Source organism: Pseudophryne corroboree, chromosome 6 (genome assembly GCF_028390025.1).
Source record: "Pseudophryne corroboree isolate aPseCor3 chromosome 6, aPseCor3.hap2, whole genome shotgun sequence".
In the NCBI taxonomy this organism is placed as follows: domain Eukaryota; kingdom Metazoa; phylum Chordata; class Amphibia; order Anura; family Myobatrachidae; genus Pseudophryne; species Pseudophryne corroboree.
The window spans coordinates 77934401-78078579 of record NC_086449.1 but is presented as its reverse complement, the minus strand read 5'-3'; the positions used below and the strand labels follow the sequence as shown (position 1 = coordinate 78078579).

General features: G+C 46.2%; 1 protein-coding gene across 3 annotated transcripts; it reads right to left on the bottom strand.

Annotated features, from left to right (window-relative positions):
* Positions 1-62596: 62596 nt before the first annotated feature.
* On the bottom strand, positions 62597-143430 carry LYL1 (LYL1 basic helix-loop-helix family member). 3 transcript variants are annotated; one of them, XM_063931246.1, is made up of 5 exons: positions 143251-143430; positions 130754-130920; positions 124309-124656; positions 70338-70429; positions 62597-63566 (listed from the first exon to the last, which is right to left on the bottom strand). In XM_063931246.1, exons 3-5 carry the CDS (start codon positions 124605-124607, stop codon positions 63091-63093), a joined length of 867 nt encoding a protein of 288 aa, XP_063787316.1. In that variant the 5' UTR covers positions 124608-124656; positions 130754-130920; positions 143251-143430; the 3' UTR covers positions 62597-63090. The 3 variants fall into 3 exon arrangements, with proteins under 3 accessions (XP_063787316.1, XP_063787315.1, XP_063787317.1); XM_063931245.1 differs by lacking the exon at positions 130754-130920 and having other exon boundaries at positions 143251-143429; XM_063931247.1 differs by lacking the exons at positions 130754-130920; positions 143251-143430 and adding an exon at positions 139260-139332.
* Positions 143431-144179: the final 749 nt, after the last annotated feature.

The window sequence follows — 144179 nt, the reverse complement described above, 5'->3', positions numbered from 1 at the left end:
ACGATTTAAAAACCCTTTCCCCAAGAGGTCTCAATGCTGACTTTGAGACAAAATGGTTCTTATAATAAAAAGGATAATAATATATATATTGGATAGATATATGTACAGGTATATATACATAAGAATGTGTTTTGCTGATATATACTTGTTGTACATCACGAATGTTAAATACGGATGTAATACTAAATGAAAATATTCTTCTTTTTTCTCTTGTTTGGTTGCAATGCGCTATGAGCACTTAAATGTTCTATGTCCAAGATTGTCCCGATCTGCGTTCCACTGAGAAGAGAATATGACTACCACTTCCTATTTGCGTTCCACGAGAAAGCGGAAGTCAGCGGTGCTTACTTCCGGTCGACGGCAATACGTTTGACGTCATGACGTGACCCGCCGCGAACAGCGGAAACAAAGTATACATAAAAAGGACTGAGAGGATTTTTTCTAACTATGCTCCTGTTTCCGGATTCACATGGAACACAAGCTGTCTCCTAGACAACCGGTTGGCGCCCGTTTTACACCAATCATCGACATGGGATGTCGAGGAGAACTCTGGGAAGGGATATATGATTGGGTAGTTTGTGGAAACACAGGCCAGATCTAAAATGTGGAATGGAGTCCAATGTTAAACATACAAAGAAAATATTGATCTAATCCGTATCTTTGTTACATTGTGATTAAGAGTATTTTAGATTTATAGATATTAATCTTGGTTTTTACATATATCTTTTTGAAGAGAGATGTAAATTTATTAATTTTGAATGGCATGATATGTAATTAATGTGAGGAATATCGTTACAAAGATGATTTTATTGTATGGATAGGAATGCTGCACAGTGATTGGGTAGAAATCACATGGTTAGTTTTATTTGGTATAAATATGTGTACCAGGCTTACACACTCTACACCCTGAGGAAGGAAACATTTCCGAAACGCGTTGGTGATATGAACTACAGGGAGGAAACATCCCCATCCATATAAGGAGTAAGATCTGTCTTTCTCAAGATTAACCTTTTTTCCCCCCCTTTTTGTGCTGCCTTTGGGGACTTGATTGGCAGACCGGTTGATGTTTGAGGTCCTTATGGAGTGGAGTGATGTAATCCCTGCCTTTTAAAACATTTTATGTATGGACAATTTTTTTATGAATTAAAAATTTCTTTTACGAAGTATCCAGTATTCCTATCCATATTTTAAGGAAAAACCATCCGGTTTTTTGAAGTGACCTATGCTGCAGTTATAAAGAAACCTTTGGATGAACATAGGGCCTAGACCAATGGTGAGTTCATTACCATATGCCCTTTTGATGCTGGTTTTTAAACTATAGGAAAAGATACCTTTATATGAGGAAATCTCACCGTACGTCGGTGAGTAAGGTATATCAAATTATCAGTTATTCTCCCTAAATTATTTACAAGGCATAAGAGTTAATGGTTTGCCGACTCCAATCGTACAAGGAAAAGATACCTTTATAAGAGGAAATTTCATTGTACGGCGGTGAGTGAGGTACATCAAACAAGGAACATTTGATTGAAAACATTCCCTGATGGTTGACTGAGGAGTAACATCAGTTGAGAGATATTCGCACATTTATTCGACATTAACAGCGCTGGTGGTCGACTCCATTTTTTTCTGTTGTTCTAAAAGAATTATATTGACTCCTTTTTGACGGAGGACCATCATCTCCACCATCACCTTGGTGAATACCCTCGGTGCCGTGGAGAGTCCGAACGGTAATGTCTGGAACTGGTAATGGCAATCCTGTACTGCAAATCTCAGATAAGCTTGATGAGGAGGATAAATGGGAACATGTTTAAGTAAGCATCCTTTATGTCTACTGACACCATGAAGTCCCCCTCCTCCAGACTGGAAATCACTACCCTCAGGGATTCCATCTTAAACTTGAACCTTTTCAGATTTTTCAGGTTTAAAATCGGTCTGACCGAGCCGTCCGGCTTCGGAACTATGAAGAGGCTTGAATAAAAACCTTCTCCTTGCTGTGACGAGGATACCAGGACAATGACCTGATCCTGACATAATTTCTGAATTTTCGTTGTTACTGCCTCTCTAACTGGAAGAGAAGCTGGCAAGGTCGATTTGAAAAATCAGCATGGGGGGGCGTCTTGAAACTCTAGTTTGTACCCCTGGGACACTATTTGTAAGACCCATGAGTCCAGGCCAGATTGAACCCAGATTTGGCTGAAAAGTTTCAGATGTGCTCCCACCCGAGCGTACTCCCGCAAGGGAGCCCCAGCGTCATGCTGCAGATTTGGCAGAAGCAGGGGTGGACTTCCGGGAGACACTGCAGATTTCTTTCCTTTTCCCCTTTGCAAAAAAGGGGGGAACCTTTTGCCTTTTTGTATTTGTTGGGCCGAAAGGACTGCATGTGAGAGTGATGTGTCTTTTTCGCTGGTGTAGGAGCATAAGGCAAGAATGTCGACTTACCTGCGGTAGCCGCAGAGACTAACGCATCCAGCTTATCACCAAACAAGGCCTCACCTTTATACGGAAGAGCCTCCATACTTCTTTTAGAATCTGCATCAGCATTCCACAGGCGAATCCACAACGCCCTCCGAGCCGATACTGCCATGGTAGTGGTTCTTGATCCCAAGAGACCAATATATTTAATGGTTTCTAGTACATACGCAGCAGCGTCTTTGATATGACCTAACGTTATGAGTATCTTGTCTCCATCTATTGTGTCAATGTCTAATGACAAGTTTTCTGACCACTTTTCAATAGCACTACTCACCCACGCACAGACAATGGTAGGCCTGAGTAGAGTCCCATTGGCCACATCAATAGATCACCTCACTCACTTGGGGTCTGTCGGCTCCTTAAGTGAAGCCATTCCAGGTGCAGGGAGAAACACCTTTTCTCTTTTATGACAGGGCCCTGTCCAAAATGCGGGGTGACTCCCACCTTTTGGAAAAAGGTAAGCTGCCTGAATTACTTTTGGGAATCTGGAATTTCTTTTCAGGTTAAATTAGACTCCCTCCAAGAGACTGTTCAACTCACATTACTAAAGTAATCCCTCTCCTTGTGGTAAAAGAGGGGGCTTCGTGACTTCTAACACCTCCTTTATAGCTAAAACATGTTTTGAATGCTTTTTGCTAACTTAGGCCCTAGTCCCCTGGAATCGCTAGTGTCGACACAGGATCCGAGTCCGTGTCGGTATCAGTTTGTACTACTTGCAAATTTGTATGTGACCCAGAGGGGTCCCTGTGGATGAAACGCAGAACTATTAAAAATCACATCTTCAACAGATTTTATTCAGTTTTCTGTATGAGATTCAGTCCAACCTCTTACTGATATGATTCACACTATCATGTAACCTTTCACCCAGTCAGGCTCTTGGTGTCATATTACACCTCTGTGTCTCTAACATGTCTCCCACAGAGGAAGAGTCCCTGCCACAGACATGTCACACACGTGCACAACCACACCACAGACACTCCGGGACTTATAGGGGACAGACCCACAGTAAAATCTGTCAGAGGGACACAGATAGGATTTGCCAGCTCACAACCCAGCGCCAATAACACAATGTCTGTGAACACAAAATGCCCACTGACATGCAGCGCTTTTATAATGCTAATCACACAATTATATAGCACCAAATTTACTGTGGCCCCCCCTATTTTGCACCCTGATACTTGTTCAGTAGTGGAGGAGGACCAGCGTTGTCTCTGCAGCCTGAGGAGAGAGAGAAAATGGCGCTGAGCAGTGTGCTGGCTGACTGAGGAGGAAGCTCCACTCTTCAATGGCGTGTTTCTCCTCAGCTTTTATGAGGTCATTTTTTTATACTGGCGGGGGTAGGACTGTGCCTCAGCAACTTATGCCCCTTATTTATGCCAGTTTTCATAGGTTTCATGCTGCCCAGGGCGCCCGCGCCCTGCACCCTGCAGTGCCTGTGTATGTGTGGGCAACATGGCGCGCTGCGCTCCCGCCAGCCGCGCGGTACCTTTAGCTGTCAGTTTCTAGATTTAAGATCTGTCTTCTAACACTCACCTGTCTTCTGACTTCTGGCTCTGTGAGGGGGGTGACGGCGTGCTGTGGGAATGAGCATCTAGGCACGGCTAGCGTTCAGTTCCCTTCAGGAGCTAATGGTGTCCTGTCAGCCAGTTGGTTCCTACTTCTGCCCCCTCAGTCCCACGAAGCAGGGAGACTGTTGCCAGCAGTTCTCCCTGAAAATAAAAAACCTAACATAAGTCTTTTCAGAGAAACTCAGTAGAGCTCCTCTGGAGTGCATCCAGTCTGCCTGGGCACATTTCTAAAACTGAGGTCTGGAGGAGGGGCATAGAGGGAGGAGCCAGTTCACACCCTTGAAAAGTCTTAAAGTGCCCATGGCTTCTGCGGAACAGTCTATACCCCATGGCAGGGATGGATCTAGACTTTTCTTTTAGGGGGCGGTTTATTTATTCCTGACTCCTCCCCTACACTCATTACTCCTCCCACTTCCCATCCCAATTGTCCATTAATGCTATAAAGAGCATATAAAGCAATGCCAAGCTGCACATGTACTTCTTATGTAGCACACACACACTGGGCACATGTAACTACTAACACACCGATGGGTGGCACACACTGCCCAAAGTGGGGGTGACAGCATGTGATGATGGCAGATGGGGCTAGGGGCCCCAGGGACATGGAGGATGGGGAGGGATGTCAGTGCAGCCACACACCATCACCTGGCAGCAGCCCCCACCCCTGGCCGCCCCAGCAGCGCAGGGAGCCAGCACGAACACCGTCCATGCTTGTGGGGCTGGCGTTGCTGCAGCGTGCCAGGTATTGGTGCGGGTAGCCGGATGCTGGGGACGGGGATGCTGCCACTATGAAGGCTCCACCATCAGGTGAGAGATGCTGGGCTGTGCTGGCTGCTGCAGCCGCTGATGGCGAGGGATTCAGGGGAGGAAGATGAGCGATGCCAGCAGAGGGAGATCGCTGCTGCACTAGATTGCTGCCACCCAGAGCGACTTACCCCCATCTCCCAGGGTGACCGGGCCCATAATGGAGGAGCCACCAGCGCACAGCCCCTGTCTGAACAGCACCAGCAGCGGCGGGAACTGCTCATCCAGCTCGTTCTGCCCACTGTGCGCTGAAGACAGCTTGCCCCGCTACCATGGGATCTTCCTCATGCCGCTGCTGGACTTGGTGGCTGTGACTGGCAATATGGCCGCCGTCACCATCATGTAAGTGGGCGTGGCTATGACTGTTAGAGGGGGCGTTTGCCCCGTTCGCCCCCCCCTGGATCCGGCCCTGCCACATGGTCATGAAATGGACCCCAGCATCCTCTAGGACATATGAGAAATAAAAAATAAATTAACTTCTCTGGAGCTCCATAGAAATGCACCCGGCTCCTTGGGCACATTTTTCTAAACTGAATCTGGTAGGAGGGGCATAGAGGGAAGGAGCCATCACACACATAATATACACACACTAAAGGTTTTTAAAGTGCCAGGCTTCAGTGGACCCGATCTATACCCTAAAGTACAGTTCCCCAGTATACACTAGGACATTAGAGAACATATTTATTAATGGCGTATGAATGAGTGACATAAATAGCTCTGATGAATTCAGGGGCAGCACCTATATACCTCTTATATACCTACTGTGTATCATATCTATCAAATTATTCGTAGAGTCATGGATCAGTGATTTATATATCCCTAGTCAATATAAAGGCTACACCTACTTACCTCATCTCTCTTATATTTACCTCATATACTGTATCGCTGGCCCTCTAATTTTTACCTCATATATCTTTCTCATTTTTTTTATTAATTCCTCCCCCCACCTGCACTCATATTTACCTTATCTCTCTCCCCCTCTCATAATTTACCTCATAACCTCTCTCTCGATTTTACCTCACCCCCCCACACACATTTTTACCTCATACTGTATATCTCTCTCTCCCCCTCTCACCTTTACCTCACAGCTTTCTATATATCTTAACCTCATGTCTACCCATCTAGTATTTACCTAACAGCTAGCTGCCTAATCATGGAGTGATTTATATATAATTGGAGCATTCAGAAGCTGCACCTCCAAGACTGTTACTACTGTGGTTTCTTCAGCCCACAAAATGGCCGACTCAGCAGTGGGAGTATGTGCGTATGTGCAGATGGCAGATCCACAGGAGCCACTTGTCTTCGTTCTTTCCCGTGCAGGGCTGTGATGCCCAAAGGTGACTGTATGTAATAACTGCCAATCCAATTGCACGTTCCTGTATGGGCGGTTACCATACCCTCCAACATTTTACACACAAAAATCGGTACAATTTCGGAAAAGGGCGTGGCCATGGGTAAAGGGGACGTGGCCCCGCCGCTTTTCCTATACTTTCAATGGAAGCTTGGAGAGCCAAAAATCGGTACAGACCATAAAAAAAAAGGTACTGTACCTGCTAAAAAGGTACCGTTGGAGGGTATGGGTTACTTGTAGGCAGAAGCCGTTGCTATTAGCTGTGTTGCACAGAGGAGGGACCCTGAGCATGTCTATAAGAAAACATGGGGGGTGGGGGGGAGGGGGGGACTACATTTCCCAGCATGCCTCATACTGGATTCAGTTCCTGCAGAGCAGTATTGTGAGTAATGAAATTAGGAGTTTAACTGTTCCTGTGGAACTCTATGTGTGTATATATATACATGCTTATACAGGTTGAGTCTCCCTTATCCAAAATGCTTGGGACCAGAGGTATTTTGGATATGGGATTTTTCCGTATTTTGGAATAATTGCATACCATAATGAGATATCATGGTGATGGGACCTAAATATAAGCACAGCATGCATTTATGTTACATATACACCTTGTACACACAGCCTGGAGGTAATTTTAGCCAATATTTTTTATAACTTTCTACATTAAACAAAGTGTGTCTACATTCACACAATTCATTTATGTTTCATATACACCTTATATACACAGCCTGAAGGACATTTAATACAATATTTTTAATAACTTTGTGTATTAAACAAAGTTTGTGTACATTGAGCCATCAGAAAACAAAGGTTTCACTATCTCACTCTCACTCAAAAAAGTCCGTATTTCGGAATATTCCGTATTTCGGAATATTTGGATATGGGATACACAACCTGTATTGGTATTTATATCATAACATATGGAAGAAAGTGACTTAAGCCAAACATGTCCATATAAGCATGTTTTCTTCTCCAGGTTTGCCTGACATAAATAAATTATGCCATGCCCCCTTTTAGTACTTAACACCTGGGCCTATAATTACTAATAATCCGAGTTTGACCGATTTGTGGTTTTTTTTCTAAGTTCCAACACGGGAATTCACTAAGCACAAATCTCGCCAGTGTTTGGGCTATTCGTAATGGTTTTAACGGCTAAGTTCAAAAATACGAATGAATAGACCATCGGTCAAACGCGGCTGTTATTTCATACAACACGGGTATTCACTATTCATTCGTATTTGGGTGTTAGTCTCTCAGTGCTCAATTGTGGTCGTATTTTTTTGCGATTCGTTAAAAAAAGCGGCAAAAAAAATAGACCTGCTTTTTTCAGGCGTGTTTACATGTGTTGCAACTAACAAATCACTCACACCTGAATTAGGATGCCTATAAAAGGATCTTAGGCCCATTTCAATCCACCTACTCTCAAAAAATGGCAGCAGGACTGTGGGCCAGTGATATTTTGTGTGCTGTGGGATTCATCAGACTCAGACATCAGCCTGTAAGTAACCAGGGCCAAGAAACTGAACATGGTCAGCAGGTTGTACAGGTTCCGCGGAGGCTGCGCAGGCCTCGTTTATTTAGGGGGCGTTTAAACTTGAACGCATTGTCCGATGATACGGTCATACAGATGTTCCGTCTAAATCGTAACAACATTCTCCATCTGTATGACCTTGTCAAACTGGGCCTAGACCCTGAGACTGCACGCTCTCGCTCTGTCTCAGGCCTGCACAAACTCCTGGCTGTGTTGCACTTTATGGCTACTGGCAGCTTTCAGGCTGTGTCTGGGGATGTCATAGGAATCTCACAGCCCTCATTTTCAAGAATATTAACACAGGTGATGTATACCTAACTACCTCCTCTGTTTTTGGTTGGTTTTAATTACTCGGTGGCCAGTTCTGTCCTAAAATCTCATGTTTATTTTTTTTTTAAATATACACACAGGTGTTGGCTGTTTTACAGCCCCACATCGATGCCTCAATCTGCTTCCCTACCCAGGAGTCTCAGTGGCATGCCGTCAGGGTAGATTTCTATGAGCTGGCTGGCATGCCCAATGTGCTGGGAGCCATAGATTGCACGCACATTCAGCTGAGTCCACCTAGGGGCAGGCAGCACATCTATACTAATCGTCATCAAGAGCACTCCACAAATGTGCAGGTGGTTTGTGATGCAAATCTCAAAATAATGAGTGTTGTTGCTGGTTACCCTGGGGGCTGCCATGAGGACGGACAAATGCCAGATGGATGGCTGCTGGGTATGTAATTTCAGATGTGTAGGCCTGTGTCTACTTTGTCCAAATACAGGGGCAGATGTATTAACCTGGAGAAGGCATAAGGAAGTGATAAACCAGTGATATGTGCAAGGTGATAAAGGCACCAGCCAATCAGCTCCAATATGTAAATTATCATTTAGGAACAGATTGTCCACTGCCTTTATTACCTTGCACATATCACTGGTTTTTCACTTCCTTATGCCTTCTCCAGGTTAATACATCTGCCCCACAGTGTGTTACTTATGTGTTGCTGTATCTTAACATGAATCACGTTACTATATCTGTCTTTTAGGTGATGGAGGATATGGCTGTTTCTCTTGGCTTCTAACTCCATTGTCCCGACCTGATACCCCTGCTGAACACAATTACAATCATGCACATAAGTCCACGCGGAATGTGATAGAAAGATGTTTTGGTGTGCTGAAATCTAGGTTTCGGTGTCTGGATAAGTCTGGTGGCCTTTTGTTGTATAGTCCCTTGAAGGTGACTCAAATTGTGTTCTGCTGCTCCTTTCTTCATAACATGTGTTTGCAACAACATCTGCCACATGTTGAGGAGGATGAGGATGAAGAAAGCAGCCAGCAAGCAGAGGAATTAGAGACATCTGGTGATACCTGGAGTACAGATGTAAGGAGGCAGGTTAGGCAAGACCTCATAAATCGCTATTTTTAAGGTAAGTTTTGTTTGCTTCTTTCATTTGTTGTGGTAGCCTAAATATATGTTGTCCCATTTTTCATTTAAAAACCATTACTCAGAACGTGTCTGTCTCCTTGAAACATACAAACATACCCTCGCTGTCACAACTGAGGGCCTGAGCTGACGGGAGGCAGCCTCAGTTGTAGGGGCTGAGATGTACCGGAACCTGGGAGGTTGTATCAGACCCCTGGACATGTAAGTAACATGAATAATAACCGCCCGAAGGCGTGACCACGACAACTTGGATAAAAGTCAATGATGTTTATTATGACAACTCCGCAACACAGCAGCAGTAAAAGAAAACGTAAAAGTCAGCAAAGAATAAATACAGTTCCTGGGTACTACAGGATGGCAGGAGCCACAGGGCACTGGTAGTGTGAGATAGTTCTTATGATCTTCTAGATGGAAAGTCCTTACCAGGCCCGACTGTAGCAATGGAGATAACCCAGGATTGTGCCAGCTGGTGTTCCAGGAAAAGCTGGGTTGCTGAAGATAAAACAGCTGCTGTGGATACTGGCTGGAACCAGACTGTTGTTAGCACGGAGTGGATACTGGCTGGAACCAGTTAAATAATAAATGAACTTGGGAGCGATGAAATATGAACTGAAATGTAGAACTTGAGAGCGGAGAAATAATAATACCGGTGGAGAGTGGTAAAGTGTAGAAAGGACACCGGCCCTTTAAGGGAAGCTGTACTCTGCTGGAAGCTGAGCTGGAAGCAGGTAATGTTGTAGCTGGAAACAGATGAATCCACAATGGATTGGAGAGTCAGGCTACACCGCAGGTGGAATGCTGGTGCGGGTCTCTATGGTGGAAGTCTTGAGACAGGAGCTGGAACCTGGAAGACAATCACAGGAGAGAGACAAACAGGAACTAGGTTTGACAACCAAAGCACTGACGCCTTCCTTGCTCAGGCACAGTGTATTTATACCTGCAGCAAGGAAGGGATTGGCTAGGCAATTATGCAGATTATCAATACTGAGAACAGATTGGTGGAAATGATCAGCTGACAGAATCCAAGATGGCTGCGCCCATGCAGACACTTGGAGGGAAGTTTGGTTTGTAATCCATGTGGTAATGAAAACAGTAATGGCGGCGCCGGCCACCGGAGACAGGAGGCGCCAGGCTGACAGATGCACATCCAACCACGCGGACACAGCGGAGGCCGCGGCTGACGTAATCGCCACTCAGACACTCTGCATGCAGAAGTTCAGGGACGGCGGCGGAGGCCGCGGGAGACGCCATGCCAGGTGTAATATGGCGTTTACTGTGACAGCGTCCCAGAGTGACAGGAGAGGATACAGGAATGTACACATCAGGATAACAGATGGGATCCGGTCCTGGAGCGCTGAGCCAGCCTTAGGAGGCATCTGATGGGTAAGAAATGGCGTCCAGATACCCGGATCGTGACAGCACCCCCCCCTTTAGGAGTGGCCCCAGGACACTTCTTTGGCTTTTGAGGAAACTTGGAATGGAATCTCCGGACCAAGGCAGGAGCATGGACATCAGAAGCATTGGTCCATGAACGTTCCTCAGGACCATAACCCTTCCAGTCAATAAGATATTGTAGTTGACCGTAACGGTGACGTGAGTCCAGGATCTTGGCCACTTCATACTCAACGCCTCGTTGAGTTTGGACTTTCGGAGTTGGAGGAAGTGAGGAATGAAACCGATTCAAGATCAGCGGTTTCAACAGGGAAACATGGAATGTCCTGGGTATTTTTAAGAAGGGAGGCAACTGGAGTCTGTAAGCAACAGGATTGATGACTTGTTCAATCTTGAAAGGACCGATATAGCGAGGTGCAAACTTCATACTGGGAACTCTTAACCTCAAATTCTTTGTGGATAACCATACCCGATCACCCACCTTGAGAGCAGGAACTGCTCGACGCTTCTTATCCGCAAACTTCTTGTACCTGAACGATGCCTTGAGCAGAGCTGATCGTACGCTCTTCCAGATATTGGCAAACTGATGCAAGGTGATATCCACTGCGGGAACAGAAGTTGCTGGAAGCGGTTGGAACTCAGGGACTTTAGGGTGGAATCCAAAGTTAGTGAAGAATGGTGTTGAAGCAGATGAAGAATGATACTGGTTGTTATGACAGAACTCGGCCCAGGGAAGTAATTGAACCCAGTCATCTTGAGAGGAGGACACATAGATGCGGAGGAAGGCCTCCAAGTCCTGATTCACCCTCTCGGTTTGACCATTGGTCTGAGGATGGTAAGCCGTGGAAAACTTTAGCTTGACTTGGAGGACTTGACATAAACTTCGCCAGAATTTGGCTGTGAATTGAACTCCTCGATCTGAGATAATTTCTTCAGGAAGACCGTGGAGTCGGAAGATCTCTTGTATGAATACTTGAGCCAACTTGGAAGCTGACGGAAGACCGGTGAGAGGAATGAAGTGTGCCATCTTGGTGAACCGGTCAACTACCACCCAGATGGTATTGAACTTGTTGCACATGGGTAAGTCTGTAATGAAATCCATCGACAAGTGGGTCCATGGTCGACGGGGAACGGATAGTGGAACCAGTTGCCCCGCAGGCGACTGGCGGGATACTTTATGTTGGGCACACTTTGGGCAAGATGCAATAAACTCCAAGACGTCCTTTTTCAGAGTTGGCCACCAATAGGACCTAGAGATAAACTCCAGGGTTTTTTGGATACCTGTATGTCCGGCAAAACGGGAAGCATGGGCCCAATGCATGAGCTTCTTCCTTAGCATCGGCTTCACAAAACTTTTCCCTGATGGGGGCGTAGAGTCCATCCCTACCGTGGAGAATGCCAACGGATTTATAATAGGATGCTTGTCTGAAGACTCTGACTCATTTTCTTGCTCCCATGAGCGGGAAAGGGCATCGGCCTTGCGATTCTGAGAGCCCGGACAGAACTGGAGTTTAAAGTCGAACCTGGAAAAGAAAAGTGCCCATCTGGCCTGACGAGGGTTGAGACATTGTGCGCCCTTCAGGTATAAAAGGTTCTTGTGGTCTGTAAGTATGGTGATTGAATGAGAAGCTCCCTCCAACAGATACCTCCACTCTTCTAGAGCGAGCTTGATGGCTAGCAACTCCTGGTCGCCAATGGCATAGTTGCGCTCAGCTGGGGAGAACTTCCGGGAGAAGAAACTGCAAGGGTGTAAATGGCCATCTTTAGCCCTCTGAGATAACACCGCTCCTACTCCAACGGAGGAGGCATCCACCTCTAAGATAAAAGGAGAGTCGATGTCAGGCTGTTTCAGAACAGGCGCAGAGATGAACCTTTGTTTTAAAAGATGAAATGCTTGCATGGCTTCTTCAGACCACTTGGACGGGTTAGCACCCTTCTTAGTGAAAGCAGTAATAGGCGCCACAATGGTGGAAAAGTCTCGTATAAACTTTCGGTAATAGTTGGCGAACCCTAAGAACCTCTGGACCCCTTTGAGGGTTAAGGGTACCGGCCAATTTTGGATTGCTTGTAGTTTCTCAGGATCCATCTCTAGTCCGGAACCGGACACAATGTACCCTAGAAACGGAATGGACTTGACTTCAAAGACGCATTTTTCTAATTTGCAATAGAGATGATTGACACGGAGACGGGACAGAACCTCTTTAACCCAAAAACGATGTTCCTCTAAATCGTTGGCAAAAATTAGGATATCGTCTAGATAGACCACGACATGACGGTATAGAATGTCTCTGAAGATCTCATTGACAAAATGCTGGAAGACAGCTGGAGCATTGCTCAATCCGAAGGGCATGACGAGGTACTCATAATGTCCGTCACGGGTGTTAAAGGCGGTCTTCCACTCGTCACCCTCACGGATCCGGATGAGATTGTATGCACCTCGCAAGTCCAGCTTTGTAAAGATGGTAGCTCCGCTAACTCTGTCAAAGAGCTCAGTAATCAGGGGTAAAGGATAACGGTTCTTGATGGTAATGTCGTTCAAACCTCTGTAGTCGATGCACGGCCGCAGACCACCATCTTTCTTTTTTACAAAAAAGAAGCCTGCGCCGGCTGGAGAAGAAGAAGGTCGAATGAACCCCTTTGCTAGGTTCTCTTTAATATATTCCTCCATAGAATGCGTCTCAGGCAGAGACAACGGATAAGTTCGGCCTCGAGGTGGAACCTTCCCTGGAACGAGATCAATCGGACAGTCCCATTCTCTATGAGGAGGAAGGATATCAGCAGAAGCTTTACTGAACACATCCGTGAAATCTTGATATGGAGGAGGTGGAACATCAGACGACCTGGGGGAGGAAGAACAGACAGGCAATACTTTAAACAAACATGTCTCAGCACAGGAGGAACCCCATGCCAGGATTTGCGTAGTCGTCCAATCAATTGTAGGATTGTGAAGACGGAGCCATGGAAGGCCCAGGACCACAGGATGTGTGGCTCTTGGAATCACTAAAAAAGAAATAAGTTCGGAATGAAGAACTCCCACTCTCAGACGAACTGGTAGAGTCCTTAAAGAAATAACTGCATCAAAAATTTTGCTGCCATCCACGGCAGTTAAAGAAATGGACGAAGGAAGTCTCTCGGTGGGTAGGGACCACCGTTTAACATAGGCTTCGGTAATAAAGTTCCCAGCTGCTCCGGAATCAAGGAGGGCAATGACGTTCCGATAACGTTGAGCAACTTGAAGCGAGACTGGGAGATTACAATCTTGAGGAGATGGAGAGGAGATCATTACTCCTAGCCGGCCCTCTCCTTGGCGAGCTAGGATTTGGAGTTTCCCGGACGTTTGGGACAGGCATTAATGGCGTGAGACGGAGCTGCACAATAGAGACAGAGAAACTCGGAGAGACGTCTTCGGCGCTCAGCAGGAGTTAAACGGGAACGGCCAAGTTGCATGGGCTCATCTTTAGATGGTGACAGTTGACGAGGAGGAGGAGCAGAAGATTTTGGAGCAGATGATCTTCCACGCTCAGTTGCTCTCTCTCTGAAACGTAAATCAACTTTCGTGCAGAGTGAGATTAGCTCATCTAACTTAGAAGGTAAGTCTCTGGTAGCTAACTCATCTTTAATACGCTCAGATAAGCCATGCCAGAATGCAGCATACAGGGCCTCGTCGTTCCATGCCAGTTCGGATGCCAGGATCTGGAACTGTATCAGATATTGTCCTACAGTACGTGACCCCTGGCGTAAACGGAGAATCTCGGATGAAGCTGAGGTTACCCGGCCTGGCTCGTCGAAGATGCGCCTGAATGTTGACACGAAGGCAGTGTAGGAAGATAGCAGGGTGTCGGACCTCTCCCATAACGGTGATGCCCAATCAAGGGCTGAGCCACTGAGAAGAGAAATAATGTAGGCAATTTTTGTACGGTCACTGGGAAAATTGCCAGGTTGTAGCTCAAACTGAATCTCACACTGGTTGAGAAATCCCCTGCAGAATCTTGGAGATCCGTCAAATTTTGCTGGCGTTGGAAGATGAAGACGTGGAGCAGAAATGGGTAAGGTGGGTGGGGTTATAGCTGGAGTCACTGTGGTTGACGCACCAGACGCGCCTGATCCACGGAGAGTTGTCTGAATCCCATCCAGCCGAGTAGAGAGATCCTGGAGACAGCGGATGATGTGGCCCTGTGCAGCCTCCTGATGTTCTAGCCGGGCTGCCAGTTCTTGCATCGGCCTGGCCGCTTGATCCTGGTCTCCGGCTGGATTCATTAGGTCAGTGCTTACTGTCACAACTGAGGGCCTGAGCTGACGGGAGGCAGCCTCAGTTGTAGGGGCTGAGATGTACCGGAACCTGGGAGGTTGTATCAGACCCCTGGACATGTAAGTAACATGAATAATAACCGCCCGAAGGCGTGACCACGACAACTTGGATAAAAGTCAATGATGTTTATTATGACAACTCCGCAACACAGCAGCAGTAAAAGAAAACGTAAAAGTCAGCAAAGAATAAATACAGTTCCTGGGTACTACAGGATGGCAGGAGCCACAGGGCACTGGTAGTGTGAGATAGTTCTTATGATCTTCTAGATGGAAAGTCCTTACCAGGCCCGACTGTAGCAATGGAGATAACCCAGGATTGTGCCAGCTGGTGTTCCAGGAAAAGCTGGGTTGCTGAAGATAAAACAGCTGCTGTGGATACTGGCTGGAACCAGACTGTTGTTAGCACGGAGTGGATACTGGCTGGAACCAGTTAAATAATAAATGAACTTGGGAGCGATGAAATATGAACTGAAATGTAGAACTTGAGAGCGGAGAAATAATAATACCGGTGGAGAGTGGTAAAGTGTAGAAAGGACACCGGCCCTTTAAGGGAAGCTGTACTCTGCTGGAAGCTGAGCTGGAAGCAGGTAATGTTGTAGCTGGAAACAGATGAATCCACAATGGATTGGAGAGTCAGGCTACACCGCAGGTGGAATGCTGGTGCGGGTCTCTATGGTGGAAGTCTTGAGACAGGAGCTGGAACCTGGAAGACAATCACAGGAGAGAGACAAACAGGAACTAGGTTTGACAACCAAAGCACTGACGCCTTCCTTGCTCAGGCACAGTGTATTTATACCTGCAGCAAGGAAGGGATTGGCTAGGCAATTATGCAGATTATCAATACTGAGAACAGATTGGTGGAAATGATCAGCTGACAGAATCCAAGATGGCTGCGCCCATGCAGACACTTGGAGGGAAGTTTGGTTTGTAATCCATGTGGTAATGAAAACAGTAATGGCGGCGCCGGCCACCGGAGACAGGAGGCGCCAGGCTGACAGATGCACATCCAACCACGCGGACACAGCAGAGGCCGCGGCTGACGTAATCGCCACTCAGACACTCTGCATGCAGAAGTTCAGGGACGGTGGCGGAGGCCGCGGGAGACGCCATGCCAGGTGTAATATGGCGTTTACTGTGACAGCGTCCCAGAGTGACAGGAGAGGATACAGGAATGTACACATCAGGATAACAGATGGGATCCGGTCCTGGAGCGCTGAGCCAGCCTTAGGAGGCATCTGATGGGTAAGAAATGGCGTCCAGATACCCGGATCGTGACACTCGCTTTATGCAAAACAAATGTAGCATGTGTCTTGTGTTTATTTTATAACTCATAACAACAGATTATGAGTGGCATGCATGAAGTCTGGATAAGTGTTATTAAACTTGCACAGATAATTTATTACAAGCACACATAATCCACATAGTAAATTATTTAGTATTTTACTTTATTATTATGTGTATCGTCCTAATGCACAGGTTCTCAAACTCGGCCCTCAGGACCCCACACAGTGCATGTTTTGCAGGTAACCCAGTAGAAGCACAGGTGCATGAATTTCTCACAGACACATTTTAAAAGGTTCACAGGTGGAGCTAATTATGTCACTTGTGATTCTGTGAGGAGACCTGCAAAACATGCACTGTGTGGGGTCCTGAGGACCGAGTTTGAGAACCTGTGTCCTAATTAAACACTCCTCCACATATAATATGTTAGCCTTGAGGAATACATGTGTCCCTATGTGTGATGCTCCATCGTATTTAAGGGACACAAACTTAGTATCAACCAAAATAATTTATTTCGTAATGTTTGCTGCAGTAAACTTGCTGATTTGTAAGTCAATACACAGTTTGCCACATATATCCATTATTATACACATTATTTGTGTTTATTTTAAAAAAAAATTTATTTGTTTCTGCATCATGTGTAAGAAACTGATTACTCATTTTTAACACACACAAACATGGCCCAACAATAATGACATTCATTTTGGCACTGAATTATCTAAATTCGATCACAACATATTAGGACCTTTTTAGCCAACTCAATTGTGTTATTCTTGTAATGTTGTATAGAGAAGAAAGGGAAAAGAGTTAACAATCACATTGTAATTTGTATTGGTCATGGATGAATTTGCATGGCTGCCAATTAATCTGCCTGCAGGATATAAGAATGATTGGAATCTAGAAAGAGTAATGATTAGAAAAAAATCAAGTGGTCTTGTTACTGCATGCTAATATCAATGTGCAGATCAAATAACTTTGTCCTCCTCCTAAAAAAATTCAAAGATGTGAAAGAATAAATGTGTTGGCCAAAATCCTGTTGTTGTTTGTAACACTTATAATTAATGATGTTTAAAAAATTGACAAAGTAGTAAGTGTAATAGATATTGTGACAAACCTACACTTACTAAATGTGTTTATTTACTTCTCTATACAGAGATCGGTGTGTCTATTTTTTATTTTTTTTGTGGTTGGCTGCTTGGACTGGCCTTTGCCTTTACCACTGTCGTGTTGGCGTGCTCTGGTGGAGCGCCTTGGTGGTGAGGACACTGGTGACAGAATCGGAGTAGTCGTACCAGAACTGCTGCTTGGTTGCTGATGGTGCTGGGAGCTGAGTGTTTCATTGAGGTTAGTGAGGGTGGCATTAAGTTCATGTGTTGCAGCATTTTGATTCTCTAAAATTCTGGTGATAGATTCAATGATCATTTGATTGTTTTCTAAGATGTTGATGTAGCTATGCTGTTGTCTGTGCTGTTCTTCCATTATGCGTTGTAAGTTGCCAATGACATGTGTAATGTCTGCACGCATGATTTCCATGGTATTGGCAATTCTGGTGGTTGGTTCATTTTGGCGACTGATATTTCTGCTGATTCTTCTGAGGTGAGCTGGTAGGTTTGCAAAAATTTGGGTCTGCCTACGCAGGCAATCTTGATTAGTGGCCTGCTGTGTAGCCCAACTGTCCCAAAACACTTGATCAGGGCCTTGTGCTACTGGTGTTGTTGGGCTGTTTTGTGGTGGTGGAGTGCTTTGCTGTGGTGGTATACTCACAGGTGCTGGGTGGCTAATTCCTTCGATTAATGGCTGCATTTGTAACATGATTGTCTCATCCATGTCACTGTGTTGCTGCTGTTGCGTCTGGATGCTGGTACCAGTACTAGAATCTGGAATTAGAAAAATTGTGGCGTAAGTTTGAAATATGTTTGAAAAATTTAAGCAAACCAATAAACATGGAACACATGTATTTAAATGGTGCATTCATATATCCAGCATAGCAACATCATCACTCAGAACTACAAAACAGACATATTCCTGTTTGTGCCAAATGTGTCTGGTTAATTCATTATTAAAACAAGCACATGAGTTGTATGGTAGATCAGACATACTCCACCATAAAAACACACTTAATATCTTAATTTTTGGCCTTATAGTGTTTAAATCTTAAACTTAGTAATGTTTTGGCATGTTGGTACCAATGTTACGACACACACATAAGTTAAATTGCGGGGAAAAATAATACTATTTTGCAAGCTTACACATGTGTTTATTTTGCAGCATCTTCAACACAATCTGCTGCTGTATGGCTGAAGTGGACATACATATCTTTACTGGATGTGTACAAGGCCATTTTGGTCAGAATCCATTTGATGTTTTTTTATTTCGGTAAGTATAGCAGATTTTGTGGAATTTAGTTAATTAGTCTCATTAAATGGATTATTAGGAGATGATTAATTTATTTCAACATTACAGTTTCTTACTCACAATCAAGATGAGGGGAGTGTGGTTGGCATCTTGGAGGTGTGACCAAAATTTGGAGTGGTGGTACCGAAGAAATTGTAGACAATCTTCGTGGCGGAGTAGACTGCTGTGGTTGTGATTGGACATCAGACCTTGCTTTCTTTGTTGGCACATGTACTTTTGTTTGGTGTGCTACAGGAGTCCTCCTTCTGCTGGTCAAAACTTCTTGGGATGGACCTGGAATTTAAAGTAGGGATGAGCGGGTTCGGTTCCTCGGAATCCGAACCCGCCCGAACTTCATGTTTTTTTACACGGGTCCGAGCGACTCGGATCTTCCCGCCTTGCTCGGTTAACCCGAGCGCGCCCGAACGTCATCATCCCGCTGTCGGATTCTCGCGAGGCTCGGATTCTATCGCGAGACTCGGATTCTATATAAGGAGCCGCGCGTCGCCGCCATTTTCACACGTGCATTGAGATTCATAGGGAGAGGACGTGGCTGGCGTCCTCTCCGTTTATAGATAAGAGAGTGAGACAGTAGAGAGAGACACAGTAGTAATTTTGGGGAGCATTAGGAGGAGTACTAGTTACTTGCTGAAGTGATAGATAGTGTGACTGTACATTATCTGACTTGTGGGGGAGACACTGACAGTGGGGAGCAGTTAGAGTCTGAGAGCAGGACTCAGGAGTACATATAACGTACAGTGCACACTTTTGCTGCCAGAGTGCCACACTGCCATTGTGACCACACTGACCACCAGTATAATATATATTGTGATTGTCTGCTTAGGAGTACTACTTGCAAGTTGCTGATAGTGTGACCAGTGACCTGGCCACCAGTCACCACCAGTTTAATATATATATATATATATATATATATATAATTGTATATAATATATATATAATATTGTATACCACCTACCCGTGGTTTTTTTTTTCTTTCTTCTTTATACATACTACTATAGTAGCTTACTGTAGCAGTCTGCGGTGCTGCTGAGCTGACTGTGTCCAGCAGGTCCGTCATCAGTCATTACATAATAAATATATATACCTGTCCGGCTGCAGTACTAGTGATATTATATATATATATATATATATTGATTTCATCTCATTATCATCCAGTCTATATTAGCAGCAGACACAGTACGGTAGTCCACGGCTGTAGCTACCTCTGTGTCGGCAGTCGCTCGTCCATCCATAATTGTATACCACCTACCCGTGTTTTTTTTTTTTTCTTTCTTCTTTATACATACTACTATAGTAGCTTACTGTAGCAGTCTGCGGTGCTGCTGAGCTGACAGTGTCCAGCAGGTCCGTCATCAGTCATTACATAATAAATATATCTACCTGTCCGGCTGCAGTACTAGTGATATTATATATATATATATTGATTTCATCTCATTATCATCCAGTCTATATTAGCAGCAGACACAGTACGGTAGTCCACGGCTGTAGCTACCTCTGTGTCGGCAGTCGCTCGTCCATCCATAATTGTATACCACCTACCCGTGTTTTTTTTTTTTCTTTCTTCTTTATACATACTACTATAGTAGCTTACTGTAGCAGTCTGCGGTGCTGCTGAGCTGACAGTGTCCAGCAGGTCCATCATCAGTCATTACATAATAAATATATATACCTGTCCGGCTGCAGTACTAGTGATATTATATATATATATATATTGATTTCATCTCATTATCATCCAGTCTATATTAGCAGCAGACACAGTACGGTAGTCCACGGCTGTAGCTACCTCTGTGTCGGCAGTCGCTCGTCCATCCATAATTGTATACCACCTACCCGTGGTTTTTTTCTTTTTCTTTCTTCTTTATACATACTACTATAGTAGCTTACTGTAGCAGTCTGCGGTGCTGCTGAGCTGACTGTGTCCAGCAGGTCTGTCATCAGTCATTACATAATAAATATATCTACCTGTCCGGCTGCAGTACTAGTGTGATATAATATATATTGATTTCATCTAATTTTCATCCAGTCTATATTAGCAGCAGACACAGTACGGTAGTCCACGGCTGTAGCTACCTCTGTGTCGGCAGTCGCTCGTCCATCCATAATTGTATACCACCTACCCGTGTTTTTTTTTTTTTTCTTTCTTCTTTATACATACTACTATAGTAGCTTACTGTAGCAGTCTGCGGTGCTGCTGAGCTGACAGTGTCCAGCAGGTCCGTCATCAGTCATTACATAATAAATATATCTACCTGTCCGGCTGCAGTACTAGTGATATTATATATATATATATATATTGATTTCATCTCATTATCATCCAGTCTATATTAGCAGCAGACACAGTACGGTAGTCCACGGCTGTAGCTACCTCTGTGTCGGCAGTCGCTCGTCCATCCATAATTGTATACCACCTACCCGTGGTTTTTTTTTTTTCTTTCTTCTTTATACATACTACTATAGTAGCTTACTGTAGCAGTCTGCGGTGCTGCTGAGCTGACAGTGTCCAGCAGGTCCGTCATCAGTCATTACATAATAAATATATCTACCTGTCCGGCTGCAGTACTAGTGATATTATATATATATATATATTGATTTCATCTCATTATCATCCAGTCTATATTAGCAGCAGACACAGTACGGTAGTCCACGGCTGTAGCTACCTCTGTGTCGGCAGTCGCTCGTCCATCCATAAGTATACTAGTATCCATCCATCTCCATTGTTTACCTGAGGTGCCTTTTAGTTGTGCCTATTAAAATATGGAGAACAAAAATGTTGAGGTTCCAAAATTAGGGAAAGATCAAGATCCACTTCCACCTCGTGCTGAAGCTGCTGCCACTAGTCATGGCCGAGACGATGAAATGCCAGCAACGTCGTCTGCCAAGGCCGATGCCCAATGTCATAGTACAGAGCATGTCAAATCCAAAACACCAAATATCAGTAAAAAAAGGACTCCAAAATCTAAAATAAAATTGTCGGAGGAGAAGCGTAAACTTGCCAATATGCCATTTACCACACGGAGTGGCAAGGAACGGCTGAGGCCCTGGCCTATGTTCAAGGCTAGTGGTTCAGCTTCACATGAGGATGGAAGCACTCAGCCTCTCGCTAGAAAAATGAAAAGACTCAAGCTGGCAAAAGCACCGCAAAGAACTGTGCGTTCTTCGAAATCCCAAATCCACAAGGAGAGTCCAATTGTGTCGGTTGCGATGCCTGACCTTCCCAACACTGGACGTGAAGAGCATGCGCCTTCCACCATTTGCACGCCCCCTGCAAGTGCTGGAAGGAGCACCCGCAGTCCAGTTCCTGATAGTCAGATTGAAGATGTCAGTGTTGAAGTACACCAGGATGAGGAGGATATGGGTGTTGCTGGCGCTGGGGAGGAAATTGACAAGGAGGATTCTGATGGTGAGGTGGTTTGTTTAAGTCAGGCACCCGGGGAGACACCTGTTGTCCGTGGGAGGAATATGGCCGTTGACATGCCTGGTGAAAATACCAAAAAAATCAGCTCTTCGGTGTGGAAGTATTTCAACAGAAATGCGGACAACATTTGTCAAGCCGTGTGTTGCCTTTGTCAAGCTGTAATAAGTAGGGGTAAGGACGTTAACCACCTCGGAACATCCTCCCTTATACGTCACCTGCAGCGCATTCATAATAAGTCAGTGACAAGTTCAAAAACTTTGGGCGACAGCGGAAGCAGTCCACTGACCAGTAAATCCCTTCCTCTTGTAACCAAGCTCACGCAAACCACCCCACCAACTCCCTCAGTGTCAATTTCCTCCTTCCCCAGGAATGCCAATAGTCCTGCAGGCCATGTCACTGGCAATTCTGACGATTCCTCTCCTGCCTGGGATTCCTCCAATGCATCCTTGCGTGTAACGCCTACTGCTGCTGGCGCTGCTGTTGTTGCTGCTGGGAGTCGATGGTCATCCCAGAGGGGAAATCGTAAGACCACTTTTACTACTTCCACCAAGCAATTGACTGTCCAACAGTCCTTTGCGAGGAAGATGAAATATCACAGCAGTCATCCTGCTGCAAAGCGGATAACTGAGGCCTTGGCATCCTGGGTGGTGAGAAACGTGGTTCCGGTATCCATCATTACTGCAGAGCCAACTAGAGACTTGTTGGAGGTACTGTGTCCCCGGTACCAAATACCATCTAGGTTCCATTTCTCTAGGCAGGCGATACCGAAAATGTACACAGACCTCAGAAAAAGAGTCACCAGTGTCCTAAAAAATGCAGCTGTACCCAATGTCCACTTAACCACGGACATGTGGACAAGTGGAGCAGGGCAGGCTCAGGACTATATGACTGTGACAGCCCACTGGGTAGATGTATGGACTCCCGCCGCAAGAACAGCAGCGGCGGCACCAGTAGCAGCATCTCGCAAACGCCAACTCTTTCCTAGGCAGGCTACGCTTTGTATCACCGGTTTCCAGAATACGCACACAGCTGAAAACCTCTTACGGCAACTGAGGAAGATCATCGCGGAATGGCTTACCCCAATTGGACTCTCCTGTGGATTTGTGGCATCGGACAACGCCAGCAATATTGTGTGTGCATTAAATCTGGGCAAATTCCAGCACGTCCCATGTTTTGCACATACCTTGAATTTGGTGGTGCAGAATTTTTTTAAAAACGACAGGGGCGTGCAAGAGATGCTGTCGGTGGCCAGAAGAATTGCGGGACACTTTCGGCGTACAGGCACCACGTACAGAAGACTGGAGCAACACCAAAAACGCCTGAACCTGCCCTGCCATCATCTGAAGCAAGAAGTGGTAACGAGGTGGAATTCAACCCTATATATGCTTCAGAGGTTGGAGGAGCAGCAAAAGGCCATTCAAGCCTATACAATTCAGCACGATATAGGAGGTGGAATGCACCTGTCTCAAGCGCAGTGGAGAATGATTTCAACGTTGTGCAAGGTTCTGCTGCCCTTTGAACTTGCCACACGTGAAGTCAGTTCAGACACTGCCAGCCTGAGTCAGGTCATTCCCCTCATCAGGCTTTTGCAGAAGAAGCTGGAGACATTGAAGGAGGAGCTAACACGGAGCGATTCCGCTAGGCATGTGGGACTTGTGGATGGAGCCCTTAATTCGCTTAACAAGGATTCACGGGTGGTCAATCTGTTGAAATCAGAGCACTACATTTTGGCCACCGTGCTCGATCCTAGATTTAAAACCTACCTTGGATCTCTCTTTCCGGCAGACACAAGTCTGCTGGGGTTCAAAGACCTGCTGGTGAGAAAATTGTCAAGTCAAGCGGAACGCGACCTGTCAACATCTCCTCCTTCACATTCTCCCGCAACTGGGGGTGCGAGGAAAAGGCTCAGAATTCCGAGCCCACCCGCTGGCGGTGATGCAGGGCAGTCTGGAGCGACTGCTGATGCTGACATCTGGTCCGGACTGAAGGACCTGTCAACGATTACGGACATGTCGTCTACTGTCACTGCATATGATTCTCTCCCCATTGAAAGAATGGTGGAGGATTATATGAGTGACCGCATCCAAGTAGGCACGTCACACAGTCCGTACTTATACTGGCAGGAAAAAGAGGCAATTTGGAGGCCCTTGCACAAACTGGCTTTATTCTACCTAAGTTGCCCTCCCACAAGTGTGTACTCCGAAAGAGAGTTTAGTGCCGCCGCTCACCTTGTCAGCAATCGGCGTACGAGGTTACTTCCAGAAAATGTGGAGAAGATGATGTTCATTAAAATGAATTATAATCAATTCCTCCGTGGAGACATTGACCAGCAGCAATTGCCTCCACAAAGTACACAGGGAGCTGAGATGGTGGATTCCAGTGGGGACGAATTGATAATCTGTGAGGAGGGGGATGTACACGGTGATATATCGGAGGATGATGATGAGGTGGACATCTTGCCTCTGTAGAGCCAGTTTGTGCAAGGAGAGATTAATTGCTTCTTTTTTGGTGGGGGTCCAAACCAACCCGTCATTTCAGTCACAGTCGTGTGGCAGACCCTGTCACTGAAATGATGGGTTGGTTAAAGTGTGCATGTCCTGTTTATACAACATAAGGGTGGGTGGGAGGGCCCAAGGACAATTCCATCTTGCACCTCTTTTTTCTTTAATTTTTCTTTGCGTCATGTGCTGTTTGGGGAGTGTTTTTTGGAAGGGCCATCCTGCGTGACACTGCAGTGCCACTCCTAGATGGGCCAGGTGTTTGTGTCGGCCACTAGGGTCGCTTATCTTACTCACACAGCTACCTCATTGCGCCTCTTTTTTTCTTTGCGTCATGTGCTGTTTGGGGAGTGTTTTTTGGAAGGGCCATCCTGCGTGACACTGCAGTGCCACTCCTAGATGGGCCCGGTGTTTGTGTCGGCCACTAGGGTCGCTTATCTTACTCACACAGCTACCTCATTGCGCCTCTTTTTTTCTTTGCGTCATGTGCTGTTTGGGGAGTGTTTTTTGGAAGGGCCATCCTGCGTGACACTGCAGTGCCACTCCTAGATGGGCCCGGTGTTTGTGTCGGCCACTAGGGTCGCTTATCTTACTCACACAGCTACCTCGGTGCAAATTTTAGGACTAAAAATAATATTGTGAGGTGTGAGGTATTCAGAATAGACTGAAAATGAGTGGAAATTATGGTTTTTGAGGTTAATAATACTTTGGGATCAAAATGACCCCCAAATTCTATGATTTAAGCTGTTTTTTAGGGTTTTTTGAAAAAAACACCCGAATCCAAAACACACCCGAATCCGACAAAAAAAATTCGGTGAGGTTTTGCCAAAACGCGGTTGAACCCAAAACACGGCCGCGGAACCGAACCCAAAACCAAAACACAAAACCCGAAAAATTTCAAGTGCACATCTCTAATTTAAAGTGTACTTTTGTTATGGCCATTCCTTTACAAACATAACCTATACTACAATGGACACTTTACCTGCTTCCGAATCGTCATCATCATCAGATGTAACAGGAGTGACTGTAGGCCGACCAGTACTGCTTTTTTTCAACACTGTAAATAATGAAATAAAAGAACTCATTTCTTCATGCTATTGTTGATACATCCACCCATTATGTTTACAAACGTTAAATCTTTCTCAAATGGATGCTTATTTATGTGTGCATAATTTCTGTACAAAACCATAAATGTTTTAAATAAATACACACATTGGCCAAAAGCCATATGCACTATGGAAAGTGCAACACAGGAAATAATGTACAGGACACAGACATAGGACACAGGGGCAGATTTAATAATCCTGGTGAAATGATAAAGTGGTTTTTAATAAAGCACCAGCCAATCAGCTTCTAAGTGACATTTTTCAAACCCAGGCTGTAACATGGAAGTTATGAGCTGATTGTTTGGTAATTTATCAACTTCAACTTTATCACTTCACCAGGCTTAATAAATCTGCCCCACAATTACTAATACATACACTAACTACCCAAAACACAGACATCTTCATTGAAAAATGTTATGTCATTAATGAAAGATGCAATATAGAAAATGCTCTGTGTTGTGGCACTAGTACAAACACACATTAGCACAATATGAGCCAAAAACCAAAACACATTTAAAAAAAACATCATAATAGTACGGTAACTAAGTCTGCAGTGTTGTGTCAGGGTACAAATACAGACTCTAAATGTACCAAAAAATAGTGGTTTTGTCTTAAACAAGATTACATACAGTACTAATGAAATGACACATCTAACTGGCTTCAAAGCCACTTTACACTACTCCAGCCTCTAACATGTCAACCACTGATTTACAAACATTGCACATGGATAACTGAAAACCAAAACACAGGCCAACCTGAAAACTGGCAAATGTGCCAAAGGAAAAAATTATTGCTGGACAATTCAATGACACACCAAGTCCAAACTACACATGGAAAATGTACAGTAAAAAAAAGCACATGACATACTATAAAGTACTATGTTATATTGGCTTTGGTAAAAAAAAATAAAAAAAATAAGATTTTACTTACCGATAAATCTATTTCTCGTAGTCCGTAGTGGATGCTGGGACTCCGTAAGGACCATGGGGAATAGCGGCTCCGCAGGAGACAGGGCACAAAATAAAAGCTTAAGGATCAGGTGGTGTGCACTGGCTCCTCCCCCTATGACCCTCCTCCAAGCCTCAGTTAGGATACTGTGCCCGGACGAGCGTACATAATAAGGAAGGATATTGAATCCCGGGTAAGACTCATACCAGCCACACCAATCACACCGTACAACTTGTGATTTGAACCCAGTTAACAGTATGATAAACGCAAAGGAGCCTCTGAAAAGATGGCTCACAACAATAATAACCCGAATTTTTGTAACAATAACTATATACAAGTATTGCAGACAATCCGCACTAGGGATGGGCGCCCAGCATCCACTACGGACTACGAGAAATAGATTTATCGGTAAGTAAAATCTTATTTTCTCTGACGTCCTAGTGGATGCTGGGACTCCGTAAGGACCATGGGGATTATACCAAAGCTCCCAAACGGGCGGGAGAGTGCGGATGACTCTGCAGCACCGAATGAGAGAACTCCAGGTCCTCCTCAGCCAGGGTATCAAATTTGTAGAATTTAGCAAACGTGTTTGCCCCTGACCAAGTAGCTGCTCGGCAAAGTTGTAAAGCCGAGACCCCTCGGGCAGCCGCCCAAGATGAGCCCACTTTCCTTGTGGAATGGGCTTTTACTGATTTTGGCTGTGGCAATCCTGCCACAGAATGTGCAAGCTGAATTGTACTACAAATCCAACGAGCAATCGTCTGCTTAGAAGCAGGAGCACCCAGCTTGTTGGGTGCATACAGGATAAACAGCGAGTCAGATTTTCTGACTCCAGCCGTCCTGGAAACATATATTTTCAAGGCCCTGACAACGTCAAGCAACTTAGAGTCCTCTAAGTCCCTGGTAGCCGCAGGTACCACAATAGGTTGGTTCATGTGAAATGCAGAAACCACCTTAGGTAGAAATTGAGGACGAGTCCTCAATTCCGCCCTGTCAGAATGAAAAATTAAGTAAGGGCTTTTATATGACAAAGCCGCCAATTCTGACACACGCCTGGCTGAAGCCAAGGCTAACAGCATCGACACCTTCCATGTGAGATATTTTAAGTCCACAGTGGAAAGTGGTTCAAACCAATGTGACTTTAGAAAACTCAACACCACATTGAGATCCCAAGGTGCCACTGGAGGCACAAAAGGAGGCTGTATGTGCAGCACCCCTTTTACAAATGTCTGAACTTCAGGTACTGAAGCCAGTTCTTTCTGGAAGAAAATCGACAGGGCCGAAATTTGAACCTTAATGGACCCTAATTTTAGGCCCATAGACAGTCCTGTTTGCAGGAAATGAAGGAAACGACCCAGTTGAAATTCCTCTGTAGGGGCCTTCTTGGCCTCACACCACGCAACATATTTACGCCAAATGCGGTGATAATGTTTTGCGGTTACGTCCTTCCTGGCTTTGACCAGAGTAGGAATGACTTCTTCTGGAATGCCTTTTTCCCTCAGGATCCGGCGTTCAACCGCCATGCCGTCAAACGCAGCCGCGGTAAGTCTTGGAACAGACAAGGCCCCTGCAGTAGCAGGTCCTTTCTTAGAGGTAGAGGCCACGGTTCGTCCGTGAGCATCTCTTGAAGTTCCGGGTACCAAGTCCTTCTTGGCCAATCCGGAACCACGAGTATAGTTCTTACTCCTCTCCTTCTTATGATTCTCAGTACTTTTGGTATGAGAGGCAGAGGAGGGAACACATACACTGACTGGTACACCCACGGCGTTACCAGAGTGTCCACTGCTATTGCCTGAGGGTCCCTTGACCTGGCGCAATATCTGTCCAGTTTTTTGTTTAGACGTGACGCCATCATGTCCACCTTTGGTTTTTCCCAACGGTTTACAATCAGGTGGAAGACTTCTGGGTGAAGTCCCCACTCTCCCGGGTGAAGGTCGTGTCTGCTGAGGGTCTGCTTCCCAGTTGTCCACTCCCGGAATGAACACTGCTGACAGTGCTATCACATGATTTTCCGCCCAGCGAAGAATCCTTGCAGCTTCTGCCATTGCCCTCCTGCTTCTCGTGCCGCCCTGTCTGTTTACGTGGGCGACTGACGTGATGTTGTCCGATTGGATCAACACCGCCTGACCCTGAAGCAGAGGTTTTGCTTGACTTAGGGCATTGTAAATGGCCCTTAGTTCCAGAATGTTTATATGAAGAGATGTTTCCATGCTTGACCACAAGCCCTGGAAATTCCTTCCCTGTGTGACTGCTCCCCAGCCTCTCAGGCTGGCATCCGTGGTTACCAGGATCCAATCCTGAATGCCAAATCTGCGGCCCTCTAGTAGATGAGCACTCTGCAGCCACCACAGGAGAGACACCCTTGTCCTTGGCGACAGGGTTATCCGCTGATGCATCTGCAGATGCGATCCGGACCATTTGTCCAGTAGATCCCACTGAAACGTTCTTGCATGGAATCTTCCGAATGGAATCGCTTCGTAAGAAGCCACCATTTTTCCCAGGACCCTCGTGCACTGATGCACTGAGACCTGGCCTGGTTTTAGGAGGCTCCTGACTAGCTCGGATAACTCCCTGGCCTTCTCCTCCGGGAGAAACACCTTCTTCTGGACTGTGTCCAGAATCATTCCTAGGAACAGTAGACGTGTCGTTGGAATCAGCTGCGATTTTGGAATATTTAGAATCCACCCGTGCTGACGTAACACTACCTGAGATAGTGCTACTCCGACTTCTAACTGTTCCCTGGATCTTGCCCTTATCAGGAGATCGTCCAAGTAAGGGATAATTAAAATGCCTTTTCTTCGTAGAAGAATCATCATTTCGGCCATTACCTTGGTAAAGACCCGAGGTGCCGTGGACAATCCAAACGGCAGCGTCTGAAACTGATAATGACAGTTTTGTACTACAAACCTGAGGTACCCTTGGTGAGAAGGGTATATTGGGACGTGGAGATAAGCATCTTTGATGTCCAGAGACACCATATAGTCCCCTTCTTCCAGGTTCGCTATCACTGCTCTGAGTGACTCCATCTTGAATTTGAACCTTTTTATGTAAGTGTTCAAGGATTTCAGATTTAAAATTGGTCTCACCGAGCCGTCCGGCTTCGGTACCACAAACAGCGTGGAATAATACCCCTTTCCTTGTTGCAGGAGGGGTACCTTGATTATCACCTGCTGGGAATACAGCTTGTGAATGGCTTCCAAAACTGCCTCCCTGTCGGAGGGAGACTTTGGTAAAGCAGACTTCAGGAACCGACGAGGGGGAAACGCCTCGAATTCCAGTTTGTACCCCTGCGATACTACCTGTAGAATCCAGGGATCCACTTGCGAGTGAGCCCACTGCGCGTTGAAATTCTTGAGACGGGCCCCCACCATATCTGAGTCTGCTTGTAAAGCCCCAGCGTCATGCTGAAGACTTGGCAGAAGCAGGGGAGGGCTTCTGCTCCTGGGAAGCGGCTGCATGGTGCAGTCTTTTTCCTCTTCCTCTGCCCCGGGGCAGAAAGGAGTGGCCTTTTGCTCGCTTGTACTTATGGGAACGAAAGGACTGAGTTTGAAAAGACGGTGTCTTTTTCTGCTGATGTGAAGTGACCTGGGGTAAAAAGGTGGATTTTCCAGCCGTTGCCGTGGCCACCAGGTCCGATAGACCAGCCCCAAATAACTCCTCCCCTTTATACGGCAATACTTCCATGTGCCGTTTGGAATCCGCATCCCCTGACCACTGTCGCGTCCATAACGCTCTTCTGGCAGAGATGGACATAGCACTTACTCTTGATGCCAGGGTGCAAATATCCCTCTGTGCATCACGCATATATAGGAATGCATCCTTTAAATGTTCTATAGTTAACAAAATATTGTCCCTATCCAGGGTATCAATATTCTCAGTCAGGGAATCCGACCATGCGACTCCAGCACTGCACATCCAGGCTGAGGCGATTGCTGGTCGCAGTATAACACCAGTATGTGTGTATATACTTTTTAGGATATTTTCCAGCCTTCTATCAGCTGGTTCTTTGAGGGTGACCGTATCAGGAGACGGTAACGCTACTTGTTTAGATAAACGTGTGAGCGCCTTATCTACCCTAGGGGGTGTTTCCCAACGCGCCCTAACCTCTGGCGGGAAGGGATATAATGCTAATAATTTTTTAGAAATTAGCTGTTTTTTATCGGGGGAAACCCACGCTTTATCACACACCTCATTTATTTCCTCTGACTCAGGAAAAACTATTGGTAGTTTTTTCACACCCCACATAATACCCTTCTTTGTGGTACTTGTAGTGTCAGAAAGGTTCAATGCCTCTTTCATTGCCGTGATCATGTAACGTGTGGCCCTACTGGACATTACGTTTGTCTCGTCACCGTCGACACTAGACTCAGTATCTGTGTCAGGGTCTGTGTCGACCCACTGAGGTAACGGGCGTTTTAGCGCCCCTGACGGTGTCTGAGACGCCTGGACAGGCACTAATTGATTTGCCGGCTGTCTCATGTCGTCAACAGTTTTTTGCAAATTGCTGACATTATCACTTAATTGTTTAAATACAATCATCCAGTCAGGTGTCGACTCCCTAGGGGGTGACATCACCAACACAGGCAACTGCTCCGCCTCCACATCATTTTCCTCCTCATACATGTCGACACACGCGTACCGACACACAGCACACACACCGGGAATGCTCTGATAGAGGACAGGACCCCACTTAGCCCTTTGGAGAGACAGAGGGAGAGTCTGCCAGCACACACCCAGCGCTATATATATATACAGGGATAACCTTATATAAGTGTTATTCCCTTATAGCTGCTGTTATTATCGTTATTTGCTGCCAAAAATGCCCCCCCTTCTCTTTTTTACCCTGATTCTGAAGCGGGACTGCAGGGGAGAGTCAGGGAGCCGTCCTTCCAGCGGAGCTGTGAGGGAAAATGGCGCTTGTGTGCTGAGGAGATAGGCTCCGCCCCTTCACGACGTCCTTATCTCCCGCTTTTTTGTGTAAAAATGGCAGGGGTTAAAATACATCCATATAGCCCAGGAGCTATATGTGATGTATTCTTTTTGCCACCTAAGGTATATACTGTTATATTGCGTCTCAGGGCGCTCCCCCCCAGCGCCCTGCACCCTCAGTGACCGGAGTGTGAAGTGTGCTGAGAGCAATGGCGCACAGCTGCGGTGCTGTGCGCTACCTTAGTCTGAAGACAGGATGTCTTCTGCCGCCGATTTCACCGGACCTCTTCATCTCTTCTGGCTCTGTAAGGGGGACGGCGGCGCGGCTCCGGTGACCCATCCAGGCTGAACCTGTGATCGTCCCTCTGGAGCTAATGTCCAGTAGCCTAAGAAACCCGATCCACTCTGCACTCAGGTGAGTCCGTTTCTTCTCCCCTTAGTCCCACGATGCAGTGAGCCTGTTGCCAGCAGGACTCACTGAAAATAAAAAAACCTAAACTAAACTTTTATTCTAAGCAGCTCAGGAGAGCCACCTAGATTGCACCCTTCTCGGCCGGGCACAAAAATCTAACTGAGGCTTGGAGGAGGGTCATAGGGGGAGGAGCCAGTGCACACCACCTGATCCTTAAGCTTTTATTTTGTGCCCTGTCTCCTGCGGAGCCGCTATTCCCCATGGTCCTTACGGAGTCCCAGCATCCACTAGGACGTCAGAGAAAAACAATGTATTTGCTGACGCACACATGAAGATGGGAGTAATATGCAACGTCACATGACACACATTACCAAAAAACATAAAGACAGAAGTAATGTAATGGAATGATAAGACAAATACACATGCTCACCATCCTTCCTGGGCAGATCGGAATCACCGACATGGGTTGCAGACACTACTTCAGGAGGTATTAAACTCCGCATGGGCTCCTCATAGTCCAGATATCTGGCAATATAGGGCTGTCCACCACCGGTTTTGTGAGCCGATTTCGCCTCCTTGGCCATTTTGGACTTGACACGTCGCTTTATGTCATAGTACCGTTTGCGGCATGTGTCCTCCGTCCGCTTGACCACCCCCTCACTATTTACAGCAGCAACAACTTTCGCCCACAACACTCTCTTCTTCCGTGTTGGCACCTTGGCGGACTCAGGCCCAAATAGCTGCCGCTGATACTTCATCAGCTCCCACACCAATGCCACATTTTCTGCATAACTAAACTTTACATTCCGTCCAGTCTTAGTAGTGGTGCGTGGCTGCGGAGCTGTCTGACTGTCACTATCACTGTCACTTGAGGCTGCTGCAGCAACCTCACCCACCTCCTTCACCTCACTAACCTCACTCTCACTAACCTCCTCCACCTGACCAACCTCCTCCCCCTCACTCACCCCCACCACCTCACTCACCTCTGAGTAAGACATAATTGACTGGTTAAACAATTAACACTGAAAAAAACAACAACAACAACAACACACTCCTCCACTACCACTGCACAACTCACACACACACACACACACACACACACACACACACACACACACACACACACACACACACACACACACACACACACACACACAAAGACAATGGACTCCAAATCAAAAAAACTAGGACAAAAAATGAGACAAAACCAAAAAAAACAAGACTACAAGAATGACAAGACTACTTTCAAACACAATACTACACTCAGAAATCGCCCAAAAATCTCCTCACCAAACCAACTACTCACCAACCTCAACAGCACAACCTCCCTCCTCACCACTAACTAAACCCATGAGGTGCAGACGGTTTGGGGCGTATTTATATGGTTGCGCACAGACACTCCTACATCTGAAACACAACCAATCACGAACAGGGATGAAAAACGAAACTAAAAGTGAAAATGCGGCCGTGGTTGGAAAAAAAACCCTGCCGCGTTTAACATAGAAAATAAACCTGCAAAAACAACAAAAACACATACGCAAACGACAATGACGGCCGTAAATGTGCCAAAAAAAGCGACTGACATCGACATCGGAAAACACGAAAACCATAAACTCGACTGCTTAGTAACTTGGCGTATATAGTTTCAAAAAGTTGCATGAAAATGCACCCGATACAAAATGAGTTTAAACACTACATAAACTGACTCAAACACGAATATTAGTAAATATAAGCCCTGGAGTGTTTGACTAAAATCAATTATATAATACCTCACGCTAGTCCTGACTTTTGTGATACATGGCCCTGATTCAGAGATGTATGCAAAACAAATTGCCTACACTTCCTGGAAGCTGCGGGAGAATCACGATTTTTCGTGTGGTCCCCCACCCACCCTGAAAGAGAAGGTACCCCTCCCGCATGGAATGGGAAGAATAATATCGGTAATTGGTGGTACATGAGGAAGGGGAGGGACCTAGTGACATAATTCTGTAGTAATCGCATAATTTTGGCCTCACCCCCTATTTAAAAATCTACTATTTGCGACATAATGCCACTAGGGGGCAGGGCCTAATGATGTAAATGGTCTGTCTCCACCCCTATCATCGCCCACCTGCTTCACCTCTGGGCTTCTCCCGGAGAGGAATCTACAATGGTAGGCAAGTATGACCAAAACAATGTTTACATACATCTCTGATGTTTTATGTACTGTGCGGTTCTGCGTTGTTGGGGCGGGGAAAAGGCGGCGACGGCCAGCATTCCCGAAAGCAGGGGGGGGGGGGGCGCTTTGTTTTCTAAGAGTGTCAGGGCCAGTGTCTTCATTCAGTATATCCTTACATGCTGCAAGTAGCGACGCCATGACAGCCGGCAGTGAACGATGCTTTGGGCATCCACACTCTACGACGGTTGTACAGATTGGTCGAAAGCACCAACAGCGCATGATATATTGTATAGTGTGTACCCAGCATGCCAGCGGTTATGTGACTGCGAGTGATCCTGGCGCTGGAACACTGACCGATGACATCCCAAAGGTAAGTATCAGGTTAGGGTTAGGGCCCCGGGGGGGGTCATTAGGGTTAGGCACTAGAGGGGGGTAGTTTTCCACCCCCCGAGTCTTAGTCCTAGCCTCCACTCCCGGTGTCTTACCCCTAGTCGCAATTGTTGGGTTGCCGGTGTCGGTCATGTGACCACCGGCATCCCGACCGCCGGTATAATGTATCACACCCATGTACACAGCTGTAGGCTACCTTTTCATGAATATTGGTTTAGACCACAAGATGGCAGTGTGTGTAGGTGAAGGTAATCTTGAAATATTTTGCTGTTATCTGGTATTTAGATAAAAATATTGATTTTGTATATGCAACCACCTCGCCAAACTCCCAGAACCATTCCTACAGATCTTCCCTTCGTGGCCTCTACTAAGGGAGGCCCAAAAATGAGGCACGTCTGTTTGAGATTAGCAGCCCACCGTACTTCTGATTCATTATTTTTTCTTATATCCCATTATAGTCCATGGCACACATTCTCAGACAGCTCAGATCTATATACCTCGTAAAATGTAACATCAGCATAAAATGGCCGACTCACTCCCAGCTGTTACCATGGCAGCTGCATGGATCATTCCTGTCTCCTGTAATAAAAATCATATATATATATTGTACTTACAATACCAAATATGTACGTACAAAAGTGTCTATTTATAAAATAGGGAAGTTAAAATTTCATCTGAACTTCTTCAGAAAAGTTGTTTTCACTATTTCACTATGGCCCTCATTCCGAGTTGATCGGTCGCAAGGCGAATTTAGCAGAGTTACACACGCTAAGCCTACGCCTACTGGGAGTGAATCTTAGCTTCTTAAAATTGCGACCGATGTATTCGCAATATTGCGATTACTAACTACTTAGCAGTTTCAGAGTAGCTCCAGACTTACTCTGCCTGTGCGATCATTTCAGTGCTTGTCGTTCCTGGTTGACGTCACAAACACACCCAGCGTTCGCCCAGGCACTCCCACCGTTTCTCCGGCCACTCCTGCGTTTTTTCCGGAAACGGTAGCGTTTTCAGCCACACGCCCCTGAAACGCCGTGTTTCCGCCCAGTAACACCCATTTCCTGTCAATCACATTACGATCGCCGGAGCGAAGAAAAAGCCTTGAGTAAAAATACTTTCTTCATAGTAAAGTTACTTGGCGCAGTCGCAGTGCGAACATTGCGCATGCGTACTAAGCGGATTTTCACTGCGATGCGATGAAAAATACCGAGCGAACAACTCGGAATGAGGGCCTATATTCCCTTATACAGTATCTTTATATTCTTCACTTTAATGGCTATAGTATTTCCATATTTAATAGAAAGCATTCTAAACTGTAACTAGGAACGATGCGGACGTGTCCTTGGAATGGAAATGTCGATTCAGGCAGGCAGAAAGCAAGAGTTACCAACTTTTCATGGACATTTGGCTCTAATTTTTCTTTTTCTGTTGTATTTTCCTATTACTATTTTGTGTTTTCCCACAAAAAAAAAGTGAAGAACAGTAATGTGCTGTGTAGCAAAGTAACTATCAGGTGAATTTTTTTTCCTGAAAATAGATTAAAGGGGTTGGGTACGATATCTGGCAGTCTGGATCCCGACATTCAGGCAGGAGACCAATGGCCAGTATCCCAACACATACAGGTATTTTCTCCCTACCCCGAACCCACCCCTCCAGCAGCCTAATCCTAATAGCCACCTTGCGCAGTCTAACCGTATCCCCCCCCCCCCCCCCCCCCCGCAGCTTAACCCTAGCCTCCCTGATTCCCGCACCAAACCCTAATCCTGTTATTGGATGTTCCCAGGATTTGGCCAACAGTCTCCCAATCTCAAAATTTTCACAATTTTCTACCACCCACCATCGCTTCAGTAATCAGTTTAGATGAACTGCAGGGTGACACATCAAAAGTCACCATACCTCTCTGCTGATTACTAAAGTTTAATCTTTCATGGCTATGGTGGCCAATCCTGGGTATGGGATTGGCGGGATCCCGGAATTTTGCCCTAAAATTGGCCAGGATTGAATCACGGGATTGGAGCTTCCAATCCCAGGATTCATGCCAATGCTTTTTTTAATGCCGGGCAGCATCTGAGACAGTTCAGCATACGGCTCAGATGCAGCCCTCTTCCCCCCTGCCCAACGTGACATGGCGTTAGAGGTCACGCTGCACAGCGCAAGCCTCGCCGCCACCCCGGAATGCCCTCACCCGCCTCCTAACGCCCATACTCACCGCCTGCTACCTGGACGCACGGACAACACCGCCGCCTGCCGCCCGGACACCGACAGCTGGACCGGAGGAGGGTAAGTATTTTTTTATTTTCTCTAACGTCCTAGTGGATACTGGGAATTGAAGATTTCTATGGGGTATAGATCGGGTCCACTGGAGCCTGGTACTTTAAGAAATTAATAGTGTGTGCTGGCTCCTCCCCTCTATGCCCCCCTCAGCAGACTCAGTTTAGAAAAATGTGCCCACGGAGCTGGGTGCATTCTGCTTAGTTTATTATTTTCAGGCAGCACTGGTTGGCACCAGTCTGCCTGCATCGTGGGGCTTAGGTGGGGGGGCGATCCAACTTCCCTAGAGTTTATGGCTCGTATCCCCGCTGACAGGACACTGAGCTCCTGAGGTGCTGATAGGCGCTCGCCTTCAACGCTTTGCCCACATATGGGCAGAGTCCTGCCAGGATCCTTGGGTGAGGGATCTCGTATACCAAGGGTACTGGCAACAAATTCCAGGAACTCCCTCCTCTCAGATTCTTCAGGTCTGGCTTACCAGCTTCACCTATAGCAAGGGTTACCTTGCAAGAGGCAGTTAAAAAACAGTTTTCAACAGGAGTTATTGTTCCAGTACCTCCTTAACTCCACACAAAGGGGTTTTCTTCAAGCCTCTTTGTAGTCCCGAAACCAGATGGTTCTGTACGCCCGATTCTAAACCTCAAATCCCTGAACCCTTATCTTCGAGTGTTCAAATTCAAGATGGAATTACTGAGAGCAGTGATAGCAAGTCTGGAGCAGGGGGAGTTCCTGGTCTCCCTGGATGTCAAGGATGCATACCTGTATATCGCATTATGGCCACCTCATCAGGCGTTCCAACAGTTTGCGTTACTGGTCCAACACTTCCAGTTTCAGGCCTTACCCTTCGGTCTCTCCACAGCCCCAAGGGTATGGCAGAGATAATGCTGAAATTGCGCATGATGGGTGTCAAAATAATCCTGTACCTGGACGATCTCCTGATAAAGGCTATGTCCCGGGAACAACTGCTGCGCAACATCAACTTGACTACTCGTCTGCTTACGGATCACGGATGGGTCCACAATTTCAAGAAATCTCACCTGGAACCATCGCAGAGAATTCAGTTCTTGGGAGAGATCCTGAATACGGTGTCTCAGAAGGTTTACCTTCCAATGGACAAGGCCTTGACTATTCAGTCTATGGTCCGCTTGGTATTAAAACCATGCAGGATCTCAATTCATCCTTGCATTTGCTTGCTGGGCAACATGGTAGCCTGTTACGAGGCAATACAGTACGGAAGGTTTCATGCACGGCCAATCCAACTGGATCTGTTGGACAAATGGTCGGGATCTCACCTGCATATGCATCAGACTATAACTCTGTCGCAGAAAGCAAGGATATCCCTACTATGGTGGCTACAAGTCTCCCATCTGATGGAGGGTCCGAGTTTCAATATCCAGTCTTGGACTCTGTTTACAACGGATGCCAGCCTCCGGGGTTGGGGGGCTGTGACCCAAGGGGCGCAGTTCCAGGGGAAATGGTCGTGTCAGGAATCCGCACTTCCAATCAACATCCTGGAACTCAGAGTAATTTACAATGGTCTTCTGCAAGCCTCATACCTTCTTTAGAATCAGGCCATCCAGGTGCAGTCGGTCAACGCCACGGCAGTGGCGTACATCAATCAACAGGTAGGAACAAGAAGCAGGGCCGCAATGCGAGAGGTGTCAATAAGACTTCTCTGGGCGGAAGTCAACGCAAGGGCCATCTCAGCCATATACATTCCAGGAGTAGACAGCTGCAAAGCGGACTTCCTCAGCAGGCACGACCTCCATCCGGGGGAATGGGGCCTTCACCCTCAGGTTTTTGCAGCAACTGATTCACCAGTGGGGCTGTCCACAAATAGACCTGATGGTGTCTCGTCTCAACAAGAAGCTCCGCCGTTACTGCTCGGGAACGAGGGACCCACAAGCAATAGCGGTAAACGCTCTGACGACACAATGGACTTACCAGTTTGTGTACTTGTTTCCTCCTCTTCTTCTCATTCCCAGAGTTCTAAAAAGAATCAAAAAGGAAAGAGTTCAGGCAATTCTGATTGCCACCGATTAGCCTCGATGAGCCTGGTATGCGGACCTCCTATCGTTGGCTCAGGAGGAACCCTGGCCTCTGCCACTACACAAGGATCTTCTTCAACAAGGTCCTTTTGTGTATCCAGACTTACAGCAGCTAAGCTTGACGGCTTGGAAGTTGAGAGGGAGATTTTAACTAGAAAGGGTTTCCCATCCAAGGTTATTTCCACTATGGTCCAGGCCCGTGAGGTGGTTACATCCAAACATTACCACCGTATTTGGAAGAAATATGTTTCTTGGTGTGAGGGTAGAAAATATTCCCCTGTGGAATTTAATCTGGGCTGGTTTCTACTGTTTCTAAAAGCAGGCGTGGATAAGGGCCTAAGAATAGGCTCCATCAAGGTTCAGATTTCAGCTCTCTCCTTCTTCTTCCAGAAACAACTGGTGGTACGTCCAGAAGTACAGACTTTCCTAAAGGGGGTTATGCACATTCAACCGCCCTTTGTCCCTCCGGGATCCGGTCTCTAGGTCGACACTATCTAAGCCGACCACTATAGGTCGACAGGGTTTCTAGGTCAACAGGGTCTCTAGGTTGACATGTTCTAGGATGACAGGTCAAAAGGTCAGCATGAGTTTTTCACACTTTTTTCTTTTTTTGAACCTTTTCATACTTAACGGCCCACGTGGACTACGATTGGAGCGGTAACCTGTGCCGAGCGAAACGGTAGCAGAGCGGACACGGTGCACTAATTGGGTTCCTGGTCACTCTACGAAGAAAACAACACCAATAAAACATAAAAAACTCATGTCGACCTTTTGACCTGTCGACCTAGACCATGTCGACCTAAAGACCCTGTTGACCTAGTTACTGTCGACTAATAGTGGTCAACCTAGACACTGTCGACCTAGCTACTCCACACCCGTTCCTCCCACGGCTCCGTGGGACCTCAGTGTGGTATTGACCTTTCTCCAGTCGGATTGGTTTGAACCTTTACATAGGGTAGACTTGAAATACCTAACGTGGAAGACAGTTATGTTACACTGTCTTAGCTTCTGCTCGACGGGTGTCGGAATTGGGGGCCTTATCCTATAAGAGCCCATACTTTATATTTCATGAGGATAGGGCGGAGCTCAGAACTCGCCCACACTTTTTGCCGAAGGTAGTGTCGGCCTTTCATGTGAATCAACCAATTGTGGTTCCAGTGTTATCCGACACTTCTATTGCTCCAAAGTCCCTGGACATGGTTAGGGCTTTGAAGATCTACGTCAAAAGGACGGCTCGTCACAGGAAATCTGACTCGCTTTTTGTCCTGTATGATGCTACTAAAATTGGTCACCCTGCCTCTAAGCAGTCCATTGCTAGGTGGCTCAAATTGACTATTTAACAAGCCTATACTACAGCAGCTCTACCGCTGCCGAGTTCTATTTAGGCCCACTCCACAAGGTCGGTGGGTTCTTCCTGGATGGCTGCCTGGGGTATCTCGGCCTTACAGTTGTGCCGGGCAGCTTCCTGGTCTGGTTCGAACATGTTTCAGAGCTCTCCCACCCATTCTGGGAGCTTTAGGACGTCCTCATGGTAATTTTCAATTCCCAGTATCCACTAGGACATTAGAGAAAAGGGGAATTTAATACCTACCGGTAATCCCTTTTCTCATAGTCAGTAGTAGATACTTGGCGCCTGCCTCAGTGCTTTGTTTCCTGCTTACCTGGTTGTAAGTGTTCTTGGTTGGGTTTGCTGTTGCTTTCCCTGTTCCATGTTTGATTAGCATTGCTATCCTTCTGTAGTTAGCGTTGCTTTCCTCTGTTTTGGTTAGCGCTGCTCTCTTGTTATTGTGTGTGTTGGTTCGTTACCTCACTGCTTTTTGTGTTATATCCTTCTCTCAATGTATGTCCGTCTCCTCGGACACAGTTTTCCTAGACTGAGTCTGCTAGGATGGGGCATAGAGGTGAGGAGCCTATTAATTTCTTAAAGTGCCAGGCTCCAGTGGACCCGATCTATACCCCATGGTAAACTTCAATTCCCAGTATCCTATTAAATTCCTCTTTTTTATTTAACCCTAGCCAGTCCCGGGTATCCCCTGAATCCCGGGATTGACCGTTTTTCAATACCGAGTCCCGGGATTGGCCTCCCTAGTCATGACCACTAAACAGCTCCCTCCAATCTGGTACATGATTGGTGCTACTCACCAGTCAGAGAGCCGGCAGATAGTGGCTATTCCAGCATTAATATAGCGAGACCCAATGGTGTAACTTCATCCCAGTTGCCTGGAGACAAGATAAATGTTGTGGCCCCCATTACAAAAACTTATTAGTATTTTAGCTGACTCCTCTATTCCTCTACACCTGCCACTACATCACTGACCCCTCTATACCCTAAACTAAACTATTAACCCATTTATACCCTACACTAAATGACTGTCCCCTCTGTACCCTACACAACATTACTGACCCCATTATAGGTAAAAACACACATACACTGGCACTGATAGAAAAATAATTCAGCACATAGGCCACCACAAAAAGCACATAGGCACCAGCAGGAAAATAATAAAACACCCTGGCACTGATAGAAAAATAATACACCACATAGGCCACCACAGTGGAAATAACAAAACACATTGGCTTCACATAAAAAATAAGAAACACAATGGCGCAGATAGAAAAAATAACACACACAACGGCACCGATGGGAAAATCTAATCTTACAATCTCAATGATCACACTGTGTCTAAGCCTCAGGCTGTGGTGTCCCTCAAGGGGCTGCTTGGCGTGTCTCTCCATTCTCCATTTTATTATAACTAGGGGTCCCTGTGTCCCCCCCCCCTCCCTTAGCCCCTTCGTGAGCCTGGTCTCATTCCTTCCCGTGAGAGCCATGTACCCTCTTCCCCTGGTCCCTGTGTGAGCCGTGCCCCCATTCCTCTGTGTGAGTGATATCACCCCTCCGACGTGTGAGTCATGTCCCCCTTTCACAAAGCATTGTGTGAGCTATGCACTTCCTACAACTGTGTGAATGAAATCACCCCTTCCCCTGTGTGAGCCATGCCCCCTCTTCCCCTGTGTGAGCCATGCCCCCTCTTCCCCAGTGTAAGCCATGTCCCCTCCCCTTCCCGTGTGGGAGCCATGTCTGTCCGCCCTTCCGCTGTGGGAGCCATGCCCCCTCTTCCCCTGTGTGAGCCATGCCCCCCTTCCCCTGTATGAGCCATGCCCCATCTTCCCCTGTGTGAGCCATGCCCCCCCCCCTTCCCCTGTATGAGCCATGCCCCCCCCTTCCCTTGTGTAAGCCATGTCCCCTCCCCTTCCCCTGTGGGAGCCAAGTCTGTCCGCCCTTCCACTGTGGGAGCCATGTCCGTCCCACCTTCCCCTGTGGAAGCCATGCCCATCCCCCCTTCCCCTGTGTGAGCCATGTCCGTCCCCCCTACCCCTGTGTGAGCCATGTCCGTCCCCCCTTCCCCTGTGTGAGCCATGTCCGTCCCCCCATCCCCTGTTGGAGCCATGTCCTCTCCCTTCCCCTGTGTGAGCCATGTCCCCCCCACCTCTGTGTGAGCCATGCACCCTGTCCCCCTGTGTGAGCCATGCCCCCCCCCCCCCGTTTCCCTGTGTGAGGGATATCACACCTCCCCTTCTTGGATCATATTGTTTATTGTGTGCCAGTGCCCACTGCTGCGCCTGCTGCTCTCCCTCCTCCCTCCTCCACATGCAGTGACAGCGCGTCACCCTCCTCTCCAGGCCAGCTCCTCAGTCAAAGTAAAGCAAGCTGTCAGGGTCGCGGTCAGATGTCCTGTCATATCCGTGACCATGAGCACTGAGTCTAGGTCATAGATGCTGATTGGCGCTCCACCTCTCCTACTGAAGCAGGAAGGGCACGGAGATAATGGAGGAACCAAGTGCCCCCTTCAAGGCTGGAGCCCAGCTTAAACTGATTCTATTGCCTCCAGGAGTTTCGCCCCTGGTGAGACCACAAGAGTGGTGATTACTCAATTTCTGGTGTCTATATTGTATTACCATGCAGGGTATGCATCGTAAAATGACCAGAGTGGTGGATTCTGCTTGGTAAGGCCAACAGAGTTTTGCCAACTGTTGTAAAGCCATCAGGAATCTGGTAAATTGACTACAAATGTTGGATCTGCATGAGACCACTTTGTATTGTTTGTCAGTCACTAAAATGATCTTAGTGTTTGTTGGTCATTAGAATGCTCTCTGGATGTTATATATGTCTTCAGAATAATTTCTGGATGGTATATTGGTGATTAGAATGCTATCTGTATTGTATATTGGTCATCTAAATACTCTCTCTATGGGTGTGGGACTCCAGGTCGACAACAAAAAGGTTGACACACCTTAGGTCGACGCCAATTGGTCGACACACCTTAGGTCGACATGGACAAAAGGTCGACATGACAAAAGGTCGTCAGGAACCAGGTCGACATGAGTTTTTTATGTTTTTTTGGTGTCGTTTTCTTCGTAGAGTGACTGGGAACCCCAATTAGTGCACCGCGTCCCCTCGCATGGCTCGCTTCACTCGCCATGCTTCGGGCATGGTGCCTTCGCTCCACTACCGCTTCGCTCGGCACAGATTACTGTTCCAATCGTAGTCCACGTGGATCGTTAAGTATGAAAAGGTTCCAAAAAAGAAAAAAATTGTGAAAAACTCATGTTGACCTTTTTCCATGTCGACCTTGCTGCTGGCGACCTTTTGTCCATGTCGACCTTTTTGTCCATGTCGACCTAAGGTGTGTCGACCAATTGGCGGCGACCTAAGGTGTGTCGACCTTTTTGTTGTCGACCTGGAGTCCAGATACCTTCTCTATTGCATATTGATTATATAAATGCTCTCAGGATGATATTTTTGTCTTTAAAATAGTTTTTGGATGATAAATTGGTGGACAGAATGAGCTCTGTATTGTATGTTGGTCATTTAAATACTCTATCTATTGCATACCTTCCGACCTCCGTAAAGGAGCAGCCTGGTCGGCACAATAATGGCATGGTTCCGGAAAAGGGGCGGTCTGGGGGCATGGAGACGCATTCACGGCATTGCGCCCCCGCTATAAAGTGCCTACAATACCCACAAGTGCCCACATTGTACAGCAGGGGGGGGGGGGGATGGCGATGGCACGATTTCTCCAATGAGACTCAAGGCGCTTAACAGAATGAACCTAATACAGTACAGAATCAATGGAGTACACAAAAACTTTTAATAAAATACAGAGAGCATGGAGATACTGGAGGAACATTAAGGGAGTGGTGAGTGAACAGGGAAGTCTTCAGTCTGTTTTTGAAGGATTGTAGAGTGGGGGCCTCTCGAACTGTGTGGGAAAGTGAGTTCCATAGAGTTGGAGCCACATGGCTAAAAATTCGATCCCCAGATGAAATATGGGAGATTCTAGGTACTGCTAATTGTCCTTCATCTACATGTCGCAGTAATCGAGTGGGGCAGTATAGGATCAGATGCTGCTTCATGGACCTAAAGCCATGGTCATGTCGGGCTCTGAAAGTCAGTAAGCAAATCTTTAAAACTTGCCATCTTGCAGGCAGCCAGTGAAGGGAGTAGAGCAGTGATTTTCAACCTTTTTTCACTCCCAGCACACCGATCACTATTTTAAAATTGCCAAGGCACACCATCAGTTCCCCACAGAAAAAAAACAAAAACACACATTGGCCCTCACAGTATAAAGAAAATCCACACATACATTGTTCTTTTGTGTAGGCCAATCACATTGCTCCCCACATGAATCATGTTGCTCCCCACATTAACTCACATTGTTCCCCCCATAAATCCTATTGCTCCACACAGGAGAAATAACATAACAAATATAAGTCCCTACTGGTCAGCTGTCCTCCTCCCTGTCGCTCAGTGGCGGGGGTTGTTCATAGTGGAATGCTGCGAATACAGAGCAGCAGGTGGTCGGGCAGGTGTGGATGTGGGTGGGCAAGGAAAGCAGTGGATGCAGGTGGGAACTGGAAGATGTGTATGCAGGCGGGTGGGCTGGCTGAGTGGTGAGACGCGGCGGCCGTGACCTATGATATCACACCGCGGCGTCATCAAGGTATAGGTCACGGCTGGAGCACGACTGACCCTCTAAGAAGAGCCTGGGCCAACAGTTCACTCTGAAGGTGCAGGAAGCTGCTCTGGCTCCGCGGCACACCTTGCAACTGGTCGCGGCACACTAGTGTGCCACGGCACACTGGTTGAAAAAGCCTGGAGTAGAGGATGGGTGTTATGTGGGGGTGTGGTTCGTTTTATCGACAGTGTCTAGGTCGACAATGTTTAGGTCGACCACTATAGGTCGACAGTCACTAGGTCGACATGGATGGAAGGTTGACAGGGTTTCTAGGTCGACATGTGCTAGGTCGACAGGTCTAAAGGTCGACATGAGGATTTTTATTTTTTTTGGTGTCGTTTTCTTCGTAAAGTGACCGGGATCCCAAATTAGTGCACCGCTTCGCTCGCCATGCTTCGGGCATGGTGCCTTCGCTTGGCACACTTTACCGTTCCAATAGTAGTCCACGTGGATCGTTAAGTATGAAAAAAATAAAAAAATGTGAAAAACTCATGTCGACCTTTAGACCTGTCGACCTAGCACATGTCGACCTAGAAACCCTGTCGACCTTCCATCCATGTCGACCTAGTGACTGTCGACCTATAGTGGTCGACCTAAACATTGTCGACCTAGACACTGTCGATCTTCAGACCGGATCCCGTTATGTGGCTGGAACGGGGCTGGTTGGTTAACAGCCTGGCAGCTGCATATTGTACCAGCTGTAAGCGGTGCCATTCTTTTGTTGGGGCTCGGAGACCCAGGTAGAGGGCACTGCAGCAGTCTAATAGAGATTATACAAATGCATGTATGACTTTTGGCAGATCTTCAGAGGGAATTAAGTGCTTAATACTGGCTATGTTTCTCAGATGAAAGAATGATGATTTCATTGTGGCTGATATCTGATGTTTAAGTGTCAGGCCACCGTCCAGGACACAACCAAGATTCCCCACATGATAAGTGTTTTGTAATTCTGAACCCCCAAGGGTAAGTCCAGTTAATGCCTTTCTTCCTGCCCCTCAATCCTATCCTCGATACCAGATCCCATTATTATAACCACTATACAGTATGCCTTAAAATGGAAGTGTACAGTGCATCCAGAAAGTATTCACAGCGCTTCACTTTTTCCACATTTTGTTATGTTACAGCCTTATTCCAAACTGGAATAAATTAATTTTTTCCCTCCAAATTCTACACACAATAGCCCATAATGATAACGTGAAAAAGTTTTTTTTTGAGATTTTTGCAAATTTATTAAAAATAGAAAACTAAGAAATCACATGTGCATAAGTATTCACAGCCTTTGCTCAATACTTTGATGATGCACCTTTGGCAGCAATTACAGCCTCAAGTCTTTTTGAATATGATGCCACAAGCTTGGCACACCTATCTTTGGGCGGTTTTGCCCATTCCTCTTTGCAGCACCTCTCAAGCTCCATCAGGTTGGATGGGAAGCATCGGTGCACAGCCATTTTCAGATCTCTACAGAGATGTTCAATCGGATTCAAGTCTGGGCTCTGACTGGGCCACTCAAGGACATTCACAGAGTTGTCCTGAAGCCACTCCTTTGATATCTTGGCTGTGTGTTTAGGGTCGTTGTCCTGCTGAAAGATGAACCGTCGCCCCAGTCTGAGGTCAAGAGCGCTCTGGAGCAGGTTTTCATCCAGGATGTCTCTGTACAATGCTGCATTCATCTTTCCCTCTATCCTGACTAGTCTCCTAGTTCCTGCCGCTGAAAAACACCCCGACAGCATGATGCTGCCACCACCATGCTTCACTGTAGGGATGGTATTGGCCTGTGGATGAGCGGTGCCTGGTTTCCACAAAACATGACACCTAGCATTCAAGCCAAAGAGTTCAATCTTTGTCTCATCAGACCAGAGAATTTTGTTTCTCATGGTCTGAGAGTCCTTCAGGTGCATTTTGGCAAACTCCAGGTGGGCTGCCATGTGCTTTTTACTAAGAAGTGGCTTCCGTCTAGCCACTCTGCCATACAGGCCTGATTGGTGGATTGCTGCAGGGATGGTTGTCCTTCTGGAAGGTTCTCCTCTCTCTGCAGAGGAATGCTGTAGCTCTGACAGATTGACCATCGAGTTCTTGGTCACCTCCCTGACTAGGGCCCTTCTCCCCCGATCGCTCAGTTTAGACGGCCGACCAGCTCTAGGAAGAGTCCTTGTGGGTCCGAAGTTCTTCCATTTACGGATGATGGAGGCCACTGTGCTCATTGGGTTCTTCAAAGCAGCAGATATTTTTCTGTACCCTTCCCCAGATTTGTGCCTCGAGACAATCCTGTCTCAGAGGTCTACAGACAATTCCTTTGACTTCAGGCTTGGTTTATGCTCAGACATGCACTGTCAAGTGTGTGACCTTATATAGACAGGTGTGTGCCTTTCCAAATCATGGCCAATCAACTGAATTTACCACAGGTGGACTCCAATTAAGCTGTAAGAACATCTCAAGGATGATCAGTGGAAACAGGAGCACCTAAGCTCAATTTTGAGCTTCATGGCAAAGGCTGTGAATACTTATGTACATGTGATTTCTTAGTTTTTTATTTTTAATAAATTTGCAAAAATCTAAAAAAAACTTTTTCACGTTGTCATTATGGGGTATTGTGTGTAGAATTTTGAGGGAAAAATTAATTTATTTCATTTTGGAATAAGGCTGTAACATAACAAAATGTGGAAAAAGTGAATACTTACCGGGTGCACTGTATATGTATCTGAAGTTGAACTATGTTGATTTTGAGATACACCTGTTAAATCCAAAATAAAGACTTTGAAATAACAACATCTGGTAAGTAGGATACGCCCATTAATCTTAGGTTGTGTCTGTTAGGATTGTTGCATGACCCAACTCTGAATGTGCCCTTCTTTCCCATTTACTGACTTACTTCTGTGTACTTTATAATCTGTATCCTCAGAATGGTCTGGGTTGGTGAAACGGGATGGGGCTATAATGCCAGCGGTTGGGATCATGGCTGCCAGAATGCAGACGTGTTGGGCAAGTGCAACAAAGCCCCTTGCGGGCTCAGTGGCTCGCCACAGGTTCTGTTCCCACTCTGTGGGTGTCGTGGACACCCACTAGTGGGAATAGGGCCTGTTTGCCGGCATACCAGCATTGTAAGTGGTCGGGATTCCGGCGTCGGTATCCTGACTGCCGGTAAACCCACTACATCCTGGTACAACAATCCACAGGGTCAGGGTCTGACTGGCCCACAGGGGTACAGGGGAAACCACCAGTGGGCCCACTGCCTGAGGGCCCACTCTTTCTTCTCGGGATCAGGTTCCAGACTGTGCACTTGTATTATACATGGTAGATATGTTGCATTACACTGCACAAGACAACTGTGTATTTCATTCCTCTGTGGAGGCTGGCAACACCCCCTTTTTAGGCTGGCCACACCCCGAAGTATGCATTCCCCCGGTGGGCCCTTCATGCCCCAGTCCGACACTGCACAAGGTCAATAATCTAAGTCAAAGAAGGGTCAGTTAGTGTTTTGGTATTGAAAGATTACAAACATAAAGGTATGAAAAAATCCTGCTGGACTCCATGTAGGGATCAGCACCCCAGGTATAACTAGATAGTACATACAGTAATATGTCACATTTCTCCTGTGCAAGGCATGTCTCCCTGATTGTAGGGGGTAATTCTGAGTTGATCGCAGCAGGAACTTTGACCCTCATTCAGAGTTGTTCGCTCGCTAGCTGCTTTTAGCAGCATTGCACACGCTAGGCCGCCGCCCTCTGGGAGTGTATCTTAGTTTAGCAGAATAGCGAACGAAAGATTAGCAGAACTGCTACTAAATAATTCCTTACAGTTTCTGAGTAGCTCCAGACCTACTCCTTGACTGCGTTCAGCTCAGTCCGTTAAGGAGGGAGAGGGCGACATGCCGGCACCTCTCTTTGGTCAACCAATAACTGAGACAAGACAACTTTGTTTCTTGGGCAAATCAAAAGGTCACAGCTTTATTGATTAAATACATAATCACAACCAAAACAAACTGCAGGGCACGAAAAAACAAGGGGAGCGGTGCGCCATGCTCACGCAACGTTGTACCACCTGAGGCGTGGCCGCCCCGCCTTCGTGGGTATGCGGCCACGCCTCCTACAATTTGGTACTACCCGGAGCGTGCCCGACCCCACCATGTGGTTACAGGACCACACCCCCTACCATTTTGGGACCAGCTACCATCCGCACAGCACCATACCTTGGCACGCAACCCATATGGCCCCTGCCGTAATAATGCTGGAACCAGGCGTGCGGCCACCTATTGGTGAATATGCGAGGCATTCTGTAAATCCCCTACTTTCATGCCTTGTGCACCGCTCCCTCCCCGCCGACCAACTGTGACAATAACATCCTTCTCAACAACCTATACAGCAATGTAAGAACATGGGGGGTAATTCCAAGTTGATCGCAGCAGGAAATTTTTTAGCAGTTGGGCAAAACCATGTGCACTGCAGGGGAGGCAAATATAACATGTGCAGAGAGAGTTAGATTTGGGTGGGTTATTTTGTTTCTGTGCAGGGTAAATACTGGCTGCTTTATTCTTACACTGCAATTTAGATTGCAGATTGAACACACCACACCCAAATATGGCCCTCATTCCGAGTTGTTCGCTCGGTAAAAATCTTTGCATCGCAGCGATTTTCCGCTTAATGCGCATGCGCAATGTCCGCACTGCGACTGCGCCAAGTAAATTTGCTATGCAGTTAGGATTTTTACTCACGGCTTTTTCATCGTTCTGGCGATCGTAATGTGATTGACAGGAAATGGGTGTTACTGGGCGGAAACAGGCCGTTTTATGGGCGTGTGGGAAAAAACGCTACCGTTTCCGGAAAAAACGCAGGAGTGGCCGGAGAAACGGGGGAGTGACTGGGCGAACGCTGGGTGTGTTTGTGACGTCAAACCAGGAACGACAAGCACTGAAATGATCGCAGATGCCGAGTAAGTCTGAAGCTACTCAGAAACTGCTACGAGGTGTGTAATCGCAATATTGCGAATACATCGTTCGCAATTTTAAGATGCTAAGATTCACTCCCAGTAGGCGGCGGCTTAGCATGAGCAAATCTGCTAAAATCCGCTTGCGAGCGAACAACTCGGAATGACCTCCTATATCTCTCTCTGCACATGTTATATCTGCCCCCCCTGCAGTGCACATGGTTTTGCCCAACTGCTAAAAAATTTCCTGCTGCGATCAACTTGGAATTACCCCCATGAACTTAATAAATCACAAATGTTTCTTTTTTTTGTTTTTGTTATAATTATATATAAAACAATGACATGCAATATCCAACATCGTTACATAATTCTTTACACCTCCTGGCTGCCGCCTATGACCGCTTAGACACCTCTACCTTTTTAACTCACCGAGCTAGGTGGGCGGGCGTCTTGTCCTTGCTGGGGGGTGAATGCACTCAGGCCCCCCCGGCTCCCAGCATATAAACCTCCTGCTGCCCACTCCCCTGCAATTAAATCCTCTAACCCTCACTGGGCGTTATGATCAGCCAGGTGCTAAAAGGGGGACCGGTGTGCTGGCTGCTACCTCCCCCCCATCCCCCCTGCCTGGGGGGCTCCCTCCATTGCCCCCATGAGCTGCCTTGTGCCCCTCCCCCTTATCTGGCTTCGGGGGCCATCTTTGGCTACCTTCGCCCCTTTTAGTTCCTGGTATGACGTCACAAACACGCCCTGCGTTCGGCCAGCCACTCCTGTGTTTTTACCTGGCACGCCTGCATTTTTTAGCACACTCCCTGAAAACGGCCAGTTTCCGCCCAGAAACACCCACTTCCTGTCAATTACACTACGATCACTCGAGCGATGAAAAAACTAGTGATGAGCGGGTTCGGTTCCTCGGAAACCGAACCCCCCCGAACTTCACCCATTTTACACGGGTCCGAGGCATACTCGGATTCTCCCGTATGGCTCGGTTAACCCGAGTGCGCCCGAACGTCATCATCCCGCTGTCGGATTCTCGCGAGATTCGGATTCTATATAAGCAGCCGCGCGTCGCCGCCATTTTCACTCGTGCATTGGAAATGTTAGGGAGAGGACGTGGCTGGCGTCCTCTCCGTTTATTGTTGATGCAAATATTTGTGCTTGCTTATTGCTTAATTGTGGGGACTGGGGAGCAGCTGTATAATATAGGAGGAGTACAGTGCAGAGTATTGCTGATCAGTGACCACCAGTTTTATCCGTTCTCTGCCTGAAAAAAACGCTCCTTATCTGTGCATAATTTTGCTGACCACCAGTATATAATATATAGGAGTACGGTACAGAAGGCCACTGCTGTACCTACCTCTGTGTCGTCAAGTATACTATCTATCCATACCTGTGGTGCATTTAAGTTTTGCACAGTTTGCTGACCACCAGTATATAATATATAGCATTACGGTACAGTAGGCCACTGCTGTACCTACCTCTGTGTCGTCAAGTATACTATCCATCCATACCTGTGGTGCATTTCAGTTGTGCGCAGTATATATAGTAGTAGGCCATTGCTATTGATACTGGTATATAATTCCACACATTAAAAAATGGAGAACAAAAATGTGGAGGTTAAAATAGGGAAAGATCAAGATCCACTTCCACCTCGTGCTGAAGCTGCTGCCACTAGTCATGGCCGAGACGATGAAATGCCATCAACGTCGTCTGCCAAGGCCGATGCCCAATGTCATAGTAGAGAGCATGTAAAATCCAAAAAACAAAAGTTCAGTTAAATGACCCAAAAATCAAAATTAAAAGCGTCTGATGAGAAGCGTAAACTTGTCAATATGCCATTTACGACACGGAGTGGCAAGGAACGGCTGAGGCCTTGGCCTATGTTCACGGCTAGTGGTTCAGATTCACATGAGGATGGAAGCACTCATCCTCTCGCTAGAAAACTGCAGTGCCACTCCTAGATGGGCCAGGTGTTTGTGTCGGCCACTTGGGTCGCTTAGCTTAGTCACACAGCGACCTTGGTGCGCCTCTTTTTTTCTTTGCATCATGTGCTGTTTGGGGACAATTTTTTTGAAGTGCCATCCTGTCTGACACTGCAATGCCACTCCTAGATGGGCCAGGTGTTTGTGTCGGCCACTTGGGTCGCTTAGCTTAGTCACACAGCTACCTCATTGCGCCTCTTTTTTTCTTTGCATCATGTGCTGTTTGGGGACTATTTTTTTGAAGTGCCATCCTGTCTGACACTGCAGTGCCACTCCTAGATGGGCCAGGTGTTTGTGTCGGCCACTTGTGTCGCTTAGCTTAGTCACACAGCGACCTTGGTGCGCCTCTTTTTTTCTTTGCATCATGTGCTGTTTGGGGACTATTTTTTTGAAGTGCCATCCTGCCTGACACTGCAGTGCCACTCCTAGATGGGCCAGGTGTTTGTGTCGGCCACTTGTGTCGCTTAGCTTAGCCATCCAGCGACCTCGGTGCAAATTTTAGGACTAAAAATAATATTGTGAGGTGTGAGGTGTTCAGAATAGACTGAAAATGAGTGTAAATTATGGTTATTGAGGTTAATAATACTATGGGATCAAAATGACCCCCAAATTCTATGATTTAAGCTGTTTTTGAGGGTTTTTTGTAAAAAAACACCCGAATCCAAAACACACCCGAATCCGACAAAAAATTTTCTGGGAGGTTTTGCCAAAACGCGTCCGAATCCAAAACACGGCCGCGGAACCGAATCCAAAACCAAAACACAAAACCCGAAAAATTTCCGGTGCATATCACTAGAAAAAATGTCGCTCGAGCTTGTGTAAATCTACCAAGTTTTGTGTTAAATTACTTTGCGCATGTGCGGTGCGTACCATGCGCATTTTCCACCTAATCGCTGCGTTGCGAAAAACGGCAACGAGCGAACAACTCGGAATGACCATCTTTGCTAGCAGTTGGGCAAAACCATGTGTACTGCAGATATAACATGTGCAGAGAGAGTTAGATTTGGGTGGGTTATTTTCTTTCTGTGCAGGGTAAATACTGTCTGCTTTATTTTTACACTGCAATTTAGATTGCAGCGTGAACACACCCCACCCAAATCTAACTCTCTCTGCACATGTTATATCTGCTCCACCTGCAGTGCACATGGTTTTGCCCAACTGCTAACAAAGGCCCTCATTCCGAGTTGATCGCTCGCTGTCGTTTTTCGCAGCATAGCGATCAGGCTAAAAATCGGCTTTTCTGCGCATGCGCCAAGTAATTTCACACAAGATTAAGCAATTTTACACAGGGTCGAGCGACGCTTTTCAGTCGCTTTGCTGATCGGTGAGTGATTGACAGGAAGTGGGTGTTTCTGGGCGGAAACTGGGCGTTTTCCGGGAGTGTGCTAAAAAACGCAGGCGTGTCAGGCTAAAACTCAGGAGTAGCTGGAGAAACGGGGGAGTGGCTGGCCGAACGCAGGGCGTGTTTGTGACGTCAAACCAGGAACTAAACAGTCTGCAGTGATCGCAATCTAAGAGTAAGTCTGGAGCTACTCAGAAACTGCAGGAAAAGATTTTCGAGCAATTTTGCTAATCTTTCATTCGCACTTCTGCTAAGCTAAGATACACTCCCAGAGGGCGGCAGCCTAGCGTTTGCACTTCTGCTAAAAGCAGCTAGCGAGCGATCAACTCGGAATGAGGGTCCAAATTCCTGCTGCGATCAACTCAGAATTAACTCCGTAAGCTTGTGAGCAGGGCCTTCCTACCTCTATGACTGTCTGTTACTAGTATTACCCAGTTTTGTTCTATCACTGTGTTGTTTTCTAATTGTAAAGTGCAGCAGAATATGATGTGATACTGATAACAGCACATGTGCAGTATTGTCTCCAAGCACCGCCACTGTACTTCATTACAGCTGTCTACAGTATAGCAGCATTATCACTGGCAGGGATCTGTTGATATATATATATATATATATATATATATGAGGCGAACTAAATAAACTTTTTCCCAGTAATAGGGGTTATGGTCCATTGGCAGATCTTCCCCTATATGCACTTTCTGGATCACTCCGTGGTTGCTGAGCACACATCACTTTCTTCCTCTCTTGTGAAATGTAAACGTTTAAACCACACACTTCCCCAAATTAGTGATGGGGGAACTCTTGGGCTAAAATTTATGTATTCTGACTTCCTGTACTACAGGCACATAGAGGGGATTTACCGTACATCTAACGCTATGCAAACAGCTTTGTGTGACATGAGTACGGACATCCCGTGCCATGTCTGATAGCGATAGTATGTCTGGGATGCTGCATGCTCCTCTTCCAGGCACATCCTGGTGTTTAGCCAATAAACATCTTAGTGATATTTGGTGGACCCCTTTCTTTGAAAGTAAAGCATTCATAATCATAACCAGAAATAACGACACTGAGACTTGAATTTGGCAGAAAATTGCTAGCTATTTATTTGTCCCTAACCATTAGGAAACCTGTAATAAAAAGAGATTAATTTAATATGCCGCTCCATCTGGCATATGGTGGCGGCCCAAAAGAACGGCTCCTTAATCTAAATTAACTTAAATAACTCAATCCTATAAATTTACTAAAAGCTTACCATAAACCGGTAATAGGTGACAACTCAACCCCCACAGTGACTACCCACCGCTCCTGGGTGCCCTGCCGCTGCCTTCCCGGATGGGTGGTCAAGCGGCCATAAGTCGATGGAGGTGAGTGCACCTAAACCACAACAAACTGTAAAACACTACAGTTTTCTCTACCATACGAAACTGCCGTTCTTTTCCGCCAATAAATAGCCAACGAAAACAGCCAACAACTTAGAGCCAAAGTACCACGTGCCACAATTTCCAACTACCAGGGCGGGAGGGAGGGAAACCAAATCACCAAGAGACTTAAAATGGCCTCGCCTTCCCTATATATATCAAGCCCTCCCCTTAAAGGCTGTACTTTCCTAACAGCTAGGTCCACCCCTCCCCAGATGTTTAACTCTTTTCTCTCCTATGCAGTCAATACTCTCTTCGAAGAAGTAATGCTGGTGTCACATGGGCATATAGGAGATGTATGGCATAGGCCTAAATGCAGAGATTATGGGCGGGATGCAGAGGTTGATGCCACAGTATCCTCTCTTGAGTCTGTTGCCGGAGTCGCAGCTGCGACAATATGCGAATGCCAGTTTCAACTGTTCCTGGTGTACAAGCGTGTGCCTGAATATGTGACTCCTCGGACGTTCACATCCTGCGTCTCTGCATGCTGTAACACGGCCGGTGATTATTGACTTGCCACCTTATGCGCACCAGCCTGCACTGACACGCTACGACAGTCCCATAACACGCCCACGACATGGAATTATTTTTGCTTTCACTTCAGGCCAGCTCCCAGTCACGTCCATCACTTTGCCACTTCCGCTTCTGATACTGTCTGACCTGATTGCTAAGGCACCTTTATTCGTACACCCTGACCCGATTGCTACAGCAGCTTTATTCGTACACCCTGACCCGATTGCTACAGCAGCTTTATTCGTACACCCTGACCCGATTGCTGCAGCACCTTTGTGCGTACACTCTGACCCAATTGCTGCAGCAGCTTTGTGCGTATGCTCTGTCCCGATCGCTGCAGCAGCTTTGTACGTACACTCTGACCTGATTGCTACAGCACCTGTATTCGTACACCCAGACCCGATTGCTACAGCACCTTTATTCGTACACTCTGACCCAATTGCTGCAGTACCTTTGTGCATACACTCTGACCCAGTTGCTGCAGCAGCTTTATTCGTACACTCTGACCCAATTGCTGCAGCAGCTTTATTCGTACACTCTGACCCAATTGTTGCAGCACCTTTGTGCGTACACTCTGACCCAATTGCTGCAGCAGCTTTATTCGTACACTCTGACCCAATTGCTGCAGCACCTTTGTGCGTATGCTCTGTCCCGATCGCTGCAGCAGCTTTGTACATACACTCTGACCTGATTGCTACAGCACCTTTATTCGTACACCCAGACCCGATTGCTGCAGCACCTTTATTCGTACACTCTGACCCAATTGCTGCAGTACCTTTGTGCATAGGCTCTGTCCCGATCGCTGCAGCAACTTTATGCGTATACTCTGGCCCGATTGCTGCAGCACTTTTATTCGTATGAATTGCTGCAGCACCGGTGTCCATATGCTCTGACCCGATTGCTGCAGCACCTTTGTGTGTACGCTCTGACCCAGTAACTTTGCACATGTGCAGGACCCATTCTGCATGTATGTAAATAGGTCCTGCAACACAGGACAAAGGAACGCAACAGACTGTCAGTGATTGACAGTCTGCTGCTGTCTGGGGGGCGGAGAGGAGGCGGTGATGGCCTCCGTTTGTGAAAACGAAAGCACGACGCTGCAGTTTAAATGGTGGGAACTCATTACTTCTTTTGACTTACAATATCATCTTCATGCTGATGATACTTAAATCTATCGTCCCCGGACCGCTTCCGTGCTCTCCTCACTCGTATCTCCAACTATCACTCTGCTATCGATTCTTGGATGTCCTAGCGCTTTCTTAAACTTAACTGAGCTGATCATCTTCACGCCTCACCTCCCACAATCTCATTATCTATTGATGGCACAACTATGTCCTGTAGCCTCCAAGTGCACTGTCTTGGAGTAATCCTTCACTCCTCCCTCTCCTTCAAACCACACATTCAGTACTTCTCACAAACCTTCCGTTTCAATCTTAAACAATTTTCCAGGATCCGACCCTTTCTCACCAAGGATGCTACTAAGACCCTTATCCACTCACTGGTCATATCCAGACTGGACGACTGTAATCTCCTCTTGACTGGCATCTCTGGCAAATGCCACTCTCCACTCCAATCTATCCTCAATGCTGAAGCCCGGCTCATCTTCCTCACCAAACGCCCTCTCCTACTAGCCCTTCACTAGTCTGCTTCCCCTCCAGAATCCAATTCAAGTTTCTCGCACTTGCCTACAAAGCCCTCACCCACTCCTCTCCCATCTACATCTCTGACCTTATCTCCCTTTACGCACCCTCCCATCCTCTTTGCTCTGCTAATGCACGCCGCTTCTCCTGCCAACTGAGTACTTTCTCCCATTCCTACCTCCAAGATTTTTCAAGTGCTGCTCCTCCTCTGGAATCACCTACCTCTCCCCCTCAGACCTCTCTACAAAATTTCAAACTGGCTCTCAATACCCACTTCTTTACCAAACCCAGCCAAATCTCATCCTAACCCCCTTTTCCACGCTCTCTATGTACCCCATCTGTGTCACCCCTGTCTGTCTACCCCTCCCCTTCAGAATGTAAGCTCTCACGAGTAGGGCCCTCTTCCCTCATGTGCTTATCCTTCTCTTACTTTAATAATCTCCGACTTGATACCAAATCCTGCGGTTCTCTGCCACCCAGATACTTATTTCAGTGTAATTTGCTGATGTAGCCATGTTTAGTTACCCTGTACTTGTCCTATATTGTCTTCAACTGTAAGTCACTGTTTACCTGTTTTGATTATTTATGTACTCTGTAATTGGGCGCTGCGGAACTCTTGTGGCGCCATATAAATAAAGGATAACAATAGTAATGCGGCTGTCTTGCAGCCCAATAAATACTGCTTCTGTCAGATAAGTCGGTCAGTTTGGCATGTCTGACTGACCAATATTTTGAGGTCGGTTGAGCATAGGGTTGGCAGATCATCCCTTTAATAAGGGACACATATGAATTGAAAAGGTTTACATTGATACGCGTCACATGAGGCGGGGACACAATGATGCGATCTGCCAGGCCCCCCAAACCACTCATCTGGATATCCTCTCCAGGATCTCCTGGGAACATAAAAAATAGAGTACGGAGATGTAATCCTTTGCCAGGGTGCATTTATATGTTGTTTACAGTCCTATATAGATACATTCTCTGCATGCCTCGGCAATTTCAATTGTTTCCAAGTGGATAACTAAAACACTCGTAATGGGGAACCTTTGCTGTGTGACACCCCTTCCATTATCCTGACTTATGAACTGTAAACACAACATAGTTTGCACTTTCTATTACCCATGTTGTCACGGAGCATTGTGGGAAATGGTGAGTTTGTGTGTTGCACGAAATCCCCATATTGCCCACGCCTTATCCCTGCATTCCAGTCATTGTTTTCCACAAGGTCAGTGGAACTCCGTGTGACACAGTCCATTCTTTTGTTCCGGTCATTACACAGATGAGATCCCAGGTTACTCTGTCAGCTGCTGAACACATACTTCCTGGGAAAAACAGCCAGAGAACCACAGGCTTCCAGCAGCTGCAATCCCGTCATCTTTCATGCAGCAGCTAATTCTGGGGGTCATTCCGAGTTGTTCGCTCGGTAAATTTCATTGCATCGCAGCGATTTTCCGCTTAGTGCGCATGCGCAATGTTCGCACTGCGACTGCGCCAAGTAAATTTGCTATGAAGTTAGGTATTTTACTCACGGCTTTTTCTTCGTTCAGGCGATCGTAATGTGATTGACAGGAAGTGGGTGTTTCTGGGCGGAAACAGGCCGTTTTATGGGCGTGTGGGAAAAAACGCTACCGTTTCTGGGAAAAACGCGGGAGTGGCTGGAGAAACGGAGGAGTGGCTGGGCGAACGCTGGGTGTGTTTGTGACGTCAAACCAGGAACGACAAGCTCTAAACTGATCGCAGATGCCGAGTAAGTCTGGAGCTACTCAGAAACTGCACAGAGATGTCTTTTCGCAATATTGCGAATCTTTCGTTCGCAATTTTGCTATGCTAAGATTCACTCCCAGTAGGCGTAGGCTTAGCGTGTGCAAAGCTGCTAAAAACGGCTTGCGAGCTAACAACTCGGAATGACCCCCTCTGGACGGTGTAATACAATGCAGTCTGAGACATTGGGTTAGTCAGATGTAGTTGGAGTTGCTTCCTGATGCGCAGAGTACAAATTATCGTCGTGCCTCTGCGACAGCCGCCCGATGGTGCGTCAGTGATCCAATGTCTGAGGATGCAGGTCGCATCACTACTGCAGCAGGAGGCGTCTGCTTGTAATAGACACCTCCTGCTACCAGAGCCGCCAAGAGAGATCCTGGGCCCCGGTACAACAACTTCCCTGCCCCCCCCCCTCCCCCGAAGTGGGTGTGGCCACAGTATGTTGGGGGCATGGCTGCACCCCTTTGGGGATGATCATATAGAGAGAGATAGATAGAAAGATATATCTAACACTAATGGTAATGTATGGATGCATGTATTTTAAATATTTATATAGAATTTACAAATTGTTAGCAGCTGCCTGCAGCACCACAGTTACCAGGAAAACAGGTCTACTGGTGTGCTCCGGCCCAGGCCTCCTGGCATGCCCTGGTAATCTGTACCGGCCCCCATTCCCCTCTCGGCGCTACTGCCTGCTGCATTACCATACAGCTCTATCACTGCTGCTTCCAAGGAAGCAGCAATGATGGCACCTCCAACCACATCTGAAGCAGGCCCACTGTCCACTGGAATCCAGTGTCATTCTAAAATCAGACTTGCAGTGCAATAATTGGAATGAAAACAAAAGGAACCTTACAGTGAATCCCAGGGTTACAAAACAGTAGTGTAGCCCATACGATTAATAATCACATGCAGTGGCCCTCATTTACAAAATGCACTCGATGCCTTGGTTCTGCATAGGTTCATTGGCTTGTGGCTGATGCCACTTTGAATGCAAGTTGGTTGTGATCGATCACTCATTGCATGCACAAAATGAAAGGCGTTGTGTATGCAGAGACGTATGCATCTTTGCAAGTAGACTTCCCCCATGTGTGCACATGGTTTGATACATGTCATCATCATCATCTGCTCGCCCCATCCCGTGTACAAAAACAGGAAGACGCAACCATCGGACGCACATCACATCGGTTGATTTTCTGTGTAACTGTATGAACATTATAGTGTGCTGGGGGATTTCTTTGTTTTTCCTTGTCTAGATTACCCATCCCTTGCAAGCACCTGTAGTGGACCAATAAATTGACTTGAACAACTTGCCATGTTTGGGTATCACTGTTCTCCCAGTGCCCTATTCTAGAAATAACAGGGGCCACCCTCAAGAACTTTACCCACTGTTAATCACAGATGTCAGATTGCCAAAATCTCTTGGACTCTGATTTAAACCAAAGGCTTATATGCAGGGCCGTAACTAGGTGTGTGCAGATGGTGCTTTGCACACAGCGCATTTGTCCTGTTGGGCGCACCATCTGCATCCACCTCTGTTGGTCAGCTTCCTATGTGAGGAGAGCTGCAGCACTGTCTGCTGTAGATAGGACAGCAGGCAGCGCTGGGGAAGCAGAGTGAGTCTTCCGTGTGTGTTTTCAGCGCTCCCTCTTGCTGTGCCTGTCCCTGCGCTGCCTTCTTACATGACATGAGGCAGCGCTGGGCAGGTTCTTCTGTTTGCTCTGTCCCCCCCTCCCTCATGTTGTTCCGGTGCCGCATATCTTACTGCAGTGAGCGCTGTACATCCCACGTGCGCGCTCTCCCACGCTGTGTGTAGAAGGGGGTAAAGTTGGTGGTCCATGGTCCCATATTGGAGCCGGCTGCCGTTGCCGAGAGGGAAGTAAGTTGTGCATGCGCTGATGGTCGGACGGAACCCCCTCCCTCAACCCAGGAGATGTCACAGCTCCTCACCCATCTGATTGGAGCCCTGTCTGTGGCTGACATTTCCCCTCTGACCAGCGCGCTAGGCAGACATAACCCCCGCTCCCTTCACCACCGCTGATAGCTCCCTGCGGCTGCGGGCATCCCTATGGTGGTGCTATGGTACTGCAGGTGTTCAGAGTCTCGGACCTGCTCATGTCTGTTGGTGCTTAGTGTGGGGCCACTGCAAGTCAGAAGCGCAGCTGTGAGTGTGTGTGGACTAGTACAGAAGAGCGGTTGTACATTGTTCAGCACATTAAGCTGAGCAATAGAGGTCAGAGGAGTCCATGCTGAGCTTTGATTGGAGGAGCTCCTCTGACCCCTTGTACTTGGTGTCACATGACAGCTCCACATCCCAGTCTCCAGCAGCACCTGTTGTGTGTATGTGGTTTCCTTCTCCAGTGGATGCTGCCGTTATGCTGAGCACATCTCCTCCAGGGTAATTAGCAGAAAGAGACAGTGGTGCACAGGGCAACCTGAGGAGCCAAGGGATGAAGAGCACTGAGCTGTGAGTAGGTGAAGGAAATGACCAGGAGCTCTCACTTGTGCAGTATGGAAGACTGCACACCCATTTTCCATGAGGCTATGTGTTCATCCCCATACTGTATGGGGCCCATATATCATGTTATATATCCCTATACTGTATAGAGCCCTTCTGGTGCTGCACTGTTCTGTATTATATAAGACACATAATAAATCATCCAATTTCATGTAAAGCACATGTAACGTCACACTGTCTGCTGTAATGTGTGATAGGGGTTCTACCTGCCGTAATGTGTAAAAGGGGGCTCTACCTGGAGTACTGTGTGACAGGGGACTCTACCTGGTGTAATGTGTAAAAGTGGGCTCTACCTGGAGTACTGTGTGACAGGGGACTCTACCTGGTGTAATGTGTAAAAGTGGGCTCTACCTGGAGTACTGTGTGACAGGGGACTCTACCTGGTGTAATGTGTAAAAGTGGGCTCTACCTGGAGTACTGTGTGACAGGGGACTCTACCTGGTGTAATGTGTAAAAGTGGGCTAAACCTGGAGTACTGTGTGACAGGGGACTCTACCTGGTGTAATGTGTGTAAGTGGCGCGAATGTGCGGCGTAATTTGAATAATGGATACTTCTATGCAACATAATATGAATTGGTATTATTTTGTGGCCATGCCCCTTCCCCATGAAGCCACGCCCCTATATTTTCGGCATGCGCCTCAGGCGCTCACTGGTCCTATTGATGTTTCTTGCACACAGCGCTCAAATGTCTAGTTACGGCACTGCTTATATGCCTTCAGAGGCTGTAGTTTTCCAATGTAGGTTCCCCCCCACCTACTCCCAGAGGGCTGAATAAATACATTTATGAGGATGCAACTTGCAGTTCCTTGGGAATCAGTGACATTGCTGAGACATTACGCTCTTAAGTGAAACTTGGTGCAGCTATTTTACCATCTGAACCCTTATTAATGGGCATTCCTGCATTTACCCTCAGTAACATCAATGCGGCATGAATTCTCCATACAGTTCTTGCCTGCTTGTGGCACCAGAAAGGGAAGATCAAAGCAGTAAGTGCAGGTGGTCACTGGGAGGAATCCGGGAGAATTCATTGCTGTCTGTGGTTCGGTCTCTAAGACATTCCGTGAGAAAAGGCAAATATGGAAGTCTCTTGATGGTCTCCCCGATGCTGTTGTTTACATTTCACAAGCACCCAATCATAGGGACAAACAGCTTGTCATTTATTGTGTAACAATACAAATACATGACCTTTCCAGAATTAGTAGTTTTCAGTAGTTTAGTGGGCGTAAAGCCTGCATCCATGTTATATGAAGAGTGTTTAGGCCTTGACCAGGAGAGCAGTAATGACCTACAAAACAATACTTACCGTATTTGCCGGCGTATAAGACGACTTTTTAGCCCTGCAAAACATGCCACCAAGTGGGGGGTCGTCTTATACGCCGGGGGTCGTCTTATACGCCGCAGTGCCTCCCGATGCACTGCGGCCGCGGTGGGTCATCAGCGTGGCTGTGGCGATACAGGGGTGCCAGCCTTTTCGGCGTGACCGGCCCGTTCTGCTCGGGAAGCAGCGTCGCTCCGGCCCGCCCCTTGCGGTCATAATATAGTAATGTCACTTGGTATTAATAGACTGCTGCTAGTGACAGGGAGACAGGGAGGGCAGACAGGGAGCAGGGACCAATCCAATCAGGCTTTGTATACAGCCAACAGCCAACCACAGTACTGCACCATTGTACAGTACAATACAGTACAATACAGCATAGAAAATGTCCAGCAGTCAAACCCCTATCAACCCTATCATGGCAACAGCAAAAAGAAAGAAATATGATGCAAGTTTTAAACTTAAAGTTGTAGTCTGATGTTCTTTTACGTTTTATTTGGTGTGTGGAAGGTGTGCGGAAGAGGGGGTAGTCTTATACGGTGAGTATATAACAAACTCTATATTTTGAGTGGAAATGTTGGGGGTCGTCTTATACGCCCAGTCGTCTTATACGCCGGCAAATACGGTACATTTAAACCGAAATGGATGCGTAAAAGAAAAATAAAGTTTGTTTAGGCGACTATCATGGCGCCGCCTCTCAGTAGTAATCAAGCTATTCTGTAAACGGTACAGTCATTGAAACACAGTACACACGGCTGATTAAGCAACAAGATGTTGGTATTCTTCTTCTCTGGTTCGTTCATTGATTCTCATGCTGAAATATTTCCTCCTACTGTCCGTTACTCAAAGCTTTGTACATTGGAGGGTGTGTCTGTTCAGCAACATGAAGTTTTGAAGGAGAGTAAGGTATTCATAAAACGACCTCAGTCTCCTCCGTTCTCCAACCCTCACCGACTTCCTCCAATTTCTGACCTGATCATTGAGATTTTTGTGCTTGTCGAGGACGAAACGCTTTCTCTGTCCCCCTCCGACTCCTCTGACTCTACACTGTCTCCGCAACTGCCAGACATCGGAGACACTGTGCACCCAAAGTCCCTGTTTCTCTCCTGGTCTTCCCGCACCTGCATGCTAGGCGCCGGACTGTGACACTCTTTGACTTTCTGGGGCAAATCAGTTTGTGTGAATCTCCTCTTGGGAGGGGATGTTTTGGGAGGAGGGCTGTGCTGGTCCCCCAGCAGAGTGACTAGGAATGTAATGTATCTCATAGCCAAACGGAGAATTTCATTCTTGCTGAGCTTCTTGTCAGGTGGATGGGTGGGGATCAGTTTCCGCAGCTCCGCGAAGGCTCCATTGACATTCTGCTGCCTCCAGCGCTCCCGACTGTTGGTGAAGACACGACGGGCGACTTTCTGTGGCTGTCGTACTGTGGAATGCAAAGAAAGAGTTAAAATAACCAGTATAGCTCACTAATAAAGTCCATAATCACATTTTGTAAGGACACTTTATATAAAGTCGCCCATCAGCCGGAACCCCAACACCTTAGGTCACGCTCATAATATTATTGTCAAATTAATTGAAATAAAAAAGTATGGTTGTAGAGAAATTATGGCCTAAAACTACCTTAGATACAGTCTTAAACATTTTCTAACAAACAAAAAGAGACCATCATCCAAGAAATGGTCTTCATCAGGCCAATACAAATGAACATATTGGAAGCGGATAGGTCAGCATTAACTTTTTTCTTGTATCGTCTAAAGTGGCACCACCCTGCCAGCAAAACCAGACACGCCTAGGTACGATGCACGACACAATTACCCTTAGACATCTATCAAGCTTCCATAATATGAAATAGTAAAATCAAAATGGTGAGAATCAATTCAAAAGATGACCTTATCCTGAGGTCATTAATACCACCTAGATCAGTGGTTCCCAAACTCGGTACTCAAGGAACCCCAACAGGTTAACGTTTTCCAGGTCTCCTCACAGAATCATAAGTGAAATAATTAGCTCCACCTGTAGATCTTTTAAAACGTGTCAGTGGGTAATGAGTACACCTGTGCACCTGCTAGGTGACCTGGAAAACATGAACTGTTGGAGGTCCTTGAGGCCTGAGTTTGGGACTGACCTAGATGAACCGCTTAGAATTAGGGCATCCCAAAAGGCTGAACGGTCTCCAACAATGTGTGCTTAAGCCCAGCATGAACTCCAGAAAACCGAGCCAACGTACATGATGAGTCCTGGGGAAAAAACATATGTGTCAAAGGCAGCAGAAAATTTTGCACAGAAAACAAGAGGAATGGCCAATGATCCAAACCTTTTTTTAGTCAACTCAAGCACCTAAAAAAGGGGAGTGACATAAAATTGTATTGACATAGAAAGTAACAACAAAACCGCAAACATTCCACATTGGAATAACTGCCTGATTCCTATTAACCAACCACTTTGATGTCCTGATACTGCTGAATAGCAGCACCAATCTGAGGAAATTGCATCTTGAAATCACATTGCATACCAGTGACGTGCAGTCAGGGGAGGCAGTCATAATCATTAAAATAATATAAAGAAAATACTTATGACACATATTCTGTGTCATAAGTATATGCGTTAGGCTTTATATTATTTTAATGATTCCTAGTGTCTAAAATATTAGTTTTAAATGAGGTTAGGAGGAACCGCTGTCGGTGCCTCCCGCTGTCAGTGCAAAGGGAAGGAAGCGGGGAGGTGGGACCAAGAATTGGGCAGTAAAAGCCCATTAAAAAATGCAGCTGAAGCGGCACTTAGTGGAAGTGCCTCTTTGACAGGGGAGTGGCAGGGGCGTGCTTTCAACCCATAGCACGCCCCTGTCGCTAAGACTGACCAGCAGCAGCAGCGGTGGAGCGGGAATTAGCACAGTGGAAGGGGAGCTGCGAGTCCCGTATCCCAAGTCTCTGTCCCGCCGCTGTGGAGTGTGAGGCGCGCCTTCCCCTTGTCCCGCCACCGTCGTCCCTACTCAGCCCCTGAGACCAGCTTCCTGCTGCCGCCGGCTGTCTGCTCTGGAGCATCGCCGCAGCTGCCAGCACCCGGACCCTAGGAGAGTGTCTGTGGATGGTGGATGGTGTCCCCCCCCCCCCAGGTGAGTACCAACAACACACACACACACACACACACACACACACACACTCTGGAGTCTGCTGATGTAATGTGTAAAAAGGGGACGCTCTCTGCCGTAATGAGTAAAAGAGGGGGTCTGCCTGCCGTAATGTGTAAAAAAGGGGGACGCTGTCTGCCGTAATGTGTAAAAAAGGGGAACGCTGTCTACCGTAATATGTAAAAAAGGGGGATGCTTTCTGCCGTAATGTGTAAAAATGGGAAGCTGTCCGCCGTAATGTGTAAAAACGGGACGCTGTCTGCCGTAATGTGTAAAAAGGGAACGCTGTCTGCCGTAATGTGTAAAAAAGGGGGACGCTGTCTGCCATAATGTGTAAAAAAGGGGGACGCTGTCTGCCGTAATGAGTAAAAGAGGGGGTCTGTCTGCCGTAATGTGTAAAAAAGGGGACGTTGTCTGCCGTAATGTGTTAAAAGGGGACGCTGTCTGCCGTAATGTGTAAAAAGGGGACGCTGTCTGCCGTAATGTGTAAAAAAGGAGGCGCTGTCTGCCGTAATGTGTAAAAAGGGGGACGCTGTCTGCCGTAATGTGTAAAAAGGGGACGCTGTCTGCCGTAATGTGTAAAAAGGGGGACGCTGTCTGCCGTAATGTGTAAAAAGGGGGACGCTGTCTGCCGTAATGTGTAAAAAGGGGACGCTGTCTGCCGTAATGTGTAAAAAGGGGACGCTGTCTGCCGTAATGTGTAAAAAAGGGGACGCTGTCTGCCGTAATGTGTAAAAAGGGGTACCTAACTCTGATTCCAATGCCCCAACTATTTCAACTCAAGGGCTACCTAAAACACATATTTGCAAAAAAAATAAAATGTTTAAATAAAAAAAATAGAAGTAGGCAGGCACTGTCAGCCTACTTCCATGACATCACAAGTGGCGGTAAGGTTCATCGCCGGACTTTGCGGATCATTATGGCTGCAGTGCCTCACCAGCCAATGACCTCACCGCATGCCACTGGTGCATACAATGTTTAAAGTCCAACCAAAGTGGTATATTGTCAATGGGGTGCTCTCTACATGGATTAGCCATGCACTACTGAATTTAAGTTGAATATCTAAAGCAGTGATTTCTAACCTTTTTTTTACTCGCGGCACACCAAACAATATTTGAAAATTGCCAAGGCACACCATCAGTTCCCCACAGAAAAAGGGAAAAAAACACACACATTGGCCCTTACAGTAAAAAAAAATCCACACATACACTGGCCTACACAGAAAAAACAATCACATTGCTCTCCACATAAATCCTATTGCTCCCCACATGAATTATTCACATTGTTCCCCCCCATAAATCCTATTGCTCCCCAGAGGAGAAATAACATAACAAATATTTGGCCCTACCGGTCAGCTGTCCTCCTCCCTGTCCCTCAGTGGCGGGAGTTGTTCCTAGCGGAGTGCTGCGAGTACTGAGCAGCGGGCGGGCAGGTGTGGATGTGGGTGAGCAAGGAAAGCTGTGGATGCAGACGGGAACTGGAAGATGTGTATGCAGGCGGGTGGGCTGGCTGGGTGGTGAGACGCGGCGGCCGTGACCTATGATATCACACCGCCACGTCATCAAGGCATAGGTCACGGCCGGAGCATGACTGATCCTCTAAGAAGAGCCCGGGCCACTGTACAAGAAGCTGCTCTGGCTCCGCGGCACACCTTGCAACTGGTTGTGGCACACTGGTTGAAAAAGCCTGATCTAAAGGGCTCAATTTCGGGCATTCGGGCCAATATATCGGGTGAAATCGGGCATTTCGGAGGTGTTTCCGATCCGATGCGTGAGGGTCAGATTGGCTCCCCTAGATTGTTAGTGCTGCACTTGTGATATGTCGGTTCCCGCAGGCATGACTGGGATCGCATATGATATATCGCATGCAAAATGTACCAAATCGTATGGAATCGTATGGAACCACTCCCGGGAAGCTCCCGGGAGAGTTCAAGGGAAATCGCCTCCGACTTCTGCCTCAGACATATCGTTGTAGTGTATGGGGCCCTTAAGTTAGCATAAGACAAGGGGGGGTAATTCAGGCCTGATCATTGCTGTGTGTTTTCGCACAGCAGGCGATCAGGTCTGTATGGCGCATGCATATGCACCGCAATGTGCTGGCGCTTCAGACGACTGCACCAGGCATCGGTGCATAGCGACGGGATGGTGCGAAAATAGCGATCGCAAGGTGACTGACAGGAAGAGGCCGTTTGTGGGTGGCAACTGACTGTTTTGTAGGAGTATCCGGGAAAACGCAGGAGGGACCAGGGATATCTAGGGAGGGTTTCTGACGTCAGCTCCGCCCCCGATCATCGCATCGACTGAGTATGTCCTGGGCTGAGCAGAGACTGCACAAACTCATGTTTGTGCAGCTCTCCAACAAATGCGATCGCACACCTGCACACAGCAAATACCCTCCTGCTCTAGGTGGCGACTACCTGATCGCAGGGTTGCAAAAAATGCACCCTAGCAATCAGGTCTGAATTACCCCCAAGGATACTGGGCAGAACCATTGGCGCCGAGAGGGAGTTGAATAGGTACCAGGTCCTGGTTTTGTCTTTTTAATGATTGCTACTTTAAAACATCAGTCAGAATCACATGGAGCCCGTTGATGCTTTCTCAGGCTATTACCTTCACCGCTCTGTCTAATACCCCTTTTACAGCAACGAGGCGAGTCGCAGCTGGAAGCCTGACACGGGTGCTACCCTGCTGTGACACGCCTCAGGCGCCTTTCCCACTGCTGTCTCCAACCCGGCACATTGCTGGGTTGGTGACGTTGCCGATGACACGGCAGTGCTTGAAGATCACATGATCTCCAAGCACCGCCTGTACATTCAATCTGAACAGCACAGCTTGCCGGGTTGAACCCGCGTTCAACCCTGCAAGCTACCCGAGTTGGAATACCGGGTCACTCGACCCAGATTATTCCAACTGGGCTCATTTACACCGCACAGCAACATGTCTTATGCACGCTCATGTGCAATAACCCGTGTTACAACAAGCAGGCGCTGTAAATGGGGTATCACTTATATAAATTCATCAGAATCACGCAAAGAACTTCCCGGCTCAAATTAATAATTAGAGTATTACAGAGCAGCACCTGTGACGCTTATAGGAGCATCTGCCTCTCAATGTTCATCTTTCACAACCCAAATCCTTCCTGCTACTCCATTTATATACCCCTCCTCCACACCTTCAGTTCCCCTAACTCTGCGTCTCTCCGCTGCACTCAGCCCTTTCACTTTTATGTGTTTGACTTCACAGGCTTCTCAGCGGAAGACAAGATTGATAGATAACAGAATCTGCAAACCCACAGGACCACATTTTCCTTGATCCAACCGCCGACACACACACACACACACACACACACACACACACACACACACACACACACACACACACGGGTCCTACACCATGTGGAAACACACAGCCTGCCACAAGAACTGTCTACAGCACACAAGTCCTAGATCCTAAACTTAACTAGATGTAGGAAAGTTCTCATTAATGTTCTAAGCCTTGGGGCGGGATGTATTAAAATACATCACCGCCCCTCGCACCCACCGCAGCGATGCTTCGCATATGTGCTAATATATGTGATTAATATCGCAATGCGGTGACAGAGGCCCCCCACGATACCTGTCAGAAGGTGTGCGGGGGGGGGGTCTCTGTGGGGTCCGTCACCTCCCAGCCCAGGGAGGTGATGTGTGCTGGGAGTCCCTGGGCTCCTCCTCCTCCCCGCTGCAGCCGGAAGGAGAAATGGCTGCGCAGCGGGTGAGGAGGAGGCGGGGGATCGTGGAGCACGCATGCCTGGACACAGGTGAGGGGGGGTTGGCGGGTGCGAAGCTGGGCGGTGGGTGTGACTCTGAGCAGTGGGTGCGAAAGAAGCCTATAGGCTTCTATAGGGTATCGCCATAAAAAGAAGGCGATACCCTCAGTGTCGAAAACCTGGCGGCCGGGTCTTAGTACATATGAAAATGCGGTTAAAAGGGGGTTTTACCGCATTTTCCATTTAGTACATCCCGCCCTTGGAGAGATAAACTGGGCGAAGATAAAGTACCAGCCAATCAGCTCCTAACTGCCATGTTACAGGCAGGGTTTGAAAAATTACAGCTAGGAGCTGGTTTGTTGATACTTTATCTCTGTCCAAGTCTTAGTACATAGACCCTTTAGAGATTACACAGAATACATAACAATGCGTTTCTGTAGCCAATTCCCTTACGGTATAAACATGTTGGCTGGCACACCAAGTGATGGGACTCTAATGTAGAAATGATTGTCTGGGCATAAGACATTTGCTGGTGAAGAATACGGTATACCTGATATACATGGACACAGATAACCATAGTATGATGCTTCTACAAGATGTAGGCAGCCAGGGGCACCTAGTGGGGGGTTCTAATGGCCCATGAAGGCGGAGCTAAGTGTTCTCTTGGTGACACTTTGAAGTATATAATTTGCTAAGAAAAAGTCCCCACACAACTGTGCATGGGTACGATCCCAGTCCAGCAAAATGTCTCTCTGGCCCTGGAAACAGCCTTTATGTGGGCTGAACCAATATTCATGAGTATACGGTCAATCAATTTATAAGGAACAAGGGACAGCGCTGTGGTGCTAACACAGGGGAGCCAGCTCTTTTGTAACGCAGCTTGATTTACTGGCTGAAGGCAGGTTTATTGAGGCTGCTATTTCATCCTTAACGTTCAAATACCCCAGGTAATAACTTAAAAACATAATTTATCTGCTTAAATAAATTGCCGAGAGCACCTTTGTCCTGGGCCCACTATGACAGGTGCGGTGGTAGGGCCCATTTTTAAGCAGTGTGGCCAGTCACCACAAGGTGAAACTAGCCCACCCGCCATTAGAGACCTATCTGACCCTCTATTAGATTAACAGTGTATAATGTGAGTGCACTAGCTGGAACCTGACTATAGAGGAAGGGGTGGGATCCTCAGGTAGTGGGGCCCACCAGGGGTACCTCCCCTGTGCCTCTGTGGTCCAGTCCAACCCTGCATGTCCCTCTCCTCGAGTCTCTTGTATGTAGTTCTGAACTTACCATATCAGAGTTTTGCTAAAACAAAATAGATTGTACCTATGAAGGGAGGTTCAATGATGTCAGCGAAGCTTCTCCTCTTAAATCTCCCAGAAAAGATAGGGATCAGGCTAGTGGCACGGAGGTAAGGACTGAAAAAGAGTAAGGAAATGAGAGCAATTAGTTACTACTGAACTGGACATAACCTGCAAACTTTGATGTTCACAACCTCAACATTTGGACTCCCATGTTACATAGTTACGTAGATCCATGGTAAAGTTAGAAAAGACGCTGGGCCTAATTCAGCATGGATCGTTATTCTGAGAAATTGCAGTTTGTCTGTGAGTATCAAGGCGCCGCCCTGACTTGAAGAAAAAACGGGCCATGCAAAATTGCGAATGCATCGCAGATCGCTATCCACTCGCAGAGGCATACGCAGTTCCCGGAACATCAAAAAATCTTTGCCGTTTGAACAAATGTGATTAGGTCTGAGGCTGCCAGTAATCTGCGACTGAGACGGCCTGGAAGTGGTCTGTGCTGATGTCAGAGACGCTCCCCAAAGGCACCTGGGCACGTCTGCATTTTTTCTAAAACACCCAAAAAAAGTCTAGTTACTGTCCAGAGACGCCGCATTCCTGTCAAACAGCGGCTACATTGCGATTATAATCTGTATCTGTCGCTATTACCCCTCACGCATGCCCAATGCGAATGTTACACATGCGCAGTCGTTCACTAAACTTGCTCAATTTGCGATTTGTCTGAATAGCGCTCTATACTGAATTCCCTCTGGTTCAACCTTTTGAAAATGCTAATTGCTGTGATTTAATGGACAGAAAAACCAAACTCCTCTGTGTGACCATGGCCCTATCTTTTTTGTAAAAATGATATAAAAAGTCACTCTTTTTTTTTTTTATGTTTTTAAATATTTTAGTAAAAAAGAATATGCCTAGGGGGTACTTACCACCCTGGTAGTGCCCATATGTCTTTTTTTTTTTTTGTAAAAAATAGAAATGGTTAACGATACCCTCCACAAAACAATACATACCACAGCAGCAAGAGATTCCCCCCCCCCATCCCCTTCTTTGGCCATAGAACCCCCATAGTGGCATTAGTTTCTCCCCCCTCATACAGAATGATGTAGAGCAGGCCTTGGGGGGCTGATTATCAGTTCCCCAGTTGATCACTGCGTAATTAGACAAGTCTTTGCATTGACCTTATATAATTTATATTTAAGGTGCCTTTTGTTCAAAAGTAAACAAGCTTAATTTTTTTATTCATCACATAATCTGTTCCCTTTAGTAATGATGTTGATGCATCTGAATTAGAGATGTGCGACGGGCACCTTTCGTGTTTTGTGTTTTGGTTCTGGTTCCATGCTCGTGTTTTGGTTTTGATTTTTTTTTTTGCCAAAACCACCCTTTCGTGTTTTGGTTTTGGATCTGGATGATTTTTTAAAAAAAACATAAAAACGGCTAAAATCACAGAATTTGGGGGTAATTTTGATCCTACGGTATTAGTAACCTCAATAACATTCATTTCCACTCATTTCTAGTCTATTCTGAACACCTCACACCTCACAATATTGTTTTTAGGCCAAAAGGTTGCACCGAGGTGGCTGTATGACTAAGCTAAGCGACACAAGTGTGCGGCACAAACACCTGGCCCATCTAGGAGTGGCACTGCAGTGTCAGACAGGAGGGCAGATATAAAAAAAGACCCCAAACAGCACATCATGCAAAGATGTAGTGTCAGACAGGTTGGCAAACTACTCCCCAAACAGTACATGATGCAAAGAAGAAAAATAAGTGCACCGTGGTTGCTGTATGACTAAGCTAAGCGACACAACCACCTGGCCCATCTAGTAGTGGCACACAGTGGCTGAATGTCGAAAGTGGCCCGCAATTTTTCAGTCCACTGACAGCATCTCCTGCACGCCCCTGCGATTTTTCAAAAATTCTGCAATTGGTGGACTTATACGGCAGTACCCCTGGACTAATACAGCAGTACCCCTGGACTTATACGGCAGTTTCAGACAGGATGGCACTTTGAAAAACCATGCTCCAAACAGCACATGATGCAAAGATGAAAAAGAGGCGCACCAAGGTTGCTGTATGACTTAGCTAAGTGACACAAGTGTGCGGCACAAACACCTGGCCCATCTAGGAGTGGCACTGCAGTGGCAGACAGGATGGCACTTAAATAAACTAGGCCCCAAAGAGCATATCATGCAAAGAAGAAAAAGAGGTGCAATGAGGTAGCTGTATGACTAAGCTAAGCGACACAAACAATTGGCCCATCTAGGAGTGGCACTGCAGTGTCAGACAGGATGGCACTTCAAAAAAATAGTCCCCAAACAGCACATCATTCCAAGAAGTAAAAGAGGGCAATGAGGTAGCTGTATGACTAAGGTAAGCGACATAAGTGTGCAGCACAAACACCTGGCCCATCTAGGGTTGGCACTGCAGTCCCACTGCACTAATGGCGGATACCAGACGCACGTCTAACACCAGCATAGTTGTTATGGCCTCAGTAATCCGCTTTGTAACAGGGTATGTATATATACGGCAGTACCACTGGACATATATACGGCAGGATCACTGGACTGGACTTATACGACAGTACCACTGGATTTATACGCCAGTACCACTGGAATTATACAGCAGGATCACTGGAATTATACGGCAGGATCACTGGATTTATACGGCAGTACCGCTGGACATTTACGGCAGTATCAATGGACATATACGGCAGTATCACTGGACATATACGGCAGTATCACTGGACTGGACTTATACGCCAGTACCACTGGAATTATACGGCAGGATCACTGGAATTATACGGCAGGATCACTGGACTTATACGCCAGTACCCCTGGAATTATACGGCAGGATCACTGGAATTATACGGTAGGATCGCTGGATTTATACACCAGTACCACTGGAATTATACAGCAGGATCACTGGAATTATACGGCAGGATCACTGGAATTATACGTCAGGATCACTGGATTTATACGGCAGTACCACCGGAATTATACGGCAGGATCACTGGAATTATACGGCAGGATCACTGGAATTATACGGCAGGATCACTGGATTTATACGGCAGTACCGCTGGACATATATGGCAGTATCAATGGACATATACGGCAGTATCACTGGATTTATACGGCAGTACCACTGGACATATACGGCAGTATCACTGGACTAGAATTATACGTCAGTACCACTGGAATTATACAGCAGGATCACTGGAATTATATGGCAGGATCACTGGAATTATACGGCAGTATCACTGGATTTATACGGCAGTACCGCTGGACATATACGGCAGTATCAATGAACATATACGGCAGTAGCACTGGACATATACAGCAGCACAGGGACACCACCACTGGACTGATGCAGTACAACACAGCACCACTGCAATGGACTGGATTTATACAGCAACACTGGACATATGGCAGCAGAGGACACCACCACTGTGACTGGACTGATGCAGCACAACACACCACCACTGAACTGATGCAGCACAACTAATGATGAGCGGGTTCAGTTTCTCGGAAACCGAACCCCCCCGAACTTCACCCTTTTTACACGGGTCTGAGCCATACTCGGATTCTCCCGTATGGCTCGGTTAACCCGAGCGCGCCCGAACGTCATCATCCCGCTGTCGGATTCTCGCGAGATTCGGATTCTATATAAGCAGCCGCGCATCGCCGCCATTTTCACTCGTGCATTGGAAATGTTAGGGAGAGGACGTGGCTGGCGTCCTCTCCGTTATTGTTGAACTTGATTGTGCATTATTGCTTAATTGTGGGGAGGACTGGGGAGCAGCTGTATAATATAGGAGGAGTACAGTGCAGAGTTTTGCTGATCAGTGACCACCAGTTATCCGTTCTCTGCCTGAAAAAAACGCTCCATATCTGTGCTCAGTGTGCTGCATATATCTGTGCTCACACTGCTCAATTGTGGGGACTGGGGAGCAGCTGTATTATATAGCAGGAGTACAGTGCAGAGTTTTGCTGACAGTGACCACCAGTATACGTTGTCTGCCTGAAAAACACTCCATATCTGTGCTCAGTGTGCTGCTTTATTGTGGGGACTGGGGACCACCAGTATAATATTATATAGGAGGAGTACAGTGCAGAGTTTTGCTGACCAGTGACCACCAGTATATAATATATAGCATTACGGTACAGTAGGCCACTGCTGTACCTACCTCTGTGTCGTCATTAAGTATACTACCCATCTAGATTCTATACCTGTGGTGCATTTCAGTTGTGCAGTTTGCTGACACAGTGACCACCAGTATATATAGCAGTACGGTACGGAAGGTCACTGCTGTACCTACCTCTGTGTCGTCATTAAGTATACTATCCATCTACATTCTATACCTGTGGTGCATTTTAGTTTTGCAGTTTGCTGACACAGTGACCACCAGTATACTATATATAGCAGTACGGTACGGAAGGCCACTGCTGTACCTACCTCTGTGTCGTCATTAAGTATACTATCCATCTACATTCTATACCTGTGGTGCATTTTAGTTTTGCAGTTTGCTGACACAGTGACCACCAGTATACTATATATAGCAGTACGGTACGGAAGGCCACTGCTGTACCTACCTCTGTGTCGTCATTAAGTATACTATCCATCTACATTCTATACCTGTGGTGCATTTTAGTTTTGCAGTTTTCTGACACAGTGACCACCAGTATACTATATATAGCAGTACGGTACGGAAGGCCACTGCTGTACCTACCTCTGTGTCGTCATTAAGTATACTATCCATCTACATTCTATACCTGTGGTGCATTTTAGTTTTGCAGTTTGCTGACACAGTGACCACCAGTATACTATTTATAGCAGTACAGTACGGAAGGCCACTGCTGTACCTACCTCTGTGTCGTCATTAAGTATACTATCCATCTAGATTCTATACCTGTGGTGCATTTTAGTTTTGAAGTTTGCTGACACAGTGATCACCAGTATATATAGCAGTACGGTACGGAAGGCCACTGCTCTACCTACCTCTGTGTCATCAAGTATACTATCCATCTACATTCTATACCTGTGGTGCATTTTAGTTTTGCAGTTTGCTGACAGTGACCACCAGTATATATAGCAGTACGGTATGGAAGGCCACTGCTCTACCTACCTCTGTGTCGTCAAGTATACTATCCACCCATACCTGTGGTGCATTTCAGTTGTGCGCAGTATATATAGTAGTAGGCCATTGCTATTGATACTGGCATATAATTCCACACATTAAAAAATGGAGAACAAAAATGTGGAGGTTAAAATAGGGAAAGATCAAGATCCACTTCCACCTCGTGCTGAAACTGCTGCCACTAGTCATGGCCGAGACGATGAAATGCGATCAACGTCATCTGCCAAGGCCGATGCCCAATGTCATAGTAGAGAGCATGTAAAATACAAAAAACAAAAGTTCAGTAAAATGACCCAAAAATCAAAATTGAAAGCATCTGATGAGAAGCGTAAACTTGCCAATATGCCATTTACGACACGGAGTGGCAAGGAACGGCTGAGGCCCTGGCCTATGTTCATGGCTAGTGGTTCAGATTCACATGAGGATGGAAGCACTCATCCTCTCGCTAGAAAAATGAAAAGACTTAAGCTGGCAAAAGCACAGCAAAGAACTGTGCGTTCTTCTAAATCACAAATCCCCAAGGAGAGTCCAATTGTGTCGGTTGCGATGCCTGACCTTCCCAACATTGGACGGGAAGAGCTTGCGCCTTCCACCATTTGCACGCCCACTGCAAGTGCTGGAAGGAGCACCCGCAGTCCAGTTCCTGATAGTCAAATTGAAGATGTCACTGTTGAAGTACACCAGGATGAGGATATGGGTGTTGCTGGCGCTGGGGAGGAAATTGACAAGGAGGATTCTGATGGTGAGGTGGTTTGTTTAAGTCAGGCACCCGGGGAGACACCTGTTGTCCGTGGGACGAATATGGCCATTGACATGCCTGGTCAAAATAGAAAAAAAAATCAGCTCTTCGGTGTGGAATTATTTCAACACAAATGCTGACAACAGGTGTCAAGCCGTGTGTTGCTTTTGTCAAGCTGTAATAAGTAGGGGTAAGGACGTTAACCACCTCGGAACATCCTCCCTTATACGTCACCTGCAGCGCATTCATCATAAGTCAGTGACAAGTTCAAAAACTTTGGGTGACAGCGGAAGCAGTCCACTGACCACTAAATCACTTCCTCTTGTAACCAAGCTCCTGCAAACCACACCACCAACTCCCTCAGTGTCAATTTCCTCCTTACCCAGGAAAGCCAATAGTCCTGCATACCATGTCTCTGGCAAGTCTGACGAGTCCTCTCCTGCCTGGGATTCCTCCGATGCATGCTTGAGTGTAACGCCTACTGCTGCTGGCGCTGCTGTTGTAGCTGCTGAGAGTCGATCATCATCCCAGAGGGGAAGTCGGTAGACCACTTGTACTACTTCCAGTAAGCAATTGACTGTCCAACAGTCCTTTGCGAGGAAGATGAAATATCACAGCAGTCATCCTGCTGCAAAGCAGATAACTCAGGCCTTGGCATCCTGGGCGGTGAGAAACGTGGTTTCGGTATCCACCGTTAATTCAGAGGCAACTAGAGACTTGATTGAGGTACTGTGTCCCCGGTACCAAATACCATCTAGGTTCCATTTCTCTAGGCAGGCGATACCGAAAATGTACACAGACCTCAGAAAAAGAGTCACCAGTGTCCTAAAAAATGCAGTTGTACCCAATGTTCACTTAACCACAGACATGTGGACAAGTGGAGCAGGGCAGAATTAGTACTATATGACTGTGACAGCCCACTGGGTAGATGTATTGCCTCCCGCAGCAAGAACAGCAGCGGCGGCACCAGTAGCAGCATCTCGCAAACGCCAACTCGTTCCTAGGCAGGCTACGCTTTGTATCACCGCTTTCCAGAAGAGGCACACAGCTGACAACCTCTTACGGCAACCGAGGAAGATCATCGCAGAATGGCTTACCCCAATTGGACTCTCCTGGGGATTTGTGACATCGGACAACGCCAGCAATATTGTGCATGCATTACATCTGGGCAAATTCCAGTATGTCCCATGTTTTGCACATACATTGAATTTGGTGGTGCAGAATTATTTAAAAAACGACAGGGGTGTGCAAGAGATGCTGTCGGTGGCCCGAATAATTGCGGGCCACTTTCGTCATTCAGCCACCGCGTACAGAAGACTGGAGCACCACCAGACTGTCCTGAACCTGCCCTGCCATCATCTGAAGCAAGAGGTGGTAACGAGGTGGAATTCAACCCTCTATATGCTTCAGAGGATGAAGGAGCAGCAAAAGGCCATTCAAGCCTATACATCTGGCCACGATATAGGCAAAGGAGGGGGAATGCACCTGACTCAAGCGCAGTGGAGAATGATTTCAACGTTGTGCAAGGTTCTGCAACCCTTTGAACTTGCCACACGTGAAGTCAGTTCAGACACTGCCAGCCTGAGTCAGGTCATTCCCCTCATCAGGCTTTTGCAGAAGAAGCTGGAGACATTGAAGGAGGAGCTAAAACAGAGCGATTCCGCTAGGCATGTGGGACTTGTGGATGGAGCCCTTAATTCGCTTAACCAGGATTCACGGGTGGTCAATCTGTTGAAATCAGAGCACTACATTTTGGCCACCGTGCTCGATCCTAGATTTAAAACCTACGTTGTATCTCTCTTTCCGGCAGACACAAGTCTGCAGAGGTTCAAAGACCTGCTGGTGAGAAAATTGTCAAGTCAAGCGGAACGTGACCCGTCAACATCTCCTCCTTCACATTCTCCCGCAACTGGGGGTGCGAGGAAAAGGCTAAGAATTCCGAGCCCACCCGCTGGCGGTGATGCAGGGCAGTCTGGAGCGAGTGCTGACATCTGTTCCGGACTGAAGGACCTGCCAACGATTACTGACATGTCGTCTACTGTCACTTCATATGATTCTCTCACCATTGAAAGAATGGTGGAGGATTTTATGAGTGACCGCATCCAAGTAGGCACGTCAGACAGTCCGTACGTATACTGGCAGGAAAAAGAGGCAATTTGGAGGCCCTTGCACAAACTGGCTTTATTCTACCTAAGTTGCCCTCCCTCCAGTGTGTACTCCGAAAGAGTGTTTAGTGCAGCCGCTCACCTTGTCAGCAATCGGCGTACGAGGCTACTTCCAGAAAATGTGGAGAAGATGATGTTCATCAAAATTAATTATAATCAATTCCTCCGTGGAGAAATTCACCAGCAGCAATTGCCTCCACAAAGTACACAGGGACCTGAGATGGTGGATTCCAGTGGGGTCGAATTAATAATCTGTGAGGAGGGGGATGTACACAGTGAAAGGGGTGAGGAATCGGAGGATTATGATGAGGTGGACATCTTGCCTCTGTAGAGCCAGTTTGTGCAAGGAGAGATTGATTGCTTCTTTTTTTGGTGGGGGCCCAAACCAACCAGTCATTTCAGTCACAGTTGTGTGGCAGACCCTGTCGCTGAAATGATGGGTTCGTTAAAGTGTGCATGTCCTGTTTATACAACATAAGGGTGGGAGGGCCCAAGGACAATTCCATCTTGCATTTCTTTTTTCTTTCATTTTTCTTTGCATCATGTGCTGTTTGGGGACAATTTTTTTGAAGTGCCATCCTGCCTGACACTGCAGTGCCACTCCTAGATGGGCCAGGTGTTTGTGTCGGCCACTTGTGTCGCTTAGCTTAGTCACACAGCGACCTTGGTGCGCCTCTTTTTTCCTTGCATCATGTGCTGTTTGGGGACAATTTTTTTGAAGTGCCATCCTGCCTGACACTGCAGTGCCACTCCTAGATGGGCCAGGTGTTTGTGTCGGCCACTTGTGTCGCTTAGCTTAGTCACACAGCGACCTTGGTGCGCCTCTTTTTTTCTTTGCATCATGTGCTGTTTGGGGACTATTTTTTTGAAGTGCCATCCTGCCTGACACTGCAGTGCCACTCCTAGATGGGCCAGGTGTTTGTGTCGGCCACTTGTGTCACTTAGCTTAGCCATCTAGCGACCTCGGTGCAAATTTTAGGACTAAAAATAATATTGTGAGGTGTGAGGTGTTCAGAATAGACTGTAAATGAGTGGAAATTATGGTTATTGAGGTTAATAATACTATGGGATCAAAATGACCCCCAAATACTATGATTTAAGCTGTTTTTTAGGGTTTTTTGTAAAAAAAATACCCGAATCCAAAACACACCCGAATCCAACAAAAAAATTTTGGTGAGGTTTTGCCAAAACGCGTCCGAATCCAAAACACGGCCGCGGAACCGAATCCAAAACCAAAACACAAAACCCGAAATATGTCCGGTGCACATCACTAGAGTAAATCAGAGTAAAACCGAACCCACACATCTCTACCAAATACCCAACTCACTGAGCAATTTGATCCTGCAAAAGAACTATGAGATAGATAACTATATGACGCGACTTGTACTTTGTACAAATATAATCAGCATTGCAGTTGAGCAGATTTATGTAGTGTGCGGCCACACATCCAATCCCCTGCAGCCACACACTACATAGATCTGCTCAGCTAGAATACTGATCATTTTTTCACAAAGGACAAGGTGGGCTTCAAATAGTTAGAACTCTCTAGCTTTCTGTGCAGGGTCAGAAGGCTCATTGAATAGAGTGTCTAACTGCAATGCCACAGATGATGGGTTCTTATCTCGAGTATGTTAGCATTTTGAAATGTAATAAAGGACAGTGTGACTGAACTACAAAGAGCTCTTAGGTTAAGGTCATGAATGTTGTATAAGTATTAGCGTATTGGCCATAGAGCTCACACAGGAAGATTCCTGGTAGGCTGATGTGTCTGTGGGGCCTGTTTTGTGTGTTATCATGTGTCCCCACCACTAGTGATGAGCGCCTGAAATTTTTCGGGTTTTGTGTTTTGGTTTTGGGTTCGGTTCCGCGGCCGTGTTTTGGGTTCGACCGCGTTTTGGCAAAACCTCACCGAATTTTTTTTGTCGGATTCGGGTGTGTTTTGGATTCGGGTGTTTTTTTCAAAAAACCCTAAAAAACAGCTTAAATCATAGAATTTGGGGGTCATTTTGATCCCATATTATTATTAACCTCAAAAACCATAATTTCCACTCATTTTCAGTCTATTCTGAATACCTCACACCTCACAATATTATTTTTAGTCCTAAAATTTGCACCGAGGTCGCTGGATGACTAAGCTAAGCGACCCTAGTGGCCGACACAAACACCTGGCCCATCTAGGAGTGGCACTGCAGTGTCACGCAGGATGTCCCTTCCAAAAAACCCTCCCCAAACAGCACATGACGCAAAGAAAAAAAGAGGCGCAATGAGGTAGCTGTGTGAGTAAGATTAGCGACCCTAGTGGCCGACACAAACACCGGGCCCATTTAGGAGTGGCACTGCAGTGTCACGCAGGATGTCCCTTCCAAAAAACCCTCCCCAAACAGCACATGACGCAAAGAAAAAAAGAGGCGCAATGAGGTAGCTGTGTGAGTAAGATTAGCGACCCTAGTGGCCGACACAAACACCGGGCCCATCTAGGAGTGGCACTGCTGTGTCACGCAGGATGGCCCTTCCAAAAAACCCTCCCCAAACAGCACATGACGCAAAGAAAAAAAGAGGCGCAATGAGGTAGCTGTGTGAGTAAGATTAGCGACCCTAGTGGCCGACACAAACACCTGGCCCATCTAGGAGTGGCACTGCAGTGTCACGCAGGATGTCCCTTCCAAAAAACCCTCCCCAAACAGCACATGACGCAAAGAAAAAAAGAGGCGCAATGAGGTAGCTGTGTGAGTAAGATTAGCGACCCTAGTGGCCGACACAAACACCGGGCCCATTTAGGAGTGGCACTGCAGTGTCACGCAGGATGTCCCTTCCAAAAAACCCTCCCCAAACAGCACATGACGCAAAGAAAAAAAGAGGCGCAATGAGGTAGCTGTGTGAGTAAGATTAGCGACCCTAGTGGCCGACACAAACACCGGGCCCATCTAGGAGTGGCACTGCAGTGTCACGCAGGATGGCCCTTCCAAAAAACCCTCCCCAAACAGCACATGACGCAAAGAAAAAAAGAGGCGCAATGAGGTAGCTGTGTGAGTAAGATTAGCGACCCTAGTGGCCGACACAAACACCTGGCCCATCTAGGAGTGGCACTGCAGTGTCACGCAGGATGTCCCTTCCAAAAAACCCTCCCCAAACAGCACATGACGCAAAGAAAAAGAAAAGAAAAAAGAGGTGCAAGATGGAATTGTCCTTGGGCCCTCCCACCCACCCTTATGTTGTATAAACAAAACAGGACATGCACACTTTAACCAACCCATCATTTCAGTGACAGGGTCTGCCACACGACTGTGACTGATATGACGGGTTGGTTTGGACCCCCCCCCAAAAAAGAAGCAATTAATCTCTCCTTGCACAAACTGGCTCTACAGAGGCAAGATGTCCACCTCATCATCATCCTCCGATATATCACCGTGTACATCCCCCTCCTCACAGATTATCAATTCGTCCCCACTGGAATCCACCATCTCAGCTCCCTGTGTACTTTGTGGAGGCAATTGCTGCTGGTCAGTGTCTCCGCGGAGGAATTGATTATAATTCATTTTAATGAACATCATCTTCTCCACATTTTCTGGATGTAACCTCGTACGCCGATTGCTGACAAGGTGAGCGGCGGCACTAAACACTCTTTCGGAGTACACACTTGTGGGAGGGCAACTTAGGTAGAATAAAGCCAGTTTGTGCAAGGGCCTCCAAATTGCCTCTTTTTCCTGCCAGTATAAGTATGGACTGTGTGACGTGCCTACTTGGATGCGGTCACTCATATAATCCTCCACCATTCTTTCAATGGTGAGAGAATCATATGCAGTGACAGTAGACGACATGTCCGTAATCGTTGTCAGGTCCTTCAGTCCGGACCAGATGTCAGCATCAGCAGTCGCTCCAGACTGCCCTGCATCACCGCCAGCGGGTGGGCTCGGAATTCTGAGCCTTTTCCTCGCACCCCCAGTTGCGGGAGAATGTGAAGGAGGAGATGTTGACAGGTCGCGTTCCGCTTGACTTGACAATTTTCTCACCAGCAGGTCTTTCAACCCCAGCAGACTTGTGTCTGCCGGAAAGAGAGATCCAAGGTAGGTTTTAAATCTAGGATCGAGCACGGTGGCCAAAATGTAGTGCTCTGATTTCAACAGATTGACCACCCGTGAATCCTTGTTAAGCGAATTAAGGGCTCCATCCACAAGTCCCACATGCCTAGCGGAATCGCTCCGTGGTAGCTCCTCCTTCAATGTCTCCAGCTTCTTCTGCAAAAGCCTGATGAGGGGAATGACCTGACTCAGGCTGGCAGTGTCTGAACTGACTTCACGTGTGGCAAGTTCAAAGGGCAGCAGAACCTTGCACAACGTTGAAATCATTCTCCACTGCGCTTGAGACAGGTGCATTCCACCTCCTATATCGTGCTCAATTGTATAGGCTTGAATGGCCTTTTGCTGCTCCTCCAACCTCTGAAGCATATAGAGGGTTGAATTCCACCTCGTTACCACTTCTTGCTTCAGATGATGGCAGGGCAGGTTCAGTAGTTTTTGGTGGTGCTCCAGTCTTCTGTACGTGGTGCCTGCATGCCAAAAGTGTCCCGCAATTCTTCTGGCCACCGACAGCATCTCTTGCACGCCCCTGTCGTTTTTTAAATAATTCTGCACCACCAAATTCAAGGTATGTGCAAAACATGGGACGTGCTGGAATTTGCCCATATTTAATGCACACACAATATTGCTGGCGTTGTCCGATGCCACAAATCCACAGGAGAGTCCAATTGGGGTAAGCCATTCCGCGATGATCTTCCTCAGTTGCCGTAAGAGGTTTTCAGCTGTGTGCGTATTCTGGAAAGCGGTGATACAAAGCGTAGCCTGCCTAGGAAAGAGTTGGCGTTTGCGAGATGCTGCTACTGGTGCCGCCGCTGCTGTTCTTGCGGCGGGAGTCCATACATCTACCCAGTGGGCTGTCACAGTCATATAGTCCTGACCCTGCCCTGCTCCACTTGTCCACATGTCCGTGGTTAAGTGGACATTGGGTACAGCTGCATTTTTTAGGACACTGGTGACTCTTTTTCTGAGGTCTGTGTACATTTTCGGTATCGCCTGCCTAGAGAAATGGAACCTAGATGGTATTTGGTACCGGGGACACAGTACCTCCAACAAGTCTCTAGTTGGCTCTGCAGTAATGATGGATACCGGAACCACGTTTCTCACCACCCAGGATGCCAAGGCCTCAGTTATCCGCTTTGCAGTAGGATGACTGCTGTGATATTTCATCTTCCTCGCAAAGGACTGTTGGACAGTCAATTGCTTGGTGGAAGTAGTAAAAGTGGTCTTACGACTTCCCCTCTGGGATGACCATCGACTCCCAGCAGCAACAACAGCAGCGCCAGCAGCAGTAGGCGTTACACGCAAGGATGCATCGGAGGAATCCCAGGCAGGAGAGGAATCATCAGAATTGCCAGTGACATGGCCTGCAGGACTATTGGCATTCCTGGGGAAGGAGGAAATTGACACTGAGGGAGTTGGTGGGGTGGTTTGCGTGAGCTTGGTTACAAGAGGAAGGGATTTACTGGTCAGTGGACTGCTTCCGCTGTCGCCCAAAGTTTTGGAACTTGTCACTGACTTATTATGAATGCGCTGCAGGTGACGTATAAGGGAGGATGTTCCGAGGTGGTTAACGTCCTTACCCCTACTTATTACAGCTTGACAAAGGGAACACACGGCTTGACACCTGTTGTCCGCATTTCTGTTGAAATACCTCCACACCGAAGAGCTGATTTTTTTGGTATTTTCACCAGGCATGTCAACGGCCATATTCCTCCCACGGACAACAGGTGTCTCCCCGGGTGCCTGACTTAAACAAACCACCTCACCATCAGAATCCTCCTGGTCAATTTCCTCCCCAGCGCCAGCAACACCCATATCCCCCTCATCCTGGTGTACTTCAACACTGACATCTTCAATCTGACTATCAGGAACTGGACTGTGGGTGCTCCTTCCAGCACTTGCAGGGGGCGTGCAAATGGTGGAAGGCGCATGCTCTTCACGTCCAGTGTTGGGAAGGTCAGGCATCGCAACCGACACAATTGGACTCTCCTTGTGGATTTGGGATTTCGAAGAACGCACAGTTCTTTGCGGTGCTACTACTTTTGCCAGCTTGAGTCTTTTCATTTTTCTAGCGAGAGGCTGAGTGCCTCCATCCTCATGTGAAGCTGAACCACTAGCCATGAACATAGGGCAGGGCCTCAGCCGTTCCTTGCCACTCCGTGTGGTAAATGGCATATTGGCAAGTTTACGCTTCTCCTCCGACAATTTTATTTTAGGTTTTGGAGTCCTTTTTTTACTGATATTTGGTGTTTTGGATTTGACATGCTCTGTACTATGACATTGGGCATCGGCCTTGGCAGACGACATTGCTGGCATTTCATCGTCTCGGCCATGACTAGTGGCAGCAGCTTCAGCACGAGGTGGAAGTGGATCTTGATCTTTCCCTAATTTTGGAACCTCAACATTTTTGTTCTCCATATTTTAATAGGCACAACTAAAAGGCACCTCAGGTAAACAATGGAGATGGATGGATACTAGTATACAATTATGGACGGACTGCCGAGTGCCGACACAGAGGTAGCTACAGCCGTGGACTACCGTACTGTACTGTGTCTGCTGCTAATATAGACTGGTTGATAAAGAGATGTAGTAGTATGTATGTATAAAGAAGAAAGAAAAAAAAACCACGGGTAGGTGGTATACAATTATGGACGGACTGCCGAGTGCCGACACAGAGGTAGCTACAGCCGTGAACTACCGTACTGTACTGTGTCTGCTGCTAATATAGACTGGTTGATAAAGAGATGTAGTAGTATGTATGTATAAAGAAGAAAGAAAAAAAAACCACGGGTAGGTGGTATACAATTATGGACGGACTGCCGAGTGCCGACACAGAGGTAGCTACAGCCGTGGACTACCGTACTGTACTGTGTCTGCTGCTAATATAGACTGGTTGATAAAGAGATGTAGTAGTATGTATGTATAAAGAAGAAAGAAAAAAAAACCTCGGGTAGGTGGTATACAATTATGGACGGACTGCCGAGTGCCGACACAGAGGTAGCTACAGCCGTGAACTACCGTACTGTACTGTGTCTGCTGCTAATATAGACTGGTTGATAAAGAGATGTAGTAGTATGTATGTATAAAGAAGAAAGAAAAAAAAACCACGGGTAGGTGGTATACAATTATGGACGGACTGCCGAGTGCCGACACAGAGGTAGCTACAGCCGTGGACTACCGTACTGTACTGTGTCTGCTGCTAATATAGACTGGTTGATAAAGAGATGTAGTAGTATGTATGTATAAAGAAGAAAGAAAAAAAAACCTCGGGTAGGTGGTATACAATTATGGACGGACTGCCGAGTGCCGACACAGAGGTAGCTACAGCCGTGAACTACCGTACTGTACTGTGTCTGCTGCTAATATAGACTGGTTGATAAAGAGATGTAGTAGTATGTATGTATAAAGAAGAAAGAAAAAAAAACCACGGGTAGGTGGTATACAATTATGGACGGACTGCCGAGTGCCGACACAGAGGTAGCTACAGCCGTGGACTACCGTACTGTACTGTGTCTGCTGCTAATATAGACTGGTTGATAAAGAGATGTAGTAGTATGTATGTATAAAGAAGAAAGAAAAAAAAACCTCGGGTAGGTGGTATACAATTATGGACGGACTGCCGAGTGCCGACACAGAGGTAGCTACAGCCGTGAACTACCGTACTGTACTGTGTCTGCTGCTAATATAGACTGGTTGATAAAGAGATGTAGTAGTATGTATGTATAAAGAAGAAAGAAAAAAAAACCACGGGTAGGTGGTATACAATTATGGACGGACTGCCGAGTGCCGACACAGAGGTAGCTACAGCCGTGGACTACCGTACTGTACTGTGTCTGCTGCTAATATAGACTGGTTGATAAAGAGATGTAGTAGTATGTATGTATAAAGAAGAAAGAAAAAAAAACCACGGGTAGGTGGTATACAATTATGGACGGACTGCCGAGTGCCGACACAGAGGTAGCTACAGCCGTGAACTACCGTACTGTACTGTGTCTGCTGCTAATATAGACTGGTTGATAAAGAGATGTAGTAGTATGTATGTATAAAGAAGAAAGAAAAAAAAACCACGGGTAGGTGGTATACAATTATGGACGGACTGCCGAGTGCCGACACAGAGGTAGCTACAGCCATGGACTACCGTACTGTACTGTGTCTGCTGCTAATATAGACTGGTTGATAAAGAGATGTAGTAGTATGTATGTATAAAGAAGAAAGAAAAAAAAACCACGGGTAGGTGGTATACAATTATGGACGGACTGCCGAGTGCCGACACAGAGGTAGCTACAGCCGTGAACTACCGTACTGTGTCTGCTGCGACTGGATGATAAATAATGATATAAAAAATATATATATATCACTACTGCAGCCGGACAGGTATATATTATATAATGACGGACCTGCTGGACACTGTCTGTCAGCAGAATGAGTTTTTTATAGAATAAAAAAAAAAACACCACACAAGTGAAGTCACACGACGAGTGTTTAACTTTTTCAGGCAATCACAATATAGTATACTACTAACTATACTGGTGGTCAGTGTGGTCAGGTCACTGGTCAGTCACACTGGCAGTGGCACTCCTGCAGCAAAAGTGTGCACTGTTTATTTTTAATATAATATGTACTCCTGGCTCCTGCTATAACCTATAACTGGCACTGCAGTGCTCCCCAGTCTCCCCCACAATTATAAGCTGTGTGAGCTGAGCACAGTCAGATATATATACATAGATGATGCAGCACACTGGGCTGAGCAGTGCACACAGATATGGTATGTGACTGAGTCACTGTGTGTATCGTTTTTTTCAGGCAGAGAACGGATATATTAAATAAAACTGCACTGTCTGGTGGTCACTGTGGTCAGTCACTAGTAAACTCTGCACTCTCTACACTTCTACAGTACTCCTAAGCTCCAGTAAATCAGGTCAATCTCTCTCTCTCTTCTAATCTAAATGGAGAGGACGCCAGCCACGTCCTCTCCCTATCAATCTCAATGCACGTGTGAAAATGGCGGCGACGCGCGGCTCCTTATATAGAATCCGAGTCTCGCGAGAATCCGACAGCGTCATGATGACGTTCGGGCGCGCTCGGGTTAACCGAGCAAGGCGGGAGGATCCGAGTCTGCTCGGACCCGTGAAAAAAACCATGAAGTTCGGGCGGGTTCGGATTCAGAGAAACCGAACCCGCTCATCTCTACCCACCACCCACATGACAAGCAACCAACTGCACTCATTACACTGCATTATCCCCATTTATTCTGTTATTCCATGTCTGCAGTACAGCAACTCTGCCATCCAGTGATTCTGCCATGGCTACACGGTATGTTATACCTCTTGTGCTGCCCATATCGGGCCACTTCTACAAAATTTTACAGGGCCACTTTTAGTTCCCAATCCGCCCCTGGTCTCAGACACAACTACAGCAAAAGACTGCAATTGTGTACAATCAGACCCTATGAGGAGGGATCCTACCCCCATTAACAGACCCCACCACCTCATCAAACTGCACCCCCATTAGGACTGCTTCTAAAAATTTCCCAGGCTGGTTTTCCATACCAATCCGCCCCTGGATGTGGGAAGGAGATAGGTGTGGTAAGGAGATGCCTGCCCTCAAAGGGGAAGGAAGCTACATGTGAAAGTAATTAAAACAGATATTTGACAAGTGCCGCCAACAGCGCCCCCTACCTTGCATCGCTGCACCACCCTAGTTACGGCCCTGCTAAGAGGTAAGGCACTCAGTTCCACTAACCAACAACTATAAAATAAAACCAATATAGTAATGCCTGTTCACATTTTTTTTTAAAGTGAAATGGCATTGGCAAAAAATGCCTCAAAATCGGCAAAAATGGCCCACGTTTTCAACAGAAAACATGTGGTTTTGCCGATCCATGCGTTTTCCACCCCTGCGGCATTTTTTGCCTAGGCGAACATCTTGCCCTGCTATTGCATAGGGCAAATCCCCATTCGGCCTAAAGATAGCGAAAAGCTCAGAAAACATTGATTCACCTTGGGAGCTACACACATACGGTTTGGTTGCTCTGCTGTAACCCGCAGTTCTGTGCGATTGATACTTGGCCCGTGAAGCCGATGTTTTCACCTTTATCTAATCCCATTTGGGGTTACACAGAGCAATTGTAGCTAAGGTTTTGAGCTTAGAGTTTTTTTTTATATATTTGAGGACTATTCACCCTCCTTTTTAAAATTAGGTTCACACAGTCTTCTGACTCGTCTAATTTAAATATCCTACTATCAGCACCAAAAAGGAGTTAGGAGAATCTATTTCTATGTCTTTTAATTATATTGTCTATCTTACAATGTATACATATTAATCCTGTATTGTCAACTGCTTCTGTAATTGTCAAATAAATTATATGGTATCTTACTAATTGATTGTCTTAAACTTTTTGGGTGTCTTTCATTGGTGAGAGGGTATGTTCACAGGCCCCAAATCGGGTGATTTGAGAAGGTCGGAAAATTAAAAGAAGACCTATGAATAAAAACTGTGCATTGGGTATACACTACTCACTTCATTGACATCCATATTCTAGCGTACTTTCTGTTTATATATATATATAGATATATAGGAAGAAGCAAGTAACTACAGACCAGTAAGCCTTACATCAGTAGTAGGGAAAGTAATGGAAAAACTACTAAAATATTGAGTTGTGGAATATCTTAAATCAAACAACTTACAGGATCCAAAACAGCATGGATTTACTGGTGGGAGATCATGCCAAACAAATCTTATTGACTTTTTTGACTCTGTGATGAAAATAATAGATCAAGGGGAGCTGTAGATGTAGCATATCTAGACTTTAGTAAGGCATTTGACACTGTCCCACATCACAGACTGCTAAATAAACTTGAAAGTGTGGGGGTGGATTATAAAATAGTTAAATGGATAAGAAACTGGTTGCAGGATAGGAAACAGGCAGTTGTAGTAAATGGAGTGCAATCTATGGAGGGAAATGTTACCAGTGGAGTACCCCAGGGATCTGTACTCGGACCAGTTCTCTTTAATATCTTTGTTGGTGACATTGCAAATGGTATTGAAGGGAAAGTATGCCTTTTTGCAGATGATACAAAGATATGCAACAGGGTAGACACACCAGGAGGGGTAAAACAAATGATTGATGACCTAGCTAGGCTTGAAAAATGGTCAAGAACATGGCAACTACAGTTTAATGCTAAAAAATGCAAAATCATGCACTTGGGTCTCAAAAACCCAAAAGGCTAAATATAGTATCAAGGGTACTATAATGGAAACTACTGAGGAGGAAAGGGATTTAGGAGTCACTATTTCAAGTGACTTAAAGGCAGGAAAGCAATGCAACAAAGCAATGAGAAAGGCAAGTCAGATGCTTGGTTGCATAGGGAGAGGAATCAGTAGCAGGAAAAGAGAAGTAATAATGCCACTGTATAGGTCATTGGTGCGGCCTCATCTGGAATACTGTGTCCAGTTCTGGAGACCATATCTCCAGAAGGATATAAATACATTAGAGAGTGTACAAAGAAGGGCAACTAAAATGGTGCATGGCCTACATCACAAAACTTACCCGGAAAGGCTAAAAGATCTTAACATGTATAGTATGGAGGAGAGAAGGGAAAGGGGAGACATGATAGAAACTTTCAAATATACCAAGGGTTTTAACAAAGTTCAGGAGGGAAACATTCTTCAAAGGAAGAGAAGTATTAGAACTCGAGGACATACACTGAGACTGGAGGGAGGCAGGTTCAGGGGAAATTTAAGGAAAAATTATTTCACAGAAAGGGTAGTGGATAATTGGAATAGCCTCCCATCAGAGGTGGTAGAGGCTAAGACTGTAGAGCAATTTAAACATGCTTGGGACAGGCATATGAATATCCTTACAAAGAATTTAGGTTCAAAAAGAGTTGCGATTACCTAAAGGATAAAAAAAATGGGCAGACTAGATGGGCCAAGTGGTTCTTATCTGCCGTCATATTCTATGTTTCTATATATAGTGTTGGACTGGGGCATGAAGGGCCCACCAGGGAAATGCAGTGGAAGGGGCCCATGCTTAATGGTAAGGCCATGCCCCAGTGGTGGTGTGGACAACCACCACAGAGGTTTGGCTAACCATTAGAGAGCGTATGGGCTGGGCCCCTTGATATAGATAATAAATACTGCTAGTGCATGCATGATAATGTACCAGATTAATAACAGTAATGCACTGTAGAAAATACACCATAGTCCTGTGCAGTATATATGTAGCAAATGTATAATGCATAAATAAAGTGCACTAGGATAGAGTATGGAACCTAGGGGGTCATTCCGACCTGTTCGCACGCAGCGGTTTATTGCTGCGGTGCGAACCGGTGTGGAATGCGCATGCGCAGCGGCCACAGTGCGCGTGCGCGACGTTGCCTGGCGAGTTACGTCACGTCTAGAGAAGAAAGCGGTCGCAGAGCGGACCGCTAAGAAGATTGACAGGAAGAAGGCGTACTTGGGCGGATCCGGAGCGTTGAAGACCGTTTTCGGGGAGTGGTGAGTAAAACGCAGGCGTGTCCAGCAGAACAGAGGGCGGATGTCTGACGTCAGAGCCGGCTCCAGCATCGCAGGGATCGTCGCACAGGGTAAGTATGTCCAGGGCTAGTCTAGTTTTGCTTGAATTTTTTTTAGCTTAGCAGGGCTGCACAAGCAATCGCAGCCCTGCTAAGCTAAAATACACTCCCCATAGGCGTGGACTAGTTGATCGCAGCGGCAGCTAAGAGTTGCTGGCTGCGATCAACTCGGAATGACCACCCTAATCCCTAGAGGAGGGAGTGGTCACACAGGCAGTGGGGCCCGCCGGGGTTTCGCCCTGTGAGCCAGTCCGACCCTGCATAGAGATAGATATATAAATATATATATATATATGTATGTATACATATACACACACACACACACACACACACACACACACACACACACACATAGTCATTTTGGACTTAAGGAGCCTATGCAAATTCCAATAAAAAATATTTCTGTCTCCATAGTCCATAAACAGACCCTAGAAGTATATTTGTCCCCAAAAAATGATTGGCTTGAGGAGCCTGCACACTGCACGCGCTGAGTGTCAAGCGTCTGGTTTTTCCTTTACTGCTCCTCTCCCTGATGTCACATTGAGATAATACATACCACAGTTTCTTTCTAGGTGACTAAGTTATACAATAGTAAAACACAATCCAAATTCATCGTGATGCCGGAACAAACAAACAAAAATTCCAGAAAAATATTTTGGTCTCCATAGTTCATACACAACCATTAAAACATTATTATACAGTAAGTATAGATTCTGCTGCAACTATATACTATAAGGCAACAAAGCACTGGAAGTAATAAGGGATACAGAGAACGTTTAGATTTGTTGGAATGAACACTCAGTATGGAAATACAAAGAATGTAGTAAAATATGCAAAAAGGAAATCAGCAAGTTCATGACTGAAGCTATAAAACAGCCAATAAAAGATTCCAAGTCAATCCCGACTATATACACAAAATGAAAGAGAAATAAACAGTTATATTATTGGGGCATTAAATGATAAAGCAGAAAAATATAATCAAAGAAAATAAATGTAGAGCTAACCTATTGCATATGGTATTTTCATCTGCATTCACAAAGGAGAACAGAATGCCAGGAAGTAGGATGTGTAGTAATAGCAATATACAGATGGGATCCACCCATGTGTGCTAAGTTCCTTATTTGATAGAGCATTGTCTCTGTATTTCATTAGTGTTCTGGGGTATTATGTAGAGATGAGCGCCGGAAATTTTTCGGGTTTTGTGTTTTGGTTTTGGGTTCGGTTCCGCGGCCGTGTTTTGGGTTCGACCGCGTTTTGGCAAAACCTCACCGAATTTTTTTTGTCGGATTCGGGTGTGTTTTGGATTCGGGTGTTTTTTTAAAAAAACCCTAAAAAACAGCTTAAATCATTGAATTTGGGGGTAATTTTGATCCCAAAGTATTATTAACCTCAAAAAACATAATTTACACTCATTTTCAGCCTATTCTGAACACATCACACCTCACAATATTATTTTTAGTCCTAAAATTTGCACCGAGGTCGCTGTGTGAGTAAGATAAGCGACCCTAGTGGCCGACACAAACACCGGGCCCATCTAGGAGTGGCACTGCAGTGTCACGCAGGATGGCCCTTCCAAAAAACCCTCCCCAAACAGCACATGACGCAAAGAAAAAAAGAGGCGCAATGAGGTAGCTGACTGTGTGAGTAAGATTAGCGACCCTAGTGGCCGACACAAACACCGGGCACATCTAGGAGTGGCACTGCAGTGTCACGCAGGATGTCCCTTCCAAAAAACCCTCCCCAAACAGCACATGACGCAAAGAAAAAAAGAGGCGCAATGAGGTAGCTGTGTGAGTAAGATTAGCGACCCTAGTGGCCGACACAAACACCGGGCCCATCTAGGAGTGGCACTGCAGTGTCACGCAGGATGTCCCTTCCAAAAAACCCTCCCCAATCAGCACATGATGCAAAGAAAAAGAAAAGAAAAAAGAGGTGCAAGATGGAATTATCCTTGGGCCCTCCCACCCACCCTTATGTTGTATAAACAAAACAGGACATGCACACTTTAACCAACCCATCATTTCAGTGACAGGGTCTGCCACACGACTGTGACTGATATGACGGGTTGGTTTGGACCCCCCCCAAAAAAGAAGCAATTAATCTCTCCTTGCACAAACTGGCTCTACAGAGGCAAGATGTCCACCTCATCTTCACCCTCCGATATATCACCGTGTACATCCCCCTCCTCACAGATTATCAATTCGTCCCCACTGGAATCCACCATCTCAGCTCCCTGTGTACTTTGTGGAGGCAATTGCTGCTGGTCAATGTCTCCGCGGAGGAATTGATTATAATTCATTTTAATGAACATCATCTTCTCCACATTTTCTGGATGTAACCTCGTACGCCGATTGCTGACAAGGTGAGCGGCGGCACTAAACACTCTTTCGGAGTACACACTTGTGGGAGGGCAACTTAGGTAGAATAAAGCCAGTTTGTGCAAGGGCCTCCAAATTGCCTCTTTTTCCTGCCAGTATAAGTACGGACTGTCTGACGTGCCTACTTGGATGCGGTCACTCATATAATCCTCCACCATTCTTTCAATGGGGGGAGAATCATATGCAGTGACAGTAGACGACATGTCCGTAATCGTTGTCAGGTCCTTCAGTCCGGACCAGATGTCAGCATCAGCAGTCGCTCCAGACTGCCCTGCATCACCGCCAGCGGGTGGGCTCGGAATTCTGAGCCTTTTCCTCGCACCCCCAGTTGCGGGAGAATGTGAAGGAGGAGATGTTGACAGGTCGCGTTCCGCTTGACTTGACAATTTTGTCACCAGCAGGTCTTTCAACCCCAGCAGACCTGTGTCTGCCGGAAAGAGAGATCCAAGGTAGGCTTTAAATCTAGGATCGAGCACGGTGGCCAAAATGTAGTGCTCTGATTTCAACAGATTGACCACCCGTGAATCCTTGTTAAGCGAATTAAGGGCTGCATCCACAAGTCCCACATGCCTAGCGGAATCGCTCCGTGTTAGCTCCTTCTTCAATGCCTCCAGCTTCTTCTGCAAAAGCCTGATGAGGGGAATGACCTGACTCAGGCTGGCAGTGTCTGAACTGACTTCACGTGTGGCAAGTTCAAAGGGCATCAGAACCTTGCACAACGTTGAAATCATTCTCCACTGCACTTGAGACAGGTGCATTCCATCTCCTATATCGTGCTCAATTGTATAGGCTTGAATGGCCTTTTGCTGCTCCTCCAACCTCTGAAGCATATAGAGGGTTGAATTCCACCTCGTTACCACTTCTTGCTTCAGATGATGGCAGGGCAGGTTCAGTAGTTTTTGGTGGTGCTCCAGTCTTCTGTACGTGGTGCCTGTACGCCGAAAGTGTCCCGCAATTTTTCTGGCCACCGACAGCATCTCTTGCACGCCCCTGTCGTTTTTTAAAAAATTCTGCACCACCAAATTCAAGGTATGTGCAAAACATGGGACGTGCTGGAATTTGCCCATATTTAATGCACACACAATATTGCTGGCGTTGTCCGATGCCACAAATCCACAGGAGAGTCCAATTGGGGTAAGCCATTCCGCGATGATCTTCCTCAGTTGCCGTAAGAGGTTTTCAGCTGTGTGCGTATTCTGGAAAGCGGTGATACAAAGCGTAGCCTGCCTAGGAAAGAGTTGGCGTTTGCGAGATGCTGCTACTGGTGCCGCCGCTGCTGTTCTTGCGGCGGGAGTCCATACATCTACCCAGTGAGCTGTCACAGTCATATAGTCCTGACCCTGCCCTGCTCCACTTGTCCACATGTCCGTGGTTAAGTGGACATTGGGTACAACTGCATTTTTTAGGACACTGGTGAGTCTTTTTCTGACGTCCGTGTACATTCTCGGTATCGCCTGCCTAGAGAAGTGGAACCTAGATGGTATTTGGTAACGGGGGCACACTGCCTCAATAAATTGTCTAGTTCCCTGTGAACTAACGGCGGATACCGGACGCACGTCTAACACCAACATAGTTGTCAAGGACTCAGTTATCCGCTTTGCAGTAGGATGACTGCTGTGATATTTCATCTTCCTCGCAAAGGACTGTTGAACAGTCAATTGCTTACTGGAAGTAGTACAAGTGGGCTTACGACTTCCCCTCTGGGATGACCATCGACTCCCAGCGGCAACAACAGCAGCGCCAGCAGCAGTAGGCGTTACACGCAAGGATGCATCGGAGGAATCCCAGGCAGGAAAGGACTCATCAGACTTGCCAGTGACATGGCCTGCAGGACTATTGGCATTCCTGGGGAAGGAGGAAATTGACACTGAGGGAGTTGGTGGGGTGGTTTGCGTGAGCTTGGTTACAAGAGGAAGGGATTTACTGGTCAGTGGACTGCTTCCGCTGTCACCCAAAGTTTTTGAACTTGTCACTGACTTATTATGAATGCGCTGCAGGTGACGTATAAGGGAGGATGTTCCGAGGTGGTTAACGTCCTTACCCCTACTTATTACAGCTTGACAAAGGGAACACACGGCTTGACACCTGTTGTCCGCATTTCTGGTGAAATACCTCCACACCGAAGAGCTGATTTTTTTGGTATTTTCACCTGGCATGTCAACGGCCATATTCCTCCCACGGACAACAGGTGTCTCCCCGGGTGCCTGACTTAAACAAACCACCTCACCATCAGAATCCTCCTGGTCAATTTCCTCCCCAGCGCCAGCAACACCCATATCCTCCTCATCCTGGTGTACTTCAACACTGACATCTTCAATCTGACTATCAGGAACTGGACTGCGGGTGCTCCTTCCAGCACTTGCAGGGGGCATGCAAATAGTGGAAGGCGCATGCTCTTCACGTCCAGTGTTGGGAAGGTCAGGCATCGCAAACGACACAATTGGACTCTCCTTGTGGATTTGGGATTTCAAAGAACGCACAGTTCTTTGCGGTGCTTTTGCCAGCTTGAGTCTTTTCAGTTTTCTAGCGAGAGGCTGAGTGCTTCCATCCTCATGTGAAGCTGAACCACTAGCCATGAACATAGGCCAGGGCCTCAGCCGTTCCTTGCCACTCCGTGTGGTAAATGGCATATTGGCAAGTTTACGCTTCTCCTCCGACAATTTTATTTTAGGTTTTGGAGTCCTTTTTTTTCTGATATTTGGTGTTTTGGATTTGACATGCTCTGTACTATGACATTGGGCATCGGCCTTGGCAGACGACGTTGCTGGCATTTCATCGTCTCGGCCATGACTAGTGGCAGCAGCTTCAGCACGAGGTGGAAGTGGATCTTGATCTTTCCCTAATTTTGGAACCTCAACTTTTTTGTTCTCCATATTTTATAGGCAGAACTAAAAGGCACCTCAGGTAAACAATGGAGATGGATGGATTGGATACTAGTATACAATTATGGACGGACTGCCACGGTTAGGTGGTATAAAAAAACCACGGTTAGGTGGTATATATTATAATAATAATACAATTATGGATGGACGGACTGCCTGCCGACTGCCGACACAGAGGTAGCCACAGCCGTGAACTACCGCACTGTACACTGGTTGATAAAGAGATAGTAGTATACTCGTAACAACTAGTATGACACTATGACGACGGTATAAAGAATGAAAAAAAAACCACGGTTAGGTGGTATATATTATAATAATAATACAATTATGGATGGACGGACTGCCTGCCGACTGCCGACACAGAGGTAGCCACAGCCGTGAACTACCGCACTGTACACTGGTTGATAAAGAGATAGTAGTATACTCGTAACAACTAGTATGACACTATGACGACGGTATAAAGAATGAAAAAAAAACCACGGTTAGGTGGTATATATTATAATAATAATACAATTATGGATGGACGGACTGCCTGCCGACTGCCGACACAGAGGTAGCCACAGCCGTGAACTACCGCACTGTACACTGGTTGATAAAGAGATAGTAGTATACTCGTAACAACTAGTATGACACTATGACGACGGTATAAAGAATGAAAAAAAAACCACGGTTAGGTGGTATATATTATAATAATAATACAATTATGGATGGACGGACTGCCTGCCGACTGCCGACACAGAGGTAGCCACAGCCGTGAACTACCGCACTGTACACTGGTTGATAAAGAGATAGTAGTATACTCGTAACAACTAGTATGACACTATGACGGTATAAAGAATGAAAAAAAAACCACGGTTAGGTGGTATATATTATAATAATAATACAATTATGGATGGACGGACTGCCTGCCGACTGCCGACACAGAGGTAGCCACAGCCGTGAACTACCGCACTGTACACTGGTTGATAAAGAGATAGTAGTATACTCGTAACAATTAGGATGACACTATGACGGTATAAAGAATGAAAAAAAAACCACGGTTAGGTGGTAGGTATATAATAATAAATAATACAATTCTGGTCGGACGGACTGCCTGCCGTGTGCCGACACAGAGGTAGCCACAGCCGTGAACTACCGCACTGTACACTGGTTGATAAAGAGATAGTAGTATACTCGTAACAATTAGGATGACACTATGACGGTATAAAGAATGAAAAAAAAACCACGGTTAGGTGGTAGGTATATAATAATAAATAATACAATTCTGGTCGGACGGACTGCCTGCCGTGTGCCGACACAGAGGTAGCCACAGCCGTGAACTACCGCACTGTACACTGGTTGATAAAGAGATAGTAGTATACTCGTAACAATTAGGATGACACTATGACGGTATAAAGAATGAAAAAAAAACCACGGTTAGGTGGTAGGTATATAATAATAAATAATACAATTCTGGTCGGACGGACTGCCTGCCGTGTGCCGACACAGAGGTAGCCACAGCCGTGAACTACCGCACTGTACACTGGTTGATAAAGAGATAGTAGTATACTCGTAACAATTAGGATGACACTATGACGGTATAAAGAATGAAAAAAAAACCACGGTTAGGTGGTAGGTATATAATAATAAATAATACAATTCTGGTCAGACGGACTGCCTGCCGTGTGCCGACACAGAGGTAGCCACAGCCGTGAACTACCGCACTGTACACTGGTTGATAAAGAGATAGTAGTATACTCGTAACAATTAGGATGACACTATGACGGTATAAAGAATGAAAAAAAAACCACGGTTAGGTGGTAGGTATATAATAATAAATAATACAATTCTGGTCGGACGGACTGCCTGCCGTGTGCCGACACAGAGGTAGCCACAGCCGTGAACTACCGCACTGTACACTGGTTGATAAAGAGATAGTAGTATACTCGTAACAATTAGGATGACACTATGACGGTATAAAGAATGAAAAAAAAACCACGGTTAGGTGGTAGGTATATAATAATAAATAATACAATTCTGGTCGGACGGACTGCCTGCCGTGTGCCGACACAGAGGTAGCCACAGCCGTGAACTACCGCACTGTACACTGGTTGATAAAGAGATAGTAGTATACTCGTAACAATTAGGATGACACTATGACGGTATAAAGAATGAAAAAAAAACCACGGTTAGGTGGTAGGTATATAATAATAAATAATACAATTCTGGTCGGACGGACTGCCTGCCGTGTGCCGACACAGAGGTAGCCACAGCCGTGAACTACCGCACTGTACACTGGTTGATAAAGAGATAGTAGTATACTCGTAACAATTAGGATGACACTATGACGGTATAAAGAATGGAAAAAAAACCACGGTTAGGTGGTAGGTATATAATAATAAATAATACAATTCTGGTCGGACGGACTGCCTGCCGTGTGCCGACACAGAGGTAGCCACAGCCGTGAACTACCGCACTGTACACTGGTTGATAAAGAGATAGTAGTATACTCGTAACAATTAGGATGACACTATGACGGTATAAAGAATGAAAAAAAAACCACGGTTAGGTGGTAGGTATATAATAATAAATAATACAATTCTGGTCGGACGGACTGCCTGCCGTGTGCCGACACAGAGGTAGCCACAGCCGTGAACTACCGCACTGTACACTGGTTGATAAAGAGATAGTAGTATACTCGTAACAATTAGGATGACACTATGACGGTATAAAGAATGAAAAAAAAACCACGGTTAGGTGGTAGGTATATAATAATAAATAATACAATTCTAGTCGGACGGACTGCCTGCCGTGTGCCGACACAGAGGTAGCCACAGCCGTGAACTACCGCACTGTACACTGGTTGATAAAGAGATAGTAGTATACTCGTAACAATTAGGATGACACTATGACGGTATAAAGAATGAAAAAAAAACCACGGTTAGGTGGTAGGTATATAATAATAAATAATACAATTCTGGTCGGACGGACTGCCTGCCGTGTGCCGACACAGAGGTAGCCACAGCCGTGAACTACCGCACTGTACTGTGTCTGCTGCTAATATAGACTGGTTGATATTTAAAGAGATATTAGTAGTATACAACAATACTATACTGGTGGTCAGGCACTGGTCACCACTCCTGCAGCAAAAGTGTGCACTGTTAATTAATATAATTGTACTCCTGGCTCCTGCTAACAACCTGCAGTGCTCCCCAGTCTCCCCCACAATTAATTATAAGCTTTTAATTTATACATTGATGACTGTGCAGCACACTGGGCTGAGCTGAGTGCACACAGACTGAGTCACACTGTGTGACTGACTGTGCTGTGTATCGTTTTTTTTTTCAGGCAGAGAACGGATATAGCAGAGAGAAGTGAACGGATATATTATATTAAATAAAAGTTAACTAGCAACTGCACTGGTCACTGACTGTGGTAAACTAACTCTGTCTGCGACTCTGCACAATCTCTCTCTATCTAATCTATCTATCTCTATTCTAATGGAGAGGACGCCAGACACGTCCTCTCCCTATCAATCTCAATGCACGAGTGAAAATGGCGGCGACGCGCGGCTCCTTATATAGAATCCGAGTCTCGCGATAGAATCCGAGCCTCGCGAGAATCCGACAGCGTCATGATGACGTTCGGGCGCGCTCGGGTTAACCGAGCAAGGCGGGAAGATCCGAGTCGCTCGGACCCGTGGAAAAAAAAGTGAAGTTCGTGCGGGTTCGGATTCAAAGAAACCGAACCCGCTCATCTCTAGTATTATGCTCAGTAAAGTGGTCAGTGGTGCAGTGGTTAAGTTGCCAAATATGTATCTCCATATAGCTTGCCCAGGTTTAAATATGTAATTGACTTAAAGTTATCATAAATGAACAGAAAACAGCCATATCTATCAATGCAGGGCCGGTCTGGCCCTCAGGGTTACAGGGAAAATCCCCGGTGGACCACACTGTCTGAGGACCCAACCCTCTCCTCGAATGTCAAGTTCCATACCATGCACTCAAATTATACATTGTTACTCGGTTAGAGGGTCAGGTACTATTCAAAACGGACAAAAACAGCCCACAATTGAATACTGTCAAAGTCGAAAAATATTACTGAACACACATCACGTACAAACTGCACACACATGCCCACTGCGCGTGCACTTGTTCTGCAGTGCGTGCACATGTACGCACTTTGCGTATGGTCGCTCCCGCGGTCCTGCGCATCGGCGCATGGTATGGGTATTTACGGCAGAGTTTGTGTACGCATGGAGGGCCATCAGAACACATTACATATTTAATCCAAATATTGCACAATGTACACATAGTCTCCTTGCACCACATCAGAAAGTTATAGCTGTTTAAATGGTTGCAGAACAAAGGGATTCACCTTTATAGGATAAGAGGGGACAGACTAAGGTTATAAGGTGGTATTTGGTATCCAGCTGTAGGGTATTTTAAGGGTAACATTCCGGCATTGGTCTGCGGAAGATCGCATGTTCCTGCGGATAGTTATGTGCAGAAGCAGAATATAGATATAAACTGTATTTACTGTATATTATGTATGCGGCGGGAATCCAGAGGAGACCACCCACAAGAGCAGTTGAGAAAGACATCGCCTACCTTTTCAAATCAACCTATGACCTCTCCTGTACTGTAAAAGTGTATTCCTGTGTCCAATGGACAAAGGGATTACAGTATCCATTGTATTGCTTTTGGAAGAATTGTATAAATAAAGCCTGCTGCAGCCTGGCCACACACAAGACTCACAAAGTTATCTATCAGATGACCGGGGACCGGCCGGGTTGCGCAAGCGAATCCACTCACGTATGTACATTGACTGTAGCCATTATTCTGTTATATTGTTTTGTATTGTAGTGTATAATTTGTATTGTAAACTCCCTTTCAGAAATAATCCACTGTGGTGTCGGAACCCAGTGGTAAAATCACAATTGGTGTTGTGTCCTCATTGCCCTGCTAAGGTTTAAAGTGTACTATTATTGCATAGCATTGCCCTGCTAAGGTTTAAAGTGTACTATTATTGCATAGCATTGCTGTAGAAGGTTTAAAGTGTATCTCTGGGTGTGTATACGCTGTGAGTACTTTGTACCGTCAGCGCGGCGTGTGTATGCAAAGTCCGTACACTACGGAACCCTTTTACGCTAATAGCGTAAAAGGTGCGTAGTGTGAATTAAGTATAGTGGCCGCAGCCGCTAAAGGTTTAAAGTGTATTTAAGGTGTGTTTAAGGTATAGCTTTCATTCCTGTAAAGATAATCAGCTTTATCAATTGGGGGCTTCATCCAGTTTTCCACATTTGTTACTGCTTAATAGGTCACAAGCAGACTTAATCTATCAGCATAAGGGGGGACAGGGATCCTACGTATCCTTTTCTTGGTCGGTGGAGACACTGAAAACCCTACTTAATTGCTAATTAGATGGAGTCTGCTCTGTATGGTTTGTAGAGATGCTGGTAGAACTCGTACGGTAAGCAGGAAAAAAGCTATTTAAAATCTGTGAATTTTTTTGGGCGCCAAAAAGCGTACACAGCACCCATACTCTTTGCATACTCTCTCAGATTGTTGCAAAACCAGGTTCAAATAAGTCATATTGTGTTTGATTCAGACTGGATTGCTTATCTGTTAAGTAGGGTTAAAAGTACATTTAAAAGTTGCTGCATAGCATTGATATAGTTTTTATGTTTAACTCAGGCCTAAAATAACTTCAGGTGCTTGCATGGTGTGTAATTTCTTTGTGACGAAGGAAGCCGCACGGTCTGTCCTCCATTTTGGACTAACCACATGGCCTGTCCACCATTTTGCGTAACCCTCATGGATGTGGAAGGGGGAGGAGCAGCGTCCATTTTGGGAAGGTCATTTTTCTAAATGGCTGATTTTCCAGTCTGCTCAAGAATAATCAGCTTTCCTTGGTCACATGAAACACAATTTATGAGTTACCAATGCATTATTTAACCCATGCCATAGTCAATTACAAATAGTTTCAATGGGGCCTAGTAAACGTTAATAGTAAGATGAATACTTGATGTAAGAATTACACACAGATAAAAACAAAGTTTTTTTTTTCCCTTCTACCTCTAGGATTCAGTTACCTCTGCTTGCTATAAGATAGCCATTTAAATGCAAATTAACCTGTGTAACTGCTTTTACAGGCAGACAAAAGCACATAGCTTTCATATGCAAATTAGAAGCACTGAATGGGTAAAAGAGTCTCAGGAGACCAGTGAATGGTATATATATAATTATTATAATTATGTGTATATTTATATCAGTGTATGTTCTGCAAGATAGCTATCCAATCTGAATCATATATTTAAATTATTGATTATTGCTAGAGTAAGTAAGCGTAAAGACACAAACGCAGTTCTGCATAAAGGTTTATACAGAAAGAAACTGTGTGGCGTGTTAAGTGAGCGATTATAGTTAATATTGCTCACATTTATAGAAGTTGTGTGATCTGTTTTATTGCATACGCACATTGGTATACATGGTACGGAACGTGAGGACAGCGTACAAAAACGTGCACGTAGCGCAAGGCCGCACACGTGGCATAGAGGTACGCACGGTTGCGTAATTACGCAAGCTTGCGTAGCGTTGTGTGCGCATAATAAAACCACACGATAGTTCGTTTAGTTTAAAGGTGGGACAGTAGCCACGCTACAATAGCACAAAATTGCCCAGTTTCCAAAGTTTAGTATAAAACTCTTGTTTACTGTATTGCCTCTGGGAGTAAAGCTGCCTGTCTGAATGAATGATAATTTTCTGTACAGAAAAACCAAAGTGTAATTGAGTGAGCGAACGTAGGAGCGAGTGGAAATTTGAACCCCGGAATTTGGAATCCCGTTGTGTGGTACATCAAGTGAGTGGAGACTTGGTGGCGTGAGGCGGCTGACTCACGTTAGTATAAGGTTTAATACGTAAGTCGTGAGGAGACTTACACAGGAGCGTGGTAGGGAATTGTGAATTATGAACTGTGTGACCCATGTAGTTTTTTTTTTATACGCTCCGGCTGAGGTTTCGCAGCCTGAAAATCGATTCCAGTGGTCGTACGGCAGATAAGTTACAAGTACCTATACGCTGTGCGATTGGACCGCGTGTTTGTGGGTGCGATATATAGCGCAACGTGATATCCTTTTTACGAACTTTTGCGTAAAATCGCGGTATCATCAGCGCTGTATAGAGCCTACGCAAGCGTGATTTGTGTATAATAAAGTGCATAGGGAGTTTTCGCTGGTCTCTCTCAGGAAAATCTCCAACGGCCGATACTTTACTGGAAAGGTTAAGTTATTCCTAAAAACTTCCAGTAAATATAGGTCACATAGGGCCCTAAGTTGGGTACATTGCCTTCGCTATCGACAGTGTATGGTAGTACTGGCCAACGTGGGCGGTGAGCGGGTGAAGAGCGCTCGGAGAACTTTCACCGTTATCTTATATTGAGTATTTTGGTGTTTGTGGGAAAAGGCCCACAATTATGGGAGCCAGTTGCTCAAGTAAGGGACATTTAACCAGGGTTCAGGTTGTAGAGCCGCGGCCCATGGGGTCAGCGGAGTTTAAAGGAAAAAGTATTGAAGACTTTTTGTCTGAATGGGAACGTGTGACTGACAAAGATAGGGAACCATTCCCTAAGGTGGGCAGCTTTGAACCAGAGGTACTGCAGAATGTAAGCAGTAAAATATGTCTTCTAAAATCCAGAAAACAAAGGATTAGACATAATGATTGTTTAAAATTATGGCAACAGGAGGGGAATATGCAAAGAGAACAAATTCGTAAAACAGGTTCAAAACCTAGCGGGAATGAGAACACAAACACACCAGTGTCGACGCAGGTCGAAGGGGAAGAGATGGCTACAGTCAATGGTATATCCGTAAACGATAGTAGTATGCAAAAACAATGTATTAACCCTAATTTTTGCAAGATGTATCCTGTTTTGAAGTCTTTTCAAGGTTATAGGTCATAGGTCACAGGAAGATGAAGGATCCAGCCAAATCGCAGCTCTCCTCCAAGCAGTCACTTTGCAGGACAATCAGGTGGGGCCTGTCCAACCAGGTAGTGCAGTAACAATATTCCCCAATAAAAGAACTGGTGAGGTCACAGCTACCGGTAAGTATGAGACAGTTCATTGCACAGAGACAACAACAACACACAGTAAACAGATTAGGAACGGAACGGTAGGATTACACCCTGTCTTGGAAATAGTAACTCCCAATGGGGGAACCGATAGTCAGAGAGTAGTCCTCACCAGGAATAATGCAATGTATTGCCCATTTGAGGTACTCAATAGAGACTTGGTGTGCAGACATATTATAGTCTTTTAGGTCGCTGTCTTTTCAGTTGTTTTATTGTAATAAATGTGATATATTTTTATGGATACTGGCCGGTATTAATTTTAGTATATAAATATAAATATCTAATAAAATCTACAAACAGATTAAATTAGCGCTCTCCTACTGTTTTTTTTATTTTGCTGGATATGAGGGGTTTATAAACCAATTACCCCTGGGAAAGCTGCTATTTTTTCTGTTCAATAAGGGCGCCAGGATTTTGTTGTGTGGGCCCTGCAAATAATGGATAGATACATTGGGGTATCAGATACAGGGAACGATACGAATTACAGGGAGGTGGCTGTCTCTGTGCTAATGGACGGACTCGATAAGACAATGAGGGACAGAGTACAAACATCTTTGCCTAATTGGAGAGGGGTCACAGTAGCTTGCCTTAGAGAGTGCGCAATTGTACACCACAAGAATATTGTTAGGCGTAGAAAACAACAGGAGGAGAGGCTGAGGATTGAAAGTATACAGGCTCTTACACCAAAGTCTCATCAGCCTAAACCCCAGACCCCTGCTGTTTGGAAAAGACCGAGAACATGCTACAGTTGTAGGAAGGAAGGGCATTTTGCTAGAGATTGTAGGTATAGTAGAACACTTAGCCAATATAGACCCCTAGACAGAGAAAACAAGCCACGTTATTAAACACATAGACGGGATCAAGGGACATATAGTAAGGAATCACGATACAGTATAGAAAAACACAGATTCGGTTAATGGGAAGAACAGAATAAATGCAACTTTACCCTTTTGACAGAACTTACTGGGGTTAGGAGGAGGCCTCTAAACTTAGGCTTCTCTCTCTAGCAGAAGTGACCTCTAAGTAACTTAACAGGAGTTTTGTTAGAGATGGTAAACATATTGAGTGCTCCCACCCAGGAAGCACAAAATATGTTAGATACCCACGAAGACTAATGTTGCATTTCACTGTTTTAGATGCATGTCCATCACAGGTAGAGGAAATTATCTCAAAGATACCGGGTTCCCTATGAACTTAGAATGGACAGGACACTGGATTGATGGCTGGGATAGTCCCAGTAGAGATATAACACACATAGATTTTTTTTTAAGGGGAACAGACCGTTTAGGGAATCATTCCTCGTAGTGCCCAATCCAGATGTCAAACTTTGTAAAATCTTCTTTGCCTTTACAAGCTTACCTGTTACTAAACTCTATGTGATTGGTTTTCAAAAGCTCTCCCTTCATTTCTTACGTTCACTGACAGGATTATAGTTCAAACGCCACATGCCTACTCGGTCTATCAGAGCTCTGCCCAAATCCAGTATCTCACCAGCATAGGGACACCAGTATCAGTGTGCCTGGTCATGCACAAAGGGTGGAGAATGGGAATACTGGTGAAGGGAGACTGTGCATAGATACCGATATACATGATGGTGTGACAGCCTGATGGTAAACGCAAATCCGACAAATTTTCTTTTTATTATTTCCCCTCTCTTTTCACTTTCCATAGATGGTTTACTCCACACAACTGATAATTCACAACAGTTAAACACAATTGAAATGCAAAAGGCGGTCTGGAGGTCAAAGTAGTAGGGCCAGGAGTCCTCAGGACTCTGGACAGGTGGACACGGTAAGCCAGTGGCCCCCAGAGCATATCTTCCAAGCTTAGCTGAGGCGGCACACGGTCTGACTCATCTGGGTAAAGAGGGTATGTGTAAGCTGGTGAGAGCCTACTGGTGTGCGCCAGGATTCTCTTCTCATGCGGGTAAGAGAGCAATGACATGTCTTACTTGCTTGAGGAAGAATATTGGAAAGTCAATACCAATAGAGCCATCCCATATCCCTCCGACAGACGGCCCTTTTCAGGTAATACAAATTGATTTCATACAGTTACCACCCTGTAGGAATTTAAAATATGTGTTAGTTTGTATTGACGTATTTTCAAATTGGGTAGAAGCGTTCCCTGCTGCCACAAATACTGCTACGTTCATTCCAAAGAAAATTGTGCAGGAATTTGTGTGTAGATATGGTATCCCTAGAATAATTGAAAGTGATAGGGGTACCCATTTTACAGGTGAAGTCTTTCAGGTAATGTGCAAACTGATGGGAATTAATAGCAAGCTGCATACTCCGTACCGACCACAGGTGAGTGCGAAGGTGGAGAGAATGAACAGCACTATTAAGAACAAGCTGAGCAAAGTAATGGCTGAGACTGGATTGTTGTGGCCAGAAGCTTTTCCACTAGTATTGTACAGCATCAGAACCACTCCCAGGTCCCCCCTTAACCTATCACCCTTTGAGATTCTTTTTGGCCGACAACCTCATGTAATGATAGACCCCCAGGATGATTTGAAATGCAATAACGAAGTAACTGTGAAATATTTGGTTAGTATGAGCCAGCAGCTGAGGAATCAAAATAGAAATCTAAAGCTGCTGATTCCTGACCTACCGAACAGTAATTGTCATGACATTGAACCTGGGGAATATGTAATGATTCTAAATTTTCTACGCTCAGGTTGCCTCATTGACAGGTGGGAAGGACCGTACCAAGTCTTGCTAACCAGCACGACAGCATTAAAGGTTGCCGAAAGAGTAAGAAGGTCGCTGACCCGGAGAGAACCCGTGACAAAGAACAGAGTGTAGAGAACATCGTATCACTGGAGTGTCCGTTCCCAGGAAGGTTGAGAGTCAGGACTGTTGAGACGGCACCTGAGCACGGAGGACAACAAGACCAGAGGCGGTTGTCGCACCAGTTTTTTTCTTTTTTTTTCTCTCCATCTCCCACTACCCTCCTTCTCTTCTTCTCTTTCTCTCCCCCTTCTTGTTTCCCTTCTCTTCCTTTAACAAGATGGACTTACCCCAAGAGACTGCGTTTCGGGTTTTCCTGTTAATCCTGTTGTTGACCAGGACAGTCTGTTTCGGTGAGGGTCCCAGAGAGGTCGAGAAAGGATCTGGAATGGGTTCTGATGGCGAGGATGGATTTGTAGAATCTCAAGAGCAACACATCACTCGAGCAAAGGCGAGTATCAGAAAGCGCTCTGGTAGTCAGGGAGCTCGGAGGCACTGTGAAGGGTTATTGTCTGAGGAAAATTGCATTTGTAGGAATTGTGAGAACATAGTCGAGGATGGGTGCATCCAGAGATGTCAGTCCAGCCTTAATATCGACATGGACCGTCATCCATTGAGTGATTACCACTCACTAGCGGGTAAGGTCTTAAACCAGACAGAATGCTGGGTGTGCTCACAAGTACCTCAAGGTCAGAGCAAGTCAGGATTAGTACCGTACCCTTTAGCAATAAATGAGGTACTCGAATTACGGGGTGGGAGACCGGTGGACAAGAAATTCAATATTTCTAGGCCCCCTAGTTTGAAGCTCCACCAGTATCATGTAGATAGATCCTTATTATGTTTCAATATTTCCAATTACCGAAAACCGGGAAATTGGGAAGTGACGTGGAATAACCAGACAATGGCCTTTTCGCACAGAGCTGATAGGATACCCATAGACTCTGAACTTGTACGCCAAATAGCCAACAGTGGAAGGTATTTCCGGTATAGGTATACTGGAGGAAGCAAGACCATGTGGGTTGGAGAAGTATCACCAGAGTACTGTGCTCATATCATCCAGCCTGATACTTGTACTGAGCAGATGGGAGAACTAGGGATTGGGTTTTTCACGTGGAAAGTTTGTAATATGGTAATGTTATAGTCTGTCCCCTATGTTCTCCCCGATGATGCCTATTTCATATGTGGGAGGAAGGCGTACAAGTGGCTTGCCCCGAGCTCAGAGGGATTGTGTTTTGTTGGAAGAGTGTTGCCAGAGGTCATGACCATAACCCATGATAAGATGAAAGACGTTCACCGCTGTGCTCAGGCTCCTTATACTCATACTCACTATGAACACATCGTCAAGAGACACCTCATAGAGAGGCCAGAGCACGTAGCCTCTGATTTGATCCACGAATCCACCGGGATTCAATTCCTTCTTGCATTAGACATCACCCGTACTGCCAGAGGAATTATAAATTATAGGTATATCCATGCGCTAGCGAACTTGATAGATAATATCACTGAGATGTATGACGACACCTTCAGGTATACGGGAAGGGAGTTACAAGCTTACAAGACGGAACTGATCCAGCACAGGATGGTCCTTAATTATATCACAGCCGTGACGGGTGGGTACTGTGTCACTTTGGCAACTCAGTATGGTGTGAAGTGCTGTACGTATATTACAAACAGCACTGACAACCCCACAGAGATTATCGATCAAAAGATGGATGATATATTGCAGTTGAAGTGGGAGTTCCGGAGGAGACACAACCTTACCCTGACCGCTGTGGGTAATGAGCTGACCGGCTGGGTCTCATGGTTGAACCCACGAAATTGGTTCTCAGGATTAGGAGAGTGGGCTCAAAATGTTATTATGAGTGTAGGGAAGTTTCTCCTTTGTATCCTGGGAGTCGTCTTAATTATTGGCTTGATATTTAGGTGTGTTCGAATTCTGATGCGGCGCAAGCACGGCACAAATTTGATGAGTTTAAGGAGCAAGGGCTTTGTCATAGCAGCAGATTTAATTTACGACCCATCCATAGAGACAGTGTTATGATAAGGATTGCAAATGAATTCCATGGCCTGTTTCTTTCACCCGTTTTTCCTTTGTCTCCCCCTCTGCCCAGATACACCCATCCGGAAAAGACATCAGCCCTACCCAAGAAATGTTTATGTAAATGTTATGTGAATGTATTTTAGATATGTGTCTTATCTTCATCTCTACAACCTTCAGTTAATGACACACATAGTCGACAGGTGATATCCACATATACTAGCACTCACATATGTTCCCCCTCCATGTATCATCAACTAAATGTGCACCCCATTTGTTGGAACAAGAAGCCGAAAAGAGCTCGGTAGTGTTTGTCGGCCCACTTACAGACCCTTAATACGGGATAAGAAGGATTTAATGTATACTTCGCAATACCTCGAAGCTTATCTAAAACATATACGGCACGATGATACATGCCCCTCAGACATGGATTCATACATACATGCTTTTTACTATCCCACTAGGTCATACATTTCCCGCCTACAACTCTCCTCCGACCATCCAATCGTCTGTAGATATTGTATTGATATTTTTCTGTTTACTGATTAGATAGTGGCAGTTATTGGTGACTGCCAAAGGGTGGACTGTCAAAGTCGAATAATATTACAGAACACACATCACGTACAAACTGCACACACATGCCCACTGCGCGTGCACTTGTTCTGCAGTGCGTGCACATGTACGCACTTTGCGTATGGTCGCTCCCACGGTCCTGCGCATCGGCGCGTGGTATGGGTATTTACGGCAGAGTTTGTGTACGCATGGAGGGCCATCAGAACACATTACATATTTAATCCAAATATTGCACAATGTACACATAGTCTCCTTGCACCACATCAGAAAGTTATAGCTGATTAAATGGTTGCAGAACAGAGGGATTCACCTTTACAGGATATGAGGGGACAGACTAAGGTTATAAGGTGGTATTTGGAATCCAGCTGTAGGGTATTTTAAGGGTAACATTCCGGCGTTGGTCTGCGGACGATCGCATGTTCCTGCGGATAGTTATGTGCAGAAGCAGAATATAGATATAAACTGTATTTACTGTATATTATGTATGCGGCGGGAATCCAGAGGAGACCACCCACAAGAGCAGTTGAGAAAGACATCGCCTACCTTTTCAAATCAACCTATGATCTCTCCTGTACTGTAAAAGTGTATTCCTGTGTCCAATGGACAAAGGGATTACAGTATCCATTGTATTGCTTTTGGAAGAATTGTATAAATAAAGCCTGCTGCAGCCTGGCCACACACAAGACTCACAAAGTTATCTATCAGATGACCGGGGACCGGCCGGGTTGCGCAAACGAATCCACTCACGTATGTACATTGACTGTAGCCATTACTCTGTTATATTGTTTTGTATTGTAGTGTATAATTTGTATTGTAAACCACCTTTCAGAAATAATCCACTGTGGTGTCGGAACCCAGTGGTAAAATCACAATTGGTGTTGTGTCCTCATTGCCCTGCTAAGGTTTAAAGTGTACTATTATTGCATAGCATTGCCCTGCTAAGGTTTAAAGTGTACTATTATTGCATAGCATTGCTGTAGAAGGTTTAAAGTGTATCTCTGGGTGTGTATGCGCTGTGAGTACTTTGTACCGTCAGCGCGGCGTGTGTACGCAGAGTCCGTACACTACGGAACCCTTTTACGCTAATAGCGTAAAAGGTGCGTAGTGTGAATTAAGTATAGCGGCCGCAGCAGCTAAAGGTTTAAAGTGTATTTAAGGTGTGTTTAAGGTATAGCTTTCATTCCTGTAAAGGTAATCAGCTTTATCAATACTCAGTGGGGCAAATTCATTAGCTCCGAAATTATCGGAGCTAATTGCATACCCCCCTATATATTAATCACTAGTCAGGCAGCTTATCTTGACTCATGAAGTTGAAGTATACATGTCAATCCAGTAGATGGCACACCAAGACAAATACTGCATATCTTAGAGTCGCTGGTTATGTTACTTGCAACCTTTCAATGTTACTGTAGGTTAAGTAGCAACGGATTTGGGATCTACAAGATAATCTTTGTTTAACTAAAATGAATAAATAAAATGACCGGACTGTGATATTGATTGCCTCTTGAATTGTATTTTGTGGTTTACATAAATGTGTAGCTTTACATGGCTTGCTCACAAGTTACTAGCTACAAGCATCTTTTTGTGTTAATCCCTGAAGGAAAAACTGCAAATATTGTTTACAGAGACATTTTGTGATCAATGTGTACAATATTAAATATACATTACAAAATTAGATGTCACTACTGTCTTTGTAAAATTAATTTGCTGAGCAATAACAGACATCCACGTGAGCGAAGCCACAGGCAAACACTAGTTAAGAAATAGAGTAGTTATTTTGTATGCAATCTACATAGGCTTTCAGTAGTGGCTTCAGTTTTATACCGCATTCAGATCGCAAATGCCGGATCCCACCCGGTAAAAGAAACGTGTACTTACCGGGTGGGATCCGGCATTTGCTCCCCTCTGCTGGCTTTCCGACCCGGCAATATACCGGGTCGGTTGCCATAGCAGCGGGGGGGGCGCAGCAGCAGGGGCGGGGGTGGAGGCGGCGCTGGGAGATGAGCTCATCTCCTGCGCCGCCTCTCCCTATGCTGTGAATGGGAACCGTGTCGCATCGACGCGGCTCCCATTCACACTGCACCTGACACGGTATTCAACCCGGGTATAATCCTTCTTTTATACCGGGTTGAATTACCAGGTCTGGCGACCCGCTAATTCCGGCAGAGTGCTTTCACATCGCACACTGACCCGTGTCGACACGGCAATATGCCGTGTCGATACCGGGTTATTTGTGCTATGTGAAAGGGGTATTAGTTTCCTTTTAATTTAATAATGCATTTCCTGTCCATAACTTGAAAAATGGTCTTTCTTTTGGCTATAAGGTAGTTATGTTATTTTTTGTTGATCAACATCTGTCAGGAATTGAGGTACTTGTGCAACATATTACTACATAATAGTTTGCAATACTGATGCAGACTCAGGGCGGGATGTATTCAAATTAGAGATGAGCGGGTTCGGTTTTACTCGGATTTACTCGGTTCTCAAAACGACATCTTATTGGCTCACGGACGTCACGTGTTTTGGATAGCCAATAAGAAACATCCGGATAAAACCGAACTGGCGTTAATTCTGGCGTTACATTCGAACCCGCTCATCTCTAATTAAAATACATTGCCGCCCCTCGCCGCCCACCACAATGCGTTGACAAAGGCCCCACGCGATAGCTGTGAGAAACTGTGAAGGGGGGTTTTACCGCATTTTTTCTTTAGTACATACCGCCCTCAGTGTAAAAAGAAACAGGGTGTTGCTGATGGGGACCCAATATTTGGTCTCAATCCACACTTTTAGCCTACATATTTCTCATGCACTCACCCCACTCACTGAGAGTCTATTTACTAAGCCTTGGTTGGAGATAAAATGGATGGAGATAAAGTGCCAGCCAATGAGCACCTAACTGCCATGTCACATACTGGATTTTAAAAATGACAGTTAGGAGCTGATTGGCTGGTACTTTATCTCCATCCAAGGCTTAGTAAATAACCCCTAAGGGGTCTATTCATTATCACACACTTCCTTTGAAGAAACCACCAGCCAGTAAGGTCGAGAAACATGTTAGATTGGTATCTTTTTGAACTTGCAGCCGTTTACAAAACCAGCACCCCATCTGGAGCTTTGTGATTAAACTGTGCCGCACTTGCACCCGATTATTAAGAAGCTCCATATTCATCTATACAGCCGGAACGCACTGACACGTCTTCTCAGCACCAGCTGCGCTAAACCAGCATATCTTACTGCTGCACCTAGAGCGGGAGCCGCTTACGCATTTTACATCGCCACGCCCTGACATACGGGCTGCCTACCGTGGCCGTGGACGCACGGCTCTACAGGAGCTCTCCGCCAGCATCACTTTCAGCTGGTAAGTAGCACGTTACATAATTTTTACACACTGACGTTTTTGTCTTGCCGGTTTTGGAGTCCAACACAGCAATATTTATTAGTATAACCATTCTCTAACCTTAATAATTGGGACTTTGTGACAAACCACAAGTGGCTATTAGCCTATTTCAACCACATCAGCTAACAAGGCTTGCATGTATCACGTCTCCAGGACTGTGGGTGATATAGGGCCTAATTCAGAGTTGATCGAAGCAGCAAATTTGTTAGTAGTTGGGCAAAACCATGGGGCTGATTCAGACCTGATCGGTGCTGTGCGTTTTTGCACAGCAGCCGATCAGTTCTGAACTGCGCATGCGCCATTGCCGCAGTGCACCGGCGCATGACAGACAGCCGACGGCTGTCTCAACCCTGCGACTGTCTCTGCCTGATTGACAGGCCGAGGCGATCCCTGGGCGGGAGGGGGCGTCCCACAGCGTTTGGCCGCCGTTTAGGGGCACGGGACGGGCAACGCAGGCGTGCCCAGACTGTTGGGGGGGGGGGGGTAGCGGCGGTTGCGTGATGTCACACGCAGCCGTTGCGACCCAAGCAGCGACGAGTAGCTCCCTGCACTGGTAGGGAGCTACTCCTGAAGTACAAAAGCATGCTTTTGTATTTGTGCGACGGGACAGGGACTGACATGCGGGGCAGACTAGCCCTGTGCTGGGCGTCCCCCTTCATGTTAGGGAAGCTGATCGTACAATCAGGTCTGAATCACCCCCCCCCCCCCCTTCATGTGCACTGCAGTAGGGGCAGATATAACATGTGCAGAGAGAGTTAGATTTGGGTGTGTTGTGTTCAAACTGAAAATCTAAATTGCAGTGTAAAAATAAAGCAGCCAGTATCTACCCTGCACAGAAACTAAATAACCCACCCAAATCTAACTCTCTCTGCACATGTTATATCTGCCACACCTGCAGTGCACATGGGGGTTCATTCCGACCTGATCGCACGCTGCTGTTTTTCGCAGCGCAGCGATCAGGTCACTACTGCGCATGCGTATGTACCGCAATGCGCAGGTGCGTCATACGGGTACAAAGCGGATCGTTGCTGGGCAATGGATTTGACGAAGAATCCATTCGCACAGCTGATCGCAAGGAGATTGACAGGAAGAAGGCGTTTGTGGGTGTCAACTGACCGATTCTGGGAGTGGTTGGAAAAACACAGGCGTATCCAAGTGTTTGCAGGGTGGGTGTCTGATGTCAATTCCGGGACCAGACAGGCTGAAGTGATCGCAGCGGCTGAGTAAGTTCTGAGCTACTCAGAAACTGCACAAACTATTTTTGTACCACTCGGCTGCACATGCGATTGCGATCGGACCCTTGCACAGCAAATATACACTCCTCAGTGGGCGGCGACTATGCGTTCGCACGGCTGCAAAAAGTAGCTAGCGAGCGATCAACTCGGAATGACCCACATGGTTTTGCCCAACTGCTAACAAATTTGCTGCAGCGATCAACTCTAAATCACCCCCTTAGATTCTATTTTTACATCTACACGGCTTTGATTTGATATTTTATGTTATATTTTATTGTGTTTTTTATTGTGTATTTTATGATAATCTATGTCCAGGTGTTTCATTCACCATATATTTATTGTTTAGTATTAAAATTTGCTGAACTGAACAGCGCTCTCATTATTTTTTCCTATTCATTATCACTAATGGGCCCATTACTCATGCGGAAACGGTACTTTTTAGTAACAGGCCTATTCATAAGATGGGAGTTTGCCTGTGGAAACTAGAGATGAGCGCCTGAAATTTTTCGGGTTTTGTGTTTTGGTTTTGGGTTCGGTTCCGCGGCCGTGTTTTGGGTTCGAACGCGTTTTGGCAAAACCTCACCGAATTTTTTTTGTCGGATTCGGGTGTGTTTTGGATTCGGGTGTTTTTTTCAAAAAACACTAAAAAACAGCTTAAATCATAGAATTTGGGGGTCATTTTGATCCCAAAGTATTATTAACCTCAAAAACCATAATTTACACTCATTTTCAGTCTATTCTGAATACCTCACACCTCACAATATTATTTTTAGTCCTAAAATTTGCACCGAGGTCGCTGTGTGAGTAAGATAAGCGACCCTAGTGGCCGACACAAACACCGGGCCCATCTAGGAGTGGCACTGCAGTGTCACGCAGGATGTCCCTTCCAAAAAACACTCCCCAAACAGCACATGATGCAAAGAAAAAGAAAAGAAAAAAGAGGTGCAAGATGGAATTGTCCTTGGGCCCTCCCACCCACCCTTATGTTGTATAAACAAAACAGGACATGCACACTTTAACCAACCCATCATTTCAGTGACAGGGTCTGCCACACGACTGTGACTGATATGACGGGTTGGTTTGGACCCCCCCCCAAAAAAGAAGCAATTAATCTCTCCTTGCACAAACTGGCTCTACAGAGGCAAGATGTCCACCTCATCATCACCCTCCGATATATCACCGTGTACATCCCCCTCCTCACAGATTATCAATTCGTCCCCACTGGAATCCACCATCTCAGCTCCCTGTGTACTTTGTGGAGGCAATTGCTGCTGGTCAATGTCTCCGCGGAGGAATTGATTATAATTCATTTTAATGAACATCATCTTCTCCACATTTTCTGGATGTAACCTCGTACGCCGATTGCTGACAAGGTGAGCGGCGGCACTAAACACTCTTTCGGAGTACACACTTGTGGGAGGGCAACTTAGGTAGAATAAAGCCAGTTTGTGCAAGGGCCTCCAAATTGCCTCTTTTTCCTGCCAGTATAAGTACGGACTGTGTGACGTGCCTACTTGGATGCGGTCACTCATATAATCCTCCACCATTCTATCAATGTTGAGAGAATCATATGCAGTGACAGTAGACGACATGTCCGTAATCGTTGTCAGGTCCTTCAGTCCGGACCAGATGTCAGCATCAGCAGTCGCTCCAGACTGCCCTGCATCACCGCCAGCGGGTGGGCTCGGAATTCTGAGCCTTTTCCTCGCACCCCCAGTTGCGGGAGAATGTGAAGGAGGAGATGTTGACAGGTCGCGTTCCGCTTGACTTGACAATTTTGTCACCAGCAGGTCTTTCAACCCCAGCAGACTTGTGTCTGCCGGAAAGAGAGATCCAAGGTAGGCTTTAAATCTAGGATCGAGCACGGTGGCCAAAATGTAGTGCTCTGATTTCAACAGATTGACCACCCGTGAATCCTTGTTAAGCGAATTAAGGGCTCCATCCACAAGTCCCACATGCCTAGCGGAATCGCTCCGTGTTAGCTCCTCCTTCAATGTCTCCAGCTTCTTCTGCAAAAGCCTGATGAGGGGAATGACCTGACTCAGGCTGGCAGTGTCTGAACTGACTTCACGTGTGGCAAGTTCAAAGGGCATCAGAACCTTGCACAACGTTGAAATCATTCTCCACTGCGCTTGAGACAGGTGCATTCCACCTACTATATCGTGCTCAATTGTATAGGCTTGAATGGCCTTTTGCTGCTCCTCCAACCTCTGAAGCATATAGAGGGTTGAATTCCACCTCGTTACCACTTCTTGCTTCAGATGATGGCAGGGCAGGTTCAGTAGTTTTTGGTGGTGCTCCAGTCTTCTGTACGTGGTGCCTGTACGCCGAAAGTGTCCCGCAATTCTTCTGGCCACCGACAGCATCTCTTGCACGCCCCTGTCGTTTTTTAAAAAATTCTGCACCACCAAATTCAAGGTATGTGCAAAACATGGGACGTGCTGGAATTTGCCCATATTTAATGCACACACAATATTGCTGGCGTTGTCCGATGCCACAAATCCACAGGAGAGTCCAATTGGGGTAAGCCATTCCGCGATGATCTTCCTCAGTTGCCGTAAGAGGTTTTCAGCTGTGTGCGTATTCTGGAAAGCGGTGATACAAAGCGTAGCCTGCCTAGGAAAGAGTTGGCGTTTGCGAGATGCTGCTACTGGTGCCGCCGCTGCTGTTCTTGCGGCGGGAGTCCATACATCTACCCAGTGGGCTGTCACAGTCATATAGTCCTGACCCTGCCCTGCTCCACTTGTCCACATGTCCGTGGTTAAGTGGACATTGGGTACAACTGCATTTTTTAGGACACTGGTGAGTCTTTTTCTGACGTCCGTGTACATTCTCGGTATCGCCTGCCTAGAGAAGTGGAACCTAGATGGTATTTGGTAACGGGGGCACACTGCCTCAATAAATTGTCTAGTTCCCTGTGAACTAACGGCGGATACCGGACGCACGTCTAACACCAACATAGTTGTCAAGGCCTCAGTTATCCGCTTTGCAGCAGGATGACTGCTGTGATATTTCATCTTCCTCGCAAAGGACTGTTGAACAGTCAATTGCTTACTGGAAGTAGTACAAGTGGGCTTACGACTTCCCCTCTGGGATGACCATCGACTCCCAGCAGCAACAACAGCAGCGCCAGCAGCAGTAGGCGTTACACGCAAGGATGCATCGGAGGAATCCCAGGCAGGAGAGGAATCGTCAGAATTGCCAGTGACATGGCCTGCAGGACTATTGGCATTCCTGGGGAAGGAGGAAATTGACACTGAGGGAGTTGGTGGGGTGGTTTGCGTGAGCTTGGTTACAAGAGGAAGGGATTTACTGGTCAGTGGACTGCTTCCGCTGTCACCCAAAGTTTTTGAACTTGTCACTGACTTATTATGAATGCGCTGCAGGTGACGTATAAGGGAGGATGTTCCGAGGTGGTTAACGTCCTTACCCCTACTTATTACAGCTTGACAAAGGGAACACACGGCTTGACACCTGTTGTCCGCATTTCTGTTGAAATACCTCCACACCGAAGAGCTGATTTTTTTGGTATTTTCACCTGGCATGTCAACGGCCATATTCCTCCCACAGACAACAGGTGTCTCCCCGGGTGCCTGACTTAAACAAACCACCTCACCATCAGAATCCTCCTGGTCAATTTCCTCCCCAGCGCCAGCAACACCCATATCCTCCTCATCCTGGTGTACTTCAACACTGACATCTTCAATCTGACTATCAGGAACTGGACTGCGGGTGCTCCTTCCAGCACTTGCAGGGGGCGTGCAAATGGTGGAAGGCGCATGCTCTTCACGTCCAGTGTTGGGAAGGTCAGGCATCGCAACCGACACAATTGGACTCTCCTTGTGGATTTGGGATTTCGAAGAATGCACAGTTCTTTGCTGTGCTGCTTTTGCCAGCTTGAGTCTTTTCATTTTTCTAGCGAGAGGCTGAGTGCTTCCATCCTCATGTGAAGCTGAACCACTAGCCATGAACATAGGCCAGGGCCTCAGCCGTTCCTTGCCACTCCGTGTCGTAAATGGCATATTGGCAAGTTTACGCTTCTCCTCCGACAATTTTATTTTAGGTTTTGGAGTCCTTTTTTTTCTGATATTTGGTGTTTTGGATTTGACATGCTCTGTACTATGACATTGGGCATCGGCCTTGGCAGACGACGTTGCTGGCATTTCATCGTCTCGGCCATGACTAGTGGCAGCAGCTTCAGCACGAGGTGGAAGTGGATCTTGATCTTTCCCTAATTTTGGAACCTCAACATTTTTGTTCTCCATATTTTAATAGGCACAACTAAAAGGCACCTCAGGTAAACAATGGAGATGGATACTAGTATACAATTATGGACTGCCTGCCGAGTGCAGACACAGAGGTAGCCACAGCCGTGAACTACCATACTGTACTGTGTCTGCTGCTAATATAGACTGGTTGATAAAGAGATGTCTATGTAACTATGTATGTATAAAGAAGAAAGAAAAAAAAACCACGGTTAGGTGGTATACAATTATGGATGGACTGCCTGCCGAGTGCAGACACAGAGGTAGCCACAGCCGTGAACTACCGTACTGTACTGTGTCTGCTGCTAATAATATAGACTGGTTGATAAAGAGATGTCGTAGTAGTATGTATGTATAAAGAAGAAAGAAAAAAAAACCACGGTTAGGTGGTATACAATTATGGACGGACTGCCTGCCGAGTGCAGACACAGAGGTAGCCACAGCCGTGAACTACCGTACTGTACTGTGTCTGCTGCTAATATAGACTGGTTGATAAAGAGATGTCTATGTAACTATGTATGTATAAAGAAGAAAGAAAAAAAAACCACGGTTAGGTGGTATACAATTATGGACGGACTGCCTGCCGAGTGCAGACACAGAGGTAGCCACAGCCGTGAACTACCGTACTGTACTGTGTCTGCTGCTAATATAGACTGGTTGATAAAGAGATGTCTATGTAACTATGTATGTATAAAGAAGAAAGAAAAAAAAACCACGGTTAGGTGGTATACAATTATGGACGGACTGCCTGCCGAGTGCAGACACAGAGGTAGCCACAGCCGTGAACTACCGTACTGTACTGTGTCTGCTGCTAATATAGACTGGTTGATAAAGAGATGTCGTAGTAGTATGTATGTATAAAGAAGAAAAAAAAACCACGGTTAGGTGGTATACAATTATGGACGGACTGCCTGCCGAGTGCAGACACAGAGGTAGCCACAGCCGTGAACTACCGTACTGTGTCTGCTGCGACTGGATGATAAATGATATAAAAAATATATATATATCACTACTGCAGCCGGACAGGTATATATTATATATTATATAATGACGGACCTGCTGGACACTGTCTGTCAGCAGAATGAGTTTTATTTTTATAGAATAAAAAAAACAACAACACACAAGTGAAGTCACACGACGAGTGTTTAACTTTTTCAGGCAATCACAATATAAGTATACTACTAACTATACTGGTGGTCAGTGTGGTCAGGTCACTGGTCAGTCACACTGGCAGTGGCACTCCTGCAGCAAAAGTGTGCACTGTTTAATTTTAATATAATATTATGTACTCCTGGCTCCTGCTATAACCTATAACTGGCACTGCAGTGCTCCCCAGTCTCCCCCACAATTATAAGCTGTGTGAGCTGAGCAGTCAGACAGATATATAATATATATAGATGATGCAGCACACTGGGCTGAGCCTGAGCAGTGCACACAGATATGGTATGTGACTGAGTCACTGTGTGTATCGCTTTTTTCAGGCAGAGAACGGATATATTAAATAAACTGCACTGTCTGGTGGTCACTCACTATATAATATTATGTACTCCTGGCTCCTGCTATAACCTATAACTGGCACTGCAGTGCTCCCCAGTCTCCCCCACAATTATAAGCTGTGTGAGCTGAGCAGTCAGACAGATATATAATATATATAGATGATGCAGCACACTGGGCTGAGCCTGAGCAGTGCACACAGATATGGTATGTGACTGAGTCACTGTGTGTATCGCTTTTTTCAGGCAGAGAACGGATATATTAAATAAACTGCACTGTCTGGTGGTCACTCACTAGTAAACTCTCTGCACTCTCTACACTTCTACAGTACTCCTCCTAGTCCTAAGCTCCAGTAAATCTCTCTCTCTTATAATCTAAATGGAGAGGACGCCAGCCACGTCCTCTCCCTATCAATCTCAATGCACGTGTGAAAATGGCGGCGACGCGCGGCTCCTTATATAGAATCCGAGTCTCGCGAGAATCCGACAGCGTCATGATGACGTTCGGGCGCGCTCGGGTTAACCGAGCAAGGCGGGAGGATCCGAGTCTGCTCGGACCCGTGAAAAAAACCATGAAGTTCGGGCGGGTTCGGATTCAGAGAAACCGAACCCGCTCATCTCTAGTGGAAACCCACGCCATCCTCTGGTTTAAGTTTCAATGGTGCAACCCATGGTGGCGTATAAGGATGCACCAACTAACATGGGCATCTCAGTGTCAGGGCAGGCTGTTTTTTGTGAATCCGTTGGACTCAGACCAACCGAAGGAGCAGATGCTCCAGAGTGCAGGAAACAAGGAAGACGAAGATAATTCCTTTTCATATATTTATTAACGGCACAAACAGAGAAAAGCAGTAGGAAGTCAAACTGGCTCGGGACTGATAAACTGTAGAGAATGAAGTCTCCGAACTCCTGAAGAAGAGGCTGGTGGAGAGTAGGTTTCTGGATGGGATGATAACGTGAGTGAAAACTGTAAGAATGTCCAGTGAACGATACGAAGTCGAGACTGAAGAACTGAGAAGAGTTTGCTTTAGATGATACGAAGATGTGGCTGACGAACTGTGAAGTTAAGTTGCTGTATGATGTGAAGACGTGGCTGAAGAACTGTGAAGTTAAGTTGCTGTATGATGCGAAGACGTGGCTGAAGAACTGAGAAGATGGGTTATCTAGCTGAAGCGAGGACGTAACTGAGGAGCTGCGAGGATCATCCACTGGATGATGCGGAGCCGTGACCGAAGGACACAGACTGATGCTGACAAACCACCATGGGAAACCTGGAGAACTCGAAGACACCGGTGGGAGAGTGGTCGACCGTGACTGCACACGGGGAAGCTGGTGGACGTAGTGCAACGAGAGCCGGCTGACAACTCGGAGAGCAAGATGGGACCAAATTACTTAGAGACGCACAGAGTAATCTATGGGAGCACAGAGCTAGGGTACAGAGTAACCACAACAAAGCACTGGTACAGAATGCAAAAATCCCAGCCTATTTATAGGCAGCAGAAAACCAGGATTGGCTGACACTCACCCATATGCTCATTGGTACTGCACTTTGTCTCCAACATGGCCGCCCCCTGTACTGCAGACACATAGGGAGTCTGCAGTCTCCAGGAAGCCGTCACTCCCGCTGCTGACCGCGCCGCGCCCCATGCAGCCACTGAGCACCACCGCTAGCCGCGCCGGCAGGGGACGAATCCCGGGACCTGCAGCGATGGGTACCAGCCGTGTGACACTCAGTCCTTGCACATTTGGCCAAATGGATGTACACCAGGGAAGGCGTGTATAGCGATATTTTCATAAACTCACAGATGACCGCCAATAGACGCTGCTGAGTGTAACTTAGAACCAGGCGCATTATGTGCTAATAAAGATAGTTGGTGTCATATGACAGACTGAAAAAAGGATTCAGAATCCCTTCACGCAAGGTTTTCCTTCGTTCCCAGAGCTGGAAATTTTGCCAGGTATTTCCTGGGGACACATCCATCAGTTCCTGCAGATCAGACCTATCTTCCATTCTGTTAAAGCCCCCTTCCTATGTAGACTGCTTTTTCTGCTTTTGAAAACCTCTTCCTTGTTGGCCACTCCTCAAAGGGCATTATATCCATGCTTTATAATGCTCTCCTACCCATCACCAACACTGTTAAAGAGGGATCCGAAATACCTGCGGCCGGATCCCGACTTGGACTAGGGTCACAATCCCAGCGCTGGAATACCGCCTGCCAAGATCCCGAACAAGCGTGTGTCGGCCCGTCTGAGAGGTAAGCCGCAGAAGGGGGGTAGGTTTAGGCTGCGTGAGGAGGGTTAGGCTGCAGGAATGGGGTGGGTTAGGTTTAGGCTGCGGGGAGGGGGTTTAGGTTTAGGCACCCCCAGCGAGGGTTAGGATTAGGCTGCGGGGGGAGGCTTAGGTTTAGTCTGCGGAAACTGGGGGTTAGGTTTAGGCCCACCATGGAGGGTTAGGGTTAGGCTGCGGGGGGAGGGGGGGGGGTGTTAGGTTTAAGCTGCTGAAAGGGAGGGTTAGGGGGCCATTGAGGGAAGGTAAGTATACTTACCTTCCCTCTGTCGGGATTCTCAACATCGGGATGCCGTGGTCGGTATTCTGACCGCCAGCATCCCGACCGCTGGCATATTATTCCCAACCCGTGGGATAAGTAAGAGGCTGATCTTGATGTATCCTTAGACCCAGAGGAGTTTTCAGGTATTTTTAAGGGGTTACAAATTCTCCATTAATGTCTGCATTAAGAAGAATGCTTTTACATTGGATTTCCAGTATACGTTGAAGAGACCAGCTGTCGGGATCCTGAACAGCTGAAGTTTCGACGCCGGAATCCCGACACCCATCAGAACACCGACTCCGGAATAAAGAATAGGTCAGGATCCCAACAGCCAGAATCTCAAAGGTAACTATAGCCAGGAGGGTTAGGGTTTGGCTGTGAAGAGGGGGTGGGGGGTGGGGTGCTAGTTTTAGGCACTTAGCGGGAGGTTAGAGTTAGACTATGGTAAGGGAGGGTTGGTGGGGGTTATGTTTAGAAGCCCCCTCCGGGTGGAGGGGGTTAGGGTTAGGCACCACCGGGTGGAGGGATAGGTTTGGGCACTAAGGGGGAGGGTTAGGGTTAGGCTGCAGAAATAGGGGGTTAGGTTTAAGCACTAAGGGGGACGTAAGGGTTAGGCACTAAGAGGAAGGTTAGAGTTAGGCTACGGTAAGGGAGGGTTGGTGGGGGTTAGGTTTAGAAGCCCCCCGGGGGGGGGTTAGAGTTAGGTACCACCGGGGGGGGGGATAGGTTTGGGCACTAAGGGGGGAGGTTAGGGTTAGTCTACAGTAAGGGAAGGTTAGGGGGGTAGGGGGGGTTTGAATACTTACCTCGCCCCTGTCAGGATCTTCACCATCAGGATGCCAGTGTCAGTATTGTGACCACTGGCATCCCGTCTGCCAGGAATGCATGCCGATCCCGGTTTTCCGTTGCTACTACAGTCCTACTAGCAGTATTAGTTCCTCCAGCAGTATTTAGGTTCTGGAGGAATTAAAACCATTCTGGGTCTTTCTGATGGGAAACTTCAACCATTCTGGGTAGAATTTATCTCCTTGCTTCTACTGTTATAGGTCATCCGATACTGCCTGAACCTAAACACATCTTACTACCTCTCCCTATCCCAGATCTCCCCAAGCATGCTCACAAATTGCTTTGGCATGCTGTCTCATGTCATGTTCTCTCACCATTACCTCATGTCATGTCCTCTCACCATTACCTCATGTCATGTCCTCTCACCATTACCTCATGTCATGTCCTCTCACCATTACCTCATGTCATGTCCTCTCACCATTACCTCATGTCATGTCCTCTCACCATTACCTCATGTCATGTCCTCTCACCATTCCCTCGGTCTGTAACATGTATGGTACACATTACTAGTATCTTGAGATTCAGAATTTCCTATGTATCCTGTCATAAACCATGGGCTCTGGGGCCCTCGGCATCTCTTCATTTGTGATTTTGGTTCTGGCCACTGTCTGCACCCTCTCTTGTGCTGTTAACCACGTAATGACCCTCCTCGTTGTTTCCTAATTCTAACCCTTCTTACCTCCCCCTTCCCTTATTGGTTTAAAAAACAAAAAGGTGCAGATTAGCAGAGCCACAGGAGTATACTAAGGGTAACTGTATTTGTATAGCCTAGCCCAAGGGTGGGTGTCAGTGTAACCATGTACATCTTACCTGGGCAGATAGGGGTGGGCGTGAAACTGAGCAGGAAAGAATGGTGCCCGTATGCCCGGTAGTGCCAACATCCAGGAGGGAACAGGATGTAAAGTAGTGAGTTCTGGCCTTAGTGTGACTCGGCTGTGTCCCAAGCTGATGACGGGCACATGGACGGGCAGTCCGTCATTCCTCACAGGTGCCCGCTTTTCATCTGTGAGGGTCTCAGAGGGCGAGGCCGGAGAGCTGGTTGGTAGAGGAACAACTGAAGTATTGATTGTATTAGGCTGTTTGTCTGCTGAACTTCCATCTTCCTCCATTGTGGCATGGGTGCAGTAACCTTTGTCATTAGTTGGATATATAGCAGACCTGAATAGGAAACAAGAGTGCAAAGGTCTGTTTACTGGCATGTTACTTGTACAGTTCTCCCCTGCTTACTAACATGTTACTTGTTCAGTTCTCCCCTGCTTACTAACAAGCTACTTGTTCAGTTCCCTCCTGCTTACTAACATGCTACTTGTTCATTTCTGCCCTGCTTACTAACATGTTACTTGTTCAGTTTCCCCCTGTTTACTAACATGTTACTTGTTCAGTTCCCCCTGCTTACTAACATGTTACTTGTTCAGTTCTTCCCTGCTAACATGTTACTTGTTCAGTTCCCCCCGTTTACTGAGGCGTTACCTGCACAGTTTCCCCCTGCTTATTAACATGTTACTTGTACAGTTCCCCTCTGCTTACTAACATATTACTTGTTCAGTTCCCCCTGCTTACTAACATATTACTTCTGCAGTTCCCCCCAGCTTACTAACATGTTACTTGTTCAGTTCCCCCGGCTTGCTCACATATTACTTGTTCTGTTCCCCCTGCTTACTAACATATTACTTCTACAGTTCCCCCCTCCTTACTAACATGCTACTTGTACAGTCCCCCCTGCTTACTAACATGTTACCTGTTCAGTTCCAACCTGCTTACTAACATTGTTACTTGTACAGTTCCACCCCTGCTTACTAAGATGCTACTTGTACAATTCCCCCCTGCTTACTAACATGTTACTTGTACAGTTCCCCCCTGCTTACCAAGATGCTACTTGTACAGTTCCCCTTGCTTACTAACATGTTACTCGTACAGTTCCTCTTGCTTACTAACATGTTACTTGTACAGTTCCCCTTGCTTACTAAGATGCTACTTGTACAATTCCCCCCTGCTTACTAACATGTTACGTGTACAGTCCCACCCCCACCCCGCTTACCAACATGCTACTTGTTCGGTTCCCCCTGCTTACTAACATGTTACTTGTACAGTTCCTCCCTGCTTACTAAAATGCTACTTGTACAGTTCCCCCTCCTTACTAACATGTTATTTATACAGCCCCCCCCCCCTGCTTACTAACATGCTACTTGTTTGGGTTCCCCTGGTTGCTAACATGTTACTTGTTTTGTTCCCCCCTGCTTACTAACATGTTACTCGTACAGTTCCCCTCTGCTTACTAACATGCTACTTGTACAGTTCCTCCCTGCTTACTAAGGTGCTACTTGTACAGTCATTCCTGCTTACTAACATGTTATTTATACAGCCCCCCCCCCCCCTTCCCCCGCTTACTAACATGCTACTTGTTCGGTTCCCTCCTGGTTATGAACATGTTACTTGTTCAGTTCCCCCTGCTTACTAACATGTTATTTATACGGTTCCACCCCTGCTTACTAAGATGCTACTTGTACAATTCCCCCTGCTTACTAACATGTTACTTGTTCGGTTCCCCCTGCTTACTAATATATTACTTCTACAGTTCCCCCCTCCTTACTAACATGCTACTTTTACAGTTCCCCCCTGCTAACATGTTACTTGTTCAGTTCGAACCTGCTTACTAACATTGTTACTTGTTCAGTTCCCCCTGCTTACTAACATACTAATTGTTCAGTTCCCCCACTTACTAACATGTTACTTGTATAGTCCCCCCTGCTTACTAACATATTACTTGTTCAGTTCTCCCCTCCTTATTAATATGCTACTTGTTCAGTTCCACCCTGCTTACTAACATGTTACTTGTTCAGTTCCTCCTGCTTACTAACATATTAGTTCCCATCTGCTTACTAAAATGTCACTTATTTGGTTGCCCCCACTTACTAACATGTTACTTGTTCATTCCCCCCTGCTTGCTAACATGTTACTTGTACAGTTCCCCCTTGGCCCTGGAGTGTCAACTTTTGGGCTCTCTTGTCTGGTTAGTAGTTCACTGTAAAAATGAACAATTGGTTGTGAGAGCTGGACACATTACAGTCCCCCAGTACTGAATTACAGATGTTCTTTTTTCATATAGCTAGCCTCAATACACCATATGGCACAAGACACCTGGCACAATGTTGCATCTAAAGGTGGGTACACACTAGTAGATATATCTGCAGATCAACTGATCTGCAGATATATCTATGGACGGATCGGGCAGTGTGTTCAGCATACACACTGCCCGATCGGGGGCTGACGTCACGAACTGGGCGGGCATGTACACACGCCCGCCCAGTTCAGCTGTCAATCACCGCCGCCCGCCGCAGCATGTGTATGGGCGGTCGGCCGACCGCCATACACACACAGCGACGCGCCAATATATTGGAAGATATATTGGCCATCGGCTGTGCTGCGGGGCCGACGCGATACGTCTGTAAACGACGGAGTTCACAGACGTATCGGCCATACACACTGGCTGACGGACTCGCGATATATCGGCCATTCAAGAGAACGGCCGATATATCGGCCAGTGTGTACGGGCCTTTACTTACATCGAAGATGTAAAACACCACTCACAGTGCCCTACAGACCCCGGGCTGCGCATTTAACTGCACAGGAATTGGTTTTAAACATGTACAAGGTTGCAGTAGAGGTTGATTAAATAGACTGTATAAGCACTGTTGGCCTGACTCAGATTAAATGGGCATTGCAGTAGTTCAGTGTTTTTTAACCACTGTGCCGTGGCACACTAGAGTGCCCTGAGCAGTCTCCAGGGGTGCCGCCATATAAGCGAAGCCAGACCCCTCAGTGTTTTGCCGCTACTGAGGCCCGGGAACGATCGGTGGGTTTAGTGGTTGCAGAGCCAGTTCTTATTTTGGACCCGGGCAGTGTTGGGCTCTTCTGGCTTTCTCAGATGTGGCTCAGGCATTACCTATGGAAAAGCTGCGACATGACATCCTAGGACATGCAACTGCACCATGCATCACCATTATATTTGAACGTGCCTTGGCAATATTTAAATCTTGTTCAGTGTGCCGCGAGTTGTAAACGGTTGAAAATCTCTGCAGTAGTTCATTCAAGATGATTCAAATGCATGTATGATTTTAGAGCAGGGGTGGGCAACTAGTCAGAGGCAAAGAGACAGAAAAGATCTGTAGTCAAGGGGAAGAGCCACTATCATGCGCGCGCCTAAGGTGCATGCGCAAAAATGGGGGTGTGGCCTAGTTGTCACAAAGCCACACCCCATTTTTGTGCGCACACCTTTTGGTATGACGTTTGTAGGAGTATGACCTTGTGTCATAACTCATAACCCCGTTTTTAGTCATGTTGTACAGTGCCACATACATATAAAAACGCCAATCGGGTGCCTCCACAGTGCCAGATACATGTATGCCCCCACAGTGCTAGATAAATATATGCCCCCACAGTGCCAGATACATATATGCCCCCACAGTGCCAGATAAATATATGCCCCCACAGTGCCAGATAAATATATGCCCCCACAGTGCCAGATAAATATATGCCCCCACAGTGTCAGATACATATATGCCCCCACAGTGCCAGATACATATGTGCCCCCTGTGCCAGATACATATGTGCCCCCTGTGCCAGATACACACGTGCCCCATAGTTCCAGGTACACATATGCTCCAAAGTGCCAGGTACACATATGCTCCACAGTGTCAGATACATATATGCCCCCAGTGCCAGATAAATATATGCCCCACAGTGCCAGATACACATGCCCCCACAGTGCCAGATACATATGCCCCCACAGTGCTAGATACACATGCCCCCAGTGCCAGATACACATGTCCCCACAGTGCCAGATATGCCCCCAGTGCCAGATACAGATATGCCCCCAGTGCCAGATACACATGTCCCCTCAGTGCCAGATATGCCCCACAGTGCCAGTTATACATATGCCCCACGATGCCAGATATGCCCCCAGTGCCATATACATATATGCCCCCAGTGCCAGATATGCCTTCAGTGCCAGATACACATGTCCCAACAGTGCCAGATATGCCCCCAGTGCCAGATACACATGTCCCAACAGTGCCAGATATGTCCCCAGTGCCTGCTACATATATGTCCCCACAGTGCCAGATATGCCCCCAGTGCCAGCTATATATGTCCCCGCAGTGCCAGATATGCCCCCAGTGCCAGCTACATATGTCCCCGCAGTGCCAGATATGCCCCCAGTGCCAGCTACATATGTCCCCGCAGTGCCAGATATGCCCCCAGTGCCAGCTACATATGTCCCCACAGGCCTGATATATGCCCCCAGTGCCAGCTACATATATGTTCCCGTAGTGCCAGATATGCCCCCAGTGCCAGCTACATATATGTCCCCGCAGTGCCAGATATGCCCCCAGTGCCAGCCACATATATGTCCCCACAGTGCCAGATATGCCCCCAGTGCCAGCTATATATGTCCCCGCAGTGCCAGATATGCCCCAAGTGCCAGCTACATATGTCCCCACAGTGCCAGATATGCCCCCAGTGCCAGCTATATATGTCCCCGCAGTGCCAGATATGCCCCAGTGCCAGCTACATATGTCCCCGCAGTGCCAGATATGCCCCCAGTGCCAGCTATATATGTCCCCGCAGTGCCAGATATGCCCCCAGTGCCAGCTACATATGTCCCCGCAGTGCCAGATATGCCCCCAGTGCCAGCTACATATGACCCCACAGGCCTGATATATGCCCCCAGTGCCAGCTACATATATGTTCCCGTAGTGCCAGATATGCCCCCAGTGCCAGCTACATATATGTCCCCGCAGTGCCAGATATGCCCCCAGTGCCAGCTACATATATGTCCACGCAGTGTCAGATATGCCCCCAGTGCCTGCTACATATGTCCCTGCAGTGCCAGATATGCCCCAAGTGCCAGCTACATATGTCCCCACAGTGCCAGATATGCCCCCAGTGCCAGCTACATATGTCCCTGCAGTGCCAGATATGCCCCCAGTGCCAGCTACATATGTCCCTGCAGTACCAGATATGCCCCCAGTGCCAGCTACATATGTCCCTGCAGTGTCAGATATGCCCCCAGTGCCAGCTACATATGTCCCTGCAGTGCCAGATATGCCCCCAGTGCCAGCTACATATGTCCCTGCAGTGTCAGATATGCCCCCAGTGCCAGCTACATATGTCCCTGCAGTGTCAGATATGCCCCCAGTGCCAGCTACATATGTCCCTGCAGTGCCAGATATGCCCCCAGTGCCAGCTACATATGTCCCTGCAGTACCTGATATACCCCCAGTGCCAGCTACATATGTCCCTGCAGTGTCAGATATGCCCCCAGTGCCAGCTACATATGTCCCTGCAGTGCCAGATATGCCCCCCCACCCAGAGCTGCTCACCACGCTGCTGTTCTGCTTCGTATTAGGGGAGGAGAGCGCAGCATGTGCCTCTGCTGCCCCTCAGTCTCACTCTCCGGCGGCAGTGACTATCTTCAATTCGGCGCCGGGCTGTGAGCCAATCAGAGCACACGGTCCGGCAGCTAATCAGGACCCTTAGCTGCCGGTCCGTGAGCACTGATTGGCTCACGGGCCGGCGCTGAATTGAAGATAATTGCCGCCGCCGGAGACCTTATAAAAGTATGTGTTCCGGGCTGTGTCGGGCAGCGGTGGCCGGGAGCGGATCGAGCCGCATGCGGAGGATGAAAGAGCCGCGGGTTGGCCACCGCTGCTTTAGAGAATATATAAAAACCCAGCGCATACGTCAACCACCAAAAACTGTTTGATTCATTCATATATACCAATATCTTGCAGCTCCCACAGGTAGTACTGTTCTACCAACAATTAGAAACTTAGACCATTGAGATAATATAAACTATCCAGGGAGCGCAGTGATTTTGGTATATTTATTCACATCACATTTATTTACATAAAATACACATACAAGGAAAATATCTAAAAAACTATAATTGTATACATACAATTGTATCTAGATCGATTGCCCTATACACCAATGGATTAAAAGTTCAAAATGTCCCTCTGAGCTCAACTTCTTGCATCCACTTCGTTAATAAAATATAACTTTTAGTATGAAAGTTCCTTAGTTGGATACAGCGGTAATTGCTTTATGCCGGAGTAGTTGTAATATTGCAGTCTGCATAGAAAGCACTTATTGATTTTTGCTAGCAGGGGGAGAGCGCTGTGTTAGATGACTGTTCACTGCGGTATGCTACGACCCCTGTTAGTAGCAGCCGCACCTGATAGTGCCGGATACTCACAGCCGCAATCTGTCTTTCTTGAACGGGGTGCGGACCTCCTTAGCCAGGTCTCACGTCAGCTTGATCCCCTGTTCAATAGCTCAACGGCGGACTTGTATTCAGAAACGGATATCGTGATGGAGGAACTCCGGGCAACAAGGTCCAATTGATGGTGCCTTCCTTTGATCCTAAAAGTTATATTTTATTAACGAAGTGGATGCAAGAAGTTGAGCTCAGAGGGACATTTTGAATTTTTAATCAATTGGAGTATAGGGCAATCGATCTAGATACAATTGCATATATACAATTATAGTTTTTTAGATATTTTCCTTGTATGTGTATTTTATGTAAATAAATGTGATGTGAATAAATTTACCAAAATCACTGCGCTCCCTGGATAGTTTATATTATCTCAATGGTCTATGTATGACTTTAGGCAGATCTTCAGAGGGAATCAAATGCCTGATTCTGGCTATGTTCCTCAGATGAAAGAATGTGGATTTGATTGGTACGTAAACCCGATGGCTTACTTACTTATCTGATGGTGGGCGATCTGCGCATGAGCATTTGGGAGTGGGGAAGAAGTGGTGCCAGCCAGTGTTCCCGAAAAGGTATCACCCTATTTTCGGGGAATACCAAGGTCTGTGTCTTGTGATCTTGCCTGGTTTACAGAGCTGTGGCAGGCAGTTTGTATTGTATAGGAAGGTTACTCAGATGGCTGATGGTCCCACAGACTGACCTGATGCTACGTCCTTTGGAGGTAGCAGTGGATCACACATGCATGCAGGAGGCATCTGCAAATACGTGGCAGTGGATCACACATGTATGCAGGGGGCATCTGCAAGTATATAGCAGCGGATCACACATGCATACAGGAGACATCTGCAAGGACATAGCAGCGGATCACACATGCATGCAGGAGACATCTGCAAATACATAGCAGCGGATCACACATATATGCAGGAGGCATCTGCAAGGATATAGCAGCGGATCACACATGCATGCAGGAGACATCTGCAAATGCATAGCAGCGGATCACACATACATGCAGGAGACATCTGCAAATACGTAGCAGCGGATCACACATGCATGCAGGAGGCATCTGCAAGGATATAACAGCAGATCACACATGCATGCAGGAGGTATCTGCAAGGATATAGCAGCGGATCACACATGCATGCAGGAGACATCTGCAAATACGTAGCAGCGGATCACACATGCATGCAGGAGGCATCTGCAAGGATATAACAGCAGATCACACATGCATGCAGGAGGTATCTGCAAGGATATAGCAGCGGATCACACATGCATGCAGGAGACATCTGCAAATACGTAGCAGCGGATCACACATGCATGCAGGAGGCATCTGCAAGGATATAACAGCAAGATCACACATGCATGCAGGAGGCATCTGCAAGAATATAACAGCAAGATCGCACATGCATGCAGGAGGCATCTGCAAGGATATAACAGCAAGATCACACATGCATGCAGGAGGCATCTGCAAGGATATAGCAGCGGATCACACATGCATGCAGGAGGCATCTGCAAGGATATAACAGCGGATCACACATGCATGCAGGAGGCATCTGCAAGGATATAACAGCGGATCACACATGCATGCAGGAGACATCTGCAAATACATAGGAGCGGATCACACATGCATGCAGGAGGCATCTGCAAGGATATAGCAGCTATGCTAACATTGTTGAATCTGCGTCAGGCCCTGTGTGCAGTAATATGTATGGTTGTGTTGTACAAAAATATCACAATTCAGAATGTTGATACCAGAATTTCAACATTGTCAGAATGTCACCAGTCAGTCACTACATGGATGCTATGTTGACATTGTGAATGTTGACAATCATCATATCAGCATAGTGTTTTAACCGGATTTCAGTCCTAACCCTCACCGGCAGCCTAACCTCACCATACCCAAACCCTCACCACAGCCAATCCTCACTACAGCCTAACCTTCACCGTAGCCCAACCCTAACCTTCACCACAACCTAACCCTCACCACAGCCCAACCCTAAAACTCACTGCAGCCAATCCCTAACCCTCACTATAGCCTAACCCCAACCTTCACCACAACCTAACCCTCACCACAGCCTAACCTTAACACTCACCGGAGCCAATCCCTAACTCTCACTACAGTCTAACTCTAACCCTCACCACAGCTTAACCATAACACTCCCCACAGCCTAACCCTAACCTTAACCACAACCTAACCCTCGCCACAGCCTAACCCTAACATTTACCGCAGACGAACCCTAACCTTCACCACAACCTAACCCTCACCACGGCCTAACCTTAACACTCCCCACAGCCTAACCTTAACCACAACCTAACCCTCGCCACAGCCTAACCCTAACATTTATCGCAGCCGAACCCTAACATTCACCACAACCTAACCCTCACCACAGCCTAACCTAAACACTCCCCGCAGCCTAACCTTCACCACAACCTAACCCTCACCACAGCCTAACCTTAACCACAACCTAACCCTCGCCACAGCCTAACCCTAACACTTACCGCAGCTGAACCCTAACCTTCACCACAGCCTAACCCTCACCACAGCCTAACCTTAACCACAACCTAACCCTCGCCACAGCCTAACCCTCACCGTAGCCGAACCCTAACCTTCACCACAGCCTAACCCTAACTCTCACTATAGCTGAATCCAAACCCCTACCCCTCACTCTCATTAAGACGTTGATAAGGCTGAAACAAGCAGTGCCTTAGGGAAAATAATATAAAAGTTTTACTGAATGCATAATTATTATCTGAATTAAAACAAATGCTAAACAAGGTTTATTATGTAAGGACAAATGAAGGATTTAAGAAGAAAAAAATCAAATTAACTTTGCGCCAAGATCTAAGATATTGGTTTCGCCCACATTGATAGATCTAATATTAATTAATATGACAGTGTTTGCATTATATAATGTATATGACAAAGATGTCTCCTTTAGTCTGCGTGAATGATGAGTAGGGTTTTTATATATGATTTGTGTAACAGCAGAAGAATACAGTTGTCTACTGCAAATGTATATTATAAATGGGACTATTTTAATTCTCTTTAAAATGTTTTTATTTAATGAGAATGTTTTTTTGATGTCATAAATTTTTTATTATGAAGAATTGTACATATACAGCAACAAAAAACAGTGCGAGAAATAACATGTACAGAAAAAGGAGAAAGAGAAAAAAAAGATGACAATGATCAGCAATAACCGCGGATCTTGGACATAATCGGTGCCCATCCATAAAACATAGAGCAATACACAGACACAAAACTGTATAGCTATTCTCTAACATTTTCATAAGCTTTGTTAAATGTCCGGGACATCCAACGAATAAATGCACACAAATTAAAATATCGAAGTTGAGTCTGTGGGGTATATTTACTAAAAATCGTATTTTCCCGAATGAGGTTAAAGTTCAATCACGAATGACATCGAAAGTGTAAAACTGCAACTTTTTGAATTTATTACGACTAATTTACTAAGCTGTCGTATTCTGCATTTTCGTATTTACCGATGTCGATGTCATTCGTATTTTTTGGCAGTGTTTTACGGGAGTGAATTGTAAAACACTGCCGACTTTAACACAATGAATCTCGGCCGGATCTGTGAGATCCGTGCTGGGCTTCATTGTGCACCTTTCGTAAAAAATTAAACATTGTTAAAAATCTTTAAAAAAAAATGCGTGGGGTCCCCCCTCCTAAGCAAAACCAGCCTCGGGCTCTTTGAGCCGGTCCTGGTTGAAAAAATATGGGTAAAAAAGTGTTCGGGGTTCCCCCATATTTAATCAACCAGCACCAGGCTCTGCGCCTGGTCCTGGTTCCAAAAATACGGGGGACAAAAAGCGTAGGGGTCCCCCGTATTTCTGAAACCAGCACCGGGCTCCACTAGCCAGATACGTAATGCCACAGCCGGGGGACACTTTTATATTGGTCCCTGCGGCCCTGGCATTACATACCCAACTAGTCACCCCTGGCCGGGGTACACTGGAGGAGTGGGGACCCCTTCAATCAAGGGGTCCCCCCTCTCCAGCCACCCAAGGGCCAGGGGTGAAGCCCGAGGCTGTCCCCCCATCCAAGGGCTGCGGATGGGGGGCTGATAGCCTTTTTGTTAAAATTTGAATATTGTTTTTAGTAGCAGTACTACAAGTCCCAGCAAGCCTCCCCCGCAAGCTGGTACTTGGAGAACCACAAGTATCAGCATGCGGTGGAAAACCGGGCCCGCTGGTACCTGTAGTACTACTACTAAAAAAATACCCCAATAAAAACAGAAGACACACACCTTGAAAGTAAAACTTTAATTCATACATCCACACCTCCATACACACATACTTACCTATGTTCACTCGAGGGTCGGTCCTCTTCTCCATGTAGAATACATGGGGTACCTGTTGGAAAAATTATACTCACACAATCCAGTGTAGATGGGTCCTCCTCTGTTCGATTTGTAATCCACGTACTTTGCAAAATAAAAAAACGGATACACGACCACGCACTGAAAGGGGCCCCATGTTTTCACATGGGACCCCTTTACCCGACTGCCAGGAACCCCCCCCGACCTCTGTCTAAGAGGGTTCCTTCAGCCAATCAGGGAGCGCCACGTTGTGGCACCCTCCTGATTGGCTGTGTGCTCCTGTAGTGTATGACAGGCAGCACACGGCAGTGATACAATGTAGCGCCATTGTAACCAATGGTGGGAACTTTGTGGTCAGCGGTGAGGTTACTTTCGGTCAACCGCTGACCACAAAGTTCCCACCATTGGTTACAATGGAGCGCATAGGCGCTACATTGTATCACTGCCGTGTGCTGCCTGTCATACACTACAGGAGCACACAGCCAATCAGTAGGGTGCCACAACGTGGCACTCCCTGATTGGCTGAAGGAACCCTCTTAGACAGAGGTCAGGGGGGGTTCCTGGCAGTCGGGGAAAGGGGTCCCATGTGAAAACATGGGGCCCCTTTCAGTGCGTGGTCGTGTATCCGTTTTTAGGACGTGGAATACAAATCGAACAGAGGAGGACCCATCTACACTGGATTATGTGAGTATAATTTTTCCAACAGGTACCCCATGTATTCTACATGGAGAAGAGGACCGACCCTCGTGTGAACATAGGTAAGTATGTGTGTATGGAGGTGTGGATGTATGAATTAAAGTTTTACTTTCAAGGTGTGTGTCTTCTGTTTTTATTGGGGTATTTTTTTAGTAGTAGTACTACAGGTACCAGCGGGCCCGGTTTTCCACCGCATGCTGGTACTTGTGGTTCTCCAAGTACCAGCTTGCGGGGGAGGCTTGCTGGGACTTGTAGTACTGCTACTAAAAACAATATTCAAATTTTGACAAAAAGGCTATCAGCCCCCCATCCGCAGCCCTTGGATGGGGGGGACAGCCTCGGGCTTCACCCCAGGCCCTTGGGTGACTGGAGGGGGGGGACCCCTTGATTGAAGGGGTCCCCACTCCTCCAGGGTACCCCGGCCAGGGGTGACTAGTTGGGTATGTAATGCCAGGGCCGCAGGGACCAATATAAAAGTGTCCCCCGGCTGTGGCATTATGTATCTGGCTAGTGGAGCCCGGTGCTGGTTTCAGAAATACGGGGGACCCCTACGCTTTTTGTCCCCCGTATTTTTGGAACCAGGACCAGGCGCAGAGCCCGGTGCTGGTTGTTTAAATATGGGGGAACCCCTGTCACTTTGTTTCCCATATTTTTACAACCAGGACCGGCTCAAAGAGCCCGAGGCTGGTTTTGCTTAGGAGGGGGGACCCCACGCATTTTTTTTTTTAAAAATTAACACTTTCCTACCCCTTCCCACTGAAAAACATGCACGGATCTCATGGATCCGTGCATGCCTATCCAAACACGGTAAAAAAAAGCAGGTCTGTTTTATTTTAGCACTTTTTCACGATTTGTATTTTTACACGGCAGTGTTTGGCTATTGTCGGCAGTGTTTGTGATTTGCACTTTTTAGTAAATGACCGATTTCTACCAAATTCCAGGCATATTTGACCGATGGTGTATTCATTTGTATTTTTTTCCTAGGACTTCCAAAAAAATACGAATGCCCTCATCAGTGCCGTGATTTGAGTTTAGTAAATTCCCGAGATGACACTTTGAAGAAAAAACACCATCTCGGTCAAAATCGGGAGCTTAGTAAATATACCCCAGATTATCATAGGCGGTATAGAAAAGGTAATAGGGTAAAGGGTGGAGAAATGAGGAAAAGGTTGGGGTATGGAGGTGAGGGGGAGGGAGAGTGACGAGAGCCTCCTAACGAATCGGGAAAGAGATTAAGAAACAAAAAATAAAAATGATGTCAATGTATATAGGTCGGGCCTAAAACTAACCAATACCTGGGAGAGGAGTGTTATGAAACCTAAACTAGGGAAGCCAGATTGAATGGAATTATTTTACTGTGTTGTTTTGTAAACTGGTAATATATTTTATTTTGCTAACGAACCATATTCTGTTCATTAGTTCCTGGCGATTGGGTGCATCAAGAGCTTTCCAGTTACGGGCAATTTGATATCTAGCTGGGCAAGATATATGAAGGACCAGTTTATTTAAGTCCTTAGGGGCATAGTCTATAGGAGTAGAAAGAAGTAGACTGACAGGGGAAACGGGTTCAGAGTGATCAACCAATTGGGCTAGAAGGTGTCGGACCATGTTCCAATAACTTACGATCACTGGATAATGAGAATGTTTTATTAATATTATTTTTATGTTTGCTTGCATGTATCCATTACTGTGCAACTTACTATCTCTCTCTCTCTTTACACCCCTAATATATCTCTTGTTATCTGTGTAAGATGTCCACACAATGGGGCTTATTCTGAGTCAGATGCAACCGCGGTTGCGCCTTTTAGCAGTCACGCATGAGCGACTTTATGCAAATGGCGCCACTAATCCCTTCCTTATGTACATCCATGCTTATGATTGTGCAAGTCGGAGAAGCTCACTTTGAGCGTCTGCAGGCACTGTAATACTGGCAGTGCATCTTTAGGCGCCACTATCGGTTGCTCCATAGAAACTTGCACCTGCCCTATGGGACACTCCTGGCACTGACGCTGATACTCCTACATAACTCGCGTGAGATACTCCATTTTTTCTTGCATTGATAGCTACCGCCTAAGAGCGCCCTGCACTTTTGCGCAACTCTGCCTCTGTGCGCACACAGCTGTGGGAGGCCTGCACCGTACAAGCTTTTAGGAGTCTTTGCGCAGGCGCAAAAAAAACGCTCAACTTCACGAATATTGGGATTGCATGCAACTCATGATCAGCCCAAGGTGAGGTCTTCTCCGCCAGCTTGGTCAGTTGTAGCCTCATCAGATGCCACGTCTAGCCAATTACATGTGATTCAGCACACGGGAAAATCGTGCCGCTCGTAGATCTGCGCGTGTGTGCGCCTCAGTGTTTCGCCTACTCTGCACCTACGGAACGTGTCTCACTGCTGGGTTTGTTTGTTTTACTTTCAGAATGAGGAGGTGACGTAGCCAGAATCAGCCAGAAGAGGAAACCGCCTTAGAATGCTTCAGAAATAACTTGCTGTAAAAACAATACATTATTTATATGATCTCCTTCATTGAAACAATTTCATCACATTAAAGAGCCTATTTATTGCCAGGTTTTAGATAATTATTATATTTTAACATAACTATTATGTACTGTAATTCTAATATTATAATTTCTTATCGACGCTTATAGTGGCAGTAATATGTTATGTATCGCCCACATGTATTATAAAACACACCCCTGCACAAAAATAATGCAATCACTTTACATTCTGGTTTGGGGGCCGGCCACGCTACTGCACATGTGCGATCATCAGACACACATGTGAGAGTGGTGATTGCCAGGGAGGGATCTTACATTTCCCTATCCCAAAAAATGTTGGGAGTATGTAACTTATAGGCTGCAGTGGCTAAGGTCACCTGAGGAGGGCGCTAGCTAGGGATGTTCATTGGTGTGTTCGTCATCGATGGTTGCCGATGATGGCAAACCTGTAAGTGACCATCGCTGGTCACCGACTATGCTATGGGTGGCCATCGATGGTTTCACCCATCGATGGTGATCCTGTTATTACAGTGAATTACTCGCCAGCCAATCACAGCCCGGGGGCAGGCTTTGCGGGTGTTGGGGGCGGAGCTAAGCTCAGTGTCCCGGCACCTTGCAAAAAAAATATTTGTTTATGCTAAGCCATCGATGGGGGAAAATATCTGGTTCTCTCCCATAAATGTCAAAACCATTTGACATCGGCCGTAAACCATCGATGAGTAGGAATCCTTGATGGCCAATGGCAATCCCTAGGGCTAGCTGCCGGGGCCCGGTCTCGGAATATAGTAGCAGCTCCCATAGGGGTTGCTACTGCAATCGCAAAAAGGGGGACCGCAGCACTTATCTCCGATATTCTGGGGTTGCTTTAATTTTGTGACTGTTTTCGGGGGAATTTCCTACATAATTACTTTAATAAATATGCCCACAAATATGGAGGCATGTTGTATAATACATACTGTGAAAATGTTTAATCTCCTTCTTGAGGTTGTTCCTGTTCAAATGCTTCACGTTTGGGTATTGGGCGTAGGTGCTGCTCAGCTGTATTTACTAGGAACTCCGTTCTAGTACTATTCTGTTCACTAGTCTCTACATATTTATAAAGATTACGTCAAGTGCCAGAGCTGGCTACAACGGGACAACCAGGAAAACAAAACACAAGTCTGTTACTATGTACAGCTTATCACAATGTCACGCACTCACTCCACCTACAGCCACACCAACCAATAACGTAGGGGATGAAGAATGAAGTACCATTAAAAAGGCCAGAGAATCGCTCACAACAATGTAGCAATATGGAAAAATAACACATTGCGTAAAAATAGTAATACACAACATGGCAAAAATATCTGTGTGCTAATTACCGTCAACCAGTGTCGGACTGGGGCATGAAGGGCCCACCGGGGGAATACGACTGTAGGGGCCCATGCTTAAAGGTGTAGCCAGGTTCCAGTGGGGGCGTGGCCAGCCACTACAGAGGTTTGGCTAACCATTACATGTTCTGTGCCCCTTGGTAAATATATAATAAACCAAATTATTGTGAAGTATAATGTAACATATGTATAATGCATAAATCTAGTGCACTAGGATAGTATGGAACTTGATCTCTAGAGGAGAAGGAGGGCCCACAGGCAGTAGGGCCCACCGGTGGTTTCCCCTGTTCCCCTGTGGGCCAGTCCGACCCTGCCGTCAACATCTACAATGGTATACTGTAAGTGTGTGATGCACAGAAGACTGACCTGTAGTGGTATATAGTAAGTGTGTGATGCACAGGAGACTGATCTGCAGTGGTATATAGTAAGTATGTGATGCACAGGAGACTGGCCTGTAGTGGTATATAGTAAGTGCGTGATGCACAGGAGACTGACCTGTAGTGGTATATAGTAAGTACGTGATGCACAGGAGACTGACCTGTAGTGGTATATAGTAAGTACGTGATGCACAGGAGACTGACCTGTAGTTGTATATAGTAAGTGTGTGATGCACGGGAGACTGATCTGCAGTGGTATATAGTAAGTGTGTGATGCACAGGAGACTGGCCTGTAGTGGTATATAGTAAGCGTGTGATGCACAGCAGATTGACCTGTAGTGGTATATAGTAAATGTGTGATGCACAGGAGACTGATCTGCAGTGGTATATAGTAAGTGTGTGATGCACAGAGACTGACCTTTACTAGTATATATATAGTAAGTGTGTGATGCACAGGAGACTGATCTGTAGTGGCATATACAGTAGTAAGTGAATGATGCACAGGAGATTGATCTGTATTGATATATAGTAAGTGTGTGATGCACAGGAGACTGACCTTATCTGGTATGTAGTGTGTGATGCACAGGAGACTGATCTTCAGAGGTATAGTAAGTGTGTGATGCACAGGAGACTGATCTGCAGTGGTATATAGTAAGTGTGTGATGCACAGGAGACTGACCTTTACTGGTATATATATATATATATATATATATATATATATATATATAGTAAGTGTGTGATGCACAGGAGACTGATCTGTAGTGGAATATACAGTAGTAAGTGAATGATGCACAGGAGATTGATCTGTAGTGGTATATAGTAAGTGTGTGATGCACAAGAGATTGACCTGTAGTGGTATATAGTAAGTGTGAGATACACAGGAGACTGATCTGCATTGGTATATAGTAAGTGTGTGATGCACAGGAGACTGATCTTTACTGGTATACTGTATATATAGTAAGTGTGAGATGCACAGGAGACTGATCTGCATTGGTATATAGTAAGTGTGTGATGCACAGGAGACTGATCTTTACTGGTATATATATAGTAAGTGTGTGATGCACATGAGACTGATCTGTAGTGGCATATACAGTAGTAAGTGAATGATGCACAGGAGATTGATCTGTAGTGGTATATAGTAAGTGTGTGTTGCACAGGAGACTGACCTTTACTGGTCTATAGTAAGTGTGTGATGCACAGGAGACTGATCTGTAGTGGTATATAGTAAGTGTGTGATGCACAGGAGACTGACCTGTAGTGGTATATAGTAAGTGTGTGATGCACAGGAGACTGATCTGTAGTGGTATACTATATAGTAAGTGTGTGTTGCACAGGAGACTGACCTTTACTGGTATATAGTAAGTGTGTGATGCACAGGAGACTGATCTGTAGTTTTTTATAGTAAGTGTGTGATGTACAGGAGATGGATTTATAGTGGTTTATAGTAAGTGTGGATGCACAGGACACTGGACTGACCTAGAAACATAGAATTTTACGGCAGATAAGAACCACTTGGCCCATCTAGTCTGCCCTTTTTTTTTAACAATATTTTTATCTCAAAACTTATTTGATCCTTATTTATTTGTAAGGATATCCTTATGTCTATCCCATGCATGTTTAAATTGCTCTACTGTCTTAGCCTCTACAACCTCTAATGGGAGGCTATTCCACTTGTCCACTACCCTTTCTGTGAAGTAATTTTTCCTCATATTTTGCATGTCCTTGTGTCCTATTGCTTCTCTTCATATGGAGAATGTTTCCCTCCTGGACTACCTGCAGTGGTATATAGTGAGTGTGTGATGCACAGGAGACAGACCTGTAGTGAGTGGTATATAGTGTGTCATGTACAGGAGATGGATTTATAGTGGTTTATGGTTTATAGTAAGTGTGGATGCACAGGAGACTGGGCTGACCTGTAGTGGTATATAGTAAGTGTGTGATGCACAGGAGACAGACCTGTAGTGGCATACAGTAGGTGTGTGATGCACAGGGAATCAATCTGTAATGGTCCAGGTATATAGTAAGTGTGTGATGCACAGGAGACTGATCTGTAGTGGTATATAGTAAGTGTGTGATGCACAGGAGACTGATCTGTAGTGGCATATACAGTAGTAAGTGAATGATGCACAGGAGATTGATCTGTGGTGGTATATAGTCAGTGTGTGATGCACAGGAGACTGACCTGTAGTGGTATATACAGTAAGTGTGTGATGCACAGGAGACTGATCTGTAGTGGTATATAGTAAGTGTGTGATGCACAGGAGACTGATCTGTAGTGGTATATAGTAAGTGTGTGATGCACAGGAGACTGATCTGTAGTGGTATATAGTAAGTGTGTGATGCACAGGAGACTGATCTGCAGTGGTATATAGTAAGTGTATGATGCACAGGAGATTGAGTTTTCCAGTATCATGTAAATCTGAAGCATGTGTGAAGTGGTTAATTCTCTGCACACATTAAACTTCCTCTCTCGCAGTTCTCTTTTCCACTAAGAATAGCGTTTGGGAGATCGGCGAATGCTGTCACTTTTCTGGTATTCTGAATAGATGTATGTTTCTACTGTATGCAAAATATATGTGCACTATGAGATAAAATTATGGCACCTTTGTGATAGTGGATAAATGTACTAAAGCTGCAGGATTCCAAACTCCAGTCACACACAGTCTAAGACATAATCATGATGTGTTTTATATATGTGTGTGTGTGTGTGTGTGTGTGTGTGTGTGTGTGTGTGTGTGTGTGTGTGTGTGTATATACACACACACACACACACACACACATATATATATATATATATATATATAGTTGGTCTCTAATACATTCCAAATAAGACTAATTCTTCATTGGACATCAGATTCCTAATACGGAATCTTTGCTGGATGTTTTCTCTATAATGCCCACATAATATTACTAAAAGTAGTTTGACACCCTTATGAAGTTTGATTTTAAAACTGTTACAGGTACTGTAGTCAGATGTGTATATATATATATATTATATATATATGTGTATAATATGAGAAGGTTAAATATTATGTAGATAGATAGATAGATAGATAGATAGATAGATAGATAGATAGATAGATAGATAGATAGATAGATAGATAGATAGATAGAATTGATATATGTGGATGTAAAGATTAATGGGAGACCAGTGCCCTGATGAGACAGATAACACGTGGACACAATACCCACAGACTTACCCGTGTCATACCACACTCCCCTGGCAGAAGCTATATGATCCTCCACTCAATGTGGTGGGAGGTGAGAGCCACCTCCATTATCCCGGATAGGTGGGTGCCTTCACTTGAAAGTTTTTGAGACTCTAGACGAATGTTCTATCATAGTCTATGTAAGTCTAGGATCTACTTTGCAAAGGGGAAGGTGGAGTTATTGTACAGTAAGGGGAGGGAAGGTTAGTGGAGTCCAGCGTGTGGGGAGGGGGTATTTCCTTCTCTCCTTGGTAAGAGGAAGTCTGGGCCTACAGATAAGAGACAGGGGTCCGGTCTGTCCAGACTGATAAGAACAATCCTTCAAATCTCGCTCTCCATTCCAGATTGCTGGGAAATGTCATATATTTGTGTTATTATTCATGTATAGCACATTTTATATGCACCAATAATTATTTAGACATACTGTACCTTGTCATCGCATTGAGATCCCTACACCTTACCCCAATAAATATACATTTCATTATTTATTCCTTTGAGCGTTTTCCATAGTGTTATTTATTTATTTTTCTCCATTTTAAATTTTGACATAATTCAATGCATGCATCGTATCTAGTGATGAGCGGATTCGGTTTTACTCGGTTTTACTCGGTTCTCAAAACCGAATCTTATTGGCTCACTGATGTCACGTGTTTTGGATAGCCAGACCCCCCCTCGCCCACACACACAATTTCCACACAAAGTAGGGGCAGCCATTTTGGTGGAATATCACCAGCTTCAAGTGAATGGATCACCTGTATTTGGTACATCCTACAAAATGGCTGACACTGTGCACAGACATCAAGTACACATTAATGGCTCTGCCAGTAGTGTCTGACAGAAATATATATGTTAGAAGTATAACGTAAGAAATATGGCTTGGGTCCGTGGCCTGTCCCGCACCACATGCAACTAGATTACAG

Bases quoted from the DNA above. Each gene is read 5' to 3' on its own strand.
- LYL1 (XM_063931246.1), bottom strand. From the start codon at position 124,607: ATGGAGGAAGATGGAAGTTCAGCAGACAAACAGCCTAATACAATCAAT. The intron at 70,430-124,308 runs GTAAGATGTACA...ACTCTTTTTCAG, and splicing joins GCCCACCCCTATCTGCCCAG to TCCTTACCTCCGTGCCACTA. The intron at 63,567-70,337 runs GTACAATCTATT...TGCATTCCACAG, and splicing joins CATTGAACCTCCCTTCATAG to TACGACAGCCACAGAAAGTC.